General features: G+C 40.4%; 5 protein-coding genes across 5 annotated transcripts; 1 reads left to right on the top strand and 4 right to left on the bottom strand.

Moving 5' to 3' along the window:
* Positions 1 to 47,130: 47,130 nt before the first annotated feature.
* Positions 47,131 to 47,916, bottom strand: LOC124135251. Its single transcript, XM_046500518.2, has one exon. The coding sequence runs from the start codon at positions 47,914 to 47,916 to the stop codon at positions 47,131 to 47,133; it is 786 nt and encodes a 261-aa protein (XP_046356474.2).
* Positions 47,917 to 51,920: 4,004 nt separating this feature from the next.
* On the top strand, positions 51,921 to 72,151 carry LOC124135209. Its single transcript, XM_046500464.2, has 2 exons — positions 51,921 to 52,110; positions 66,669 to 72,151. The coding sequence occupies exon 2, from the start codon at positions 66,756 to 66,758 to the stop codon at positions 67,764 to 67,766; it is 1,011 nt and encodes a 336-aa protein (XP_046356420.2). The 5' UTR covers positions 51,921 to 52,110; positions 66,669 to 66,755; the 3' UTR covers positions 67,767 to 72,151.
* On the bottom strand, positions 59,660 to 61,889 carry LOC124135250 (uncharacterized protein K02A2.6-like). The gene is made up of 2 exons (XM_048395854.1): positions 60,786 to 61,889; positions 59,660 to 59,770 (listed from the first exon to the last, which is right to left on the bottom strand). Exons 1-2 carry the CDS (start codon positions 61,887 to 61,889, stop codon positions 59,660 to 59,662), a joined length of 1,215 nt encoding a protein of 404 aa, XP_048251811.1.
* A 9,435-nt stretch (positions 72,152 to 81,586) lies between the features above and the next one.
* LOC125379947 (amiloride-sensitive sodium channel subunit beta-like) lies at positions 81,587 to 107,251 on the bottom strand. Its single transcript, XM_048395853.1, has 14 exons — positions 107,028 to 107,251; positions 106,765 to 106,902; positions 106,320 to 106,460; positions 101,050 to 101,242; positions 92,440 to 92,503; positions 91,937 to 92,084; positions 89,499 to 89,602; positions 89,152 to 89,315; positions 88,324 to 88,392; positions 87,880 to 87,982; positions 85,374 to 85,452; positions 82,721 to 82,840; positions 82,247 to 82,322; positions 81,587 to 81,685 (listed from the first exon to the last, which is right to left on the bottom strand). Exons 1-14 carry the CDS (start codon positions 107,249 to 107,251, stop codon positions 81,587 to 81,589), a joined length of 1,722 nt encoding a protein of 573 aa, XP_048251810.1.
* A 12,977-nt stretch (positions 107,252 to 120,228) lies between these two features.
* LOC124135271 (degenerin-like protein asic-1) lies at positions 120,229 to 141,126 on the bottom strand. The gene is made up of 12 exons (XM_046500540.2): positions 140,833 to 141,126; positions 132,708 to 132,900; positions 131,482 to 131,545; positions 130,960 to 131,107; positions 129,223 to 129,326; positions 128,746 to 128,909; positions 128,177 to 128,245; positions 127,320 to 127,422; positions 123,113 to 123,191; positions 122,788 to 122,907; positions 122,157 to 122,232; positions 120,229 to 120,851 (listed from the first exon to the last, which is right to left on the bottom strand). Exons 1-12 carry the CDS (start codon positions 141,021 to 141,023, stop codon positions 120,684 to 120,686), a joined length of 1,479 nt encoding a protein of 492 aa, XP_046356496.2. The 5' UTR covers positions 141,024 to 141,126; the 3' UTR covers positions 120,229 to 120,683.
* Positions 141,127 to 144,179: the final 3,053 nt, after the last annotated feature.

Here is a 144,179-nt window from a genome sequence, read left to right as displayed (position 1 = left end):
CAAGCATTGTCACCTTTTACTGCAAGCATTGGTTCCTGAAGAGCTATTCTACCCCGGATCTTCAAATGAAATGAAAACAAATATATACAAAAACTACATCGGCCACATTATTGACAGTGGAATGTCCGAAGGATGGCCTTTAAAATTGGAAGGTAACTGGTTGCCCTGATGAACTGTCGAGCCGGATCATTATTGACAATGAAATGTCCGAAGCATGGCCTTTAAAATGGAAAGATAACTGGTGGCCCGGATGAGATGTCGAGCTGGATCATTATTGACAATGGAATGTCCGAAGGATGGCCTTTAAAATGGGAAGGTTACTGATGGCTCGAATGAACTGTCGAGCCGGATCATTATTGACAATGGAATGTCCGAAGGATGGCCTTTAAGTTGGAAACGTTACTGGTGGCCCGGATGAACTGTCGAGCAGGATCATTATTGAAAATGGAATGTCCGAAGAATGGCCTTAAAAGTGGAAAGGTAACTGGTTGCCCTGATGAACTGTCGAGCCGGATCATTATTGACAATGGAATGTCCGAAGCATGGCCTTTAAAATGGAAAGATAACTGGTGGCCCGGATGAGATGTCGAGCCGGATCATTATTGACAATGGAATGTCCGAAGCATGGCCTTTAAAATGGAAAGATAACTGGTGGCCCGGATGAGATGTCGAGCTGGATCATAATGGACAATGGAATGTCCGAAGGATGGCCTTTAAAATGGGAAGGTTACTGATGGCTCGAATGAACTGTCGAGCCGGATCATTATTGACAATGGAATGTCCGAAGAATGGCCTTAAAAGTGGAAAGGTAACTGGTTGCCCGGATGAACTGTCGAGCTGGATCATTATTGACAATGAAATGTCCGAAGAATGGCCTTTAAAATGGGAAGGTAACTGGTGGCCCGAATGTACTGTCGAGCTGGATCATTATTGACAATGAAATGTCCGAAGAATGGCCTTTAAAATGGGAAGGTCACTAGTGGCCCGGATGAACTGTCGAGCTTGATCATGCTCCACCCGCAACAGTTGTCCGTGACGTCACATAAAGTGGTCTGTTGCATGCCTGTCGGATTCGTCTCACACCTAACTGTTTGCGTCTCTCGTCTTGACATATTCCCATCTGACACAGCTGGTATGCAGTTTATTTTTTTAGGCTAGTTTACATAGGACAAGGCATAGTTTGCTGCGCATAGCAATAGTCGAACCGGTTACGAAATAACACGTAGCTCGACCCCTCATACAGTTTTGAAAGAGGTCCCAATTATATGAAGGCAACGATAACAAGGATGATGGATTGTAATTATTTTCTACACTGATACTATATTGATTTTGGAATTGTTAGTTTGATATTGCAATTAGAGAAATACGTACCCATATGGTTTATGATAATATTGTTATACGAATATATACATAATAAATTTAGCTCTATATTTAGTGACATGATTATCATGGAAATTATAATAAACAACAATAATTATATTTCCTCATAACATAACATGTAAATGTGTTATCGGCGAATGCTTTCATAAGGTCATTATTGAATACGCAACTATTTTTGGGGAGCTTTGCATAAATCCTAAATATGTCCGACATGCATATGTTGTGAGGCTATAAGAAAATAAGTTTTGACTTTGAAGAATGCATTGAAGGGAAATAACAATAATATATAATATCTAAAAAAAAGTTGTTTAATATTTATTAAACTGGGTATTAACTATTTAACAACATTTCATTGATTATTATTTTTATAATGTGTGAAATATGGCTTTGCTATTTATGAGATATTAACACAAATTTCAAATGTTTCATCACATGTATTTCCTTGCTTGACGAATAGTTGTATTTAATTAAGATGTACATTTTTAAACCGATCGTCCCCCGTCCTACTCAATTTTAGATTTAAGAATGAGAAAGAAACTTGTATGATTTTGCACGACTTGTATTTAATTGAACATTATTTAAATTATAGACTAAGACAAAATCACTGGCACGAATGTAACCCAATAGAAAAATAGGCGGAGCTCAGCGAGTTTACAACATTAAGACATTGGGCAAGTTTATTCTTTTCTACGGGCGGTGGCATACATGAAGGGAAACCACTCCAGTCTGACCATAAACTAGGATGAATGAAATGCCCTTGAGTTATCCAAATGTCACGGACATTTCAAATCGCTTGCAAAAACCTTACGTTTTTATCCTTTCCTTGATCAGCGAAAAGGTATGTTGTTTAAAAAACCCAAAATGTTTGGCTGCCACTCTATGAAGGGTCATACTCCAACGAATTCACACAAAGTGAAAGTCAATAATTAAGAAGATTTGTCACTTATGTTACGTGTTTACGTAAAGGAATCTCATTGAAATTCTACCAACCCTGACACCTCCATTAGATCATTTTTTATGGCGGAAATATAATATAAAACTATTCATTTATTGTGTGTGATGCCTACATTTTAACAGCATGAAATATTTTAATTCGGTTATTATTTTAAGGTGAGATTTCCCGTGATGTCATTGATTAAAATTGTAAGATAGCTGACACGTCATTTGTTATCATGGAATATACCATGGCGCACCCCCTCACACGGGGTGAACCCTTACTGAAGACTTACACATGTTATTCGGTCATTGAGCTGACGCTCCTAACATCTGCATGTTCGCCGATATGCTCAATGCATATCCTGAAATTTTACCCTTAAAATCCATCGATTATTTTTTATTCAGAATAGTGAAAGATTAATTCATTCTAGACAACATTGCATGGTGGTTTAACATTGACAATTGTACAGGTTTTGTGCGTGCATGTTAATGCCTTAAACCTTTTTTTGAATAATTGGATTAATACAACAAGGGATATTTGTTCGAGCATTGGGCACTTTGTTCTGATTTGAAAATGTGTCTCTCGTGTAACAGAAACTGCAAACCGATAATCTAATTTTCGATTTCCTAATTTGAAGCGGTGACAGGCATGTATTTACACAGTGTTATTGGTGTTTCCACTAACGAGGTTGTATCTGATGTCAATAAACAATGTTATCATTTCATTTGGGGGCATCAAGATTTCAAACGGCAGCGCCAGAAAGTAGACCGTCTCGAATATCTGCCGATATGACCATTGCATGGTATCATTACATTTTGCTGGATGTATTGTAATGTCTTCCTGTGCGCACGGGGGGGGGGGGGGGGGGGGGGGGGGCTGGTGTGGGTGGCAACTGAATTAGAATCGTTTTGAATATAATTGGCACCAGAGGTGAATTTAAATACAATAAACATCAGTGTGTTCACCACGCTGTATAATCGCAGTGTTGTACAAAGATTTCGGTACTAATGGTTCTGTCTAGACTTATTTTTAACCATGAAAGGATTTTGAAAGTCAACAATTATTTTGTTACAATGATAATCATTTTCATCATCCTGCACCATTATTAACAGTAAAATGTCCAGATATCAAACACTTCCAAAATTCATTGGGCAAAAACTGTTCTTGTTTACACTGGTCGCTGTACCATATTTGTGTGTCCTGAAAAACGAGATGATAATAATATTGTTTTTGAAACAACTGGATAACATTACAAAACAAGTGTAAATTACTGTTGTAACAATTAAATGAGGATCCAACTCAAACTGCAGCATTGCAACTTGGGCAGGGACGTTCAAGCAGGGAATGAAAGCAATGTTTGTGTCAGATTGTAATGAAAACCTTAAGGTTAGTGAGTGAGCGAGTTGGGTTTAACACCGCTTTTAACGGTATTCCAGTTATATCACGGCGTGTCAGCTTAATGTTGGAGGAAAGCCCGAAGCGATGCAGGTCTCAGACGTTTACCACTTCGGTGAAACCCACGAGCAGGGGTATATATGGTGCTAACAAGCCTAGAAACATAATCGGAGCGAACCGGGATTCGCATCCACAATCACAGGTTTCTGGCGTGTCCAAGGGGCGAAACTCTGCACAGCGAATCGCGGCGCCTTAGACGACTGGGCCACCAGAGGAGGCTTTACTCACTTTCACCTAAAAGATAAGAACATATAATTAAAATTGTTGTGTTCATTAAAATTCCTTCATTCTGATTAGCTGAATTGGTCACGTGTTACTGCATTTATTTCCAAATGAATGTACAAAATTAAGCCACGCCCACCGAAGCGGACTACTTTTATAACTACGGAATGTCAGGGAATCCCAATATTACAGTCGAGAGAATTCCCTTTTTGTTCACGTGTATCGTCATGCACAGGACATTAAGCGAAATTCATGCATAATTACAACTCTTTGAGAACGAAGGCCGAGAAGAATAAAACTGCAAACGTGCGGGCTCGCTCGCCTGTGTTTTCCCGCTCGCCTACCACAACTTTCATGTCTTCGGGTTTCATTTCTGACTCACACTTTTCCAACTGTGTCTTCCCCTTCTCAGGGAACTAATGTTTGAATCTGGCGGTAACTGACCATGACATTTGGAACAGCCGCCGTCTCCCGGACATATTTGTTCCGGTTCGTTACAGTCTGATTGTTGTTGTTGTTCTCGCATTTTGCCTTGATTGACTGGTCCTATGAATTTTGTTTTTATCATACTCTCCGTTGATTGGCTACGACTTTGAAGGCGTGTCAAGTTATGCGCATAAATTAAAGAATCACCTTATTCATGTCACGCCACAGTATGTATTCCTACACACGGAATGTTTATCAATCTCGTCATTTTTGTCTGCTTTGATACATACAACTAATTTTTTGGTTAAACTATTGTAAGAATCCGCTACGTGGATTCATACAGTTTGCACATCGGTTTTTCGATTCATACCTCAATGAACCGAAAAGAAATACACAGTCAATTCTTAAATGGTAAATTCTTTGCACAACTTTTCCTATGGAAGTATGCCGTTATTTACTGTAGATGTTTGGTATGTATGTATGTATGTATGTATGTATGTATGTATGTATGTATGTATGTATGTGCGTGCGTGCGTGCGTGCGTGCTTGCGTGCGTGCGTGCGTGTATTTGTCTGTAGATATACAAACGTGGACAATTGTATGCAATCTTTGTATATTTCATTAAAGCATTGGATTCCATTGGCAGAATTACAATGTTATGTGTATTTCATTCCCAAGGTTGCAGTTGCAGTTATCCAGATGGACATAGTAATGTGTAATATCTCCTAAATGTGAAATCGTCTCGTAGAAATAGGGATGTTTATGTGATGTTTTTACTTGGCATGTTGTGAGTACGACAAGGTTGTATTCTGAGTCCTTTTCTGTCCCTTTTCGCATAAGTAAACTGGCAGCACACTACTGTAATGTCGATATGCAGTTACACAAAAAAGCCAAGATCTTGAAATATTTTAATCTTTTTCTGATAATATTGTCGAATTTTCAAGTATTGTCATGGTTGGCAAAATGTAATCAATCAGTTAAGAGTTCCAGAGTGGTACTTCGGAGTTTGAAGTTAACGTGAAAAGACTAAAGTAGTTGAGTTCAGTAAGTTCTTTAAGAATTTAAAAATTAATTTGAGCTTGTGAGTCAAAGTTACCTTTTAACAGAAAATACGTCTTCATTTTGCTTACTGACTTCATATACAGTCGATGTTTCTAACTTTCACTTACATCAGATGCATTAGCTCGGTCTCATACAATCTTTTCTTTTCAGTTCTATCATTCCTAGTTTGTCCCTAAGACATGGCTTGCGTTAAAGAGGCAATGACACATGAATCTTCAGTAGGTGAAAATGTTCCAACTACAGATACAGTTGTTGATAGCTGTTTCCTTACAGTAGGTATTTGTAAAATACAAAATCGCTCAATTCCTTTCCTTCACTAAATTTGATAATTCCAATTGTTTTTGAATCCCATGATGCTGCTGACGCTATCATACCCATCGTTCCTGGTTTCACATGATTACATACTATGCCATTCGCCATGTTCATGCTTTCAGGCGGAACCTTCACAGAATTATTCACATAAACACGACGCATAGATGGTGACACCACAGAAGATTCACGTTACTTCTGTTGAAAATGTTCTGTGTTTTCGCACCAACCAACTTTGACCTTGGAATATCCCTTCCCTCCCCTCCCCCCAACTGCCATATTGACTTCCAATTCGATAAACAGATCCATTCTTTGTTTGTTTGACAGTCCTGTGATTGACATCATGAGGATTGATCCACCATGCAATTGGGATACGATGACATGCATCAACCAAATCAGCGAGTCTGACCACCCGATCCCGTTAGTCGCCTCTTACGACAAGCATAGTCGCCTTTCACGTCAAGCATGTGTTGCTGAAGACCTATTCTACCCAGGATTTTCACGGGTCAGATCTATTCTAATGACAGCTCAACAACTGTGAATCTGTCGTTTGATACTTTGTTTCCCTACACGACAGTATGTTTCCAAATCATTTCCCACACCAATTCCTGAACCATCTAAAGTATGTGGAATTATTCAAGGTGGTAATCGAATGCCTGTTGACTTCCCACCCAAGTTATCAACAATTATCTAAATTTTTAAATGTCCACTGATTTCCCTCTCAGCAAAAATATTATTTGACATTGCAAAGGCAAGTTAACTGTTCCCCAATAAACTTTTTAAAAGCTTTACTAATGTCTTGAATGTTATTGTCTTGATCAAACATGTATGTTATAATGGTGTGCCATAATTGAACTTGTTTTTTCAGAGACTTCAAAAGAAAAGCACAGGCATCCACATTGTATTATTTCCACTGATCTCAAATAATTTCTCTGAACATAAAGAGAGTTCATCCTTAACTTCCTAACTGAAATACAGATGAGAATGGAAACCATTTTCTTTAAGTTTGTGATATGACGATTTAAGAAAGAAATATATTAGGTCGGTAGTGTACTGTAAATCCTTTTTTAACTTTCATTAGCTGGTTTACAAAATGATTATCCTTCAAATTTAGGTCGGCAAATGTTTTAAAAAAACAAACTTCCAGATTAGTTCCAATACAAATGAATGGAAACCAAACGCACTTTCTGACCATTACTGTGATAACAAGTATGATTGCGAAACGATACCGGAAGAGCATTAATAGGTTCTCTTTTATTACAACAAATATTTGTTGACCATTTCTTACGAACGGCGGTAATAAGATTTAGTGTGTTTTGTCATAATACCTAATTGTGTAAGAGGGTCGCTTCCCCCACCATTGTCAAACGTCACATCTTTTTTCTTCTTATTTCAGTTGTTTTATTTTGTCGGACGGAGGGGCGGTCGGGTAGCCTAGTGGTTAAAGCGTTCGCTCGTCACGCCAAAGACCCGGGTTCGATTCCCGACATGGGTACAATGTGTGAAGCCCATTTCTGGTGTCCCCCGCCGTGATTTTGCTGGAATATTGCTAAAAGCGGCGTAAAACCATACTCACTCACTCACTGTCGGACGGTCTTATAATATAAGGATCAATTTTATATATATACAAGTATACATCCTTTTTGTTGTCTGTCACAATAATTGTGTGCCCAATGTGTTCGTGCTGTGTGGCTTAGAATGTAATTTGTAAGTTGATAACTAAGGTGATAATTAAGTTGATAACAACATCGTAACACATTTGTACTATGACCTTATAGTATCAAATAAATCATTCATTCATCAAATGGCCGTCTTTGTTGACATCTATAATTGCTGATTGCGCATCTTGGCACTGTTTTTATTCTGCATTTGTTATGTCTAATTTTGACAGAGAGACTAGGAGACATACAATGGCACTTTTCTGACCTAGTATGAAGGCATACAACAAATCGCGAAGTGCGCAGTTCTTTTATAGTCCGTATACTAGAATTCAGACAGATGATGTAGTGAAACAGGATTTCCCATATATCATTGTATGACAAATACATAAGAAAATATTTTGTAACGCTGCACAATCAAGTTTGATATAACTGATTCATTGGACATTAAGGTTTCAAATTCATAATGTGGTCAATGCTCCAATGCACAAACAAATCTATTCTTCCAAAATACCAAGACTGATCACAATTCAAACATCATTCGACAATGCAATCACAATGAAGAAGTACATAGGGTATATCAAAAATATTTTCTAACTTTCTTCAGAAACGACACAGGTGAAAATCAAGAAAAAATACCACTGATTATTAATAATGGTCAGTGAACACCATTCCATCCCATGTGTATTTAGTGATGGACATTCGCAAGTGTAGGGCGCACTTCATAGTTTAACACGTTTACGGAAAGGGGATAATTCCCTCATGATCGTGAAAACAGCCGGCTCCATGACTCACACAACTGTCTAAATAACACGCTATATGATCATCGTCTAGTGTCCAATTGCTATTCGATGTCGGCCTCATGACCAACATCTCGGGGCTACAGACATGCTTCAGATTGATACATAACCAATACAAGTAATGAACCACAGGCTGTGATTAGTGGATTTCGGAATTGATTCACTTATAATTACGACTGATCTATCCCGACCAGGACATTCCAGATCCACAACACTCATCCAGGATCGTTTCAAAATCCACGTCCTACGTAATCGAGGACAAAGAGCTATCAAATCTCCAACGACCTACACAGTGATGTTGGTGCTTTTAACGCAGACTATTCGAAATCGACAGCTCATTTGCCTGCTGGTTCATGAAGATCCGACTTCATGCACCTCATTTGCTTGCTGATGATCCGGGTTAGAATTCGTCTTTAGCAAACCATGCTTGTTTTAAGAGGCGACTAACAGGATCGAATGGTCATGCTCGCTGACTTGGTTGATGTATGTCATCGTATCCCAATTGTGTCGATCGATGCTCATGGTGTCAATCGTTGCAGCCCAACGCCTATCATACTTACGTCGTCCACGAAGTCACCGGGTGAATGTACGTTGGTCACTTGTAATATTCTCAGGAGAATCCAGTTGCACCCTAGACTTACCTGATCGGCACTGGTGTGTTTGGAGGTGTATCGCCGAAGCCAATGTTTGTAAATATGGCAGGTTATGTGATTGTTTATTGATGGTATGGGGTAGATCACTATGACGGATTGAAGGCCATTTGACAATGTTGAGGGATGGCTGGTGGTATCGTTATGTGTTGTGCAGAGCGGCGCACATAAAAATAATTAGTTCTGTATGGTGGGTGGTCTAACTTTTGTTGCTATTGATCAATAGCCTCCTTTCTATAATGTATTTGTTGTGTATGTCCTATCTTTTTTTATGTATCCATACTAGTTTTAAAAAAAAATTCCTGATAGCCCAGTTATTTTACTATCTTTTGTGTTACAGGTTATATGGCATAAATGTATTTATGACTAACCTATAACTTTTTGTGATCACGATATGACTGAAATAATTGCAAGGAGACTTTAAATTCTAACGCACTCACTCACTACAATTAATATGGCCAGGGCCTAATAGTAAAAGTCACTATTTTCTTTCTAGTTTCATTAATAACTAGATTAGAAGAACTGCATACTTATGTAAAGATGAAAATTCAAAATTGTGAAATCATTTTGAAACATATATTATTTATTTAATATAATATTATAAAAGAGTCTTATCAATGTTCTACGTGTGCTTGTACTTCGGCGAAATATATATTTTAATCATATAGCTGGAATATTGCTGAGTGCTGCAATAAACAACAAACAAACCAACCAACTTCCCACATAAGTCTGACTGATGCGAGATACTGTTCAAAGCGGCAGTAAAAGTTTACTTAGAGCCCGCAGCGATATTTACTTAGAGCCCGCAGCGATATAGCTGGATTATTACTGGAATGGTACTCCTCACAATTACTTTATTAAGTGTTATCCTGTGGTGGCTGATTAGGACCATCGCCATATCGCCCTGAGAAATCCATGCGTTCCATCAGAAGATGTGGCAGTATCTCTATCAATATTTCTTTATTTAGCTTTTTTATCTAGAACCAGTGAATTGTGGGGTAACCATAATGAAACAATTAAAATTCAACACCCCTGCTCCACTACCCCTATGGAGTGTCAACAGAGACGATGTTGAAGTGGAAACCAACTGCATACACCAGGGCCACAGGGATGCTATACTCAAACAAAAAAAACAAGACAGGTCGCTAAAATTGTAAAACAGGGTTAAAAGTCAGGCTGGTTCCGCCCAGACAGATACCTTATAACAAATAGCACCTGGAGGTCAATGATGCCATATTGGCCCATGAGCCAGCGCCTTCTGGCATAGGACTCTTGGCAGGGTTGTAGGATATTCAAAATGTGATGTTTTGGAGAACTACGAGTTGGAAAATAGAATATTGAAAAATATCTATACCATGCTCAGGGCATGGCGTTACCATTCGGGTCTGGTCCAGACGCGATTATTTACAGACCAATAGCTTGAATATTGCTTGGTGCGGTGGTAAACAACAAACAAACATATTCAAGACTGAGTACTTATTGTAAACTTCAACGGGATTATTTACAGACCAATAGCTTGAATATTGCTTGGTGCGGTGGTAAACAACAAACAAACATATTCAAGACTGAGTACTTATTGTAAACTTCACGACTTGAATGGACACAAATTTTATAGTTTTAGTAAAGGTATTGCAACTTGTAGCTGTGGCTTTTACGACGAAGACAGTCTTCGTTATGTATAGCAGCGTTTACATTTCAGCTGGAATATTACTGAGTTCGGCGTTAAACAACAAACAAACAAACATAAAAACTACACTACACAAACAATAAACATGTCGAAAATTGAACAATCAGCTACTAAATTTTCAGGTTAAAACTGTATGCCAAAACTGAACAGTAGGATATTTTAAAAATGTACGGTGAGTGATTTGAGCCTGGAGTGAGTGTTTGGGGCCTAGTTGAGGGGTGAAAACATTCAAGAATGAATAGACCCTGGGCTGAAATGACTCTTGAGTGAATGTTTAAGACATTGATTTGAGCCTGCAACTCCGGCCGTGCTACACTAAGCCACGCCTCCTCGTTGACGCTTTTAAGATTCGTTTGATTTGTGACAAACACAGACATCAAAATACGTACTTTCAAATAAGTGCAACAGCGCTACGTTTATATTTCACACTGGTTTTTTTCTCGGCCATCGTATTGTACGTCATACTGGCTACATAATGGTGTAAAACAAATCGATAACTGTTTTTCATTATACTTGCACTTTAAAATAGTTGCACATCCAAAAATGGGATGGTTTATTGTCCAGTTCTCGAAAAGCTAAAATCTACACTATGTTTAAAACTACTATAGTAGGAGAACCTCATCTTATATATGTAAAGTTACGTAAGTTTGAAATAGCTCTTTCCCAATTTCGTTGAAGCTTACAAGATTTATTTAAGATAAGATAAGATAAGATACTGCTTTCTTTTATTACCTCTAAGGCATTTTCTTTACATCAGACACACATCAAATGAGACACATGAAAATAAATAAATAAGAACAATAACATGTTATTAAGACAAGGTGAAAGATAAAACCAAACTAAGCGGGAAAAGTAATTCAAAAGAGGGAGTTTTAAAAAGTAATGATGTACAACAGAAACCAGTTAGCTGAACGATTATTTAAAGGGAAATGCTAACAGGAATACAAGACATTTAAGATATTTTGGATTTAAATTTGGGAACAAGTATACACCTCCGGATGGTAAAAGGCGGATAACAAGGATCTAAAGTAAGGAGTTTATTGTGTCATTCTGAGCAATCTGAAATATGTTTTGACGCAATCATGTATTACTCTACAATTCTGGGAACATTAATAAATGGATATATAAATTAAGAAAGATCATGTAAAATTCTTCCGGCTAAGCTAGAAACTGTGTTAGTATACAGCTCATCTATCTCATCTCAGCCATCCTGAGTGAGTGAGTGAGTCGTTTGTCAACATAATGATGATATGAATTGGCACCTGATGGTATTTGAGTGAGTGAGTGAGTGATTTGGGTTTAACGTCGCTTTTAACAGTATTCCAGTTATATCACGGCGTGTCAGCTTAATGTGAGAGGAAAGCCCGAAATGATGCAGGTCTCAGACGTTTACCACTTCGGTGAAACCTACGAGCACGGGTATGGTGCTGACAAACATAGATACATAATCGGGGCGAACCGGGATTCGAACCCAGCGAACCAACAATCATAGGTTTATGGCGTGTCCAAGGGACGCAACTCTGCACAGCAAATCGCGACGACTGGGCCACCCGTGCCCCCTCGAACAGACATTCTGAGATTTTGACTCCAAAATTAATGATTTTCTTGAGTTTCGTTTTGTTCTGTGCTGAAAGGGGTCTGTATACTGAATACAGGAGATTAAAACGGACCTAATATAATTTGTATAACACACTGACATAACAGAACAGTGAACATTAAAAGTTTTTAGTTTTCTTAAAAGCACTTATTGTAAACAGCTTCTGTATTTTGTAAAAATGTTAGTTTGTTGTTGATGATGGTCCCTACATATTTGTACTCTCTTACATCCTCTTCCGTTAATAGTCTCTGGCGTTTTGTTTATTTCTTCCTTCGAAAGTCTGTTACTAGTTGTCCTAAGTCTGTCATGTGATGAACTATGGTTTTGCTCTGGCAACAAACACTTACCTTTGTGTGTACATTGTGTGAGTGCCTGGTGTTCCCGACATAGTAGGACATGCTTGCCCATTCTGCGAACACCTGGTGTCATCACTGATTTTCAGTGCTTCAGATCCATTCGTATGATCTTTACCATGATTTTACACGATCCTTTAAAAAACAACGGGGAATGTTTCGTCGAATAATCGAGACTGGTTATTCTCTGGCATTGACGTTTTATCTATAGTTGATGTCCACACCAAGACTAGAGAGTGTGCTCTTGGACATATGGGTTGCAACCGACCTCATTTCTTCTGCTTTGTTACAACCCTTAATATAGATATTACTCTTAATGTAGACATTTGGACATTTAGAGTTGCGTATTAACCCTTATTGTAAAAATAATTTTACTGGAGGTAACATAATAATTAATGTAAAAATGTTTACGTAAAAGGTAGCGAATTTACTCTTTTTGTAATTACTGTAAGTATTTTTAAAAAAAGTGTTGAAGCGACAGATCATATTTTTTTTACAGGTTTGATTGGTCGTTACACATTGTCTGGATGTGCAAATGACTCATCGTGGTTTGGTTCCCTCTCTCCAACAACCATCTTGTTGCTGTATGCAGGCTTATATAAGGAGTTACAACTCCTGACCCTTTTAACCGATTTCTATGAAACATTTTGCAGTACAAAGATGTATCTTACGATACTTTACAAGTTAACCTCCTTTCCGTTGCTATCTTAATAACGGATAACAACGGGACGGAGGCCTCTGGTTGGTTGAAATGTGCATATTGGAGGGTTTTTAAAAAAAGGTTCATAATTGTGCGTAATCAAAAACTCAGCCTCCAATTGCATTGAAAAAAACAACTCAGCCTCATAAAAAGTCTTGACCTCCATTTGGCCATCCTCATCAATACAGTTTATTTCGTGAGCAAAGCCATACTCTTTGACAGAGACATCACCATGAGAGAAAATATGTCTGTAGACCTTATTTATTAATAATCTTTTCAAATCTTCAATTTAAGAGACCATATCATGCAAATCACTGTGTTGTATCCAAGGTTGTATGGACAAGGTTTTTGGCTCAACTTATCCCACTGTGATGTGACTGAAACAGTTGTTGACTGCGATGTGAAATGACCATTTAGGATCATTTACCCTTACTTGGAAAAAATACAACATAAACCTATATATAATTAAAAATTGTTTATTGCAATAACCTAAGCTGGCGAGCAAAGGAAACGGTACCAACCAGCATTGTTTGTTCCTAAAAACAGACTAGGACCAATGTCAAGGTAGATACTTGTATTGTCAAAAGACATGAATCAACAACATCATTAGAAGTTATGCGATGAGAATCAGGTTGGCCTGAAATGTACCCTATTGCAGTTTGAGATGCATCAGTTGTGGTGATGACGGGTTTGTTTTGGTAGGGATATGCAAGGGTGCGGGCTGTTGTAAGGACTTGCTTTTGATTGCCTGTTGATAATTGTTGGACCATTTGAGGGACGAGTCTTTTTTCTGAAGGTTGTATAGAGGGGGGAGATGCCAGAAAAGTTTGCTGCAAATTTGAGATAATACGAGGACATTTCAGGGGTGGGATCTTTGTGACTGAATCTATTTTTGAAGGATCGACATGGATGCCATTTTTGCTGAAGATATGTCCTAAGTAGGTGACTTGTTTTGTCGCGAATATACATTTGCTTAGCTTTAGAATGAGTCCTGCTTCTTTCATCTTTCGGAATACTGCCTTGGATTTCATCCAAATATATTAACTGGGATGGGCTGAATGATATTGGCTTCAAACATGTATTGCATCTGTCTGGAACATTCTTTCCTAATGGCTGTAGTTTGCTTATAAAAAATGAGCCTAACGGTTCTGGCATCACCTGTTTCTATTTTGTGATGATGTAAGTGAGTTTGTTCTAATCCTGACCAATCTGAGTCAAGACCTGATCTTTGCGAACGGAGACATGGGTTTTACTGTATATTGTACTTTCAATATTGTCACTATTGTTAAAACGCCTTTGAGGACAAATGCTCCACGATATTCAGGGGTATTGTTATATTGCAATCCACTTCAATAGCTTTCTTTAAAACTGCATTTGTCCAACATACTTAACTTTTTTTATAAATTCCAACGCGCACAGACATTCTCCTCTTTCTGTTTAATGTATACAGCAAACACTCCCCTCTAATCATAAGCCCCCTCCGGGCAGGACCCTTCATTCCCAGCGCTATCTATAAATGTCAGTTAACACCTCCTTACATCGTCGATCATACATATGGTCTTTTCTTACAAAAAAATGCTTTATTATACTGCTATTTTCATTGTTCTCTTTTATAATCATCTACATCTGTACATTTACATTTTAGTGAACAGTGAGAAAAGTTTAGCATTCTTTCCATAAGTTGAATTTGAAATGTGCCATAAAAAAATCTCAACCCCTAAAAATCAAGGATGCTCCCCAAAAAACTATAAACGACTCTACCCCCAAAACCGGGTCCTCCATAAATATCAAATGGTCGGCCCCTTAGTAATGAGAGTAACTGATTATCGTGAATATGTATTTTACAGTTAACAATTGTGCATATACACTGTTATGTTGCCCAGAGCAGATAGAGTAAACAAATTAATTCACATTAGAGTCACGAATAAGACCTTCGAGAGCGTCGTCATTTAGTTTTCAGCGAAACACTAAACAATGATCACATACAAACACAGGCCCTTTTAATAATGATACATACACACACCACATACATACACTGATGCATACACACACCATATACATACACTGATACATACACACACCACATACATACACTGGTACATCCACACACCACATACATACACTGATACATCCACACACCACATACATCCACACACCACATACACACACCACATACACACACCACATACATACACTGATACATCCACACACCACATACATACACTGATACATGCACACACCACATACATACACTGATACATACACATACCACATACATACACTGATACATACACACACCACATACATACACTGATACATACACACACCACATACATACACTGATACATACACACACCACATACATACACTGATACATACACATACCACATACATACACTGATACATGCACACACCACATACATACACCACATACATACACTGATACATGCACACACCACATACATACACTGATACATACACATACCACATACATACACTGATACATACACACACCACATACATACACTGATACATACACACACCACATACATACACTGATACATACACACACAACATACATACACTGATACATACACACACCACATACACACACCACATACACACACCACATACACTGATACTTACATACACCATATACATACACTGCTGCATACACACAGCACATACATACACTGATACATACACACACCACATACATACACTGATACATACACACACCACATACATACACTGATACATACACACACTACATACATACACACACCACATACATACACTGAAACATCCACACACCACATACATACACTGATACATACACACACCACATACATACACACACCACATACACACACCACATACACACACCACATACACTGATACATACATACACCATATACATACACTGCTGCATACACACAGCACATACATACACTGATACATACACACAGCACATACATACACTGATACATACACACACCACATACATCCACACACCACATACATACACACACCACATACACACACCACATACACACACCACATACACTGATACATACATACACCATATACATACACTGCTGCATACACACAGCACATACATACACTGATACATACACACAGCACATACATACACACAGCACATACATACACTGATACATACACACACCACATACATACACTGATACATACACACAGCACATACATACACTGATACATACACACACCACATACATACACTGATACATACACACACCATATACATACACACACCACATACACACACCACATACATACACTGATACATACACACACTACATACATACACACACCACATACATACACTGAAACATCCACACACCACATACATACACACACCACATACATACACTGATACATACACACACCATATACATAAACAGATACATACACACACCACATACATACACACACCACATACCTATACTGATACATACACTCACCTCATACATACACTGATACATACACACACCATATACATACACTGACACATACACACACCACTTACATACACACACCATATACATACACTTATACATACACACACCATATACATACACTGATACATACACACACCACATACCTATACTGATACATACACACACCACATACATACACTGATACATACACACACCACATACATACACTGATACATACACACACCACACACCACATACATACACACACTACATACATACACTGATACATACACACACCACATACATACACTGATACATACACACACCACACACCACATACATACACACACTACATACATACACTGATACATACACATACCACATACATACACTGATACATACACAACGCAATATATATACGCCACATACACACACTGATAAACTTATAAACTGACAAATTCATTACCTGATAGATGCATTCATGCACCTATACATATACCCACTGGTACCGATATATGTTACATTGTATATAATGGTACATTCATGAATTGCTACTTCATACACTGATACATAAACACATCACATGCATGCATACACCTAATACATACACTGATACAGACACAATCACACAGTCACACAGACGTATTCCTGTAGTACAGTTTATCAGTACAAAGGAAACTGTGACTGTTTATTGAGTTATGAGATACAGTTATAACGATCTTCTAACATCAACTGCTTGCGTTTAGAAACAAACTAAATTGTCATTTACTTGATACAAAATAGACTATTATGATCTCTTTCAAAACTCATATTTCTGTTGGACAACAGGGCATATTGGATTGGTCACAACACATACTTTTTGTTTGATTTTTGTAATTGTATAAAAACCTCACGACACGGTCTATCTAGACTGATGCTGATTCCAAAGTATAATGTACAAAGTATTACAATATGACATTCGCGTCCCAATAGTCATATATGTATCACCCATCTTTGCTTTGGGATGTGGAACTTCTAAGTATGCAAGGTATACACATGTATGCACATGTATGCACATTAATATAAAATTCGACCCGTGACGATTCCGGGGTGGAATAGGTCTTCAGCAACCCATGCTTGCCGTAAAAGGCGACTATGCTTGTCGTAAAAGGCGACTAACGGGATCGGGTGGTCAGGCTCGCTGACTTGGTTGATTCATGTCATCGATCCCAATTGCGTGGATCGATGCTCATGATATTAATCACTGGATTATCTGGTCCAGACTTGATTATTTACAGACCGCCGTCATATAGCTGGAATATTGCTAAGTGAGGCGTTAAACAACAAACCAACCAACCAAACCAACTAATATAAAATTCTTCATTGGGAAACTCCCTGCACTGTGGTTAGAATTTGTTTTCGCCTGAGCCAGGTGTCAGCAACACTGCTTTCCCCAACTGGGTTATATTTGATTTGTTCATCTAAAGGGTGGTATAAATCAGGCCGTGTAATTAGACCGTTTTAATTGGATAATAGGAAATATTATTCGTTATTGAAATGTTGAATTTGAATCATAACATTTGCTCGAAAAAAAGAGTTACATATAATATATAATCTATAAGTGACCTGCGCAGTAATTATAGCTTGGGTATATAGAAAACATGAAATGTAGAATTTTGTACACATGTGGATATATGAGGTAGTTATACCACAAAGGGTAGCAAATAGTAAGCATCCATGAAAAAACCCACAGACGCTGCACACGTATGTCCCATATTGGCAATATGCCCATTGAGGACCCAGATGAAGCATATGAACAAATACGTCCACAAAGGGCTACCCAGTTAGGACCCATTTCCCAGCTCACGTCATATCAAAGTGGACCTGTAGATGTACGGCAGTTCAGTGTAGTACGTGTGCCCATGTAAAACTACTAAGTAATTATAAGAAGTGTAAAACGCCGCTTGGACTAAATGCAACACATGTGATAAAAATATCTGAGGTTTACAGGGACAGTATCTCTAATATTTAAACATGACCAAACCGACCAAAGCTAATTTTTGTTATCTAATCTAAAAAATCTAATTAGTCCTGTGATGTTTTTATTTTTTTGTTAATGAACGTGTAAATAGATAATTGATTATGCTGTCCAAATGCGAGCGGCATGATGCATGCGTTCTTAGTCTAAATAAATGTATTACAATTCTTTCTTAAATAAATCATAACTCGTCATTTATGATTGTATCATCGTGTAGATCTTTCTTTTATCTTTAATGACGTAAATCACGTCCCTGTCACTTTAAATGTAAAATATAAAGTACATCAGGCTTCCCAAGTTGTATAAATTCCTAAACTGCTAACATATGTAATTTGTGAATTCTGGTGGGATGATAAACTAATATCAAATGTGGTAAAGTTATATAAATCTATCGTCCGTCACGCAGACAAATAAGCATGATAATATCCAATCGTTTTCTATAATTTTATTTGTAATGTGAAAACATAAAATACGAAACGAGCTTCCACGTTATACGCTTTTTATGAATCTCGCTACAAGCTGATTTGATACCAAACTATTCCCTCGTTTCCTGAAAAAACCCGTACTACACGGGAGGTCGTTTAGTATTCTATATATACACGACATGAGTTTTGATGTTTGAACCTATTCGTTCTTCAAATACCGTCAAGGGGGCACGGATAGCCCAGTCGTCTAAGGCACCGCAATTCCCTGTGCAGAGTTGCGTCCCTTGGGCACGCCAGAAACCTATGATTGTGGGTTCGAATCCCGGTTCGCCCCGATTATGTTTCTAGGTTTGTCAGCACCATACCCGTGCTCGTGGGTTTCACCGAAGTGGTAAACTTCTGAGACCTGCATCACTTCGTGCTTTCCTCCCACATTAAGCTGACACGCCGTGATATTACTGGAATACTGTTAAAAGCAACGTTAAACCCAACTCACTCACTCACTCACTCACTCACTCACTCAAATACCATCAGGTGCCAATTCATATCATCATTATGTTGACAAACGACGAGAGTGTTGATAATTATCAGTTTAGACGTATAATATGATTGATTTGCATAACATCGTTTTTTTGATTGCATAGTGTTACTCTGATTGGCACTCGACTTTTCGTTGCCCAATAGTGAGTATCTCACTGTGGAGATCGCGAATTTGTTTCAAACTTTAAGCAAGTTTTGTGCCTTGTAAAACAGTGTTGCATGTAGATAAGGAAATACTAAACAACATTTTGCTTTTACATAAGTAACAAATATCAATAAAATCTTAATACATCAGTGAGTCAATGTTCTGTTTTGAAAAGTGTCCATGTAAAGGTATGAGTATTAATATTTCCCTTGTCAAATAATTTGTATTTCCAACATTTTTATTTATTTTCTTGCGTCTGTTGTACAATATATTTACAGTCGTAGTTTGTTGATTATCCCAACAATATTAAGCTGAGCTCAACTTGATTTAAATATAGTAATAATAAGCGAAATTCCACGGCCATTGCATCAGAACATGATGTTTATTCACATTCAATGTATACCGTACAAGTCGACAGTTCAGCATAAACCAAATTGAACACTTTCAAGTGATCATGATCTCACCTCCTAGGCTATATGCACTAGTATTAATCACATAGCGGCATACGTACAAACCAAGCCAAGCTCAGCACAACCTAATTTCAACACCTCCATTTCCTAATCCTCTAACATATTAGACCATAATGTCTACTCACATACCATGCAACGCGCCAGGAAATGTACCAGACGCCTCAATCACTTACCTGTTAATATCATTGCAAGAGTACGTAATCCCGCTAACAGAATGGAGTACTAATTGAAAGTAACAAATGTTACATTTGGGATAACACTTTCACTCAGAAAGTGTTACCCCAAATATAACATTTGTTACATTTTACCACTTTCCAAATGGCATTGTGTGTTCATACTAATTGCAACTCAGCAAATTCAAGTAATGTTACACGCCACTATATCAGTTTTATTTATCGATCCGTATTTTGTAAGCTAAACATAACTTTGCACATGTAAAACTTTTGTCTGCATAATGTACATGCATCTTTATCAATATAATTGTCATCCCGAAATCGGACGAGCACATGTTCGGCTTCAACTCCAACTCTGTTGACCGTCAAAATAATTCTTTGGACGTTGTAAACAAACAGTGGCTGATAATACTGACAATTAATTGTCAATATATTATCTATACGTGTTCCAGTTCAATTTACCCTTTAAAGTTTCAGGTTTAAGATCGATGGAAGAATAGGGTGGTATTATGAACAAAATGAAAATATGAATAGCTTATTCTGTTGCAGTCTGTGAATCTTGCTTATTTACTACACGACAAGAAAATACACACATACGTGTATACAAACTAAACGAGATAGCATTCTGTATGTAAATGTAAGATATTTATCTACTACAAGATGATGAAAAAGTCTAATTATGAGAGGCAAAATAGCGGTGAGAATTATGGGAATGGATCACTGAATATCAGCAAAAGCCGTTTTAATGTACGGCATTATGGGAAATATCGCTTTCTCGCTCTATCGCTCTATTGCATTCTCGCTTTTCTCGCTCTATCGCTTTCTCTCATGACCAACCACAATCATATGAAAGAATCGGGTGTTCGTGACCTTCTTTTGAATAGTATGTACTCTAAATCTTGAAATTAACGTTAGAGTTAATTATAAATGCAAAACAATGAGAGTGGACTTAATTAATTAAACTTAGCATTTATGTCTCAGAAATGACTGTTGATAAGACGGTCTCACTGCACACTTTGAATAGCGGAAATATCCACTTGAATATAAACAACTATCTATTTCCACATTACGGTTTATTGTGAACAATATGTCATTCAAACACTAGAAATTACATAATGGACATCCGGTAGTGTTACCATTGCTGGGACGAGGACCTTCCAGTTGATGACATCTACTCCGCAAACCGAATAAACATTGATATAACCTAAGTGTTGTTTTTAGGAAAACACTATTGCTTTTGATGAAGTACACAACTCAGTGCTCATAATTAGCTCCCTTTACCAATATATACAAACACAAACTTTTTTGGATATCTCATTTACACAAAATTGTTAAGGCTTTGGATATCTCATCTGTACAAAAATGTTTAGACTCGGGACTTTTCTTGCAGTGTTAATGCTGTTTGGAGTAAAAGTACATTCGCTCACGAACTCATTTGTTCTTTAAACAAATATGTGTGCTACGTGCAAACGAATAATAACATTAATGGTGGGACAGACAGATGTTTACCACACCCCCAAACTCTTGTATAAATCATTAGACCCGTGTAGATCCGGGGTAGAATAGATCTTCAGCAACCCATGCTTGTCGTAAAAGGCGACTTACGAGATCGGGTGGTCAGGCTCGCTGACTTGGTTGATGCATGTCATCGATCCCAATTGCGTGGGTCGATGCTCATGTGTCAAACACTGGATTGTCTGGTCCAGACTCGATTATTTACAGACCGCCGTCGTATAGCTCGAATATTGTTGAATGCGGCGTTAAACAACAAACAAAGTATATCATTAGTGAACGGCAACGTTACATGTGGGATAATGCTGCTTGTATCCACGTTTCATTGCTATACCTTCAGTGGCCATAACAATAGGTAAGTAACGTACCGATCTGATGCCCTTCCTTTCTAGTTGTTGTCGTTGTCTATAGCCTACTTTTTTAAACATGAATTCTGTGGAAACACAATTAATTTGGGTTGTCTTATGAATAACAACCATGGAATGTTATATCGACTCATGGTAACAGTAGAGTCTGTGTCGAATTGACCCATCAAGGCGAGACGTGCCTGTTACATACGGTCACTGACATTGTCAATATTGTGTACTAACACGTCCCTTTGTCCATTATTCAATCTCCATGGCAACTTGTTCTTTGTACGGCCATCTTTGAGACTAATAAAACGAGCATCAGATGCTTGGTGCACACAGGTGTCTTGCCAATATTAAAGGGGAAGTGTACACGCAAAAATCACTTTCTTTCTTTTTCTAAACAAAACGCAATTTTAGAATTAGTTAGTATCTGTGTTTGAAAATATAAACTCATTTTTTTCACAGTGAAAGTAGAAAGCTCACAATAGTGTGAAAATGATATGCCGTTATGAGGCCTTCGTTTTTCGAGCTAAACAGGCCTGAGTTATCCCCCTTATATTATGACGTAATTGGTGCCAATTCAACTGGGTCCCTGTCTATTCTCAACGCAAAATATATCAGTTGTGGCTCAGCATAACACTATGCTGGCTGGCATCTGAGACGCTAGAATCACACACCTCTACCTACACCACGTGAAGCGGCTCTAACAAAGCATGATGACGTCATAATGTTTATCAAGTGGCACCAATGACGTCATATTGCAAGGGGCATTAGCCATGGTGTTTTTGTTATGGAAATAGAACACTTGGTAAATGTGAAAATTATAAATCGTTTTAATGCAAAAAATATTTTAATTAATTGTGATATTTTTATATTTTTGTCTATGACACTACCAGGTTAACACTTTTAATGTGGAAAAAGTACTAAAAAAATAGGTTCATTTCCATGTGAACTTGCCCTTTAAGGAGTTCTTACATTGTTTTGGCATGTCTGAGTTACCCATGGGCTATGCAATTAATGTGGTGCAATTGTCAACGGAGGCAACCAATTGAGATAGACTTGCTTCAAACGAAACCCTGTCACACGTACCACTCACTCGACACTCGCCAGTAACACGTTCATTATTCTTTGGCCATTCTTTGGTTACGTGTTGGTCACTCGTTGATTACGCGTTGGTCACAAATTGGTTACTTATTGGTCACACGTTGGACACTCTTTGGACAACTTTGGACACATGTTCGTCCCTCCTTGGTCACCTGTTGGTCACATGTAAATCACACGTTGGGTTTTTCTTCGTCACACGTTTGCTGCTCCTTTGTCACACGTTGGTTATTAGTAGTCACTTGTTTGGATTTGTCGGCCACTCTGCCTTTTTTTGTCACGCGTTGGTCAGTCTGTTTTCACTTGATACTCTCTTGTTGAACACTAAATTCAATTCTTTTTATTCGTGACCCGTGGGTCACACATTCATCACTCATACGTGGCTAGTCAATCGCTAGTCATTCGTTGGTTCAACGTATGTCAAACGGTCGTCACGATGTTCACCTGATGATCACGTTTTAGTCATTTCTTAGTCTGAGGATTGTGACCCATTGGTCAGAGTATAGTCATTTGTTGGAGCTGGGGTTACTCTTTGACCACGTGTTGGTCACAGCTTAGTCAATTGTCGATCTAGTGTTGGTCACAGGCTAGTCAATTGTCGATCACGTGTTGGTCACAGGTAAGTCAATTGTCGATCACGTGTTGGTCACAGGTGAGTCAGTTGTCGATCATGTGTTGGTCACAGCTTAGTCAATTGTCGATCATGTGTTGGTCACAGCTTAGTCAATTGTCGAACATGTATTGGTCACAGCTTAGTCAATTGTCGATAATGTGTTGGTCACAGGTTAGTCAATTGTCGATCATGTGTTGGTCAAAGCTTTGTCAATTGTTGATCTAGCTTTGGTCACAGCTAAGTCAATTGTCGATCACGTTCTTGTCACAGGACAGGGTAGTCAATTGTCGATCACGTGTTGGTCACATGTTAGTCAATTGTCGCTCAAGTGTTGGTCACAGGTTAGTCATTTGTCGATCACGTGTTGGTCACAGGTTAGTCACAGATAAGTCAATTGTCGATCACGTGTTGGTCACATTTTAGTAAATTGTTGATCACGTGTTGGTCACAGGTTAGTCAATTGTCGATCATGTGTTGGTCACAGGTTAGTCAATTGTCAATCACGTGCTGGTCACAGGTTAGTCATTTGTCGATCACGTGTTGGTCATAGGGTAGTCAATTGTCGATCACGTGCTGGTCACAGGTTAGTCAATTGTCGATCATGTATTGGTCACAGGTTAGTTAATTGTCGCTCAAGTGTTGGTCACAGCTTAGTCAATTGTCGATTCGTGTTGGTCAAAGCTTAGTCAATTGTTGATCTAGCTTTGGTCACAGCTTAGTCAATTGTTGAACATGTGTTGGTCACAGGTTTGTCAATTGTCAATCACGTGCTGGTCACAGGTTAGTCATTTGTCGTTCATGTGTTGCTCGTAGGTTAGTCAATTGTCGATCACGTGCTGGTCACAGGTTAGTCAATTGTCGATCATGTATTGGTCAAAGGTTAGTTAATTGTCGATCATGTGTTGGTCGCAGCTTTGTCAATTGTCGATCATGTGTTGGCCACAGGTTAGTCAATTGTCGCCCAAATTTTCGTCACAGGTTAGTCAACTGTCGATCACGTGTTGGTCACAGGTTAGTCAATTGTCGATCACGTGTTGGTCACATGTAAGTCAATTGTCGATCACTTACTGGTCACAGGTTAGTCAATTGTCGTTCATGTGTTGGTCACAGGTTAGTCAATTGTCAATCACGTGCTGGTCACAGGTTAGTCAATTGTCAATCACGTGCTGGTCACAGGTTAGTCAATTGTCGATCATGTGTTGGTCACAGGTTAGTCAATTGTCGATCACGTGCTGGTCATAGGTTAGTCAATTGTCGTTCACGTGCTGGTCACAGGTTAGTCAATTGTCGATCACGTGCTGGTCACAGGTTAGTCAATTGTCGATCACGTGTTGGTCACAGGTTAGTCAATTGTCGATCACGTGTTGGTCACATGTAAGTCAATTGTCGATCACGTGCTGGTCACAGGTTAGTCAATTGTCGCGCAAGTGTTGGTCACAGGTTGGTCTATTGTCGATCACGTGCTGGTCACAGGTTAGTCAATTGTCGCGCAAGTGTTGGTCACAGGTTAGTCAATTTTCGCTCAAGTGTTGGTCACAAGTTGGTCAATTGTCGCTCAAGTGTTTGTCACAGGTTAGTCAACTGTCGATCACATGTTTGTCACAGGTTAGTCAATTAACGATCTAGTGTTGGTCGCAGCTTTGTCAATTGTCGATCACGTGTTGGTCACATGTTAGTCATTTGTCGATCACATGTTGGTCACAGGTTGGTCAATTGTCGCTCAAGTGTTGGTCACAGGTTAGTCAATTATCGATCACGTGTTGGTCACAGCTTAGTCAATTGTCGATCACATGTTGGTCACACGTTAGTCAATTGTCGATCTAGTGTTGGTCACAGCTTTGTCAATTGTCGCTCAAGTGTTGGTCACAGGTAAGTCAATTATCGATCACGTGTTGGTCACAGCTTAGTCAATTGTCGATCACGTGTTGGTCACAGGTTAGTCAATTGTCAGCCACAGGTTAGTCACAGATTAGTCAACTGTCGATCACGTATTGGTCACACGTTTTGTCATTCTTTGGTAACTTGTTTATACTTTGTGGTCACACGTTAGATAAATGGTGGTCGCACGTTTGTCACACACTGGTCACTTGTTAGGCGTTGGTCTCACGTCCGTCTCTTGTTGGTCACCGTGGGGACTCCGGGTGCCCACCAACCTATGCTTGTCGTACAAGGCTAATTAATGGATCGGTTGGTCAGGTACGGCGACTTGGTTGATTTGTATGTCATCGTACCCCGATGGTATGGATTTGCTCTCATTTTTACATCAATCACTGGATTGTCTGGGCCATACTCGATTATTTACAGACCACTGTCACATGGAGGGATTATTTCTGAGTGCGGAGTTATAACAACAAACAAAACTTTCATTCGTTGATCAATTGCTGGTCAGTGGTGAGTCGCTTGTTGGACACACATTGATCACGTTAGGTGTTGGTGACACGTTTTCACATGGATTCGCTTTGGTCAACGGGCAATCGGTTAGCCTAGTCGTTAAAGCTTTGAGCCGAAGCTCGGATTCGATTCCCTATATCGGTATAATACGTGAAGACAATGTTTGGTATATAATTTTTGGTCTGAATATACTATGTGCTTAAATAAGCTTTGAACCAAACTATTTGGTCCCAAGTTGGTGAGTCAATAGTCACGCCTTGGTCATTGACTCACTCGTTGGTCACTTGTCACACATATAGACATGATACATTTCACGTATGACAAATTGTTAATGCTTCCAACAAAGTGTCAGAACTTCTTATTGATATTAGATCCGAATGACACGTATGCATAAAGAAGTTGTCATCGTCTCAAGGTTCTCAGAACCTGTGAATGCTAATCAAGGACTTCGTGGCGCATGCGTTCCCGCGCTCTCCCCATGTACATGCATGCGACACGAACGTGGATGACTGATGTTTGTTACGCCCTCAATTATCCGGGGGCACGGGTGGCCCAGTCGACTAAGGCGCCGCGATTCACCGTGTAGAGTTGCGTCCCTTGGGCACGCCAGAAACCTATGATTGTGGGTTCGAATCCCGGTTCGCCGCGATTATGTTTCTAGGTTTGTCAGCACCATACCCATGCTCGTGGGTTTCACCGAAGTGGTAAACGTCTGAGACCTGAATCACTTCGGGCTTTCCTCCCACATTAAGCTGACACGCTGCGATATAACTGGAATACTGAATAAAAGCGGCGTTAAACCCAACTCACTCACTCACTCACTCAATTATCCATTGTATTATATCTTAATGACGGATCCAGAGCCATGGGCTTTGTGAGGTTCGAATCCCATGTTCAAAATTTGGGAAAAACCCTGGACCGGCCTCAGTGTCTCAGTAAATAGCCAAACTCTTATCCATTTGGCGAAATCGTCGCTGAGAAAACCTTCGAAGTCCCTTACCTGTTATCAGCTGTCACTTGGCCATGCCTTTGTGTCATATGTTAGCAACATTTATTTTCCCCGTCGCCTTTCATCAACACAATATCTGGCGTATACAGACAGACGGACAATATGTGGTTTTCACTGACAAGCAGACATCGTAGGGCCGACGTGACCCATATGAACACAAAGCCAACGTTTCGTGTCGTTGGATATTGGCAGTTGATGCGTTGTCCGCCGTGGAAATTAAAACTTGTGCTTTCACCACTAACATTAGCCTACCACACGAAGCAACAGCATTTCTCAAATATATTCATGCCAGGAACCTGTAATCCGAGGTTAAACGTTTGAATTAGACGTCTCATTTGGTCAGTAAATTTGCACATGTTAACTCGGATCTTGAAATGAAAGAACGTTCAAGTAACTATGAACGTATATCTCAGAGTTGTGTGGATGTGGTCATCGTTTTCATATATTTTCCAGTGTGTGCAACAATCGTAAATGTTCTGCGTGTATGACACGAATACCAGTACCCTTGAAATCTGATATGATCGGGATTAGATATATAGTTTGTATCATACGAGTCTAAATACTTGTTCATAGATAAATGGAAGATTGCTATTGATCAAAATAGAATTTCTTTCATTGGTTCAGGACTATATATGTGTTGTAATCGGTTAACTAAATTAAGAAAGTGTTATATTATATTTGGACCCAGTATTAATATTTCAACAGTATGTATTAAAATCAGCACTTCTAAGAATCGTACCTGAAAACTTATAACTTGTTCAGTGAATTTCATAGGAACGACACTGTACTCTACAGACTCGTTACTTGGTAAATTTACACCGTGAATAACCGGGGTAGAATAGGTCTTCAGCAACCCATGCATGCCGTAAGAGGTGGCTATGCTTGTCGTAAGAGGTGATTAACGGGTAGTCAAGTTCGCTGACTTGGTTGATGCATGTCATCGTATCCCAATTGCGTGGATCGATGATCATGGTATCAATCACTGGATTGTCTGGTCAAAACTCGATTATTTACAGACCGCAATCATATAGCTGGAACATTGCTGAGTGCGGCGTCAAACAAGAAACAAACAAGCAAACAAACTTTACTCCACCCACTGTGTCAAATGTTGTCAAATATTTTTTATTAGAAATTTGTGTGTAAAAAGTAAAGGCTGTGTATTAAATTTCAACAGTGATATCTTCTTAATATTTGACATGGCTATGCTGTATACCTCTTTTAATCGAGACTGATTATTCTCGCTTTGACATTGTATATTTTAACACTGCACACAAAAGATATATTCGTATATATTCCTATTTCGAACCCTTGATTTTTCTACTAGTACAATATTCGAAAAGAGTGCAAAATGGGGTTTGAGCTTAGTGTTTATCACATGAAAGGCATCATTGATGTTGCATAATGTTTACTACAATGGGTCCATCTCGAGTACATGTGTTTTTCTGTCCTCTGGTACACTAACATTTGCTAAAACACGGACCACGAGTAATGTTAGTTTTACAGCAATGAAATTCCAGTTTCTTTTTTTGTATTGATGCAACAACTGATGACGATCCATCGATGTGATCTGACATATTCAATAAATACCACGATGCTATATACAAGGGTGAAGAGTAATTGAAATGTTCAGATCCTAACTACGAATAATGTGTAGACAACCATAACATGTACAGTTACATGTGGTAAGTACAATACTTTCCTTGCCTAGGGGCTACTTTTGAAACTATAGGTTGATGAAAATGGACAAAATTGGCTACCGTACTGTCATTTCCATCTGAAAGGGTTAGCCCCAACAGCCATCCATACGGACATGGTGTCAAAATGACACCATAGAGCAGGCATCATGAGAGAAGGTTGAGAACATTCTAAAGAATGAACATAGTATGAAAAATGTTTCAGCACGCTGAGTTCCAAGGATTTTACAAATTTACTTCGTTTTGAAGCAGACCCAGCTGATTTTGTGGAGCGATTTGTAGCCGTGGACGAGTCTTAGGTTCAGCATTATCACTACAAACTAAACCGCAATCACAGCAGTGTACACATCTGACGTCTACTCCACCGTCAGCAGGCAAAGTTTGTTCCATAATTAGGAAGGTGATGGCTTCGGGGTTTAATTTGGATTTCAAAGGAATCCAACTGGAGGTAGTCTTGCAGAAGGGTCAAAACATTAATGGCCAATGCTATACTAATCCTCTTAGGTAACTGCACGAGAATTTATAAGTTCATAATTAGCAACCAACTCCATCAAAGCAATCCACCAAAGCTGGGCTCAGGTCGTTTCTGACATCCTTTGGAAATGAACGCAGGCAATAATTTTAGATTTCTTGGTGTGTTTTTCCCTTTGTATGAATTCACAAATCACGAAATATGCATTATTTTTTATGGTATTAATGTCTTAATAATTAAACATGTTAAAGGCATGGCTTTATGGTGAATATGAAGTATGTCCTAATGAACATGTGCACGAGATAATCATGCATCGACCCGTTGCACGCGGACATTATGTTTAATACTATGGAAGTTTTTTGTGAACTTGCCAGAGAGCGCGATGTAGGAAAATCTCCAAAAAGACACTTGATTTTAATTTATTTTATTAATCACTTGACATATACGCCTTACGGTTTTTATTGTGTTAGGATAGGATTTTGTATCGAGAGATTGGATATATTTTAACTTCAGTTGCAAAACCAGAGATATATATTTTTTTTATTTAAAATTACGAGCCTGAATTCCTTTGAAAGAAAAACATTGCGCAACAAGAAATGAACAAGGACCTTCGCGGAACTTGTGGTGATGAGATGACGTATTTGTCCAATGCATCTTAGGTGGTAATCAAATTGTCAACCTGTGCATCCACTGAAAGGTGTGTATCAATGGCGTTAAATCACTCTGGAATAGTTCGCCTTCTTGCCGCCATGGTCTATTTGTAATATTTCTGTTAAAAGTCTGGAAGTCTAGAAAATTTATGTTTTTCTAAATTTGTTTACAATTGTCTGTGCCAATTCGTTATTGGTATTAGCGTCTTCACATTTCTGTTATGTAGTTAGTTATTCACGTTTTTTTTAACGAATACTCTAAATTCATCAAACTATTTATACAATAATAAAAAAGCAATACCCTTCATATGTAATTGACCTAATACCTTCATCTGTGTCACAGAACGTCAGTTATAACCTCAGAAACCGCCATAATTTTGTAGTACCATTTGCACAGACATATACGTTTAAAAGGTCTTATGTTATAGCTACATTAGGCCAAAGGAATAATCTACAATCAGAAATAAGGGATAGTTCGTCAATGTCTTCTTTTAAAGCTGTCGTATCTGAGCAGCCTACATCACCACCTATGCACTATAATTGCAGTAAGAGATCTACAGACATAGTGCAGTCTAGATTGAGACACAATTGTAGCACACTAAGTTCCAACCTGTTTCGTGTTCACTCATCTGATACTATTTTCTGTAAATGCGGAGCCCCTTGTGAAAATTCGTTCCATTTCTTCTTCGAATGTACCTTGTATGCTGATTTTAGGGAGACACTACTGTCAGCTGCCGATAATCTTGGAGGACAAAAAACTCCACTTAGTCGTTTGGGTCACCAAATAGAATACTAACAGATTCAGTAGCTAGCATATTATTGTTTCCAAATTGTAAATCTATATGTAAACACTAAAATGTAAAATATTTGCATCTGCATGAGATGCACACTGTCTTAACTTTCCGGCACATTGTACATATCCTTTATATCAGCACTGAATATATATTGCACATTCTGTATCCACAGTGTCACACTTCAATTTTAGATTGACAATATGTTCATTTCCATTATGCAATATTATGTTTAACTGTATATAGGGATAAGGTGGTAATCAGTAGTGCACTTGTGCTCAATCCCTTTGTCTTTGTGGACATTAAATATGTGTCCACCTTCGTATGAAAGTGAATTACCGCTGCCTGACTTTGTTGACATGAATATGTCTTTTTCATCTTTTACACCCCCCAACGATTGCCCCTGTTTTTGTGTCAGGGATGAAATCGCGAATGTTTTCGTTATCTGATCGACTAGGTCGTCACCTATGGTACACGAGATAAGAACAGCGATCTGATGGATATCGCGTTTTCATTACAAGGGGCACAACTCTTGATCTACGCGTGGTGGCGCCAGCGTCGAGCTAAGAAAAGTGGCATTGATGTGGCAAGGGTAGAAACCATGCTTTGGAAAAGGCTCGTGGACACACTTGCCACGGCAAGACTGAAGTAGTTTGCTAAATGTCCTTCGCTGAGCATTAGAAGGTATATCATCATGTAACTTTTCAAGGATTGCCCATTCCTGTGGCAATTATTTCTAAGGCACCAAAGCCCGCCTCGGACAACAATGTGGCTGTTGTGTCAGGGACACAGTGGTTTGAGTATGTTTGAGATTACTCCGCGGCGTGGAAGAGGGTAGGTATCATCTTTTTATAACTGTATTCCGACATTGGCTTCTGGGAATACCAACGATCCGGCTTCTGGTGGGACGCTGTAACAAAGCAGCATTTGCTTGATTTATTTATCAAGGTCGAGTTTAAACTTTCAATCGGTCAAACTTGGTTGGTTGGTTTGTTGTTTAACGCCGCACTCAGCGAAATTCCAGCTATATGACGGCGGTCTGTAAATAATCGAGTCTGGACCAGACAATCCAGTGATTGACATCATGAGCATCGATCCACGCAATTGGGATCGATGACATGCATCAACCAAGTCAGCGAGCCTGACCACCCAATCCCGTTAGTCGCCTTTTACGACAAGCATCGTAACCTTTTACGGCAAGCATGGGTTGCTGAAGACCTATTCTACCCCGGAATCTTCACGGGTCCGGTCAAACTCGCCACCATTTGTTTTATAATTCCTCAGCTGTTTTTCATTCTCGCGGCTGTCAACGCGATGATTTGTTTCATCAGACTCATTTTGTAAGCCACGGTTCGGAATGTATTTCGCCGATCGATAATCGATGTGGATGTGCCATCTTGTTTGACAGGAATGATAGCACACTCCTACTCAGAGTTCTTTGCGGCCAACCAGGTACCTCTGCCACAGGCAGATTCGTCCCCAGTCCATGCATATGTTTTTTTCACCTATTTCATGTTTTAAAAGGTCTAAACATTCAGATAAACAAATGTCATAAAATGGTTTATTTTCATTCAGAACATATCCACTCTCCTACCCAGAGTTCCTTGGGGTCTGTCACAGGCCAGCGAGTTGTGAGGATGCGTGACATTTCACACAGTCCATTCAACAAACTAACATGTTTCTAATATATACTCTTCAAAAAAAGAAACTTGACACTGACTATCAAAATGTTATATAATGCGATTGTTTCGAAATAGGACACAGAAACCATAATTGAAACACTGTTTGAAGATCAATGTACACAATGTTCAAAACATTAATCGTGTCACCTAGGGGACAAATCTGGTGACCGGGCTGGCCAAGGTAATGTCTGGATGTTGTTGTGGTGTAAGAAGTCCTGACAAACACGTGCAATATGCGGTCGAGCGTTGTCCTGTTGGAACTGTCCGCCATGAACGTTGACGTGAGGAAGAACGTAAGGCTGTAGGATCAAGTCTCTGTAACGCACACCTGTCAATGCACCTGCCACATGCGCGAGAGGCGTCCTACCACCGTGATGGATTCCGGCCCATACCATACTCCCGCCGTCAAATGGGACAACCTGCTGTACACAGTTGGGGGCGTAACGTTCACCCCGACGTCTGTAGACACGTGCACGCCCATCAGCACGTGTGAGTAGGAAACGGGACTCGTCAGTAAACAGTACATTTCTCCACCTTGCACGTGCCCATCTAACCCTCTGCAGCTGTTGCCACCAAAGCAGAAGGTCCGCCAGATGACGTGGGGTCAATACATGACGTCGAACAGGTCTTCGTGCAAAAAGTCCAGCCTCCCTCAGTCTGTTGCGTACCGTTTGATTTGATATTCTGCGTACACAAGGGATCTGTGTTTTTGTAGACGTGGCTGTGGTAGTGCGGTCTCGGAGGTGTCGCAGCCGGATATATCGGGCAGTTCGAATTCCAAAAGGGTGAGAAGCTACATCATAACAAGTCCGAATAAAGTGCTGGGTTATTAGATAAGAGTGGGTTAGAATGATCTAGTGTAGGGGGGAAAGGTGGTTGACTGTAGAGCTGTGTCGTAGGTACCGGGCCAAAAGGGGCAAAAGCCCCAAATCGAGACAACGGCTAGGGAACGGCTAGAGAACGGCTAGAGAGCGGCTAGGGAGCGGCTAGGGAGCGGCTGGGGAGACTGCATCTTGACTGGTGCTCCGCTCTCGGCTTGTCACGATCTTTCGAACCAGAAACCAAGCTTAGGCACCAGCATTTCGACTGAGACTGAAGCTTTGCGGCCGGAGTCTCGTATTTAAGTGACAAATAGAGTGGGTTGACCGACAACACAAAGTTGGAATAAAAACTGTTAAACGAAGATCACTCTTTGAGGAAACGGGACTCGTCAGTAAACAGTACATTTCTCCACCTTGCACGTGCCCATCTAACCCTCTGCAGCTGTTGCCACCAAAGCAGACGGTCCGCCAGATGACGTGGGGTCAATACATGACGTCGAACAGGTCTTCGTGCAAAAAGTCCAGCCTCCCTCAGTCTGTTGCGTACCGTTTGATTTGATATTCTGCGTACACAAGGGATCTGTGTTTTTGTAGACGTGGCTGTGGTAGTGCGGTCTCCATCTAACCATCTGCAGCTGTTGCCACCAAAGCAGAAGGTCCGCCAGATGACGTGGGGTCAATACATGACGTCGAACAGGTCTTCGTGCAAAAAGTCCAGCCTCCCTCAGTCTGTTGCGTACCGTTTGATTTGATATTCTGCGTACACAAGGGATCTGTGTTTTTGTAGACGTGGCTGTGGTAGTGCGGTCTCGGAGGTGTCGCAGCCGGATATATCGGGCAGTTCGAATTCCAAAAGGGTGAGAAGCTACATCATAACAAGTCCGAATAAAGTGCTGGGTTATTAGATAAGACCGACAACACAAAGTTGGAATAAAAACTGTTAAACGAAGATCACTCGGAGGTGTCGCAGCCGGATATATCGATCTTGTGCTTGGGTTGTCACCCTTGGTCTTCCTGACCTTGGTCTGTCGTCAACTCTGTTGGTGTTGTTGTATCGGGTCCACAGTGCGGAGATTGTCTGTCTGGATACGCCGAAGTGCCTGGCCACTTCTTGCTGAGTTGCTCCAGCTTGTATTCTCCCAATGGCGTTGTTCCGTTGAGCCGATTCAGTCTTGGCATTCTGTCACCGCCTCTACTGCCGTTATAAGTATTATAGGCATAAAAGTACAGTAATTAACAACTAATTGAAGTAATTAACAATCATTAAGACACCTACGTGATTGTATGAAAAGGTCAAGAAGAGGAGTTGAAACCAGTAAGATATGAACATAACACATTGATATATATATATATATATATATATATATATATATATATAGGAGACGGGCAGTTGAAGACTACGGGGAACATACTTGGCCACGAATAACCAGGGGTGAGGGTAGTAGGTCGAGGGTTATACATTAATGAAAAACGATTAACCAGATGGGAAGTAGATAAAAAGTGGAACGGAGATGAGAGGGACGGATATGTAAGGGACCTGAGACATATATGGTATTGGGGGGGGGGGGGGGGGGGGCAGTTCGAATTCCAAAAGGGTGAGAAGCTACATCATAACAAGTCCGAATAAAGTGCTGGGTTATTAGATAAGAGTGGGTTAGAATGATCTAGTGTAGGGGGGAAAGGTGGTTGACTGTAGAGCTGTGTCGTAGGTACCGGGCCAAAAGGGGCAAAAGCCCCAAATCGAGACAACGGCTAGGGAACGGCTAGAGAACGGCTAGAGAGCGGCTAGGGAGCGGCTAGGGAGCGGCTGGGGAGACTGCATCTTGACTGGTGCTCCGCTCTCGGCTTGTCACGATCTTTCGAACCAGAAACCAAGCTTAGGCACCAGCATTTCGACTGAGACTGAAGCTTTGCGGCCGGAGTCTCGTATTTAAGTGACAAATAGAGTGGGTTGACCGACAACACAAAGTTGGAATAAAAACTGTTAAACGAAGATCACTCTTTGTGCTTGTTGGAGGAACTACGGCAAAAAGTCCAAGGCCCTCGAGTGCTGACATTGTACCTCTCGCCCATCCCAGACAGTCAGCACCAAAGAACGAGGGGATTACCGTAGTTCAGAAGAAGAGGTACGCGACTGGCTATACCCTGGTAATTAACAACAATTAACACCGGTCTTTAAGGCGCTAAAATGAGCTTGGACATAAGGACTGTATGAACAGCCGTTGATGTGGATTTTTATACCCATTCAGCAGGGGGGGGCTGCATGCCTAAATGCAGGATCATGTGCTGCACGTTTTTTAAAGGCGGTTGCGTTTGGATGAAGCTGTAAAATTGATCCCCAAACGCTACGTTTATGTGCTTTGCATGTGTTTTCGCGAATTATAGACACGTCATTTTCTGTTTGACTTATTTGGTTCTCATTTAATGTAATCATTTTAGATATTTGGCAAAAAATGGTTTTATATCTGTAGAAATATTGAAATTTCCTCTGATAATGTAGGATAGATGGTAGCATTTACGTGGTTAATAGCTCCTTACCGATATGTAGTTCACTTGGGACAGCACGTTTCAGATCTTGCCCCACGTGCGGGCACGTGTGTTTGTCGGTTGCATGCCGATTTAGTGTTTACAGTCGTGGGTCGTATGGTAAGAGCGCTCCGATTGGTTGGTGACAGACTGGATTAGCCAGTGGCTGCACCGTTTAGACGTGTTGACCCAGAGGTTACGTGTCCTTGCGAGTATATAAGAGATAGGCGCGAATGCTCTCATTGTCTTGCATGATCGGGAAGATCATTACAGGTGAGGGAGAACACGCCAAATTACCGTGTTCGGAGGACGAACATTTCCCCAATCCCTAGTGATTTTAGGCAATAAAGATCTGAACTATGTGGCAACTTTAGAATTCATGGGTAAATTGTCATACAGCTGGTTGGACGGGTGGATTTAATCAGGAAATAATGTAAGCTATGTGATGTAGCTACATTGACCGATTGTGTTCGGAGGTTTGGAAGGGTGGTTTGTTTTCATAGACTGTGTTAAGGATGCTGTAGGGATTAAAGTGGGTTAGTGAGGGGTTTGTTCGTTTGTTTTAGGCTGCTTTTGAGGTTTATTTTGAGGGTATAAGTAAGTAGGATTTTTTAGTTAATAATGTAAATTTTAGTTAGGAATAGGATTGATTGATTTGTAATTGTTGTTGAGTTCGTATTTATATTTTGTTACAGTTGGGTTTTTTCGTTTTGTTTATTTTTCTGTAATAAACTGTTGAAACTTGATTATATTTTGTTGTTAATCACCTCCCTACATCCAACGAACTGAGGTCGTAAAGGACAGACAGAGGGACATAGACACCTTCTTGAGTATTTTCGGCATTAATATCTTCAGAATAAAAGAATCGATCACAACGCAAAGTCATGGTGTCCTAAAGTGCCCAAAGCCTGTCCTGTTACATATCTATGTCAAGTTTCTTTTTTTGAAGAGTATAGTTTAATTCCAAGGAATACTTTATTACTCTACAAATGGGGGAAGAACAAAGTGCATTTCGGGGTTGCCTAAAAGGCGGATAATACTAAAAAGGGATTGCAGAATAATAAAACGAAATGTCCAATGTCCGTGTGCGAACATGTTAGCTGTATGGCTATACAAACAAGGTTGATCTATAAAATCACTAGCATTTTGTTTGTTTATTATTCTCCACTGGTGCTGACACAGAGTTTAGAGGTCCGATTCATCAAATGAATATATGATGCACAGCACCAGCAACCTGTCCAAAATCCATGTCGAACGGCTTTTGTTTTGGTAGCAGTTATTTTTAGTTTCACTGGAACAATAACAGAAACGGTGATGGATTTGTTGTATATCATCTTCGAGTGATTGGCTATTGAATGGTCAAAACTAACAGTTCTGTGTTTTGTTTATTTGCGATTGAAAAATGTTGATAACTAATAATCGATCGGCCTCGTTGTGCAAAAGAAATTACGTTTTACATGCGGATGGACACTCGTGATTTCTGAAGGATCGTCTCCCTTACAGTTGACGAAAACTGACACAGTTTGTAAGAGATGGATGAAGTTAGGTAATAATATAAATAAGTCACTCTAAACACGGTTCCCAAGGCTCGACTGTAAATGCTAATTTCACCCGGGACATTATAATTCCTCGTAGCCCGTTCGTTAATATTAACTCTATATTTGCAAACAGGTGTGGTAAAGATCCTATTTCAGGGTCATGTAAACTTTCTATTCAGTGTGATTTAAAGTGAAGTTCAAAGTTTAAACAATTCCAGCGTGACATTCTTCTCTGTCGCAAACTTTTCAATGGAGAAGATGAGCATTATTTAAGAAATACAGCAGTCATAATTATTGCAATTTCAATTTTATGAAGGAGCAACATTGAATCATCTCATTTTTAGATTTGTTTGCCTCCTCACCTCAGTAACCTTTCTGAAAAGAGACGAGACTTGCAAAGGCAAATTGTGGGGTAATGCCATGACAACATGTCTTCTCACATACGACCAAGGCAATATAGCTGCGAGGAGTCATGTAGGCAGCTGTCCCAGCTGTGGACACATGCACAGGTCAGGTGAGCTTTTGCACTTATATAGCGACGTGCATGCACGTGTGTGTGCGTGTGTGTGTGTGCATGTGCGTGGGGCGTGCGTGTGTGGCTGCTTGTTTATACTAGTCCGGATTAATGACGATTTTATAGTGCTAGCCCACTGAGATACCATGCCGCAGTTTAACATGAATACCCCACTCAGACACAGTATTCTGACTCCGAGCCTACCTATACTTGTTAAGTTCCGTACTGCCGAGCGCCAGGAAGGGTAACAAGTACCATCGTTTTACGTTAACATACTATGTCTTCTGAGTTGTACCCTCAAACATTCTATATACAGATACTTCACTCACAAGCAGACATATTACCTGAATATCTCACAGGATCATAAAACCAAAGGTTACCTCAAGACAATAATGAAGCTTAGGTAAGGACAATAAATGGATACATTAATCAAACCTGTCAAACCAAAAGCCCAAACCAAGCACAAGCCTGTAAAAAACCCATACAGTGTGAAGCTGAAGATTAAATGAGACCTCTTGGACATACCTTCAACGAGACTATAAAAAAATGATGAACTGGGGACATATTTATCATTCGAAGACAATAAAGATGACATGCCTGTTTATCATGTGAAATGCATGGCAGATGATCTGGTTCAAGCCAGTGTTTATGAATATAAACAACGAGTATAAGTCGTAAAAATGTAACAGCAGACCTCAAGTACTGTAAGCCATGGAGTCCACATGTCCAGAATGTCAGAAGGTGGTGCGATGAACACGTCAATGTTGTAGAAACATGATTTTTGAATAGATGTCAGTTTCAAGACAGCTGGAGGAGCTTCCTTGACATATTTTTCATATAAACAACAAGATGGCACAGGCAAGGTTTTTCAAGTTTTTATTACAGGTATCTGTATTCGCATATATCATTATCAACAACATAAGATATTGACAAACAGAGTAACACACTATCATCATCTGCTCAAGTGGTAATTGAAGGATGTTTAAATTCTATTTAAAGTCACTTTATCCTAAAGTTATATAGTCCGTGCATGAAAGCTACTGAAGTTTTAATTGAGACATACCCTCAACCGACAAGTAACATGTTGTGAGAGTATTACAAGTGATCTAGGCATTTGTTTGATTCATACTACGTCACACCCCTTTGCTGTGTGTTTTTTCCTTTCCATCAAAGGACATTGAGTACTTTTGAGGGCTTAGACCAATAGAGACCAACATACATTCCCCTACTAGACTAAGTCTTTCCCCTAGACTTTTGCCTTCCTGTTTAAATACATGGGGTGACTAGGGTCATACTAAAGGGTATAATAATGGTCGACATGCTCCTTCATATCTGGACAAAGATCTAGCTAGAGTTCGAATCGCGTGACATAAAGAATATGTGTCTGTAAAAAATAACATATAACTGTCGCCATATTATCCTAGATAAAGTTATAGTGGAAATCGTATTTTACAATTTTTTATAATCTAAAATGCTGAATCCGGTATAAACAGGCTTGTTTTCTTCAGATGAACTTCCGTCAAGGTAGGATTTAATGTTTTAAACGCTTCAAAACATCCTGACATGTTTGGGAGTGTTTACTAATTCCACGTGAACATGCTCACGTGCGTTCATCATTGTACGACCAAAATTTAGTTGTTTGCCAACTTGACAAAAAGCTTTTTCTGCCTCAGTTTTGGCCTGCTATCGTTTCTCATCGTTGAAATCAATGTAAGCTTTAAGCCAAGAAGACTGATCAAACTGAATAGCTCTACTTTCATCCCTAGTTCAAGGAACTGAATATTCCTATAGCGAGAGACATACTTTGTTGGTCAAACACATTTGGCACCAGGATCCTGGCTGGTTCGCCTTGTATACAGAGTGTAATACATTCTTCGTGTGTACAAGAGGGAGGGAGAATACGTCAGGTTACTTGCATGGGAACGCTTACAATTTACGAGTGTGATAAAACTCCCAACAAATTATCCTAAGCGTTCTAGGCTGTCGGATAGGCTAACATCAAAATATTTAAATGGCAGCCTTTTCAAAGGTCGTTTTTCCCCATTAAACCCTGAAATACTTTACGGCAGAGAGCAATCTTTTGGATGATGTCACTCCCTCGCCACAACAAGCGCTGGCGAATCAGAGGATGCAAGTGGCTGCAGGCTGCATCCGATAAAAATAAAATTTTGGACAATTGTAATATGGCTCTGGGCCATTCTGGCTTGCAGCCCTAATAATGTAAAGTTGTTGATAACATGATGCTCCCAGCTTATGTGTGTATCACTGCATGTTTGTTCAAATCACAGAACACATCATCCACCATTCGTAAAATAAACTGATGCATGTGGAATATGGCAACGTCATTATGCAATAATTGCATCAATACGATCGCCTCTTTTCTCCCTCTCGCGGACATTTAAAATGTTTCACTCTTATGAGAAATAAGCTACTGAGGTTGCGTTCTCATGGTAATAAATAATGTAGTTATATAAAATATATTGTGAGAATATTAACAACACATGGATAATTTTCAAATATATATATACTCGAGTTGATAAAAGTTAAAAACTGTTGAGGCTGTTTCGACGAGTGTTGATACATTTTATAGATTCTCTATGTTAAATGCACACAAATTTACAACTATATATGATTTGGTTTAAAAAGTCTGTTCCCTGGTTCTTGAATAACAGTTGGCCGAAGAATTAATTCATGACGATACCTTTCTAAATTAGTGAAAATATGCCGGCATAGTATATATACATCACTGTTTTAGGTCAGAATGCCTGTAGAAGGTTGGAAGGAATACTTGTCTGCTATATATTTCGATCTCAAACATCCAGCATCGTCTTCGTTTCCATCAAAACTGTATTATAAGGTGAAAAGGAAGGTAAATTTATAGTTTACTAAGTTTAAAGTTTACATTACAAGTTCAAGAGAAAGTCTCGGGACTTAATGCTCGGTGGGATATGGACTTGATGTGATACGGTTATGTGGATAATGAAAAATTGGTATGGAAAGAACAATGCATTGACACATTAATCAAATCTGTCAAACCAAAATACAAAACCAGGCCTGTGATGAACCTTTAAAGGGGGGCTAACAAGAAAGATGAAGGAAGGAAACTATTCGAAAACTTTGAGATGGTATGACCGTTTATCATGAGAAACATATGGCTGAAGATATAGTTCAAGGCAGTTTTTATGAAGGTGAAATGCAGAGAGTAGACAAGCCTGATGACAGTTTGGGGACGAGTGGGGGCAGTTCCCAAAACGAAAACGATCAGTTATCCATTCGTGTAATAGACGGATCCAGTCCCGACCGCTAAGCCCCGTCCACAAGCTGCCGTCCTCGTTTTAGACGTTAGGGGGGACAACCACTGGCCATTCGCTATGGCGTCCCAGCCGGCGAAACTTGATTGCGCCTGCGATGAATTTGGCTCAGAATATTTTGGTACCATTCATAGTTCAAAACTATCTAAAGAGAATTATATCTAATCTCTATATGGGGAGTGAGAATGAGTCATATGTTCGATGTAGTGATGTATCGGTCGATGAGGAAGTCACCGAGGCTGAAAGTTAGAAGCGTGCACTACTGCGAAGCACTCATGTCAGGCAGAGTATATTATATTGTCAATATATCAGATATATGGCATGTCAAAAATATATTATTCATCCGGGGGAAGGGTAACTAAATTTTGTTATTCCTTTCCATCGTAAGTGTATATATTGGAAACCGTAAACACAAATTAAGCACAAGTAACAAGTCATGCGGATATCTAGAAATAGATTGTAACCAGTTACGTTGCCCACGTTTTTTGTCTGGTGCTCCAGGTAAAACCAATATAACCTGAAGGGCATAGAGTTAGTGGGTCTTTTAAATGAATAAAAATAAGAGGATAGTTGATAAAATCAAAGCAGTACATAATTTTCCCCACTGCTACATTGGTTTTTATTATATGATAAATGAATCATAACATATATTTTGTTTTGGCATTTGGAACACGGGATCTGGCATATCACCAGGAATAAATATAGACCTGCTCAGAGGCTGATATTCAGCCCCAACTCTGCAGCAGATGTCAAAAGTTTTAACAAAAGTTCCTCAAATGTTTTAACATAACTATGCAGAATGTAAAGAAATCATAAGTTATTTGTTTTTCCGAATCTGTTTGCCATGGGCACTTAGTTCGAAATTCGAAATTTAGATAAAAAATCCCTGGTGACACTTCCAGAATATTGGACTTAATGAAATGCCAGTATTTAGGTACATGTATGTGGGAACAGTGGAAAACATTGAGAGGATAAAACGAGCACCTGTAATTGCCATGGTTATGGCAAATCAGTCAGATCCATATTCCAGAAAAGGGAAACCTGCGATGGCAAAATTATCTGAAAACAGGGCTGCAGTACTTCCCATCAATTAACTTGCATTGATAAAATGTATAACACAAATTAAAATTCGTATATTATCTTTTATTTAAAAGAATTGTCATGAATCCAAGAAGTATTACTGCTAACAACTAAACATGTAAATTAAGTACAACAAATATCTTGATGTCAACTTCTTTATTATTAAGAACCCCACCATCGGATGATCCATAAATTCTCTTCCTTATGTGTATCACTTCTGAATGCCATCCAAAGACTTAAATATCTCATAAGTTCAAAGCTTTAATCAACACAATTACCTGTTGACATCAAGACTGCTACTGATGCCTATAGGACATAACACTAAATAATATACAGCTGTATATTTCATTTTACAAATGACATGTGAAGTGACAAGTATTACTTTTTCATGAAAAAACATACATCTAGATGCAAATGTCAGGTAGCTGGACACCTGGAGTTCATTAGGTATTTAAGCATATATGCCAAGCATGCTTCCCAAATACTGGTGTGAACATGACTTTTTCTTAAATAATAAAAATACACACAAAAAGGGATTCAGACCAATTCCTTTTCTAGGATACTGACTGATTGTCATCCATAATGTCCTAAAGTTGTTATAAAATTTGGTAAAGTCATATCAGAAGATAAAAAAACCCACATGAAAATGTCCTGAATCCAGCAAATATGAAGCTCATTCTCAACATAATCATAACCAAAACTTGAACAATATGTAAATAACCAACAACCTTAATAAACACCAGCTCTTGCTTATTCATCAAATATTGACAATCGCCTCAAATCACGGTAAAGAATTTTGGGTTAAATACTTTTCAATATTCATCACAGTTATATATGAAATGTATTAAGAATTATATAATTTAGTCTGTATCAGAATTGAATTGATCAGGCACTCTGGATAGTGCCTGATCAGGGTGTGACAAAGAGATACTGCTTTGTTTTTTTACAAATTCTTTGTTTCTTATTATACAAATAAATCCGTCTGTCTGTCTAACTTTCAACACTATGTTGTTGTTTTTTAATATTTAAAAAGATATAATATTATATCCTGTAGAAAGTGGCAACAAGCTAAGTTTTATACCAGGTGGATGTTGTACCATTAAACTTTTAGGGTTTGTTAGTCCTGCAATTATATCCTATTAATCTGACTTTTATACGGCATCAGTTAAATACCTGTTAACTAGTCGGAATAATTATTAATTATTTGATTGGATGACAATTTATATCATTACTTGACCATTCTACTCTAAATTCATAAAAGAATCTTGCTATCATTTCCAGTACATTAATTGAAATGACTTGTCACTTATCGTTTTTAACAGTTCACTATAATGTATATGAGTAAGCCTCAACTACCAGTGAATAACTTATGTTGCAAACAATTCTAAACAAATTCTAAACCAATGATTTTCTTATATTAACTAAGATTATTTTTTTATTTCAATCTGTCAAAAATTTCTGCAATGCACTTCCTTCTCACGAAATCTTCCTCTTCTTTCTAACCTTGAAGGGATGATTCCATTTCACAAGAATTGGATCAGGTAATTCATTACTGCATGGGTCCTGTCTCTTCATAAAAATGCTGAAATATTCAAAGCATGATTTAATGGGAACTTTTATGAATTAAATTGAAAGATTTTAAGGAACGAAAACAATTGAGTGGATGTATCTGTTTGCGCTGTCATCTGCCATGAGTTGCATAATTGAAGGGAAGTAACTCTTCCAGTAAGAAGCTGGTTTCAGTTATACGGAAATTTGTCCGTATAAACGAGGCACGACTGTATATCTATGTTTAAATAATTTGCATCATTATGCTCGAGTAATTTGCAATATAAAGCGTTTTTGTGATTTTGAAATTAAAATCATATCTAAAAATCTGTAACAAAATAAATAATACCTAAGAGAGAGGAATACAACTTCAACCAGATTGTACTTCAATGTAAATAATAGTAGATTTCGTTCTGCACTTATCGAAATCAGATCATATTTGTTTACAGTGTCACGGCCGTCTCGCGATGTCAGATGTTGCCAAAATACAAAATTTAAAAAAGGATTTTGTAGTTACAAGCATTATCCTTGCTTATAACATGCGTAAAATAATAACTTGCTACATGTTGTCATTTACTCGTATTGAATATGCATATTCGTGCAAATTCTCACCTTCGAGCAGACGTGGGTCCCGTGATCGATGGTGGCGACATTTAACTGATGGTGAGGCCTACCGCCACCTTGATCAGCTTCAAACATTTTTCTCCCGACCCTGTGGGTTTGGGTAAAGGTATACATCTAATCCCAGCGATATGTAATGAATATCGCGAGTGAAAATAGCACAAACCGTAGCCACGTCGCTTCTTGGGTATCGTTTGACCCCGGAAATAAGTCTGACAAATCCGCAAAGCGCGCCCGGCCTTCTGATTGGATCAAACTCACGCATGCGCTAGTTTTGATTGACAGACTGGATCGGTCTATTGTCATCACTATTTTGCCTTTTACGCCTAATGAATCTTTTTTCAACAGACAATAGAGACCTGGCGATGACGTTCTATATTTAAAATGTGAATGGTAACCGTATTTAGATCCACTGAACAATACACTACAAACACCACAGTCTTTGTTTTCCGTATATGGTCATTGGATGAAAATACTACGTTTTCTAACACTTTCTAACCATCGGTTTTCCGTCCAAATAATATCGTTATTTGACAACGGAATTTAATGCGAGGGACAGATGCTAACAAGCTCCTTCTCCTTCTTCTCATGTTATGTTGTCAATTTGCACTCTGTAACCACGTTTGTAATGTGTGAAGCCCATTTCTTGTGTCCCCCGCCGAAATATGAAATATTCTCTTTCAAATCAATAGTGACGATAAGTTATAACTTTATTCGTATTGTGATGGACATGAAACTCTCATGGCTTACGGAATTATTCTGGAATCATTTTAGACAGACCTGTAAACGGATGCTCAAAAGACAATATTTGGTTTTGTTAATTGGCCTCCACGAATGCATAAGGTATTAATGAAACGGTAGGCCATTAACTACCACTGAAATCTCGGGACAGCTAATTACGGGCAAATGGTTGTAATGTGTTGATTGAGTACGCAACACCCAGTTCATTGCAATTACACAAGGGGCAATTTTTCAACTTAAGCAATTAAGTCTGAGTACAGGTGTAATTGGGATGAATTCCACACTTGTTAATTGTATATAACGTGCATATACGGACGCTATGACAAGGATCGATGAGACACAAGACTCGTAGTTGAGCTTAAAACGTTTCTCCATTTAAATTCAGTTTAATCAATAATCAAATTTACGACTTGTGAGACGAAGCTTGACCTGTGAAACCAAACATTAAAGGTATCAACTCTTGGTTTATCTTCTTAAAAATGGATTCGTCATGTGTTTGTATTCACTTTTAAGCAAGGTATATTTCGTGAGTATGGGTTTACACCGCTTGTAGCAGTAACACGGCGGGGGACATCAGAAATAGGCATCGCTGAACTGAACCTTTATATTAACACTCCGTTATCAGCGGCGTCAAAAGTACTAAATTATTTCACCAACATAATATACTGAACCGCAAAAGAAACGTCACCATGGATAGATATATGAGAAACCTTTTTTGTCCAAACACTGTTAACATACTTTGAGACATATTAAAAAGATGAAACTTGGCAAAAACTTATTATCAAGGTTGAAATTAAAGTGTCCAATGTTCTTAAAGTGAAACACAACATTAGTCTATGAGAAAGTGGCATCACAAGTCCGTATCTTGTGTGTTCGCCATGTTCATTGATGACTGCCGTGCAACATCGATACATGGAATGGATGAGGCAGTTGATGAAGGCCATAGGCGCTGAGCGGTGTCCTCCCATAAGTTAGACAGCCAGTTGTTAGACACCTTAAAATAACAACTTTTCTGGTTGAGTGCACAACAAAGTGCAATGCTGTTACCTTGATTGATAATGGAATGACCCATAGCTAAACATCAAGATGTAACAAAACAAAAAGACGTGTTAAGTCAGATGTACTTATTTTATGAACGTTCATCTCAGATTTGGCTGTTACATCAGATGTATATACACATATATTAAATTTAGTCATGATATGTACACAACGTCATACTCGGTTCATCCTGTTGCCAGACAAAGGTCTTTAGGCAAGTTTCAGGAGGTGGCCCCCAGCATCTAAAAACTGAACTGGAGTCTTCTGACCAAGGAGTAGATGGTCTTTCAATCTGATGGTCCGGTTGTCGATCTCGCGATACACTCGCTTGCGGCTTGGTGGTGCTGCTCCAAAGTTGCCCTGGACGAGTTTGCTTCTTTCCGCATGTTCAATACGTCTGATGACCTCTATAAACCGGAAGATATTGGGATGGCGATGAGTCAGGGACTGGTTCAACCGGCAGTGAAAACCATCCAGGCTGTTGTTGGTGCGTGGCCCTTCAGTTTCATGGTGATTCCACAGGGGCAGCGGAAACATTGCATCATCATCCACCCAGTTGATAACCATGTAGTCTTTGAAATCTTCAATGCGACGACCATCAGGGGAAGAGTTCATTACATCCAGCCATACATCTTACACTCGGTTTCAGGGAAGTAGAGCCAGGCTAGCCGCTCTCCTGATAAACTGTTTGACCCGAGGGTCTTCTTTGTATGGCACTGCCAGTCCTAGGTCTTGCACTTTTCTCCACAGGGCTTGGCAGTAGTGGAAGTAGCACCCTTTGATGATGGTCTGGGGAAACTCTTCTTCTTCTGCACGGATTGAGGCCAGCTCGAAGTCTGTCTGAATTCTGGTTGCAGCAAGTGGTCTGTTCAGTCTCTGCTGCACTTCAGTCTTCAAGAGTCGGAACAGTCTGGCATAGGTGGCGGCTTGACGATCAGGCAACAGGGTGAAGACAAGTGGATAGGATGTAGAACCAGCTCGAGCATGAAAGATATATACTTGATCCCACAGGTCTGGGCAGAAGGTGAATGTGCCATCCATGTACACCATGTCCGCAGCCTGCAAGATTTGTAGTTGTTCCAGGGTAGAGAAGGCTAGGATCTTGTTGTGCACGCCATTACTAAGGAGGAGGAAGTGCCGTTCATCAGTGGTCTCAGTCCAGGAACCTAGGAGATCAACATCTGAGAGATTCCTGGGGAGAGCAGGCATTGTGTTGCGGCGCTGTCTGCAAAGGGCACTGCTGACGCAGGAGAAGGAAGGCAGAAGGGGTATCTCGTTGTCATCTTCTTGTGCTAGCTGGTCATTGTAGAGGGAGTGCATCTTGGTTGTTTCTTCACGGGCGCGCTTTCGAAGTGTGCTGAGGAACTTGAGTTTGTTGACATGTTCTGGTGGATGGTCTGGTCCCGGAGGTAGTCGTGACTTGTTGTGCATCTACGAGTGCAGGTCTTGATAACACGCCTCCAGTGGGTGCTGGTCTGTCTTTCTCGATTTCGGTTGTAGAGATATCCATCCAGAAGAATCTGAGGTGTGCCTCTCTGTGACATGCAAGAGGAGTAGCGACTGGAGTATCAATCTAGTAAATAACTATAGCAATAAATAAGTAGAAAATAAGTAGAGAAAGATCAAACAATGAACCTTGAGACATGCCTAATGAACCTTGAGACATGAGACATGCCTAATTAGTTCACTGAGTAGGACTCTACCATTGTTGTGGGTACTGCCCTAATTATTCCCCTACTTCAGTGTCTGACAACTGGCTGTCTAACAACTGGCTGTCTAACTAATAGGAGATAACCTCTTGAGCCCACACTCTGAGGAACGCCTGACGCAGTCCAGCTGCAGTTGTTGGCCTTGGTCGGACGTCATTCAGCCGCCTTTGAATCTCGTCACACGGGTGCTCAATGGGATTTAGATCGGGAGAGGGCAGGCCACTGCATGGTTCTGATGCCATTCTGTTGGAGGAAGTCTCTTGTTGCCCTCGCAGTGTGGGCGTTATCCTGCTCAAACTCGTGGCTGCGGCGACTTGCCAAATGAGGTATGGCGTGTGGTCTCAAGACTTAATCATAGTACCGAGCTGTTGTGCCACCATTGCCTCTCACTGGACCGATGTTCTGGAAGACCACAGGGCCGACCCTCTGTGGAAGACCAATCCCCCCCCCCCCCCCCCCCCGACACACACACACACCATGACGCTCGGACCACCCCACGAGGCTCTCTCAACAACACAAGCATCCGAATAACGTTCCCCACGGCGTCGCCAGTCTATCTCTCTCTATCATCTGCTGTTAAGATACAGTAACGGCTCTCGTCTGAGAAGAGGTCCCTTCTCCACTGCTGGTGGTGCCAATGCTGGTGGTGCGTTGCCCACTGAAGAATGTCGTCATGTCAGAATGGGTCCTCGGTGTGGCCTGTGACAGTGGAGGTATCTGCTGGTCAATCGTCGACGCACAGTGTCCGCAAAGGTGTGTCGCTGGTGTGTCCCCATGGTCTGTCGAACAGTTTCCGCAGCAGTAACAAAGCGATATTGAAGAGGCTGTCGCACAATCAGCCGATCCTGACGTCGGGTGGTGACCCTTATCCTTCCTCTACGTGGTTGGTCATCTGTAGTGTTGGTGGTCTGGTACCGTTGCTGGAGCCTGTATATGGTCCTTACGTGGACTTAAAATGCATTGACTCCTTGTCGGGCGGTTTGTCCAGCTTGAAATCGTCCAAGGGCTTGGTGTCGCTGATTTCTTGTCAATCTTGGCATGTGGTCGCAATTCAATAACGAATGAATGTTATCCGATCTGGGTGGATTATTGTAGGGCAAGAAATGGGGGAACGCATGCATGTGAAATTCAATTTGCACGTAACTCACGTGCATCGGGTTACCCTGGCCGTTGCCGTGGTGCGTTTGGGCGATCGGTTTTACTGTCATCTGCTTTGTTTTTTTTATCATCAAATTTCATTTTTCCGGACAAGGTAATGTTAAATTTTAGAAACTTTGACAAAAATTACCCAGATATTTAAATGACAATTTTTCATGCAATGTTACTTGGGTTGACGTTTCTTTTGCGGTTGAATATACATATACATATAAATATAGAATAGATACAAAAACATCTTTGCCAAGCTTGCATGCATATTTATACAGATTCACTTGGGTAACAATATGGGTTTTAGCAATGACATGATGATTTTACAGAATTTAGACAGTTTTCTCAATGCTTCTTATCGTTAATTATTGAACAGTAAAGTCATTTATGCATATTGGGTTTGATGTAGTAGAATCTGTGTAAAAATTGTTTTCTTTCGTTTTCTAAAAATGGACAAATAAACAAATAATGGAATTCATCACCCTTGTCAGATAATTTGCAGAGGACATTTCCTTTCGATTAAAGGTCTTTTTCTCATCTCCCAGTTTCAATAGGTAGATTATGGGTAAAAGGTCTAAACTTAGGTAAGACTTGCCAAACGTTTTTCAGCAGTACTTTTAAATAATATTCAAAATTTAGGCAATCATTTTTTATGATACTATACATTGTGCCTTTTGAAGACTTATCTCTTGCACTTGTCCAACACTGTATGTTAATGCTATTTAATGTTTCATGCACTAAATGTTTTAGATAAGTAGGATTTTTGTATATTTGCACACGTGTGTTAATATACATACGTGAGTATACTTTACATGTGAAGGCATTTACTCACGTATGTACTAGTATATTTACACCAGGAGCAAATTTACATCATATCTGGAGCAGGTGCAAATGTAAATGTAAATGTAAATTTGCACTGTATGTATATGTTGTAATGTGAATGTTTATGCCAACGTCAGAGGGTGATCTGATTACTATGTACCAGTTATTTTGCCAAAACCAAACAAATTGTAAAGAGAACTGTTGAGAGTATGGGGAGAAGAGGTCTACTTTAACCAACGTGTCTGCTTTAAATACGATGAACATAAGACATTATAATGTGTTTTATTTAGATATAATACCTTCCTTCCGACAAGTGGAAATGTGTATCACGATAGCTAGAAATATTTGATACGTTTCAAATCCTATTTCGTTTAACGATTGCTCTTTTACACGTATGTTACCTGTGTGTGTCTGAGCGAGTTGGTTTTAACGCCGCTTTTAACATTATTCCAATTATATCACGGCCTGGCAGCTTAATGTGGGAGGAAAGCCCGAAGTGATGCAGGTCTCAGACGTTTACCACTTCGTTGAAACCCATGAGCAGAGATATATATGGCGCTAACAAACCTAGAAACATAATCGGGGCGAACCGGGATTCGAACCCACAATCATAGGTTTCTGGCGTGCCCAAGGGACGCAACTCTGCACATTGAATCGCGGCGCCTTAGACGACTGGGCCACCCGTGCTCCCCGTTTCTTACCTAGCGACGATAACACGCGGCTCGACTTTCTGATTTTCAAGCGATTTACTCGCAATCACTTAATTATGCTGCACGTTTTTGGTTTGTGATTGTTCATTAGTGCCACGTGTGTCTGTTAATCAATAATATGTAGGCATGGTCGTCGATAATGGAGTAATTAGCCAATAAAACCTTGGCTCGTCTTGGCCCGGCCCGGCCCGGCCCGGCCGACTTTTATGCAAACCCCATGCACTAATTGTATTGTTGTACGAAGTGCAAGCAGTTTTAAGACCCAGAGCATCACTAATAAACAAAGCATTATGTCGAAAGATCAACACAACATTCATTGCAGCGCCTACTAAAGACTATTGAGGTGTGCGTTGTAAATTAGAGTAGCGCCTTTTGGACCAAGTGGACAGTCCTTGTAATATAAGGCCCTCATTTCAACCGATGCAGTCTTATGATCCCTTGCAACCGTATTGCTAGGCTGATGTCACATGGCATTGTTTTGCCGGTGTATCTGGCAACAAAATTTCACAAACTACGACGTCATGGGATATTCTACATAACATTGATGAATACTTGATTTTGATTGGTTAAAAAGAGGTTTGCTTTTTGCTACGGAAACCCCTTTCAAATATATTAAGCCTTTTCACATTTCCTCTACACGCTGGGTCTCAAATTCAAACCAGGTGCGTCTCTTATACACGCCGAGTCAATTGCTCTTGTGAAATTAATAGGCGGTCTAGCGTCTAATAGAGGAAATGCGGTAGTTTGATGTCGTTTTTGACGTTCTAGACCGCAACCCTAACTGCTTACACGATGAAATGTTTGTAAATCCAGCACCAAAAGGTAGGGAAGTCGCACTATACATTAGATACCTCAAATATTAATTTGGACCCGGGCACTTCAGCAAGCGTCTTCGTGCTTTAACCAAAATAATTTAGTTCAAAATAATACTTTTATACCTCTACACATGGGGGATGAACAAAGTGAAGTACCTTATTCTAGAGGAACAATTTGGTTCTAATTAGTGGTACACTGAATGAAATAGAATTTAGAGTTACCTCCCCTAGATTGTCATCCGTGCTCCACGATTGCAACAGCTGTCAAACCTCATTTCACACATCACGGTTAACAAGAGGCAATAGGATACTAATAGGTTTTGATCGATATATTGATATCATCATGCTTGCTCTCTCCTACGCCTAGTGTCTCTACTGGTCGCTCTTCGAAAGTACTAAAACTGCAAAAGGAGCATTACTGAGGTAAGATTTCGTACTCTGTCCAGCAACTAATTATGGTTTCAAAAGTTACAAATCATACAGGGTCTTGAAAACAGCTCATAAAAGAAGTAATGTCATCTTTAAAAGTAACATTACGTTTCAATGTGGAGAAAAGAAACTTTACTTTTCAATGTGAAGAAAAGACTGACGCAACAAATAGCCCAGTATCGAGGGTGCAGGCTAAAACGGCACCTCAGCAAAACGTCACCGATTTCTCTGGTGAAAACGTCATCGCATTTTGCGAAAACGGCTTCTATGTTTCGGGCGAAAACGGCACCTAATTTTTGTAGTAATATATATTGTTTATTTACATGGTATTTGATGTATTTACATGGTATTTCCTGTTTTCACAGACAAGGACATATGTTCATATATACAGTTCTACAGTTTTGTCGGCATGTCCATCGTCATACATCGTGTTCACAATATTGGCCCATGTACAATCGAACATTGTGATAGTAGTTGGGCTCAGGGAGAGGTCTCCATCTTTGTATCGTCGCCATATGTCAAATATCTCCTCATACGTCCTGAGTCGTCTCTCCGTAGGCTACCTAGAAACAAGTGATATTTAGTGTTATAGGGCCTATTTATGTAAGATATATATGAGATAACTATTATGCGGGTTTCTGGAAGGGTTTACTGATTGCTTTCCACGCACTGGCGCCTGATTTGTAGATGTTTTCAAGAGCTTGTTCCTTTCCCTAACGTTTTGCTGAGGTGACGTTTTCGCTATAACCCCAGTATCGATACAGTAAATCTGGAAATTTTGTGGCTAACAATAGCCTTAACTGTGTCTGGAAAGTTTTGCAAAACTCTATTGTTGAGATTGGCAAGAATCAAAGCTACTTTTGCAATTGGTCAATGGCAGTCAGTCAGTATTTTTAAAGGGGCTCTGATCTAACGCAATTCCCCAGACTGGTTGTTGCCTTTGTTATTGTTTTTACCCTGTGAGTACCCGGATGATACGCAACGCAACTGAGCATGACCAGAGACTGGGCTACCATCTGCAAGGACAGCTAAATAAACTTGGAGGCTGGAGGCAATATTTGTTTTACGCATTTTTGAATGTTGATTGGTTAACTGTGATCTATAAAGATTTCGACAAAGGGCGCATGTTAATTAATTTCTTCAGACTAAACAAACAGACAAAAAGAACGGCGGAGCTCATCTGATGTCGTCATTTGGAAATACCCCAGATGGTTATAGTTTAATAATAAAAAAAAGTATCCATGCAGTGAAAGCATTTTCGGATTTCGGATCGCGTTGAAAATACGATTACTACTCCCTTGTTGTCATCCACGTTTTCTGGTATAACCCTACACTTGTGTCTATTTGTCGTCATTCATTTGATGCTTGGTTAATGAATTTATTACAGGTACAATTAGTGGTAGCACCACTTAGATTACCCGACAAAGGTTCCCATTTGGCATTTATAGTGTCTGGGGTAATTATTCAATCTAAATCCAGGTTTGAAGTGAGGTGAAATGTGTGTTATGTAATATGCAAGAGGTGAATGATCAGTTGATTTACTTTTTTTGTAAATCAACGGATCGTACCTAGTCATCAAAGGATGAACAGAAAATACGTTGATTGATTAATCACTGTTATCTTGCACAGTGGATATGTCAAAAGTGAGTGTTTACATGTCTAGGTTTACTAAAACAAAGGGAATACCCTCATATCATGACGTGAAGTGCCGATGTAAAAACAACATACTTTGTTCAAAGGGTTAATTGTTAATACGTTGATTGATCACTCAATGGATTTTTTAGGAACCGTGGATGTTATGAAAATAGTTGTCACGTGGGCTTTCTCAGCCAACCCTTGAGACTTGACATCTATGTGAAACACCTGAAACAATCTAATTGATCAGTTGAGAAACGAACACGGGTTATAATATCCCGAAACGATATATATCTTTTAAAATATTTGATTGTTACAGAGACACGTGACATCGAATAAGTTTCTTTGTACAGCTGCAGACGAGTGGGATATTGTTCCTTTGTGTGGATATTCACGGATACATTCCTCGAACAAGGAAGCTGCCTAAAATTTATACACATAAATTTGGTAGGTTGTAATTATGGTATTTGCATTTTGTTTTCCTTCATTTGCTGTAGCATTGAACCGATTTGTTCTTGTTCCTCTGCATCTTGGTTGGGAAATTCTTCAATGCGCGATAGACGTTGTTTTCACAAGTCTTTTCCTTTGTAACATTTTCAGTCTCTTGTTGATGACATTAAACATCAAAATGTTTGGAATTCGTTATCATAATAATACAGATTGAAATGTTTTTCAGTCACTTTGTAAAATAACTGAATATTTAGGCATTTAATAAATTTGAAAATGTTACACATTTTGACAGTAAAAAATATACACACTATAAAAAAAGCAATGCTCAGGTGAAATATTTACTTTGTTTTGCAAGTCAATATAGTGTAAACGAACATCGCAAAATTACCAAGAAAGTGACTTATCAAATCTTCGTCACCATTACCGATGCTACCCACAAAGATACCTACATTTCCTTATTATCTCGAAAACTGTATTTCATTTTGTTGATCAATGTGACCATACGCCCTTATTACTACTTATAAAAGTGACTAATGTGCTTATGAATGGCGCAGCAGAGGTCGCAAACTATTCTAGATTTCTGCTATACATCCAGGTACTCACTTGGAAAAAACAATAACAAAGGCAACAACCAGTCCTGGGGAATTTTCTTTAGATCATTGCCCCTTTAAAACTAGATGCATGTGTTCAAGGAAAGTTAGAGTAGCATGTTTTTCTAACAGTAGTTTCATGAAGCAAGAGTAAGATCAACGACATTAAATACCATTACCGTATTCGACGTAATAAGCGCCCCGCTCTAATAAGCGCCCACGGCGATATTTTCCAATATATTGGCTAGTGAACGATCCCAAATAGCACCCTTCCGACTGATCAATGTACACAATTCGTGTACATTTATTCGTGTATAATACGCACTCGTGTGTTATATGCACCCTTAATTACGGGCAATGAAATTCCTGAAAAATATATCTGTCGAGTATAATACGCACAGACTTTTCTTTTGTAACATTTCAGGCTGTCAGCAGAAACCATAAAATTTACGATCTTTCGACTCTTTCACCAAAATTATATTCTAATAAGAGCCCCTATTTCTAATTTTGAGAGCGCCCTGGGTGCTTATTACGTTGAATACGGTTAACATTATAAATGTTGGTGTAGGAGTTTGCAGTGGAGGACAAGTCGAGATGTGTGGACTTGATCATTAGGCTATTTGTTGTAAACATGGTTAGCTTGCTACTTCGGGGTATCGCGGTACTTGTTATGTACCCTAAACGGAACAAGATGCACTCACTAACCTAGATGATTATTCGTGTTCTCTATATCAGGTGTCATTTTTTTTATCTTACAATGAATATTTTACTGATAAAAGTTCATTATTTACATAAGTAGCTCCGAGTAAAAGCCGGGCCTCGGGCTCAGTTTGACAAGGCAGAGAACTCCATCGTAATGCGGTACAGGGAAAGGTTGTGAATGGAGGTCCTATTTGGACAAAAACAGGACATAATTCTACTAACCACTAAGTATGATGATGCCAGACTTAAGTGATTTGTCCAGACAAGTGCAAAGACAGCACAAGTAAAATTGTAAATGTATTATCAGTAGTAGGTTTTCAATGCACATTTACCGAAAAGTAAGAGAAAGATATTTTACAAAATCAACAACAAAATATCAGAAATGATATTTTAAGATTGTTTTAAAAAATATTGGATGACAATAATTTGTATTTAAGGTTTTTAATTTTTGTATTTAAATTTAATGTATAAAAAGCACTCCTAGTATGCCCAAAATATGTATTTATCTTTTGGCTACTAGTGAAAAACGTATTTCTAAGTATGGCATTATGGCCCTTATGATCTCCTAATAGATTCTGGGCCAGAGCGGGGGGAAAATGTGTGGACCATGTTACTTTCGTTACCTTATTAGTCGCCATGAATATGCAGATGCTCTAGTTCAGGTCGATAGAGAAAGTTTCCTTGGCGAACTGCGGGTTATATCGTTGGCCATTGACAGATGGGGGTAAGGCATTATTAAAAAAAATGCCAGAAGTAAGTATCAATGCATTAATAACTCCTTACTTACAGCAGACGGAACATTCCGAGGAAATTGAAATTGTTTACGAAGTGAGCACTTCCTGGCTACTGATTTGCATTAATACACACCCGCTAAGAGGCGTGTCCCACATGAACTACCAGAAATCACATATGCCCCGATACAATGAATGCTGCAGTACCACAAGGTCCGAGTATATATAGGTTCGGAACTTTTATGACTATCATTTGTTCCTTTGGAGGTGCATATCATGTCACATTTTGCTTCCTAATACGCTGAAACTTGTTCCGGTCATTTGGGAACTTTCACACACATATGTTCTATCTTGGGAAACTTTCAATAGACTAAAGGAGGGAATTTTTTTATAGGGCTATATTAAAAAATGGGGCTTGGTTATTTTGGGGTGGGTGGGAGCAGGCCTGGAAGAAAGAAAAGATAAATGGAGTTTGAGCATATGATATATTTGTTCTCGTCGGAGCAAATACTATATGTGTGAAAATTCCTATTTGACATTTCCGTTAACATTTCAGTCGTAGTCTGGTAGTGGCAATGACTGATTTGTGCATTGGAGCATTGTCCTGATTGGAGAGCCATATTTTGTAACACGAGCGAGTTGGTTTTAACGCTACGTTTAACATTATTCCAGTTGTATTGATGCGTGTCAGCTTAATGTGGGAGGAAAGCCCGAAGTGATGCAGGTCTCGGACGTTTACCACTTCGGGGAAACCCACGAGCACGGGTATAGTGCTGACAAACCTGGAAACATAATCGGGGCGAACCAGGATTCGAACCCACAATCATAGGTTTCTGGCGTGCCCAAGTGTAGGCTTCCCATGTCTATCAGTAATTTCTTCCGGTAAATGCGTCAAAAGTGCAGCATTATATGCTCCATTAATTGTATGGCCTTTTGGAAGATAGTCCACCATAATTTGACCCTTGGCATCACGACCTGTGAAGATCCAGGGTAGAATAGGTCTTCAGCAACCAATGCTTGCCGTAAAAGGCGACTATGCTTGTTGTAAGAGGCGACTAACGGGATAGGGTAGTCAGGCTCGCTGACTTGGTTGAAGCATGTCATCGTATCCCAATTGCGTGGATTGATGCTCATGATGTCAATCCCTGGATTGTCTGGTCCAGACTCGATTATTTACAGACCCCCGTCACATAGCTGGAATATTGCTGAGTGCAGCGTTTAACAACAAACCAACCAACCAACCTTGGTATCACAGATCACGGAGGCCATTAGCTATCCTGGTAATTGGTCTGTTTGCCTTCTTTGGTGGTGGTGATGTTAAATGCTACCAGTGACTCAGGCTGGATGGGGTGAACCAAGGTTTCATCCACGGTCACAAATCATGTCAAGAACCTGTTAGGATCAGCTTCAAATGCTGTCAGCTTATTAGTGGGGTGAAAAAGAGAACAAATTCTGAATTTTTATTTTTCCGGTCTTTTTACAACAAAATTTTCAGTCTGCGGATCCGTAAAGCAAGTAAAAATGAGTGTGGCTACATGTTCTTGGTGAATGTAGTCCATGCATTGGTAGTGGACCTTAATTTCCCCCACAAAACCTTAAAGGTCTACTTTGAGTGCATGAACAACACGTGTCATTTAAAAGGGATATATGGATATTTATTTATCTCTTCAGCTAACTAATTTAGCTCTTATTTCCTGAAAAAAATGTTTAAGTCAATATCAAATATCAAGTCTTCACAGTCATACCAAACATTTCTTATTCTTACTCCAGGTGTTGTTATCAACCAATACTAAAGTCGATAACAACCATTGTTGTCCAAAATTACATGAAAAGTCTTTGCCTCAGGTAAATATATGAATTGTTTGATAGGCATTACTTAGAAGTCGATGGATGGCAAAGTAGACACAATTTATGGATAACAATAAGGATCTGTAGCGAAATGTCACCTTTACAGTAAATAAAGAAGTTGTTATCCATAAATCGTGTCTACTTAGTAAATATATGTAAATAAACTGTAAGCTCTTGTTTGCAAGCTGGGACCTTGTCAAAATCCCATGTGTAAAATTCTGTTCATGTATGCACATATGTTACACATTAACAGAGAGTATTGATCTTGGGTACGTAGTAGACTTTTTGCATTCGAGTTTAGACATGAGCCAGTTTCATTCTTTAAAGTTTGCCTGTGTTTTGTGTGAAGGGAACATGGATATTATCAAGCAACATTGAAAACCTCCTAGGAAAGGTACCATATATCAAAAAGTCATTTTCATGTAGAAATAAAATAATAAAGTCTAAAAATATGAAACAAGATAATGATAAGCATAAACATTATACATGTAAGAGCAAGTTCACCTTTTTTTTCTGTTCATTGTTTTATGGGGGGCACGGGTGGCCCAGTCGTCTAAGGCGCCGCAATTCGCTGTGCAGAGTTTCGTCCCTTGGGCACGCCAGAAACCTATGACTGTGGGTTCGAATCCCGGTTTGTCCTGATTATGTTTCTAGGTTTGTCAGCACCATACCAGTGCTCGTGGGTTTCACCGAAGTGGTAAACGTCTGAGACCTGCATCACTTCAGGCTTTCCTCCCATATTAAGCTGACACGCCGTGATATAACTGGAATACTGTTAAAAGCAGCGTTAAACCCAACTCACTCACTCACTCATTGTTTTATGACACTCTTTTCGGTTAATATACACGCAGACACACACAGGCATACATGGATACACACATAGAAAACATGGTTTAACAAGTTTCTTATACAATTTTAAACCTTTTTCATATTCATACGGAATCTCTGCTTAAAGCAGAGTCCGTTGTATGATTCCATCTGTATCATTAGCACATTTTTATGAAACACTAACAAATTGTGATGATGCCAGGTGTTCGCTATAAACAGTGAGTATATCCTGCCCCATTCATGGTATCCACCACAAACCCATGCAAAAGCAAGTCAAGTGTTCGACTGAACAAACGTGGGATCATATAGTTTGTGTCACTTTTGTCACTTATGCATCAAATTTGGAATAATTTTTCACATGTCTACCATAAAACTTTTTGTAAGCTTTTCTAAGGCATTAGATGTAGCCTACCTTGATCAAACAACTTATGAGCAAGTGTTGTATGGTGCTCTTTGAAATCTTTGAAGAAGGAGCATGCTTAATTGTTGCTCTGGGGGCCGATTCGCTGTGCAGAGTTGCGTCCCTTGGGCACGCCAGAAACCTATGATTGTGGGTTCGAATCCCAGTTCACCCCGATTATGTTTCTAGGTTTGTCAGCACCATACCCGTGCTCGTGGGTTTCACCGAAGTGGTAAACGTCTGAGACCTGCATCACTTCAGGCTTTCCTCCCACATTAAGCTGACACGCCGCGATATGACTGGAATACTGTTAAAAGCAGCGTTAAACCCAACTCACACACACACACACAATTGTTGCTCTAAAGTTGTGAGATGTAGGCAGTAAAGGCAGTAAAGGCTTCAGCTGTTGGATTATTGCTAGACGTAAAGAGAATGTTTACTATAGGAAAGTTGAAGTCATCCCCAGAGGGCTGCAACGAATACACTGTGAGGTGAATACGATTCATATCCCGAATATAGGGTAATGAATACGAATATTAATTCACAAATACAATGACAAGTCTGCAGTTGATGTATAATTATTATATTCAGAGAAACAATAACAACATAAATTATTTGACATGGTTTGTTAATTATTAATATATTATACTTTATTTACTTCACTTATCATGCTTATCCAGGTACTAGTATCTGCTCAAATGCAACAATGACCAGTGACCACATTACTGTCAAATTAAATATTGTAAGAGTGTTGTCATTGAAAGAAATCTATGCATATAATATGTTCTTATGGATATATTTAGGTACAGGGTATGTTAATACACACGATTGCATATTCATAAATATTTGATTCTAGTGGCCACAAATAACGAATTCAATTCATGAATGGTTACAGTTCGATTCACCGAATACACGAGAGAATCGTAACAGCCCTAATCCCAAGTGGACCTATAGTTTCCAACCTTGTTGGACCAATGATAAAGACACAGTTCAGTTGTCTTGATTTGCAGAGGCTTTATTACGCCTGACGATACACCGGGACTCGATCACAAAACACATGCGGGCTGCCATCTTTTTGGGATCCCTGACCATGCTACTTCCAGCCTGACATTCGCAATACCTCGTATTTCCAACAATCGGAATAACTCGGAAATGAACATACTAACATCTCCCCTCCTTTGGAAGAAACAAAAAAAAGGAAGAAAAAAAATAGAAAGAGAGCATGTCTCCTTTAACTCAAATGATATTAAACGATTGTAACCATTAAAAGTTCTCAACAGCTGCAATGATCAGATAGTTAAATGTATCTGCTTAGTTCTGTACAGGCACTGTCTGTATATGCAACCACATCTTATAGTCTTGCCTCAAAGTTCATGACAGTAATTCATGCATGTCCATGTTGATAATTATTACATCAATTCACTGAAGCATTATATAGTCATTGTATCTTAAAGGCAATCTTTTTTCCCTTAGTGGATGCTTTACTGAGCAAGTCTCTTCAGATATCTTGGTAATATCTGTAACACTTTCTGTAGGTTGAAAACCTGGCTGTGTAGTCTTTGATTGTTCTACATTCTGTGTAATGTTAGGGCTGGCTTGGGCTGTTACACTTCGATCTGTCACAGGTTTCATGGGTGAACTTGGTACAGTTGTTTGGACTTCAGCATTCTTCAAGATCAATTGATTATGCGCCCTCTGTGATGAGTTGTAGTTGTTTGATGGTGGTGGCGCAGCTGCTGGCTTGATTTGCACACGGTTTCTTCTCAGTGTGCTACCAGGGGTTTTTATTTTGTAAGACCTTGTATTGTCCTTGTGGATGACTTGCCCATATGCCCAAGGTTTTCCTCTCTGGTTTGGTGGAGGTTTAGCATACACATAACTGCCAGTTTCTATTGGTTCATGCTCTGTACCAGACAATCTATCGTACTGAGTCTTGCTAGAGATTCTTTTGCCCCTGATCTCTCTATAAACTATTTCGGGATCCACTACCTGGGGCTGCAGAAGTTGATTTGGTGTCGGCAGCAAAGTCCTTGTGCGACGATTCATCATGCGTTGTGCAGGTGAATAGGTATGTCCCTTTTGGGGAGAATTTCTGTAGTTCAAGAATGCCAGTTCTTTGTCATCAGATTTCTTCATCATAGCTTTTGCCACTTTGACAGCTGACTCAGCCTTTCCGTTTCCTTGTGGATGATATGGTGAAGACGTTGTGTGCTTGAAGTGATACTGCTGAGCAAAGTCTTCATATTCTTTGCTGATGAACTGAGGTCCATTGTCTGTATGACACACACTCGGAATCCCATAGCGAGAGAAATGAGCCTTTGTTTTGGCTATCACTGTAGCGGAGAGAGTGTCTTCCAATTCGTCAACCTCAATCCAGTCAGAGAAGTGACAAACTGTGACAAGGTAAGTCTTTTTCTCAAAGGCAAATAAATCTTGACTTATAATTTGCCAGGACATGGTGGGTATTGGCAAAGACTTCATTGGTTCTCTGGGTGCTTCATTTCCATACTGTGCACATGTTCCACACGCACTGCACATATCATGAATAGAGTTCCTCATCCCAGGCCAAAAGAGGACCTCTCGAGCCATTCGTATGTTTGATTCAGCTCCAAAGTGATTCAAGTGTATCTTTTCCAGCATCTCTCTGTACATGCTATTTGGGATCATCACAAGTGAACCTTTGTATATGATCCCATTGCTGATGCTAAGTCTCTATAGCCCCAGTAGGAGGCCAAAGCTGGATCCTGTAGGTTTCTGTCATCTGGCCGTCCATGACCTATAAGTGTGTACAACTGAGACATCAATGGATCTTTCGCAGTTTCCTCTCGGAGTCTGGTCTCAGTTTCTTCATGGAGATGTGGATTGTGCTCATCATATTCGTGTTCTAGTTCCAGACGGAATACTTCATACCCTCTCACCTTGGCATTGATTGGAGTTGGTAGTGCTGCTCGTGACAGTGCGTCTGCAAGATGAAGTGATGTCCCTTTTCTGTACTTGACAGTGAAGTGATAGCGTTGTAGTTTTAACAACATTCTTTGTAGCCTTGCAGGGGCCTTGTTCAGTGGCTTCTTCATGATTGTTTCCAGTGGCTGATGATCAGTATGTACTTCAATGTCTGCCTTTCCGTACAGCCACTGGTCAAACTTGGCAAATGCATTGCATATCGCAAGACACTGCTTCTCAATTTGGGAATATCTCTGTTCTGTTGCATTCATGCTGCTGGATGTGAATGCCGCTGGGTGAAGTTTTCCATTAGCATCAGGCTGAAGTAAGGCACCCCCAAGACCTTCCTCACTAGCATCCACTTGCAATACCACATTCTTTTGCAGGTCATAATAACTTAGCACAGGTGCTGTTGATATAAGTTGTTTGGCCTGATTGAATGCAGTTTCCTGTGTTGACACCCAAGAGAATGGTACGCCTTCCTGTGTGAGCATTGTGAGAGGGCGAATTGTTGCACTCAAATTTTCACAGAAGGGTGATAAGTAGTTGACCATCCCTATGAATCTCAGGAGCCCAGCCTTGTTGCGTGGAGGAGTCATTTCTTTGATCGCAGCAACCTTGTCTGGGTCCACTTTCATTCCTTTGTCAGTAATTATGTTGCCGACAAATTTCAGTTCCTTCATTTTGAACTTCAGTTTAGAAGGTTGCATCACCATAAGGATGCAATATGAACGGGGATCTTTGAATAGTTGCCTCTGGAAACATATCTCTAACAGTTTGATCTGAAATGGTATTACACGTGGCTGCAGAATCTATCTGGTACTTTACTGGTGTAAACTTGTTTCCTGATGTTGATGATGAGAGGTAGACAAAGTTTTTCTTGCCCATTTTGTTTGTGGTTACATTATATGCCTGCTGAGTTTCTAGTGAGTATATCTGGTACTCATCCCCCTGTTCATAGTCATCAGTGTAGTGGCATTGTGCATCTAATTGATGAGTTGACTGGTGACTTTTGCTTGTACCTCGACTTTCCTTGTCCTGGTTTTCACGCTGGTTTGTGTCCCTTACGTACCCTGTATTTCTCCTACCACGACCCTGGTTCCCTCTACTTTGTTGTTGCCCTCGTCTTGGATAAGAAGTGGGGTTGACAGGATTTTGCAAACATACCCTGACAAAATGGTCATTTATACCACATCTCACACAGTCTTTTCCTTTTGCTGGGCACACCTTCCATGAATGAGGGCCTCGTCTATCTCCACACCAATGGCTTGTGCCTGGCTCTCTCTTCAGCTTCATTTCTTTGTGACGAGTCCAGTGTACCGGTTCATCAATATTCTTTGATGATTCATTAATAAGTTTATTAGCCTTCTGTGCAGATTCAAGGGCTTTGGCTTCACTGACAACATCTGACAATAACTTCTTACTATTGTCTGATTTCAAGTGTGTCTTTAAAAGTTCAGTTCTAATGTTGCTGTCATGCAGACCAAATACAAATTTGTCACGGCACATTTCATCTCCCACTGCTGCATAGGCACACAAGCTACCTGATTGTCTGACCTTGACCTCCCATTCTTGTACTGTTTCGTGTGGTAGCTGATTAGTATTCCAAAATCTGAATCTATCTGTCATCAGTGAACTACCGACGGCTCCTGTGTAGAAGATACGTAACTTTTCCATCCATACCCATGGTTTATTCCTATCTTCTTCTACTATTTGAGGTTCTATAGTGTATCTCACGACCTGTAGTGCTTCATCTGGCATCGCCGACCTTAGCGACAATATTTCCAATTTTGGCTTCTTGTAGTAGTCTATTTGTTCAGTATTTGGGTTTTTAATCTAGATTTCTGTAATCCGCCTGAATACAATAGTCATTGAACTGAACTTCAAAATTCTTGAAGTTTTCAGCCACGTTCCCCGAAAGCTTGAGCTCAGGTCGCTTCGAAAGTCCCACCATTGCATGTGCTCTTAGTTGATTCGAGTTTGAATAAATCTGGCCTACCTCCGCTTCTATAGATTGCGTGATCCCACTTCTGACACCAAGTTTCCAACCTCGTTGGACCAATGATAAAGACACAGTTCAGTTGTCTTGATTTGCAGAGGCTTTATTACGCCTGACGATACACCGGGACTTGATCACAAAACACATGCGGGCTGCCATCTTTTTGGGATCCCCGACCATGCTACTTCCAGCCTGACATTCGCAATACCTCATATTTCCAACAATCGGAATAACTCGGAAATGAACATACTAACGCTATGGCCCATGTCTATCAAAATTCTGATCCGTCTATGATGTGAAAAAGTAAGCTAGACTGATTGCCAATGATAAATGAATGAAGTTTGCTTACTCATTTTAAAATTGTTCAGACTTCGTTCATCTTGTCAATTTGACAACATGGACAACATCAATTCATTTATCCAGCTTGAAATACAGCAAGAAATATGTTTGAGAATGGTCTTTAATTTTTGCTCCTAATGGCTTTGAACTGCATCATTTGCAGTCTAGATGTTATAATTTTCAGTGGGTACATGCCTCTGTAGTACGCTAGAGGGCCGAAGTGCATGCATTTTGCACATTGGGGGATCTATCTTCCAAGGTTCTGGGGCTACCGTAATATAATTCTTTATACTCCAATAAGTGAAATTTGTTGGTGTCATGCACTTCATTCCTTGTCTTGTGGATAGTTTTTGTCACTGAATCTTTATACATAGATCTGTATCTAAAATCACAGAAGAGGCAGAGTTCCTGTTCTCTTTTATGATTACTGGATTCAACGTAATAAGTGCCCAGGGTGCTCTCAAAATTAGAAATGGGGGGCTCTTATTAGAATATCATTTTGGTAACAAAAACAGTTGAAAGATTGTAAATCTTGTGGTTTATGCTGCCAGCCTGAAATGTTTACATACAACAGATATATTTTTCCAGAATTTTCTTGCCCATAATTAAGGGTCCATCTAACACACAAGTGCGTATTATACGCGAATAAATAAGTCCTGTGTACATTGATCAATCCGAAGAGGTGCTTATTGAGATGGTGTACTAACCAATATATTAGCAAATATCGCCGTGGGCGCTTATTAGAGCGGGGCGCTTATTACGGTAGTTCAGGTGGGTAAATAAGTGAAAATGAATTAGCTTTTTCATGATTATTAATTGATATTAAATCATGAAAATACCAGAAGTAAGTTAAAGTCCTGGCAAAATTTCCATTTTTTTATATTCTGCCAAAGAAGAATCAGATCAGCAAGAAGGGGAGCACAATTGGTGCACGTGGGGATGCCTACTTTTTGTTTAAATGTCACATCCTAAAATTTCACTTAGATGTTAGCTGTTAGGAAGTCCAGCATTTCACATAGTTTCTCAGTAAACTTCAAATGACATTAACTTTCATTTTTGACGATTGTTCCAAAACATTTGGGACCCGTGAAGATCCGGGGTAGAATAGGTCTTCAGCAACCCATGCTTGCCGTAAAAGGCGAGTATGCTTGTCATAAGAGTTGACTAATGGGATTGGATGGTCAGACTCCCTGACTTGGTTGATGCATGCATGTCATTGTATGCTAATTATGTGGATCGATGCTGATGATGTCAGTCACTGGATTGTCTGGTCCAGACTCGATTATTTACAGATCGCTGTCATATAGCTGGAATATTGCTTTGTGCGGCATTAAACAACAAACGAACAAACAAACCAAACATTTGGAGATAGGGATGTAACTATCCACCACTATTAGTGAAATATATGATTAAAGCAATGTTTCATAATTTCCATAGAAGATCATGTTCAATATTCTGATCAACCTTCAGACACTGACATCATGGTAACAATATTGTTTTCTTTCTTTTGCTCTTTTATTTCCTATTTCTCTGACTAAAGCCTACTCTGAAATGTTTTTAATTACCGTAATCGATGTTATAAGCACCCCGCTCTACTAAGCGGCGATATTTGCTAATTTATTGGCTAGTGAACAATCCCAATTAGCACCCCTTCTGATTGATCAATGTACACAAGACTTATTTGTTAGTGTATAATACGTGTGTTATATGCATCCTTAATTATTGGAAATTAAATTCTGGAAAAATATATCTGTCGTATATAAACATTTCAGGCTGTCAGCTAGACCACGAAATTTACTATCTTTCAACTCTGTTGTTTTTCACCAAAATAATATTCTAATAAAAGCCCCCTATTTCTAATTTTGAGAGTGCCCTGAGCGCTTATTATGTCGAATACAATATTCAATAATTTCATAAATTTTTGGTTAAATTATGGCAACCAGGCATGACAACCAATATATGTTATCAGTCTCGGACACATTTTACCACTCGTTCAAAAGGATTTATCGAATGGTATCTGCCTGGAATTTGTCATAAAGGTGAGCTTCTGTACCTATAATTATATTCAAATTCTCCTCTTTTGGCAGGCCAAAGATCTGAACAAAGGAAGACACTTATCAACTAGTAGAGGGTATCAGCATGCATCATAGTCTCTCGACACCATCATCAACGGCATGGCCTTCACCTACCGCAGGCGTTACATCTTGCTCATGCTCATCTTCTGTTTCATCACCTTCATCTACAGCCACTTCTTCCTCCCCTCCAGCAAGCACAAGAAGTTGATGCACAAGAATGACTTCCAACCAATAATGTCAGATGATGTAAGTTATCATGGAGAATCAAAACAATCGGAAAGAATTCTTCAGATTGCTCAGAAAATAACTGATGGCCCGGTTCTGATTACTATCATCAATGATGCATACCTTCCTTTCACACACAGCTGGTTGTGCAATACTAAATATATGGGCATACACAAACAGGTGCTCATCATTGTAACTGATAAACTGAGTCGTGACACTCTGACTCGATTGTGGCCGGACATCCATGTTTTCCTGCTACCAGGAGGTGAGGGGTTTAGTGGAGACCAGGTGTACAGTCATGTTGGGTATGTGAGAATCATGATCCGGAGGACTACGATCATTTTGGAACTACTCAAACACCAAGTGGAGCTCCTTCTGTTTGAGGTGGACTGTTTGTGGCTCACAGACCCGATCCCTGAATGTCAGAGGGAAATTAGGGGCTATGACCTTCTTGCTACGAAGGTCAGTGACAGGCCAGGGATTCTGGGAGGGGGCTTCCTCTATATGATCCCCAACAGCAAGGTGGTCAATCTGTGGGGGATGCTGACTCAAAAGCTGATGAAGCTTGAGCAAAGGATTCTAAAGATGGATGGTTCAATGTCCTTATCAGAAGGTGATAATGATCAAATGTACCTGTCCCACTTGATTGGTAGGAAATATGGGTCTGTTGAAGTAACTGCTGTGTCTTTAGATAAATTTGCTGATGGTCGGTGGTACAAGATGGATGAAGAGAAAAAGAAGACACTCAGACCCCTCATCATCAACAATAACTGGGTCACCGGCAACAAGGCCAAGATGAGGCGAGCTCGCAAGTTTCACCACTGGTTTTGGAAGGAAAATGACGAGATGTGTGATTTCAAATTGGTGAACAGTACAGTGTACTAGTGTCACTATGTACTGATGTCAAAGTGTACTGATGTCAAAGTGTACTGATGTCAAAGTGTACTATGTCAAAGTGTACTGTGTGAAAGTGTACTGTGTCAAAGTGTACTGATGTCAAAGTGTACTGATGTCAAAGTGTACTGTGTCAAAGTGTACTGTGTCAAAGTGTACTGATGTCAAAGTGTACTGATGTCAAAGTGTGCTATGTCAAAGTGTACTGTGTCAAAGTGTACTGATGTCAAAGTGTACTGATGTCAAAGTGTACTATGTCAAAGTGTACTGTGTCAAAGTGTACTGCTGTCAAAGTGTACTGATGTCAAAGTGTACTGTGTCAAAGTGTACTGATGTCAAAGTGTACTGATGTCAAAGTGTGCTATGTCAAAGTGTACTGTGTCAAAGTGTACTGATGTCAAAGTGTGCTATGTCAAAGTGTACTGATGTCAAAGTGTACTGATGTCAAAGTGTACTGATGTCAAAGTGTACTGATGTCAAAGTGTGCTATGTCAAAGTGTACTGATGTCAAAGTGTACTGATGTCAAAGTGTACAGATGTCAAAGTGTACTGATGTCAAAGTGTACTGATGTCAAAGTGTACTGATGTCAAAGTGTACTGATGTCAAAGTGTGCTGATGTCAAAGTGTACTATGTCAAGGTATACTGATGTCAAAGTGTACTGATGTCAAAGTGTACTGATGTCAAAGTGTACTGATGTCAAAGTGTGCTATGTCAAAGTGTGCTATGTCAAAGTATACTGATGTCAAAGTGTACTGATGTCAAAGTGTACTGATGTCAAAGTATACTGATGTCAAAGTGTACTGATGTCAAAGTGTACAGATGTCAAAGTATACTGATGTCAAAGTGTACTGATGTCAAAGTGTACAGATGTCAAAGTGTACTGATGTCAAAGTGTACTGATGTCAAAGTGTACTGATGTCAAAGTGTACTGATGTCAAAGTGTGCTGATGTCAAAGTGTGCTATGTCAAAGTGTGCTATGTCAAAGTATACTGATGTCAAAGTGTACTGATGTCAAAGTGTACTGATGTCAAAGTATACTGATGTCAAAGTATACTGATGTCAAAGTGTACTGATGTCAAAGTGTACAGATGTCAAAGTATGCTGATGTCAAAGTGTACTGATGTCAAAGTGTACAGATGTCAAAGTATACTGATGTCACAGTGTACTGATGTCAAAGTGTACTATGTCAAAGTGTACTGATGTCAAAGTGTACTATGTCAAAGTATACTGATGTCAAAGTATACTGATGTCAAAGTGTACTGATGTCAAAGTGTACTGATGTCAAAGTGTGCTATGTCAAAGTGTACTGATGTCAAAGTGTACTGATGTCAAAGTGTACTGATGTCAAATTATACTGATGTCAAAGTGTACAATGTCGAAGTGTACTGATGTCGAAGTGTACTGATGTCAAAGTGTACTGATGTCAAAGTGTACTGATGTCAAAGTGTACTGATGTCAAAGTGTACTATGTCAAAGTGTACTGATGTCAAAATACTGATGTCAAAGTGTACTATGTCAAAGCATACTGATGTCAAAGTGTACTGATGTCAAAGTGTACTATGTCAAAGCATACTGATGTCAAAGTGTACTGATGTCAAAGTATACTGATGTCACAGTGTACTATGTCAAAGTGTACTGATGTCAAAGTGTACTATGTCAAAGTGTACTATGTCAAAGTGTACTGATGTCAAAGTGTACTATGTCAAAGTGTACTATGTCAAAGTGTACTGATGTCAAAGTGTACTGATGTCAAAGTGTACTATGTCAAAGTGTACTATGTCAAAGTGTACTGATGTCAAAGTGTACTGATGTCAAAGTGTACTATGTCAAAGTGTACTATGTCAAAGTGTACTGATGTCAAAGTGTACTGATGTCAAGGTGTACTGATGGTAAAGTATACTGATGTCAAAGTATACTGATGTCAAAGTGAACTGATGTCAAAGTGTACTGATGTCAAAGTGTACTATGTCAAAGTGTACTGATGTCAAAGTGTACTGATGTCAAAGTGTACTATGTCAAAGTGTACTGATGTCAAAGTGTACTATGTCAAAGTGTACTGATGTCAAAGTATACTGATGTCACAGTGTACTGATGTGAAAGTGTACTATGTCAAAGTGTACTGATGTCAAAGTGTACTATGTCAAAGTGTACTATGTCAAAGTGTACTGATGTCAAAGTGTACTATGTCAAAGTATACTGATGTCAAGGTGTACTGATGTCAAGGTGTACTGATGTCAAAGTATACTGATGTCAAAGTATACTGATGTCAAAGTGAACTGATGTCAAAGTGTACTGATGTCAAAGTGTACTGATGTCAAAGTGTACTATGTCAAAGTGTACTGATGTCAAAGTGTACTGATGTCAAAGTGTACTATGTCAAAGTGTACTATGTCAGAGTGTACTGATGTCAAAGTGTACTGATGTCAAAGTGTACTGATGTCAAAGTGTACTGATGTCAAAGTGTACTTTGTCAAAGTGTACTGATGTCAAAGTGTACTATGTCAAAGTGTACTATGTCAAAGTGTACTGTGTTAAAGTGTACTGATGTCCAAGTATACTATGTTAAAGTGTACTGATGTCCAAATATACTGTGTTAAAGTGTACTGATGTCCAAGTATACTATGTTAAAGTGTACTGATTTCCAAGCATACTATGTTAAAGTGTACTGATCTCCAAGTATACTATGTTAAAGTGTACTGATGTCCAAGTATTCTATGTTAAAGTGTACTGATGTCAAGGTATACACTGTCGAAGTGTACTGATGTCAAAGTGTAATGATGTCAAAGTTTACTATGTTATAGTGTACTGACATAAAAGTGTAAAAGTACTGATGTCAAAGTATACTATGTCAAAATGCACCATGGACCTGTGAAGATCCGTGGTAGATTAGTTCTTCAGCAACCCATGCTTGCCATAGAAGGCGACTATGCTTGTCGTAAAAGGCGACTAATGGGGTCGGGTGGTCAGGCTCGCTGACTTGGTTAATGCATGTCATTGTGTCCCAATTGTGTGGATCGTTGCTCATGATGTCATATAGCTGGAATATTGCTGAGTGCGGCGTTAAACAACAAACAAACAAAGTGTACTATGTGAAAGTGTACTGATGTAAAAGTGTACTATGTGAAAGGGTACTATGTGAAAGTGTACTATGTCAAAGGGTACTATGTCAAAGTGTACTATGTCAGAGAGTGCTATGTCAAAGTGTACTTTGTCAAAGTTTACTATGTCAGAGAGTACTATGTCAAAGTGTACTGATGTCAAAGTGTACGGATGAAAGAATTGAATCCAAAGTTACAATTACAGTTATGATGTTAAAATACAATTGAAAGTAAGAAAATGAGTAGTTTTATGAAATCCGAATTTTTAATTAGAATATTTCCTAGTTGTGTGAAAGGGCAATGCTTTTGGAATCCTAGCTAAATCTCTTAAACATGCAAACAAGTAAAGGTTATCATAAAATGCACTGAATAATTAATAAACAGCCAAAATAACGTGTACTTTGTTTCTAATTACTGAGTCACATTGCCAAAATAGATACGTTATTGATGGCATCACTCATTTACTAACTCATTCATGTGTTTAATTCCATGTGTTATTTTTGTCCATTGGAGAATTGGTTGCTACATGTATTTGCAAAAATCGAGCATAATCATTGATGATAGGGTTGTGATGTTTTTCTGAAACTTGTATGAAAATCTTGCAATGATGAAAGAAGATTTTCTAATTTGTCATAATATCAAGTGATTCTCTATTTTTGTTTTAACTCTGAAGGACTGAAATTCCAAGTGAACTGTCTGTCGTCTTCATGTGCACCCCTCTGTTTACTTTTGACTTTATGTCTCACAGACTTATTGACCAAATGTGGTGATACTTTCCATGTAAGCCTGTTACTGTACAGTGTACTTTGAAAATGCTAAAGTTTTAAGAATACGACGTAGAGGTCATATTGTCCTTCCACGACAATCAGGCCACCTTACACAGGAACACTTTCTGTATTTGATGGCAAGAGGTTCCACAATATATATAATTCCTACAAATACAAAACCTTTATTACATCAGTGCCAGAAATCCTGTACTTCTGCTGTCATCACGCTGTAGAATCTTTAGATTTTCAACACAAGTCCTCTTCACTGTCAGCTATCCCTATTTAGTTGTGATACTAATAGTATCTCTTTTCTTAAACTTCCATGCAGCAAACCAGAGGCAGAACATTAGGGTGGTGGGCTAGATTATCCCATAATGTAATAGAGGTTGTATTCTTAACATTATCAACAATGATAACAATTATTTGATATTATAGTGAGTGAGTGAGTTGGGTTTAACGCCGGTTTTAACGGTATTCCAGTTATTTCACGGCGTGTCAGCTTAATGTTGGAGGAAAGCCCGAGGTGATGCAGGTCTGGGACGTTTACCACTTCGGTGAAACCCACGAGCAAGGGTATGGTGCTGACAAACCTAGAAACAAAATCAGGGCGAACCAGGATTCGAACCCACAATCATAGGTTTCTGGCGTGCCCAAGGGATGCAACTCTGCACAGCGAATCGTGGTGCCTTGGATGACTGGGCCACCTGTGCCCCCTGATATTATAGCTTTCAACTCGCTTTTGGTGAACCTGGTGGGCAATAATGTCTTGGCGATGTGTTTGTGGGGTTAATTCCAAATTGAAAATGTCAGCCTAAATTATTTGTCTTATACATGGTGAGAATCTGTAGGGACTGTTGTGATGTTGGTGATGGTTGGATGTCATATCAGCCCACTGGAATCAAATTGTTTCTGATTCTGTTGTTTGCAGGGCAATGAATGCTGCAGAATGTATGCAAAAAATTGATGCATATACTGGTGATGTTTTCGCTTTGGGAAAGTAGGTTTATCATACACAGAAAAACAGACTTGTGACGTGTATTGTAGGTGCTTAGGGGTTGTCAAGGGGTGTGTGTTGGTGAAGGGGATATAATGGGGCAAATGCCAGAAATCTTCAGCAAACCATGAAAGGCGACTATGCTTGTCGTAAAAGATCGGGTGGTCCGGCTGGCTGACTTGGTTGATGCATGTCTTCATGTCCTGATCGCGTGGATTGATGCTCGTGATGTCTATCACAGGATTGTCTTATCCAGACTTCATTATCTACAGACCACCATCATATACTGCAATATTGCTGAGAGTGGTGTTAAACAACAAACACAACAAACAAAACATTGATTATCTTTCATGGAAACAAAAATTGAAGAGCATCATTCAACAATATTTGAGGCCGTTGTTGCATACCTCCATGCCTTTCTTGCCCGTTTATGGACAACGCCAAAGATGATGTTAGTCATTCAGTCTCATCCAAACATGTCATTGATTTTGTATTGGTGCCTGTGTCAAGTGAATGTGTCTCTAGGTCTATATAACATAACTTTTGAAAATTCATATGTTTAATAGTAAATTCAGTTTTAATGATTTTTTGATTTTTTTTTCCCAGAATGCTTCATGCATGGTGGAATTGTAGTATTGATCTAACATTAAGTCAAACAATTAAGTCAAACAATTAAGTCAAACAAATGTCTGAATTGTCAATCAATGTAACTGTTTATTGATTTCATAGGTGATGTAAGACTCATAAGATTATTGTTCTACAGATTTGGAAGAAAATATATAATGTTATTGCTGATTTGAGCTACATTTTCTGAGAAAGACTTTTGAGTGAAAGGTGTTAATCAAATACAGACACAGTGATGTTCTTAATAAATAAAAGAGACAAGACGGGTACCCTTTCCATGTTCATAAAAAACCTGCCAAAAACAGAGTTGATTGCACAATTCCAACAATGTCATGAGGATGTGTTTATGAATCACTGTCAGATAGTGATGATACCAGGTGTTCGTGAAAAGGTGAGTGTATCCTGCCCCACCAGTGGCACCCATCACAAACACATGCAAAGGCAAGTCAGTTCACCTGAGAAAACACAGGGATGTTTGGTAAAAAAAATAGCGAATTTCATCTGACATCATTTTTGTCACTGATCTTTGTCAGATTTGGAAATGTCTTCCACATATCTACTATTAAACTTTTTAAAGCATATTGTCAGTCACACTCAAACTTTCTTGGCTTTTAACTTTTAAATTAAATGTGTGAAAGTCAGTAAAAAAACCTATTTTTTAGCATATGACTTAACCAACATCCTCCTTGTCTTTTTGATTTTGTAAATATTTTAACATTGTGTTGTGAGCAGCTTTGTCATGGTTGATTGCAAGTAAAACTTGTTTTCTGGGTTGTAATAAATTATTTATAAATTCTGAATAAAGAAACTTACCAAAATATGTTAAATATGTTTCCCTGTCTGGCAATGGGCATTGTTGTTATTCATAAGGGTATAAAACAAGAACTGGTGACTCCAGAGTCAGTGTGAGGTGAGGTGAGGCGAGGCGAGGCGAGGCGAGAAGAGACGTTGCGTCCAAGATTTTTGCACTGATATAGCGACGTGCATGCACGTGTGTGTGCGTGTGGCTGCTTGTACTAGACCGGACTGATGCCGATTTATAGTACTAGCCCACTGAGATACCACGCCGCAGTTTAACATGAATACCCCACTCAGAAACAGTATACTGACTCCGAGCCGACCAGTCCTTGCTTTAACCCCTTAATGCCGAGCGCCAGACAGGGTAACAACAAGTACCATCTTTTAATGTCTTTTGGTCTTGCAGCATTGGCTGATATTGATATTCTTTTTTGTTGTAATTGGCTGTGACCAGCAATTTTTATGACGGCATTTCTAAAGTGCTGGCTTGTGTACCATATAGGAAGTGCCAACCCTAACCCTAACCCTTACCCTAACCCTAACCCTAACCTTGTCTCTCGGTATTCCTGTATTGTCTGACACAGTGTATAATATAAGCATTATGTAGAAAGCATTCTCTCTGTTAAAGTATTGTTAAACACAGTTTATATGCATTGTTTGACAGGCATTTCTTAGAAGTTGAGGGGCGGTCGGGTAGCCTAGTGGTTAAAGCGTTCGCCCGTCACGCCGAAGACCCGGGTTCGAATCCGGGTTCGACATGGGTACAATGTGTACAATGTGTGAAGCCCATTTGTGGTGTCCCCCGCCGTGATATTGCTGGAATATTGCTAAAAGCGGCGTAAAACCAAACTCACTCACTCACTCACTCACTCTTAGAAGTTGAGGGATGACAAAGTCGACAAAATCCCTTTTTATGGATAAGAATTTCTTTATTATAATGTAATTGCGATGTTTCGGTATAGCCTCTTGCTTGACAGTGGTATATGACTCTATACTGAAACATCCCAATTACAGTATAATAAAGTTGTTATCCTTGAAAACAAACAAATGTTTTAGTATTATGTGGGAAGTGTTCTGACAGTTTTGCTGTAATGTTATGTGCAGAAGATCATTTCTCCATAGACATACCATATTCGACGTAATAAGCGCCCCTCTCTAATAAGCGCCCACGACAATATTTGCTTATATATTAGCTAGTGAACAATCCAAATTAGCACTCTTCCCATTGACCAGTGTACACAAGACTTATTTATTCATGTATAATACGCACTTGTGTGTTATATGCACCCTTAATTACGGGCAATTAAATTCTGGAAAAATATATGTGTCATGAATAATACGCACAGACTTTTCTTTTGTATCATTTCAGGCTGTCGGCATAAACCACTAAATTTACGATCTTTCAACTCTTTCACCAAAATTATATTCTAATAAGAGCCCCCTATTTCTAATTTTGAGAGCGCCCTGGGCGCTTAATACGTCGAATATGGTAATTCAATTACTAGGACAGAACAAGGTTGGATAAGGGCCAGTATTGGCTGACTAGAAAACATTTGTGATATATGTTTTATCCACAATCGTAGTTAAACACGAGGTAGTTTGTCTTTGATTAAATTCATTTGTTAGACATTGTTGTGACATTTTAGCATTTTGTAATGTTTTTAATTCTCATTGATGATTGTGTTGCAAAGATACATTGCATGAAGTTGAAGCAATGTTTTTCATTGTCTCTATCAACTGGTTTGTAAAGTCATGGACTGAATAGTATTATTTCCAGCTATTTTTGTCATTTCTGAGAAGCAGACATTTTGTCAACAGCTCAATCAAGCAAGAGGAAAAAAGTAACATTTGACATATTATTTTATTTTAAAATATTGATAGGAATATGTCATTTCGTATGTTAGTTTGATATATCCTTGCTTGTTATAAGCATACATAGCTTTATGTGTGTTTTTTCTCTCTCTGGTTTTTGTTGGCTCCTATGTATTCCTGAATGACTCTATTTGTAAAGTGCATGTTCACCATGTTGTGTGTCCATAAACACGGATAGTACAAGTGTAGTGTTAATCTAACTCACTTTTACCAAAGTTGTGAATATTTATGATGCTTTTACCTTCACCGATACTTTAGCTGTGATATCACTCTAATCAGAGCTCCAGATAAGCTTTTGGTGTTGTTGGTATTTTACCCATGCATTTTAAAATCATTGGGCATCAGTAATTCTATCTGCGTATTCAAATTTCTGTTACCCACTAGTTTTTACACATGTGGGTATTTAAGTTAAATATTTAAAAACACTATTCTTCTAGTCCCTGCAAACTGGTGTCGTGTGGGTTCGAGAGCTTTATAGGACTCAAAAATACCATGATACTTCCACAAGAAAGTGTGATGGCAAATGATCATGATGTAACTGTCATCGTGGAGTTTGGCAAGGTTGACGGGATGCCCGTTTATAATTTAAAAATAAGTTGCTGATTTGCTAATCGAATACGCAGGGTTACTTCACAATATTTTGATGATACACACGTTTTATTTTTGTAGCGTATCTGTAATGTTCGTTGCGTATTTGATACGCTTGGATTATATTTTACTGTGTATTTCTGCATTTCTGATGCGTATTTCACGCAGATACGCAGCTTATCTGGAGCTCTGCTCTAATACTGTTCAAAGTAGAAAAAGACCCTTTATTTTATTGTTTATCGATTCAACCGACAGTTGCCAAAACCGAAATGAGAAAATTAATGGAAATAGTTAAAATTTATTTCTATTTGCCCTAATGTTCCATTTTTGATGGATTAGAAAAACAGTCATCTTAAAAAGAAACATACAAAATTAAAATGATTATTAACAGTTTAAGTGTTAGTTGATCAAATGCATATATACATATACATGTGTGAACAGACCAACACAACTTTTATGCCAAGTAAAATTAACAAATATTGAGCTACACAAGATTATATTTATTTTGTCCAACCCAAGCTACCGGCCAATTTCAAGCTAATGGGTTAGGAAAAGTATAACAGTGGAAGTGTGTGGCCTGTCTCACCCATGTATCTTCTCATCTGTATATGACACTTAACGATGGTTTCATGAAACTGGGGGGCACGGGTGGCCCAGTCGTCTAAGGCGCCGCGATTTGCAGTGCAGAGTTGCGTCCCTTGGGCACGCCAGAAACCTATGATTGTGGGTTCGAATCCCAGTTCGCCCCAATTATGTTTCTTGGTTTGTCAGCACCATACCCGTGCTCATGGGTTTCACCGAAGTGGTAAACGTCTGGGACCTGCGTCACTTCGGGCTTTCCTCCCACATCAAGCTGACACGCCGTGATATAACTGGAATACTGTTAAAAGCGGCGTTTAACCAAACTCACTCACTCACTCACTCATGAAACTGTTTAAGGATGACTGCTGAACAAATGCATTGGATTTATGCTTATGACCATGAATAATCTGGTACATATCTGCACCTGACTATGTTGGATAAAATATCCATATTTGTGTATCCCCTTATTGATAGTCAAAACAGTGTTTGCCATCCTGTCAATATTTGATATATCAATATATCTTCTAATACTAACCAAAGAATGAGGTATGATTACACCCCTTTTTGGCCCATGGAAAATGTCAGATTATGGTATTCTTTGAAATATTGGTATGAAAATTTTCAAGACATGTTCAAATGTTTGACGACTAGCCATTTTTTATTTTACACATGCAAGTTTTATCATGATTTAGTACATAAAATGGCTAACATGAGTGAAATAGGCAGATTTTCAAACTTCACCAGACAATCGATGAGCAAGTGTGACCCAAATTGACTTTTTTTAATTTTGTTCAAACTGTAGCTATCTACATGTCTGAATAGATCAGCTTGGGTCAAAGATTGCTCATTTTTAAATATTAAGAACGTGTTTCTTGAAAACGTTTCAAACCATCTTGATGCATTTTATCCTTATAATTGTGTTGTGATTAATCCAAACCGTGTCCAAAAGAACAAAGTCTCGTTCTCATTTACATGAGCAGATGTTAAATCTTTCACAATGATTTGTAGACGTTGTGCTCCTTTCTAACATAATGTACAGACTGTCTATGCATACCTTGTTCTTTCGAACACAGAGCATTAACAATCAAAGTTCATGTGAAAAGATAATTGGGACATGTGGAACTTGTTTTCAAGGTACCAGTGATTTGTTTGTTGTTTGTTTGTTGTTTAACGCCGCACTCAGCAATATTCCAGCTATATGACAGCGGTCTGTAAAATTATTGAGACTGGACCAGACAATCCAGTGATTGACATCATGAGCATCGATCCACGCAATTGGGATCGATGACATGTATCAACCAAGTCAGTGAGCCTGACCTCCCGATACCGTTAGTCACCTTTTATGACAAGCATAGTCGCCTTTTACGGCAAGAATGGTTTGCTGAAGACCTATTCCACCCCGGAATCTTCACGGGTCAGTTACCAGTGAAGGTCTGGGTTAGAATTGATCTTCAGCTACCAATGCTTGTCTGAAGAGGAAACAAACAAGATCGGGTGGTCAGACTCGTTGACTTGTTTGATGCATGTCATCGTATCCCAATTGTGTTTTTTATGCTTCTGATGTCCATCAGTGGACAGTGTCCTGACTTGATTATTTACAGACCGCTGTCATATACCTGGAATATTGCAAAGTGCAGCATTAAACAACACACAAGCTATCAATATTTTCAAGTTAGCAGAGTCTGAGGGTGACTATAAATGTCCCATGTGCTGAACAAATTGCCTGATGTTGGATCTGGCATCCATTATACAAGTACTTACATGGTGTGGTGACTAATACAATAAAACATTTTACTCTATAATTTTTATCTCTTGTTTTAGACTTATTTTATTTCCCCTTGTTATCTGCTGATGATTATGACCTTTGCATCTTCTCTGTAAATGCTTTCACATCAAATAGATGCATCGGGTGGTCAGGCTCGCTGACTTGGTTGATGCACGGTCAACGATCCCAATTGCGTGGATTGATGCTCATGATATCAATCACTGGATTGTCTGGTTTCAGACTTGATTATTTACAGGCTGCCGTCATATAGCTGGAATATTGCTGAGTGCGGCGTTAAACAACAAACCAACCAACCAACAATCAAATACTAGTAGATGCAAGATTAATGAGGAGGTGATAAGTATTATTCATACTTATTAAAATTGCATGATGTTGTCTCACTTGAAGGCACAGACACCCGGGGATGTTCGTGTGGTCTTTTGTCACACCAAAGCCCTGGCTTCTATTTTCCTCCAGGTGCAATGATTGAAGCTCATTCTGGTTTGATAGGGTGTCCCTGTAGACACTCCTAGATCTGTGTGGCCTTGCATTGTTGTCCTGAAACACCGACCTCTTATACTCCTCAGAAACCGTAACACAACATAATTATTTATGCTTTTTATTAGCGGCCCATGCAACAGTTTCAAGCATACATATAATTTTCCTAAAAGAGCGCATAGATGGAGCTGCAGTCTAATATGATACAGCACGGTGACAACCACAATAATTTAACAATAATATTAAGTATATCAAATACAGAATATAATATTGGGCTTTGTTGACACATGGATCTTTGTGGCATCTCCATGCAGTATGGTATAGTGTTGGGGGCGGTCGGGTAGCCTAGTGGTTAAAGCGTTCACTCGTCACGCCGAAGACCCGTGTTCGATTCCCGACATGGGTACAATGTGTGAAGCCCAATTCTGGTGTCCCCCGCCGTGATATTGCTGGAATATTGCTAAAAGCGGCGTAAAACCGTACTCACTCACTCATATATTGTTGAAGGTCTGCTGAACTATTGGAAGAATGAAAAAGCTGCAGCCGAAGTCGTTATGATGTCACGTGCCACAACGTAATCTTCACCATACAAGTCATCGCAGGGTTTTTAGCACAAGTTTTCATCATGTTTGTAAAGAACTCTGATGCAGTGTTACAATCATAATTTGCTAAATATTCAGAGAAATCAGTTACGTAATGACTGGTTGGTTCTTCCAGTAGGGGGCACGGGTGGCCCAGTCGTCTAAGGCGCCGCGGTTCGCTGTGCAGAGTTGCGTCCCTTGGGCACGCCAGAAACCTATGATTGTGGGTTCGAATCCCGGTTCGCCCCGATTATGTTTCTAGGTTTGTGAGCACCATACCCGTGCTCGTGGGTTTCGCCGGAGTGGTAGACGCCTGAGACCTGCATCACTTCGGGCTTTCCTCCCACATCAAGCTGACACGCCGTGATATAACTGGAATACTGTTAAAAGCGGCGTTAAACCCAACTCACACACTAGTTCATCCAGTTCTCAACAAGTCCAACTTACAAACCTCTTTCTAAGTGAACCGGGTATTAGGGGTTAATTAACTGTCTAGGTTTCTTTTAGATTTATTACATTTTCTTGTAGGTTTATCACATTGTTATGAAAAAGTGAATGTTACTGGAAGGTGGCTTGACTCTACCTGATCAGCTATATAAGATACATCGCAGAGGACACAGAATTTTATTTTTTGTAACATATACCTGGTATCCTTAAAATAATTGTCTCTCCTTTTTCAGCTAAAACTACTAGTATATACTTTGCAAGATATTTTAGTACGGGAGTTACAACATAGTAACTGTTTGAATTTCACATGGTTAGGGAATTCCCAATAATATAACAGAGGAATGTTATGTCTAAGATCAGAATTGAAGGGACATTCTAAAATGGTATTCAGTTTCTATTTCTTGTATAATACAAAATGGGCATAACCGTTTATTCCTTGGTATCATATTTTCTTCTAACATAAGAGAATGGCACAACGGGCATAAATGGTGTTTTATCTTTATATTTCTGGCCCGTCGTGGTGCCTTGCGCAACAATATTAATGAGGCCCGTCTAAGCATTCATGCTGATGCCAACCCCGAACATCAAGGACCAACTGCCAAACCTACCGTGCTCCAGCGACTGCAGCGTGCATGTAACGCTCACCTTGGCGTTGATAAACAGGTCTCCATCCAACAGCAAATTGAAACGAGGCTCCGAAAAGAGTACCTATAAGGCCACCTGTGATGTACCCATTGCAGATGTTGTCTGAGACGTACAACATCCTTCAAGAAATATTTTCAAAACAATAAAACAGAATGTGATACAAACGCAAGCTCCCTGTGATGCACACACCAGGACCCGTGAAGATCCGGGGTAGAATAGGTCTTCAGCAACCCATGCTTGCCGTAAAAGGCGACTATGCTTGTCGTAAAAGGCGACTAACGGGATCGGGTGGTCAGGCTCGCTGACTTGGTTGATGCATGTCATCGGTCCCAATTGCGTGGATCGATGTTCATGATATTAATCACTGGATTGTCTGGTCCAGACTCGATTATTTACAGACCGCCGTCATATAGCTGGAATATTGCTGAGTGCTGCGTAAAACAACAAACCAGCCAACCAACCAACCAACATCCGTGTGCCTTCAACTTGTATTGACGTCCGTCACGTGGGTAACATTGTTGCCTGTCTTGCTCTTAAAGCAGTTGCCGATCATGAAGAGGACGAGCTCCAGAACTTCGCACAGGGACAGGGCTGATATACCAGCCACAATCCCAGCTGGCCTCCGATGTCACTCAACAAGTTCTCCCACTGAAATAGAACAGTGGAGGTAAGTCGACAAAGTCCGTGTAATCCGATGTGTAGAGGTTTTTTAAAAACTTGGACATGTGTTTCGTCTCACATGGCGAATATCGGCCTTACCTCCCGAGTTATGCAAAAACGCCAAAACTGGATAACTGAATTGAAGAACCTGCAACGAAAGTGAATATAGATAGCATGAATATAATGAATTTTCTATTATGAATTACGTGGATGATTTCGTTGTGTCGGCCATTCGGATAAATGAGACACAATCTCAGTTGTGTCAAACTGATTGTCCGTCCTGGCCAATTCCTACATCTTGTTATCATTATTAGATTTTCTGATATTCTGATAAATCTACATCAGATTGTAACTGTTTCGTTTGACTCGAGCTTATTTCGTCGTCCAAAATAACAAATACAGTTACAAAATAGTACAGGTAACAATTGAAATTTAGCATTGAAATATTATTCATTTTTCATTGCTTGTTTAATCTCTCTATAAGTAACTCTCATTTGACAAAAGAGAACAACAACAAAACAGTTCCGGATGGAGAAGAGGATTTCCCACCATGTACGCTGGCTCCTCCTGCACGATCTCCTCAGTCAGCTCCGAGAAGAAGACATTGAGGGACACCAGGTTCTTCCTGTAAAAGCATACAAAAACATCAGTGGAAGGTGAATGACTACATCATAGAAAGACCCGTGAAGATCCGGTGAGGACTAGGTCTTCAGCAACCCATGCTTGCCGTAAAAGGCGACAATGCTTGTCGTAAAAGGCGACTAACGGGATCGGGTGGTCAGGCTCGCTGACTTGATTCATGCATGTCATCGATCCCAATTATCGCTGACGAGCCGCGATATAACAGGAATACTGTCAAAAGCGGCGTTAAACCCAACTCACTCACTCACTCATCATCACCTTTACCCTGACAGTTCATAACGTCTACAGGAATTATCCATATACCAAGTCGAGTCATGCAAAGCATTGAAATAGTTAACTAACCCATAGAGGAAGCTTGAGAAACGTTTCACGAAGAGTTACCTTGTATCAATGTCTCCCAGTGACTTCTCATTGTTGGCGTTGATGGCAGCTTTGAGAGCCATGTCGTGGTGGTCCGAGGGCCATGTCGCCATGGAGAGACGTTGTATGTAGTCATGCTGTCTGAAGGTCAACACAAAGTAATATACTACTTAAAGGAACGTTTTTGTTATGTATAATTCTAAAGTAAAACAAGGCTAGTTGTTTAAATGTCAAAGTATCCCATTATCTCAAGCTTTTATTTTATTAACGGTCAATGTGTGTCTATAAATATTTTTAAATGCTTCATGTACGGGCGATAACAAAACGTTTCTGTTTTCTGTTTTTGTCTAAATCAAGAATTGTAAAACGTGTGCATTCAGTGTCACTTTTTTTTAAATGTTGATTATCAAAGCATTCACGTTATGTCCACACGCACTACCTTTGATACCCATGCTTCTGTTTGATACCCGTGACTTTAATTTGATACCCATGTTTCCTTTATTTACCCAAAGAGGAAGACGTCTTTGACCTGTATCACTTCGTGCTTTTCTCAAAAATAGTGATGACACGCCGTGATAGGACAGCAATACTGATCACAGCGGCTTTAAAATCACTAACTTACATTCGTGAGGTGGGACAGTCAACTCAGTCTTACAATCATAATGTGACATCAGTCCGAAAGAAAACCCCAGTCGTGACTGATACGTAGAGACATTTCTCGCCTTGTGTACTGACCATGCAATTCGTCTGAACTACCAATTCAATTTAATTCAATTCTTTATTCTCATGGAACCACCAACGGTAATATAATAGCGTGTTTTACAAACAAATATATGTTCAGCGAAAGGTGATCATTCCGTCGGGAAGAGTACATTTAAGTAATATTTCCTAAGTATTTGAAGACATTGGAAATAAACACAGTTGTACACAGTAAATGTTAGAGTTAATAAAGATTAGGCCTTAAGTAACATGCGTCTGGTATATATCCACTACGGATTGTATCGAAGGCTTGACATTTGAATAATTAGTGGCACTCGTCATCAATAACTGTCGATTTGCAAAAGGTACAGGTTCTTTCTGATCTGGGTATACCAAACCAGCGGCCATTCTCTACAGGTAAATTATGGTTACAGGTTCTAAAATTTAGAAGCGGGAAAGATATTGTTCTTGGAAGGAGTAGGTATTTGTCAAAGGATGGTACAGATCTAAGTATTTTACAGTAAGTTCCTTTGGAAATATTGCACATAGTAATCCGCCATGAGTGTGTAAATTTATCTTTTCACATTAACTCTACCTTTGAGATTAGGTCAATGAACACATGTGAGGTGAGGTGAAATTGGGTTTAACGTCGCGTCCAAGATTATTGCACTTATATAGCGACGTGCATGTACGATTAATAGTGCTAGCACACTGAGATACCATGCCGCAGTTTAACATGAATACCCCACTCAGAAACAGTATACTGACTCCGATCCGACCAGTCCTTGTCTCGACCCTTAATGCCGAGCGCCAACAAGGACCATCTTTTAACGTCTTTTGGTATGACGCGGCCGGGTATCGAACCCCGGACCTTCTGCGCCGCGGGAGGACGCTCTACCAGTAGACCACGGAGGCGGTCCAATGAACAAATGTGATTTGCCACAGTTATGATGAATTTTCTTGACATTGTTCAACCAGCTATTATCTCTTGGATTTACAGAATTATTTATTTTGATAATACAAGAACATATTGTGATAACTTTAGGTTATCTTGAATTTCCAGTTTGTGGTACCGCAATTCGTCGTTGCGGCACACTAGAAATCTATGATGGGGTTCAAGTCCCCAATTGCCCTGATTATGTTTCTAGGTTTCACGGAGCCATTGCTGTGGTCATGGCTTTCGCCTAAAATATATGTGGTAAGCGTCTAAGACCTGCATCATTTCTGGGTGTCCTCAAGCTGACACGGCGTGATGTGAGTGAAATACTTTTCATGCAGTGTTAAAAAAAACTCACTCGCATACGAACGCCCACACTAACGACTCTAACTTTAGGCACTTCTTACCATGTTTCCAAAAGTCGTTAGAATTGGTTTCAAGCAAAATATGATTATTGTAGTTTATAACTGTGATTCATCGTACTCCGACGGCGAGATCTGGGATAGAAAAGGTTTTCGCGCTTGCCGTAAAAGGCGACTGTGCTTGTCGTGAGAGGGATCGGGTGGTCAGGCTCGCCGATGTGGTTGATGCATGTCATCGTATCCGAAATGGGTGGATCGATGCTCATGATGGAAATCACGGGACTGTCTGGTCTAGACTCGATTATATACAGACCGCCGCCATATAGCTTGAGCATTGCTGAATGCGGCTTTAAACAAGAAACAAACAAACGAAACTCATACTTAGAATTTGAGAATAAATACAATGTTTCGTGTAATCGTTTAACCTTTTACGGGGTAAGAAATGCTATAAATGTTTATTTAAAATCTTTAGAAACTTATGATGTTACACCATTGGTAGCCCCAATTTTACCATTTAAAATTCATGTACTTACGAAGAGTCCAAAGGGTTCAAAATATTACTAGATGTGTTATTGAGTTCAAAATTTCAGAGGACATCAGCCAATCAGCAATTGGAAAAAAAAATAAATAAAAAATAAAAAATAATATCAGTCAGAAACGGTGTCCTCTCACTCACCTGCATGATATCCGACATGCCTCGCACGTGTGATTTCCCTCCTGTCTCTTCTTGATAACTTCCTTTATGCAGTTGCTCTCTGGAAACAACTCTGATCATTCATAGTAAGTCATTTACTTGATGCACCAAGCCACACCAGTCTGATCTACACACCTGTCGTCAAACGTTTGGCCTCTTCCGCCAAATCCTAAAGATACATCAGTCTAAATAAACGGTTTGCTATCTGAAGAATGGTTTCACGAAATATTTTCTATCACCAGGTCCTATAGATCTTGTCAACAAACTGGCATGTCTGGTCCCAAGAAGTGTTCTCCACCGCTAAGGCCAAAAAGAAACATCAGTCTAATAAAATAGTTGGTTTGGTGTTTAACGCCGCACTCAGCAATATTCCAGCTATATGACGGCGGCCTGTAAATAATCGAGTCTGGACCAGACAGTCCAGTGATTAATATCATGAGCATCGATCCACGCAATTGGGATCGATGACATGCATCAACCAAGTCAGCGGGCCTGACCACCCGAATCCGTTAGTCGCCTTTTACGACAAGCATAGTCGCCTTTTTTTTGGTTTGATTTGGTTTGTTGTTTAACGCCGCACTCAGCAATATTCCAGCTATATGACGGTGGTCTGTAAATAATCGAGTCTGGACCAGACAATCCAGTAATTGACAACATGAGCATCGATCCACGCAATCGGGATCGATGACATGCATCAACCAAGTCAGCGAGCCTGACCACCCGATCCCGTTAGTCGCCTTTTACGGCAAGTATGGATTGCTGAAGACCTATTCTAGCCCGGATGTTCACGGGTCCAAGTCTAATAAAAAGACTTGTCCATCCTAAGACCGGGTGATCATTATCAGGTTGTGTGCTCTTGTGTGTAGTTTCTCTCTGTCAATTACGTGAGTAGCCTTCGCCCACAAGTTCAAAATTCTCATCAATCATACAAAATCCGTGTTCCAACTGTGATGGTTTTGCAAAGGATGAGTGTGGTAAATCATTCAGTAAAAGGACTGTTCAGCTCTGATTTCATTAGTGTGTCTCACATTAAGCTGGACTCATGTTCCCTGTTCTTCACTGACTTGATTGGCAATGTCATGGTTCAGCACTGTACACTTGCGCAGATACGCGTTCTCCGTTACCCTATTTCAATGTGAGTGAGTGAGTTAGCTTTAACGCCGCCTTTAACAGTATTCCAGTTTTATCGCGGCGTGTCAGCTTAATGTGGGAAAGCCGGAAGTGATGCAGGTCTCAGACGTTTACCTCTTCGGTGAAACCCACGATTCCGGGTATGGTGCTGATAAACCTAGAAACATAATCGGGGCGAACCGGGATTCGAAGCCACCATCATAGGTTTCTGCCGTGCCCAAGGGACGCAACTCTCCACAGCCAAGTCTGCTTCTGTCGAAGAAGGGAACTTCCTTTTGTGTTTCCGACCAAGCTAAGTGAACGTCCAAAGAAAGACAACTCATCCCGCCTTATCAAGCTGTCTAAGCCATGTTACAAGCTATTTGCTGCACGGTCACATTTTGATATGGGAACAGATAATAGTTTTAAGTGTGTAATGTTTCCCAGCCCCGTTAGAGCTGAAGCTTCATCATACTGGTTTATCGTTACTGATCAAAATATCCTATTGCAATAATCCTAATAGAATGATAATGTAACAGGGATAAATTCAGTGGTCTCATATTGGTCGGTTTGTTTGTTGTTTAACGCTACACTCAGCCATATTCCAGCTAAATGACGGCGGTCTGTGAATAATCGAGTCTGGACCAGCCAATCAAGTGAAGATTATCATGCGCATCGATCCACGCAATTGGGATCGATGACATGTATCTACCAAGTTAGCGAGCCTGACCTACCGATCCCGTTTGTCGGATTTAAACTCTCAACCCGTTGCCTGTTGTTATTAACTGACGTTAACGCCACTGTATCTCATGGCTGTCACATTTATGTATTGTTCCTGGTGTTATTCAAATGACCTGCATAGGGTGCACTAAATATATTTCCATGGCAGGTGTTATTGAAGGAAGGACGAGGGAACGTGTAGAAACGACAGAGAACGTGAAGCAACTATCATGAATCAAGTACTTCCAACTCAGTCAAATCTTTAAGGCGTGAAAGCTTCATTAGGTACTAATTCTCGCTTTTATGTTACCCTGATATATTTAAAGGGCATCAATGCCACACAGCATGGGACCCGTGAAGATCCGGGATAGAATAGGTCTTCAGCAACCCATGCTTGCCGTAAAAGGCGACTATGCTTGTCGTAAAAGGCGACTAACGGGATCGGGTGGTCAGGCTCGCAGACTTGGTTGATGCATGTCATCGGTCCCAAGTGCGTGGATCGATGCTCATGATTGTCTGGTCTATTGCTGTGTGCGGCGTAAAACAACAAACCATCCAACCAACCAACCAACCAGCATGGTCATCGTTATGTTTCAAAGTGAGCACATACTTTGGAGGTGGTAAGTAAATTATTCTCAAAATAATTAGTCGTTCTCACCGATTCCAGTGCACGTGATCTCGATGTTGTTGGGGTTGTCGATCCTTCGCGAACACCGACACTCAGCCTCTATAAGATCCTCCAGGCAGCTTCGCTGACATGTCTATTACCACAGCAACAACCTTATCATTATATCACCTAAATTATACATTATGTTCTCACAATCGAAAGAGAGTTCAACCAATTATACATATATTATTTTCGAAATTAGTCCACTCATAAATACATGCTTATGGTATAGTCGGAATTGTAAATCGACTCTGCTTTAAGCAGAGATTTCTATTGGATATGGAAACGGGTCTGTCGATTTATTCATTAGAAACACTTTGAACAAATTTTACGACATCTACCATCTTGGTTGAATGACGAGACAGTCACATCATGAAAGTTCGTTCCATTGTGGATACCTCCCAGTTCTGTTGGAGGGGATTCTTCCCTGCTTACCTCAATGTCTCCGTGAGGGTAGTTGGCCACACAGTTGCCGTATGGGGCTGGCTGATGTATTCGGATTGCCTTAAAAGATTTGCAGGCTTTGAGATATACAGTAATAACACAACGGGAATTGGCTTTACATAGTATATAATGCTTTTCCGGACAAGTGTCTGGCGTGGTGAATAGCCTCCTCATGGAATAATTAAAGAAAGGCTGCTAATCGTCAAGGTGTCAGTAGCATCTCATTCTCTAATGACAGCCAAGGTCCGTGAGAATCAGAAATCGCGATGTTATGAGTCTTCCCAAGACAAATGTTCCCCCAGAGATCAACGAATAATCCTTCATCAGAAAAAGCAAAAGACGACTATGCTTGTCGTAAAAGGCGACTAACGGGATCGGGTGGTCAGGCTCGCTGACTTGGTTGATGCATGTCATCGATCCCAATTGTTTGGATCGACGCTCATGATATCAATCACTGGTTTGTCTGGTCCAGATTCGATTATTTACAGACCGCCGTCACCGAGCTGGAATATTGCTGATTGCGGCGTTAAACAACAAACCAAATAACAAAATCATCAGAAAAAATCAGAAAAAGTAAAATACGGAATTGCGCAAGCGATGGTTCATTTGAATGTGTTTATTCTGTCAACAGCCTGACATTTGTCGATTCGCTAACGTATTATTCTGCGTTCCTATCGTTCTATCAGGTTTGACCAAATATCATGTCTTGAAGAAGTGACCCAAGTACTGTCTCAAACGAAAAAACCCAAACCAGCAACACAGAATAGAGACACGACTGGCAAATTGCTCACCAAGGTAATGTCACTGTCTCGTACTCACTGGTCTGATTCCAATGGATGTCTCGAAGCCCGGGGGAGCAGTCAGCCCTTTCTGCATCAGATTGGGCTGCGAGCCGAACTCGTGGATCGCCACACGGATACCGGCACCTGGCGTCACGAAGGGGATGTACTCTTTCTGGTCCACGTTCAGAATCAAACTTAGACCTCAAGACAGAAAAAAAACATTCATGCAAAAAATAACACATGTGTGTATGTGGGAGTGGGGGTGGGGAAGGTCTGGGGTATATTTTTGAGACATAAATGCGAAGTTTCATTAATGCAAACAAAGACCACTAGCATTTGTTCCCAAGATTTACATTATCTAAACTACTATACATTCATACTTACCAAAGAGTTGGCCAGCGTTGTAGACTTCGAGCGAGCGGTAGCTGGTTTTGGCAGGAAACTGGAAGCACGTCATGTAGTCCAGGTCGAAGATCCATGAGAACTCGCTGTGTGTTGAATCAACACGTCAACAAAAGTATAAAGGGACCGACTATTGATATGTCGGTATTTGTGTATATATGTGTGATGTGGGGTTGTTTGTGTGTGCATGTATGTGTGAGGGAGGGAGGGGGCGGGGCGTCGGGAGGAGGGTCGGGCTGGATTAAAGCGACCTGAGCAGGATGTATTGGTCTGCACGGGGACGTTCAAGAGCAGGTGTTTATTTGCGGCGAAATCTTATTTCGAATGGCTTCACAAAGATGCCTACCACAGCAAACGTCCTGGTCGTTCATATGACGTAAAGATTCGATATTTCATCCCTGATAGACAAACAAAATGACAGATTACCACAGTAAAGATACTTATTTCTTACGCCTTTCGCTCCTACAGGGGCGTGATCATTGACAGGATTTAAACACTTCGAAAATATACTGAACCGTAAAAGAAAAGTCACCATGGATAGATATATAAGAAACCTTACTTGTCCAAACACTGTAAACATACTTTAAGACATATTAAAAGATGAAACTTGGCAAAACTGATCATCAAGATTGAAATTAAAGTGTCAAATGTTCTTAAAGTGAAACACAACATTAGTCTCTGAGAAAGTGGCATCACAAGTCAGTATCTCGTGTGTCCGCCACGTGCATTGATGACTGCCGTGCAACATCGATACATGGAATGGATGAGGCGGCTGATGAAGGCCATAGGCGCTTGAGCTCACACTCTTGTTGCCTTCGCAGTGTGGGCACGGGCGTTATCATGCTGAAACTCGTGGTTGCGGCGACGTGCCAAATGAGGTATGGCGTGTGCTCTCAAGACTTGATAGATGTACCGACCTGCTGTGACACCATTGCCTTTCCCTGGACCGATGTTCTGGAAGACCATCGGGCCGACCGACCATCTGTGCAAGACCAATTCCACCCCACACCATGATGCTCGGACCACCCCACGAGTCTCTCTCAAAATCAGAAGCATCCGAATAACGTTCCCCACGGCGTCGCCAGACTCCTCCTCTCTGTTGAGATACAGTAACGGCTCTCTTCTGAGAAGAGGACTCTTCTCCACTGCTGGTGGCGCCAATGCTGTTGATATGTTGCCCACTGAAGACGGTCCCGGCGATGAATGGGTGTCAGAATGGGTCCTCGGTGTGGCCTGTGACAGTGGAGGTGTCTGCTCGTCAATCGCCGACGCACGGTGTCCGTATTAATGTGTCGCTGGTGTGTCCTCATGGTCTGTCGAGCAGTTTCCGCAGCAGTAACAAAGCGATCTTGAAGATGCTATCGCACAATCTGACGATCCTGACGTCGGGTGGTGACCCTTATCCTTCCTCTACGTGGTCGGTCATCTGTAGTGTTGGTGGTCTGGTACCGTTGCTGGAGCTTGTATATGGTCCTTGCGTGGACTTGGAATGCGCTGGCTACTTACCGGGCGGTTTGTCCAGCCTTGGTGTCACTGATTTCTTGTCAATCTTGGCATGTGGTAGCAATTCAATAACAAATGAATGTTATCCGATCTGGGTGGATTTTTATAGGCCAAGAAATGGGGGAACGCATGTGCATTTCAATTTGCACGGAATTCACGTGCATCGGGTTACCCTGGCGGTTGCCGTGGTGCGTTTGGGCGATCGGTTTTATTGTCTCTGTTTTGTTTCTTATCATCAAATTTCATTTTTCCGGACAAGGTAATGTTAAATTGTAGAAACTTTGACAAACATTACCCAGATATTTAAATGACAACTTTTCATGCAATGTTACTTGGGGTGACGTTTCTTTTGCGTTTCAGTAAATTTGCCTTCACTTCATTTTGGAATACGTTCAGCGCAAATTCGACAGAGGATGGCTGTGGACATGGAAGCGACCACGTTTCCGGAAACCGAATGTTGATTTTGTAAAACGTTCTTTGATTGGACTATCGATATGTGCAATAGTCCTCTCGTACTTTACGGACCCGTGAAGACTCCGGGGTAGAATAGGCCTTCAGCAACCAAGGCTTGGCGTAAAAGGTGACTCTGCTTGTCGTAAAAGGCGACTAACGGGATCGGGTGGTCAGGCTCGCTGACTTGGTTGATGTATGTCATCGATCCCAATTGCGTGGATCGATGCTCATGATATCAATCACTGGATTGTCTGGTCCAGACTCGATTATTTACAGACCGCCGTCATATAGCTGGATTATTGCTGATGGCGGCCTTAAACTCCAAACCAATCAACCAATCATACTTTAGAACAGACATATAAATGGCAAGGATGAAAACTAGACTTTGATAAAGGCTAGTGGAAGATTTTCTCGCAAGGATGACTTGTTCTGAAGGTAAAGGCTTACACGCGGTCGACACTTGCCTGTAGTGACAGTCCATGCCGGCGGAGTTGCAGCTAACGATGAGCTCCGAGACAGGCTGTGCCAACTCCCTCACGCTTGTCTTGTCTTCCAGAGACAGCAGAGTATCCATCCGGAAGTCCTTGGATATTTGGGTCAGGAACTGATTCACTGAACACGTCAATGTAAAGTGTGATATGGTTGTGAAGTGCATCAACCGAGTATAGGAAAACATAAATCTATAACGTCCAAGTTGGAAACAACGTAATTGTAGTGTGACTGAATTTGGTTTATGATTATGACGATTGAATCGGTTTCATGTAATGTACTCCTGTAGGGAATGGAACCCGGTCTCCAGCGTGACGAGTCAACTGTTTTACCTCAAGGCTACCCGAAGCCCCCATATATTTCTCAGCATAGGTGGTATCACATGGTCACAAGATTACTTAATAAATACAAAATATACTAAAATTACTCAAGTATTCAATATACGTTTTGGCAATGTTTAAGTAATAAGGCACAGTACCTGAGAATGAACTCTCTGACGTAATAGGATCATCAATGTAATCTTCCCCGCCACCAACGTCTCCCTGGGACACAAAGTGGGTTGCGTATATTGACGTACCAGGCTAGATATTGTTCATGTCACATACTACATGTAGTTATTGTGTAGTACCCGGTTAGATATTGTTCATATCACATACTACATGTAGTAATTGTGTAGTACCCGGCTAGATATTGTTCATATCACATACTACATGTAGTAATTGTGTAGTACCCGGCTAGGTATTGTTCATATCACATACTACATGTAGTAATTGTGTAGTACCCGGCTAGGTATTATTCATATAACATACTACATGTAGTAATTGTATAGTACCCGGCTAGATATTGTTCATATCACATGCTACATGTAGTAATTGTGTAGTGCCCGGCTAGGTATTGTTCATATCACATACTACATGTAGTAATTGTGTAGTACCCGGCTAGATATTGTTCATATCACATGCTACATGTTGTAATTGTGTAGTACCCGGCTAGATATTGTTCATATCACATGCTACATGTTGTAATTGTGTAGTGCCCGGCTAGGTATTGTTCATATCACATACTACATGTAGTAATTGTGAAGTACCCGGCTAGATGACATTCATCTCACATGCTACCTGTAGTAATTGTGTAGTACTCGGCTAGATATTGTTCATGTCACATACTACATGTAGTCATTGTGTAGTACCCGGCTAGATATTGTTCATATCACATACTACATGTAGTAATTGTGAAGTACCCGGCTAGATGACATTCATCTCACATGCTACATGTAGTCATGGTGAAGTACCACGCTATATGATATTCATCTCACATGCTACATGTAGTAATGGTGTAGTACCAGGCTATGTGATATTCATCTCACATGCTACATGTAGTAATGGTGTAGTACCAGGCTATATGATATTCATCTCACATGCTGCATGTAGTCATGGTGAAGTACCAGGCTATATGATATTCATCTCACATGCTGCATGTAGTCATGGTGAAGTACCAGGCTATATGATATTCATCTCACATGCTGCATGTAGTCATGGTGTAGTACCAGGCTATATGATGTTCATCTCACATGCTACATGTAGTCATGGTGAAGTACCAGGCTATATGATATTCATCTCACATGCTGCATGTAGTCATGGTGACGTACCAGGCTATATGATATTCATCTCACCTGCTACATGTAGACATGGTGTAGTACCAGGCTATATGATATTCATCTCACATGCTACATGTAGTCATGATGAAGTACCAAGCTAGATTTTGTTCATGTCACATCCTACATGTAGTCATGGTGACGTACCAAGCTCGATGTTGTTCCTCTTACATGCTACAAGTTGTCAAGGTGAAGTACCAAGTGGTTTACTCCAGCCACCATACTTTGGTCATTGGTCGTAGATTGTTACATTTGTTTGCACTTGTACATTTAAAAATAACGTATATAAACAAAAAGGTTTGAATGTGACTCCTTCCGACGTTAGGCCTCTCTAAATTAAGAGTAGATAAAAATGTTTAGTACATGCATTCGCAGTTCACAGTATCATTTATCCGAGGACTCAGGAACTGAATCCATCCTTCAGACATTTCCCCACTGTGTTTCAACGTGTGTCTTCACGAATACCATTGGAGACAGCGAGCTTCATCAGTGATGGATAGTGGTAGACAGTGGGAGACGATGAGATACTATGAGGGGTAATGATAGACAGTGAGAGGCTGTGAGATACTGTGATGGACATAAGTAGACAGTGAGAGACGATGAGATACTGTGAGGGATAATGGTAGACAGTGAGAGACGATGAGATACTGTGAGGGGTAATGATAGACAGTGAGAGACGATAAGATACTGTGAGGGGTAATGGTAGACAGTGAGAGACGATGAGATACTGTGAGGGGTAATGGTAGACAGTGAGCGACGGTGGGATACTGTGAGGGGTAATGGTAGACAGTGAGAGACGGTGAGATACTGTGAGGGGTAATGATAGACAGTGAGAGACGGTGAGATATTGTGAGGGGTAATGATAGACAGTGAGAGACGATGAGATACTGTGAGGGGTAATGATAGACAGTGAGAGACGGTGAGATACTGTGAGGGGTAATGATAGACAGTGAGAGACGGTGAGATACTGTGAGGGGTAATGGTAAACAGTGAGAGACGATGAGATACTGTGAGGGGTAATGATAGACAGCGAGAGACGATGAGATACTGTGAGGGGTAATGGTAGACAGTGAGAGACGGTGAGATACTGTGAGGGGTAATGGTTGACAGGGAGAGACGGCGAGATACTGTGAAGGGTAATGATAGTGAGAGACGGTGAGATACTGTGCGGGGTAATGATAGTCAGTGAGAGACGGTGAGATACTGTGAGGGGTAATGGTAAACAGTGAGAGACGGTGAGATACTATGAGGGGTAATGGCAGACAGTGAGAGACGGTGAGATACTGTGAGGGGTAATGATAGACAGTGAGAGACGGTGGGATACTGTGAGGGGTAATGGTAGACAGTGAGAGACGGTGAGGGGTAATGGTAGACAGTGAGAGACGACGAGATACTGTGACGGGTAATGGTAGACAGTGAGATACTTTGAGGGGTAATAGTAGACAGTGAGATACTGTGAGGGGTAATGATAGACAGTGAGAGACAATGAGATACTGTGAGGGGTAATGGTAGACAGTGAGAGACGGTGGGATACTGTGAGGGGTAATGGTAGACAGTGAGAGACGATAAGATACTGTGAGGGGTAATGGTAGACAGTGAAAGACGATGAGATACTGTGAGGGGTAATGGTAGACAGTGAGAGACGGTGAGATACTGTGAGGGGTAATGATAGTCAGTGAGAGACGGTGAGATACTGTGAGGGGTAATGATAGTCAGTGAGAGACGGTATGATACTGTGAGGGGTAATGATAGACAGTGAGAGACGATGAGATACTGTGAGGGGTAATAATAGACAGTGAGAGACGGTGAGATACTGTGAGGGGTAATGATAGACAGTGGGAGACGGTGAGATACTGTGAGGGGTAATGATAGACAGTGAGAGACGATGAGATACTGTGAGGGGTAGTGATAGACAGTGAGAGACGATGAGATACTGTGAGGGGTAATGATAGACAGTGAGAGACGGTGAGATACTGTGAGGGGTAATGATAGACAGTGAGAGACGATGAGATACTGTGAGGGGTAATGGTTGACAGTGAGAGACGGTGAGATACTGTGAGGGGTAATGATAGACAGTGAGAGACGATGAGAAACTGTGAGGGGTAATGATAGACAGTGAGAGACGATGAGATAATGTGAGGGGTAATGATAGACAGTGAGAGACGGTGAGATAGCGTGAGGGGTAATGGTAAACAGTGAGAGACGGTGAGATACTGTGAGGGGTAATGGTAGACAGTGAGAGACGGTGAGATAATGTGAGGGGTAATGATAGACAGTGAGAGACGGTGAGATACTGTGAGGGGTAATGGTAAACAGTGAGAGACGATGAGATACTGTGAGGGGTAATGATAGACAGCGAGAGACGATGAGATACTGTGAGGGGTAATGGTAGACAGTGAGAGACGGTGAGATACTGTGAGGGGTAATGGTTGACAGGGAGAGACGGCGAGATACTGTGAAGGGTAATGATAGTGAGAGACGGTGAGATACTGTGCGGGGTAATGATAGTCAGTGAGAGACGGTGAGATACTGTGAGGGGTAATGGTAAACAGTGAGAGACGGTGAGATACTATGAGGGGTAATGGCAGACAGTGAGAGACGGTGAGATACTGTGAGGGGTAATGGTAGACAGTGAGAGACGGTGGGATACTGTGAGGGGTAATGGTAGACAGTGAGAGACGATAAGATACTGTGAGGGGTAATGGTAGACAGTGAGAGACGATGAGATACTGTGAGGGGTAATGGTAGACAGTGAGAGACGATGAGATACTGTGAGGGGTAATGATAGTCAGTGAGAGACGGTGAGATACTGTGAGGGGTAATGATAGTCAGTGAGAGACGGTATGATACTGTGAGGGGTAATGATAGACAGTGAGAGACGATGAGATACTGTGAGGGGTAATAATAGACAGTGAGAGACGGTGAGATACTGTGAGGGGTAATGGTAGACAGCGAGAGACGGTGAGATACTGTGAGGGGTAATGGTAGACAGTGAGAGACGGTGAGATACTGTGAGGGGTAATGGTAAACAGTGAGAGACGGTGAGATACTGTGAGGGGTAATGGTAGACAGTGAGAGACGATGAGATACTGTGAGGGGTAATGGTAGACAGTGAGAGACGATGGGATACTGTGAGGGGTAATGGTAAACAGTGAGAGACGGTGAGATACTGTGAGGGGTAATGGTAGACATTGAGAGACGGTGAGATACTGTGAGGGGTAATGGTAAACAGTGAGAGACGGTGAGATACTGTGAGGGGTAATGGTAGACAGTGAGAGACGGTGAGATACTGTGAGGGGTAATGGTAAACAGTGAGAGACGATGAGATACTGTGAGGGGTAATGGTAGACAGTGAGAGACGATGATATACTGTGAGGGGTAATGGTAGACAGTGAGAGACGGTGAGATACTGTGAGGGGTAATGGTAGACAGCGAGAGACGGTGAGATACTGTGAGGGGTTATGATAGACATTGAGAGACGATGAGATACTGTGAGGGGTAATGGTAGACAGTGATAGATGGTGAGATACTGTGAGGGGTAATGGTAGACAGTGAGAGACGGTGAGATACTGTGAGGGGTTATTATAGACATTGAGAGACGATGAGATACTGTGAGGGGTAATGGTAGACAGTGAGAGATGGTGAGATACTGTGAGGGGTAATGATAGACAGTGAGAGACGGTGAGATACTGTGAGGGGTAATGGTAGACAGTGAGAGTCATTGAGATACTGTGAGGGGTAATGGTAAACAGTGAGAGACGGTGAGATACTATGAGGGGTAATGGCAGACAGTGAGAGACGGTGAGATACTGTGAGGGGTAATGGTAGACAGTGAGAGACGGTGGGATACTGTGAGGGGTAATGGTAGACAGTGAGAGACGATAAGATACTGTGAGGGGTAATGGTAGACAGTGAGAGACGATGAGATACTGTGAGGGGTAATGGTAGACAGTGAGAGACGATGAGATACTGTGAGGGGTAATGATAGTCAGTGAGAGACGGTGAGATACTGTGAGGGGTAATGATAGTCAGTGAGAGACGGTGAGATACTGTGAGGGGTAATGATAGACAGTGAGAGACGATGAGATACTGTGAGGGGTAATAATAGACAGTGAGAGACGGTGAGATACTGTGAGGGGTAATGGTAGACAGTGAGAGACGGTGAGATACTGTGAGGGGTAATGGTAGACAGTGAGAGACGGTGAGATACTGTGAGGGGTAATGGTAAACAGTGAGAGACGGTGAGATACTGTGAGGGGTAATGGTAGACAGTGAGAGACGATGAGATACTGTGAGGGGTAATGGTAGACAGTGAGAGACGATGGGATACTGTGAGGGGTAATGGTAAACAGTGAGAGACGGTGAGATACTGTGAGGGGTAATGGTAGACAGTGAGAGACGGTGAGATACTGTGAGGGGTAATGGTAAACAGTGAGAGACGGTGAGATACTGTGAGGGGTAATGGTAGACAGTGAGAGACGGTGAGATACTGTGAGGGGTAATGGTAAACAGTGAGAGACGATGAGATACTGTGAGGGGTAATGGTAGACAGTGAGAGACGATGATATACTGTGAGGGGTAATGGTAGACAGTGAGAGACGGTGAGATACTGTGAGGGGTAATGGTAGACAGCGAGAGACGGTGAGATACTGTGAGGGGTTATGATAGACATTGAGAGACGATGAGATACTGTGAGGGGTAATGGTAGACAGTGAGAGATGGTGAGATACTGTGAGGGGTAATGGTAGACAGTGAGAGACGGTGAGATACTGTGAGGGGTTATTATAGACATTGAGAGACGATGAGATACTGTGAGGGGTAATGGTAGACAGTGAGAGATGGTGAGATACTGTGAGGGGTAATGGTAGACAGTGAGAGACGGTGAGATACTGTGAGGGGTAATGGTAGACAGTGAGAGTCATTGAGATACTGTGAGGGGTAATGGTAGACAGTGAGAGACGATGAGATACTGTGAGGGGTAATGGTAGACAGTGAGAGACGATGAGATACTGTGAGGGGTAATGGTAGACAGTGAGAAACGGTGAGATACTGTGAGGGGTAATGGTAGACAGTGAGAGACGGTGAGATACTGTGAGGGGTAATGGTAGACAGTGAGAGTCATTGAGATACTGTGAGGGGTAATGGTAGACAGTGAGAGTCATTGAGATACTGTGAGGGGTAATGGTAGACAGTGAGAGTCATTGAGATACTGTGAGGGGTAATGATAGACAGTGAGAGACGATGAGATACTGTGAGGGGTAATGGTAGACAGTGAGAGACGATGAGATACTGTGAGGGGTAATGATAGACAGTGAGAGACGATGAGATACTGTGAGGGGTAATGATAGACAGTGAGAGACGATGAGATACTGTGAGGGCTAATGGTAGACAGTGAGAGACGATGAGATACTGTGAGGGGTAATGATAGACAGTGAGAGACGATGAGAGACCGTAAGATACAGCAAGAGATGATATCAGCCTTGGAGGAGATCCCTCAATCTAACAATGTATTTTAGTATCATCGTGTATTATTATTATCGCATCTTATTATAATTATCGTATCATCATGGCAAGGTATTATCGCATCTTAGTATCATCGAATATTTGTACCGTTGAATTTTAGTGACATCGAACCTTATTATTGTAGAATCATAATATCCTATTTTTGTTGCATCTTCCGATCGTATTCTTATGACATCATGTCATCTTAGTTTTCTGTGTCGTATTAGTTCAATTTAACAGTATGAAAACACATTGACATAATATTATCCCGTGGATGTTGCTTAACGCCGCTTTATGTAGTGAGACATTGCTTTCTGTGACGAGACACGGCTTCATGTTGTGAGGACCGCCTCCGTGGTCTAGTGGTAGAGCGTCCGCCCGGAGAGCGGAAGGTCCGGGGTACGATCCCCGGCCGCGTCATACCAAAAGACGTTTTAAGATGGTACTTGTTGTTACCCTGTCTGGCGCTCGGCATTAAGGGGCTTAAACAAGGACTGGTCGGCTCGGAGTCAGTATACTGTGTCTGAGTGGGGTATTCATGTTAAACTGCGGCATGGTATCTCTGTGAGCTAGCACTATAAATCGGCATCAGTCCGGACTAGTACAAGCAGCCACACAAACATACACACGTACATGCACGTCGCTATATAAGTGCAATAATCTTGGACGCGACGTTCAACCCCATTTCACCTCACCTCATGTTGTGAGACACGGCTTTATGTAGTGAGATACGGCTTTATGTAATGAGACGCGGCTTTATGTAGTGAGACGCGACTTTATGTAATGAGACACGGCTTTATGTAATGAGACACGGCTTTATGTCATGAGACGCGGCGTTGTGCTGTGAGCTCACGGCTTTATATAATGAGACACGGCTTTATGTAATGAGACACGGGTTCATGTGACGAGAAACGGCTTCATGTTGTGTGGCACGGTTTTATGTAGTGAGACACGGCTTTATGTAGTGAGACACGGCTTTATGTAATGAAACACGGTTTTATGTCATGAGACACGGTTGTGTTGTAAAACACGGCTTTATGTAATGAGACACGGCTTTATGTAATGAAACACGGCTTCATGTCGTGAGACACGGCTTTATTTGTAATGAGACATGGCTTTATGTCATGAGACATGGCTTTATATCATGAGACACGGCTTTATGCAATGAGACACGGCTTTATGTAATGAGACACGGCTTTATGTCATGAGGCACGGCTTAATGTAGTGAGACGCGACTTTATGTAATGAGACACGGCTTCATGTGACGAGACACGGCTTCATGTTGAGGGACACGGCTTTATGTAATGAGCCACGGCTTTACATAATGAGACACGGCTTTATGTAATGAGACATGGCTTTGTGTAATGAGACACGGCTTTAAGTAATGAGACACGACTTTATGCTATGAGTAACGGCTTTATGTAATGAGACACGGCTTTATGTAATGAGACATGGCTTTGTGTAATGAGACAGGGCTTTAAGTAATGAGACACGACTTTATGCTATGAGTAACGGCTTTATGTAAAGAGACCCGGCTTTGTGCAGTGAGGCGTGTTTTCGCATATAGTTTTACCCTACAGTTGTAAGAGATGCGACAGTTGTAGATAATATGGCATAATATCTGAGAGAACTTTTGCTCAAACACTTCTAAAAAACTCTAAAACGCCAGTTTTAATGATGTATATTTTCGCAAACCTCAAAGCAAAATTAACTTCATATATTGTCCTTTTTTGTTGGTGACTAACAAAACGACCAGACATGAGCCTTCTGCATTTTACTGAGATGAGTTTCTGTCACTGAACAGGTTTTAGCCAAAGTCAAACGTGAACTAGCAACACAACAGTTTAAGGAGTCAGGAGTGAACGGAATGCACGTAAATGTGATGTGTTGGTGCTACAAAACAGTTTCAGGTAATGTCAAGAGTGAACCTACCGCATCTGACTGCGATGTGTTACCAACTTGTTCCAGCGAGACGTTAAGAGACCTGGAAATATCCCTGAGGGCGGCCATTGCGAAGTCGTTACTTCTAATGTTGGAGTACTTGAACGGGTTTAGGTTGCACAGGGTGACGCTCGGAGACTGGAGACTGCGGGTGTTTATCGTTGTCTTGGTTGTAACAGGCCGTCTGGAAAAAAAGAGAGTGATTTGATTTTCCTTGACGCTTAGAGCGCAAATACAAAGAAAAACATATACTTTTCGCAAGTCGAAACGTCTTTTGTGTCGCGACAGTGCACCGATATAAGGATAGTGAGTGAGTGAGTATGGTTATACGCCGCATTTAGCAATATTCCAGCAATATCACGGCGGAGGACACCAGAAATGGGCTTCACACATTGTACCCATGTCGGGAATCGAACCTAGGTCTTCAGCGTGACGAGCGAACGCTTAAACCACTAGGCCACCCGACCGCGCCGATATAAGGATAGACTGTAGTTACTTAATTTCCTGAGCCCCATCTGTGAAACAGTAAAACGTGTTCTTGTCGCTTTATGGTTGAAACAACGCCGATACAACCTTACATAGTTACCCACTCACACTCTCTCTCATTCTCTCACTCACTCACTCTCTCACTCACTCTCTCACTCATTCCAAATATTTGACATATCATCATCCAAAATACAAAAAAAATGTAATAATCAGGATTTGAAACCAAAAAAACAAAAATGCCTGAAAACATCTGTATTACATATGTAAAGCTGCTCTTTTATTTTTAGCCAGGGCGGAGGGATTGACTCGTGGTTGACAAGGCGTCAAGCCGAAGATGTAAGTCCGCTTCTCACATCATAGAAGGGGCGGTCGGGTAGCCTAGTGGTTAAAGCGTTCGCTCGTCACACCGAAGACCCGGGTTCGATTCCCGACATGGGTACAATGTGTGAAGCCCTTTTCTGGTGTCCCCCGCCGTGATATTTGCTGCAATATTGCTAAAAGCGGCGTAAATCCATACTCACTCACTCACTCACATCATAGAATGTGTGATGTTCATTGTGATTGGTCCCCGCAGCTGCATTAGTTGGAGTAAGTTAACTAGTCAATGTTGTTAACTGCATTATTCGATTTTGCTTCATCACGACGGCCTGTTGGATGAGAAAAACGAGTGATTAAAGGCAACAATCGACTTCAACCGCCCGATCTCCATGTTAGTCGGCTCCTACGACGAGCGTAAGGGACTGGACGTATATTTGGACTGGGAGACCCCAAAGGAGACATCATTTCTAAAAGCAGAATTATACTGCCATGAAACATGTGAATTTATTTCTAAAATGATACTACGTATTACAGTATGCACTTAATGTATTTGGACCTGACATATGTCATACAATGAAAATCGAGTGCTCACTGATCCATTGGCTGGGGTAATAATGTAACGCTTTGGGCACGAACTGCTACATGGAGTCTAGCGCATTATACGGGCACATTGTTATATCATTATTAATATTTGAATTTAAATTTGGATTTCAAAACAACACCCCTTTTCTGGAAAGATATTCCTATTAAAAGTCTTTGAAATATTAAACGTCAATGCGAGAGAATATTCAATCTCGAGTATCTGCCCAAAAATTCCCTTAAGCGGAAAGGCAAAATTACATGAATGGATCACTGTTTGTTTGTTTGTTTGTTGGTTTACGCCGCCATCAGCAATATTCCAGCTTTATGACGGCGGTCTGTAAAGAACCGAGTTTTGGTACAGACAATCCAGTGATTGACAACCTGAGCATCGATCCACGCAATTGGGATCGATGACATGCATTAACCAAGTCAGCGAGCCTGACCACCCGATCCCGTTAGTCGCCTCTTACGACAAGCATAGTCGCCTTTCACGGCAAGCAGGGGTGGTAGAAGACCGGATCTTCACGGGCCTAATGGATAACTGAAAATCAGTGATGACAACAGTTGTTCGAGAAAAAAGTAATGGTGTCCTGCCCTACCGGTAGCACCCGCCACTCGCACAATGTGCATAATTAAAAAAGTAAAATTAATATTTTTTGCCGGACGCCGCACTGTAGTGCTCCTGCCACACGAAGCATGTATACAATCTAGTCTTGACCAAACAATCAAGAGATGGACCAGACACGCCACTGACACGATAGCACATTTACACATTTGGTAGAGATTTTGCTGCTTACAAGTAAAGAGAATCATTCCAGACGGTCCAAACGTTTCTTTTGTAGTTGTCTAAGAAGAATTGATAAATGCTTATAAGCTGATAATAAAACTCGGGGACTTCAGTGAACCTCCACCAGTCGAAACCAGTTCAGGTTGATATTAAACGTGAACGACGGACAATAATCGATCTCAATTATAATGTCTCAAACATTATCGGTTATCAATTATCTGACCTATGTTATTTGATTATGTTACCATGAAAATGTATTTGAGAACAAGGCTCAAAGCTCTTTATCGCTTTTCCAGATAAATTATTTAGATTCCTGTTGTTGTGCATTCATCGTACAGGATTTCCCATTATAGCACCAACAGATGACTGCACAATAATCTTATGTTCATTGCGCAACGTTTAGTTGAGAACTGAGCCTCATTTTGTGTTCATTGGAGTATGAACCTTCTCTGAGTAAGAGGGCCAAACGGCACGAACGTCGGTGCTTGCGACGAGGTTCATACAATGTTTGGCCATCACTCAATGAAGGTTCATACTCTAATGAACTCACACAAAGTGAAAGTCCATTCTTAGGATTTTTTATACCTCGAGGAATGTATTACACAATTTCATTTAGTACGCGTGACTTCGTTTTCTCAATGACAGCCATACAATTACCAACTGTAACCCGGAATAAAACAGTTCATCATGAGGCGAGGTGACATTAGCGTGTATGTGCTCAACTTGCTCCACAAGAACATCTGTTGTTGATTGGTTACAGCAAATAGATTCAAATAATTCCATCATTAGATGAAGAAGATGTACTACGAACAACCGCAATTAGTCAGTCACAGTTACAGCGCGTCGGAATACATCAATTTTTTCTCCAAATATTGAACGTCAACATGGCCGACACGATAAACGTGTCGGGAGCGATTTCCGAATTTCTTCATGGACCTGTTGCGATTACAAGTGTTAATCATCACTGATAAGTTGGCCTGTGATCGCAAGGTGATTGTGAAGATGTGTCACATATATATATATGCAAATTCCTAGATGTCACTGTCGGTCTAGACACTGATCGAGTCGAATCTACGATAGTGAATGTGCATTTCTTCGTTTTGTTCTCTAGGGTGGGTCGTAGCGAGCATGCAGCAAAACCTCTCTCATTTTCCTCTGATATTTTACTGAAAGGCTGAGATTAAAGGGTCACAATCATTAGAAACAAGGCTAATGTATGTATTTGTGCTTGGGAATTTTCCAGGGGTTTTATATCGTGTGTAGAGGAAGACTTAAAACTACATAAAACTGGTATTCAAGGAAACAGTTTCGATGTGTATATGTATATTGACATAAAATCAAAGATAATATCAAATGGTATCTCATCCTTGCATTTCCTATGTATGTCTGGGGTTAGACAATGAATATAGTTATCCCCACTTCTAATTGCAGTATATCGTATTGATATAGAATCATATGTGATTGAAACAGGATGCATCAGTATACACATTAAAGAAGAACAAGACAGTGACATACTAATGTGGGTTCATCTTGGTGATTATATGCAGATGATACGTACATACCAAGTAAAATCTTTAGATTATTTTCAAAAGTATTTAAACGAGACGATAACGTTTAAAAAGACCAGCCAAGCAATTGAGACAAATCTATTCTTTACTTTGGAAACATGTTTCTTTAATGTATCAAATGGGTAAATGTTCATCGAAATAAAAGAAGGTTGAAGAGTTTTAAGCTTTGACTGAAAATGAACATATGTTATAATACTCTTTACTAAAAAAATCAACAAATTGCAAAATTGCCACTTGAATGCCTACTTGTCTCTTTTGATGTTATGGCTGCTCTGATTTCAAGGTGCAATTCTGAAATATGGTGTTTGAAAAATATCCCTGAAAACATTCATATTTATTCAGGCGAATGAAGAAACCTGACACCTCACATTAAGACATATGGTGAACTCGGACTAGAACTCATTTTTATTAAGATCTATAAACAAATGATAACATTCTGGCTTAAATTCACCCAAAATAGGAGTCCGATGAAATTAGCCAATGTACAATATAAATATGCTTTGTCAAAATATAATCTTGATCATAGCCCATACACATGGATGCATTTATAGATAAATTACTTGAAAAATAGGTTTATCTGAAATAGTTTTAGATCCTTCAACAGTCTCGTTGTCCTAACAAATAAGTCGAACAAATACTACTATTAAGCCCTCAGGGAATATGTTGTCAATTCTTCAAAACAAAACAAAACTTTGAAAGTATTCTCTATATTTACCTATTTTAAAATTCAGGACTTCGGTCTATTCTCTACCAATAAAAACTTGGCGTTGACATAATATAATTATCGAAAAAGATTTTTCAATTAATATAGTTATACAATATCAGAAACAAATTTCATCATCTGCATAGGTAAGAAGCCCTCAAGCCTCAAAGGCCTCTTTAAATATCATGAATGGCCAAATGTGTCAACATTTTGCAGAGAGAGTCAATCAGTATAATAGGCGAGTCAACCAGTATATGCATCAGAGGTGAGTCAATCAGAATCAGTACCCCAAGTGAGATACATGTACTTTCAAAATGCATTTTGTAAAAGCACTTAATGGTCTTACTTTAATTTTATGATAAATACATAATTTTATTATGCTATATATTTATGTATAAGTCGTCTTGTCTGTTTTGTGTATGATTACTATATCATACTGGTTGACTCACATCTGATACTGGTTGACTCACCTCCGATAGTGATTGACTCACCTATAATACAAGTTGGCTTACCTCTAATAAATGTACTGGTTGAGTCACCTATGATACTGAATGACCAAACACTGGTAGTCATTGAATCACCTCTGATACTGATTAACTCACTTATGATACAAAGAGACTCACCTCTGATACTGAGTGACCCAGCTATGATACCGGTTGACTCACCTCTGGTACTGATTGACGTACCTCTGTTACTGATTGACGTACCTATGATACTGGTTGACTCACCTCTGATAGAGGTTGATGAGCTGCAATACTTGCATGAGGACAGTCCCTGTTGCTGTCAGGAGACGCACCAGTGATACTGGTTGACTTACCCCTGATAGAGGTTGATGAGCTGCCACACTTGCATGAGGACAGTCCCCGTTGCTGTCAAGAGACGCACCAGTGATACTGGTTGACTCACCTCTGATAGAGGTTGATGAGCTGCCACACTTGCATGAGGATAGTCCCTGTTGCTGTCAAGAGACGCACCTATGATACTGGTTGACTCACCTCTGATAGATGTTGATGAGCTGCCACACTTGCATGAGGACAGTCCCCGTTGCTGTCAAGAGACGCACCTATGATACTGGTTGACTCACCTCTGATAGAGGTTGATGAGCTGCCACACTTGCATGAGAATAGTCAATGTTGCTGTCACGAGACGCACCTATTATACTGGTTGGCTCACCTCTAATAGATGTTGATGAGCTGCCACACTTGCATGAGGATAGTCGCTGTTGCTGTCAAGAGACGCACCTATGATACTGGTTGACTCACCTTTGATAGAGGCTGATGAGCTGCCACACTTGCATGAGGACAGTCCCTGTTGCTGTCAAGAGACGCACATGTAATACTGGTTGACTCACCTCTGATAGATGTTGATGAGCTGCCTCACTTGCAGGATAGTCCCTGTTGCTGTCAAGAGACGCACCTGTGATACTGGTTGACACACCTCTAAAAAGGTTGATGAGCTGCCACACTTGCGTGAGAATAGTCCCTGTTGCTGTGAAGAGACGCACCTATGATACTGGGTGACTCACCTCTGATAGAGATTGATGAGCTGCCACTCTTGCATGAGAATAGTCACTGTTGCCGTCAATAGAAGAAGGAGCCAGAGCACTTTAAGAAGCCAGTGACCCTTCTCGTGCAACTTGCGGACGCCATGGGCTGACGTGTTGTCCGCAAAGTCGCCCAGCAATCGCGACGTGGGCACTCTCCTGCCGGTGATCATCTTCAAACAACACTTGTGGAAAGGAGAACACATCGTACTCCTAATCACGATGTAAGCCGTTCATACGTCGCTGTGTGATCAATATATACACACACATACCATTGATACCGTCCACATGACATCACATTTGATTTATATTCGCTTTGTAAATTACCTCCGGTATAATGAACGATTGATTGCAAATGAATCAATTTCACTCGTTGCACGTGTTTTATTTATAATCTGACTGTTGTGTTTCAGTGTTGGAAAAGTGTTTTATGACAAGACGGATGACTTCAACTTTACAATAGTTAATGCAATAGAGGTGAAGGTGAGTGCAGAGAGTCTTGGTGTGAGATGAATGCGTACACAGATATGTTTGAGATGACGGTGTATACAAATAGTCTATGTTTGAGATGACGGTGTATACAAATAGTCTATGTTTGAGATGACGGTGTATACATATAGTCTATGTTTGAGATGAAGGTGTATACACATAGTCTATGTTTGAGATGACGGTGTATACATATAGTCTATGGTTGAGATGACCGTGACGGTGTATACATATAGTCTCTGTTTGAGATGACGGTGTATACAAATAGTCTATGTTTGTGAGGAAGGTGTACACAAATAGACTATGTTTCAGATGCCGGTGTACACATATAGTCTATGTTTGAGATGAAGGTGTACTTAATTATGTAGTCTATGTTTGAGATGACGTAACTAGTTGCTATTTATGTAAGGTGGAGCCAGAAAATATTGTTCATTTGTTGAGCACTTGTAAAACGATTCTGGAATGAATTGACTGTTTACTTAAATATACTTCATGACGTAAATATAGTCCTTTCAGACTTTGCTGTACTGTTGGGGATTAACTAGAAGCATCGCTTCATTGATCATGTTGTTTTAGATGTTAAGAGAGAAGCAATATCATACCATACACACAGACTCCAGAGACAATACGGGTGTGAATATGCATATCTTGACGTTGTCGCAGAGTTTCACCACGTCATATTTTCAGACACACACAGCTCATTATACCATGCTTTCCCATCCACTCTCAGATGGAAATTTTCTCCGGATTTGCTCTGTTTGTCAAAAACGCCTGATAACCCATACTTCTGGGCCTTATGAAGCTCGCGTGACGGTGGACTACCTTCATAATGCCAACATCAACGCTTTCCCCTGGCCGTCGAGATCTTCAGATCTCAACCCAATCGAACACCTCTGGGATGAACTCGATTGACGTGTACGTCAACGTCAGAACACGCCGCAGACACTTCCACAACTGGACAACGCGTTACAACGAGAATGGCGCTGAATTCCGCAGGACACAATTCGTACACTAATCCAGTCAGTGCCAAGGAGATGCAGAGCCGTGATTGCTGCCCGGGGCGGTCACACGAGAGCTCAGCGCAACCTTGTGACCTTATGTTGCATGACAATGACCAGTTTTCAATGCCTTTGTACAATGACAACATGTGACTATTAAGATCCAACATTTCATATTTGTATCCATGATAATAAAATAATATATCGACTTTATTATGTACAATAAATTTACTAAAAATCTGCCTGTGCGTTTCTTTTTTTGAAGAGTGTATGTAACATCCAACGGTTCGAGTGTACAGAAAACCGTTGATCAGATTGTCACTGTGTAACGGTTTGGCTGCCGGAATTTTAGATGTCCCATTCAGAGAAATAAGTCCGGCATGACAGTTATCACAATCACACCGGTTATGGGGAATTCTTGCTGTGGTTAATTTGATAAAAGTTGACTAATTATAACAGTCTGGATGGGTTAATTATTAAGACAACAGATCAATACGTGCACGTTTTTTTAGGCCATAAGCTAATTAAGAAACTAGTAGCAGACAGATGGATTGTTTATGTAAGTGTCTTCCCAATTACTTTTAAAAATGGTAGACAACATATGTTGTTTGTTTGTTTTTGGTTTAACGCCGAACTCAGCAATATTCCGGCTATATGACGGCGGACTGTAAATAATCGAGTCTGGACAAGGCAATCCAGTGATTGACATTATGAGCATCGATCCGCGCAATTGGGATACGATGACATGGATCAACCAAGTCAACGAGACTGACCACCCGATCCCGTTAGTCGCCTCTTACAACAAGCATAGTCGCCGTTTACGGCCCGCATTGGTTGATCTATTCTACCCCGAATCTTCACGGGTCAGACAGAATGTAAAACAGACTTGAATGTAGCCAGTGCGTTTCAGTGGGATCAGGGATAGGGCGTGTGACTAAATTGTCTGTGGCATATACATTTTAAAATTTCAATATAACCCTGCCGCCTAAGCAGGAGCTACTATTCGGTTGTCTAATAGCCGGATTTACTCGTTTGTATACACATCTAAAAACTAAACACTCAGCCTGTGACACAATAAAATCAGGCATTAAAACAGTTATCATAGCGAATAAAACGTTCCAGGCCGAGATATTTTTTTAAGAATTTTGAATATTCAAGTTACCTTTTCTTCTTATCGGCCAACGATAGCTCCTAAGAAATATATTGTCATACGGATACATCCGATCTTGATCTAGATTACATAAACGTTGATATATTTTAACAGCACTTCCTCGCCTCTTTGACCTGAAAAGTAATATTCTGAAAGGCTGTATTCTGAAGGGTATCAATACAGGACATCTCATAGGTATCCCAGATACACGTACATACTCAATAACAGACAGTACCATGCTTTCATATGACTTTGTAATAGTTCGGTATTCATACCATCTAATAATTTTGCAATTGATATGCCAAGTGCACTTCTAGACGAACTTGCTGCAGCCTTTGCCATAGTATTTATATTTTAGATTTTCCGTCAAAAGTAAGCCTAAGTAACTACAGTTATGTACGACTTCTTACCACCACACATAAATACATGCAACTCAGTCTTCCTAATTCAAGGCGCTTTAAAATAATATTTTACTATTTTGCTTTATTTACAGTCATTGTGTTTAACACACACCAGGAGTATAACATCGACATGGTATTTACTTTAAATGAACTGTAGTAGCATCTCTGAAGGATTGTCTGAATACAGCCTGTTTACATTTAATGTTTTAAATACACTTAAAATAACATAATTTATTCCGAGATTATAATTAGTTGTTATACCAAATTTGTTTACAGTATATCTCCTAATTTGGGTTTTTGTGTAGAACCTTTTTTTGATAATCCAGACGTGCTTCCTGAATCTGTCATTCATTGGATAAAGGCATGACCCTACGTCTGAACTGAATTAAACTGAGGAGCCAAAAAACTATACCTCTCAGTTCATCTATCACATGTTTGATTTTCCATTGAAAATATCTTAAGTTAGCGATGTTATATCCAATAAATAAACGGAACCAGCGCTTAGTCAGCATTCAAAGAGGACTTCATATCTACATGGTTATAGTTTTGATAATATAGGGGCGGTCTGGTAGCCTAGTGGTTAAAGCGTTCGCTCGTCACGCCGAAGACCCTGGTTCGATTCCCGACATGGGTACATTGTGTAAAGCCCATTTCTGGTGGTCCCAGCCGTGATATTGCTAAAAGCGGCGTAAAACCATACTCACCCACTCACTCACCTTAATAATATAGTTTGATTTACTCATATTTAACTCATAAAAAATTAAACAAAATCGCACAAAAAAAACAGCTGATGGGTATCTGAGACTTCTAATCTTTCAAAATTTATTATTTGATTTTCTTCAGCACATATTTACAGCATTTCTAACGTGGTAGGGGTCATGTGGGTCCAAATTCATATCTTACTAAGTCTTCTTTTTACACAAACTTATCCCCCCCCCCCCCCCCCCCCCCCCCCACACACACACACACAGATTACTTTGTGCAGTCTTTTGCCAGAATGAATGATGGTTAAATAGACATAATCAACTTCAACAGCAGTTGATCATTCAATTTTCAATTTTCTTGTACCTTCACAATAATGTTTTATCTAATCTCATGCTATATTGAAGGCAGTGCACGTGGCCAAATTTCCATAAAGATTGGACATTGCCAAATACATCTAAAGGTTTGGATCGTGAATTTTGGAAGGGACTAAGATAAAAAGATGTTCATTTCATATAGCTGTAGAAGAATATTACTGATCTACTGTAGTCAAATACAGTTGAGTCGAACTCATATGTGTCAATTTATCGGTTGTGTAGAACTCACTGCCCGGTCCCGGCGATTTCATATTTTTACCTCTGATAAGTCGAATGCGTTGAACCATTTTCTTTATGCCAAATGATAAATCATGTTCATTAGTTGGCATCAAAGCGAACTCACATTCTGCATCACACCTGCTACTACTAATAAAGTTTGAGCATCCGTAAATCTACCACAAGCGTCTTAACTCAAAAAAAATATCAATGAACTTTAAACTGCGACAATTTTGTACGGCACACATCGGATATACGTCACCAAAGACGCAACGACATATTTTTACCTCTGATAAGTCGAATGTGTTGAACCATTTTCATTATGCCAAATGATAAATCATGTTCATTAGTTGCAATTGGCATCAAAGCGAACTCACATTCTGTATCACACCTGCTACTACTAATAAAGTTTGAGCATCCGTAAATCTACCACAAGCGTCTTAACTCAAAAATAGTATCAATGAACTTTAAACTGCGACAATTTTATACGGCACACATCGGATATACGTCACCAAAGACGCAACGACATATTTTTACCTCTGATAAGTCGAATGCGTTGGACCATTTTCATTATGCCAAATGATAAATCATGTTCATTAGTTGGCATCAAAGCGAACTCACATTCTGCATCACACCTGCTACTACTAATAAAGTTTGAGTATCCGTAAATCTACCACAAGCGTCTTAACTCAAAAATAGTATCAATGAACTTTTAACTGCGACAATTTTGTACGGCACACATCGGATATACGTCACCAAAGACGCAACGACATATTTTTACCTCTGATAAGTCGAATGCGTTGAACCATTTTCATTATGCCAAATGATAAATCATGTTCATTAGTTGGCATCAAAGCGAACTCACATTCTGCATCACACCTGCTACTACTAATAAAGTTTGAGTATCCGTAAATCTACCACAAGCGTCTTAACTCAAAAAAAATATCAATGAACTTTTAACTGCGACAATTTTGTACGGCACACATCGGATATACGTCACCAAAGACACAACGACATATTTTTACCTCTGATAAGTCGAATGCGTTGAACCATTTTCATTATGCCAAATGATAAATCATGTTCATTAGTTGGCATCAAAGCGAACTCACATTCTGTATCACACCTGCTACTACTAATAAAGTTTGAGCATCCGTAAATCTACCACAAGCGTCTTAACTCAAAAAAAGTATCAATGAACTTTTAACTGCGACAATTTTGTACGGCACACATCGGATATACGTCACCAAAGACGCAACGACATATTTTTACCTCTGATAAGTCGAATGCGTTGAACCATTTTCATTATGCCAAATGATAAATCATGTTCATTAGTTGGCATCAAAGCAAACTCACATTCTGTATCACACCTGCTACTACTAATAAAGTTTGAGCATCCGTAAATCTACCACAAGCGTCTTAACTCAAAAATAGTATCAATGAACTTTTAACTGCGCCATTTTGTCACGGTACCCATCGGATATACGTCACCAAAGACGCAACGACATATTTTTACCTTTGATAAGTCGAATGCGTTGAACCATTTTCATTATGCCAAATGATAAATCGTGTTCATTAGTTGGCATCAAAGCGAACTCACATTCTGTATCACACCTGCTACTACTAATAAAGTTTGAGCGTCCGTAAATCTACCACAAGCGTCTTAACTCAAAAATAGTATCAATGAACTTTTAACTGCGACAATTTTGTACGGCACACATCGGATATACGTCACCAAAGACGCAACGACATTGTGAGTTGCGTCCCTTAGTGGAGCCACATCGATCCTTGGCCCTGGCCCGAAAAACATATTCGCTATTGCCGCCATTTTGGGTAAATGGAATATATTTATGACAGATCCGATTATCATCATTATTTATTGCTTCAGCTATGCTCTCAAATCAAACACCAGACACATTCCCCAGTCAGACAGTAAACACCCTAGAGTGATTTGAGCCGGAGATTGTGTTGGGCTGCACCGGAAATGAGGTCATTGTTATGCTTAATTAGGTTACTCAGAATAGCTTTACGAACAGATCATGTTACTGTTGGAACGCTTTGTTTTCAGAATAATATTTTGCAATGTTATAGGTTTGCATTGTTAGGTATGTATCAGTGTGAGACTTGTAGTTATAATAACATGATCTAAGGAAGTACATTGTTATTGTAATAATGTAAATATTCTAGAGTTTATCGTGGTGTGACGTGTAATGGTTATTGTTTAAAGTGTGCTGGTATGTCTTAATAATTAGATTGTTACATACAGTACTTGTAGGGATAACCGGTATCCCTTTAATTTAGCAGGTATCTGAGTTTCGACATTACGGTATTGTTAAAGTGCACACATGTATCAGGCATTACAGAAAGAATTATATAGAGTATGTGTACAATCTATAATAAAGATATTGAGTAAAGGGAGACAACTCTGTGAAGCTTATACTGACTACATGTATGTGATCTGAAGGTGATAATCCACCTAATGTTCTTGCGCACTGTATAACGATGATTGCTGTTGCCTCCATTTTGGGCAAATAGAATAAAATCTCTGACAATTCCGATCATCATCATTATTTATTATTTCATACACCTCCTAATCGGTGGTGTAACATTTCCACTTTTACACAAACCCCGTCTGGTTGTCCTGAAAAATAATCTAAAATGTTTTTCAATCTGTTTGTTTGGCAGGAGCTTATAATTCTATGGACAGAGCTTAACAGAGACACTGGACGCTATTTTTAAGTAATGTTCTGTCTTTACCTGGTTCGGGAATGAAGGTTACAAAGACCCTGTCCATGGTTAATATAATTCCTTATTTTTAAATGAGTCTCACGTGTTTCATAAATTCCTTCAACTCAAATCTTTCCAAATATTATAAAATGGAAATCCACATATGGATGATATTTTATTGTTCTTCATTGATTTTATTACCTAGGTTAATGCTCCAGTTTCTATATATTTTGTTCTGACTTTTCCATTATTCCAAATCTAGTGTTCACCATTTTACAAAACTGTGGAACCATTATCAGACACACGGGACACATTCCCAGATTCGGTCGTCCACGCATCACTACTAGAGCACAGGTCAGATTCATACAGCTACGTCAATTACGTGAAAGAACCACCACGGCCACCTCTATAGCTATTGCAGTACAAGGATTGCGTAGGATATTACCCCAGACAGTGAGGAACCGTTTACGTGCTGAAGTTATTCGCGCTAGACGACCAGTTCGAGGGTTCATTTTGACGGACCTCCATTGTCAGGCGCGACGTGATGTCAAGGTCAGAGACCATGGCCACAAATGCGATAGTTTGGTGACGAGTCGCTTCGCTTTTATATGCTTCGCCGTGCGGATGGTAGACGTTGTGTTTACAGGGGTTTTATGTACATGAACGTACGAAACGGTATACAGGGAGTGAACAGATTTGGTGGTGGTAGTGTGAGTATGTGGGCAGCCATCTCCTACAGTGGTAGAACAGACTTGGTGCATGTTCTGGGGAAGTTATCGGCACAACGTTACATGGGTGAGATTCTTCGACCACACATGTACATCCTTCCATCAAAAGCGAACATCACTTTCCAACAACAAAACGCCCGACCTCACACGACAAGACCGACAACAGTCTTTTCAGCCTTTTTTTTACAACATCCAGGTCCTGCCATGGCCCTTCAGGTCTCCAAATTTAAACCCAATCGAACATTTATGAGATTCATTGCATCAACGACTGCGCGCACGTCAGCAATAACCACAGAACATCCGACATTTTGCACAAAGACTGCAGGCAGAGTGGATGAGCATTCCCCAGGCCACACTTCTGGATCTGATTGCTTCCATGGGACGACGATGCCAGTCAGTTTTGGACTCCAATGATGGCCATATAGATATTGAGAACAGATGATCTTCACCTTGATAATCTACTGTTCAATGTGTGCCACATTGAACCTGGGGATGTTTCATAAAGTTACTTATTTATTTCACAAATACATTTTACAGTGTTTGCTGATTGGATTACATCGCCCAAACGCATCGTTAGGTAATTTATTATACCCCCGACAAAATGTCGGGGGTATATAGTTATACCAAGATTCCTTCCGTCCGTCCGAAAATTTTGTCCGCGCGATTTCTCTTAAAATATTCAGGGGATTCATCTCAAACTTAGTACATATAATCTGTGTCATATGGAGGGATGCAGTCAAAAGAAAATAATTGTTTTGATCAATTTTACGTTTTTTTAATGAATTTTTGAAACCCTATATATCCTAGCTATTTAATTTGTAACTACTGACACACTAGGTGGGTCGGGGGTATTAGTGAGCCACGCTCATTTTTGCACTTGTTGACATTGAAAACGGAGGTTTCGAAATCGTCACGAATTAAGCGTGGAATAAAGTCTGCATGCACTTGGCACGTGGTGTTCAGGGAAAAAAGGCTGTTAGGGGTGGTATTATCTCTGTAAATCGCTACTGTTGCTTCAACTGTGGGCAATGCTCGATATGCACGACTAACCGACCAGAGATTGTCCAAAATCTGGCAGACCAAGGATCACATGCTTCCCGTTATGGACCCTCAACGAGAGATTTGTCAGCAGAACAACGCCCGACCACACAGTGAACGTGCCACTGCACGTGCTATACGTTCCCAACAGAATGGGAACATTACTATGCTTCCGTGGTCATCAATATCGCCCAATTTAAACCCACTTGAACATCTATGGAATGAACTCAAACAACGTCAACCGCCGCCTCACACGCTTCACACTGTGTCAGGAATTGCAGGATGAATGGGCCACAGAATACCAAAGAATCGAAATCAGCGACTGATTCAGTCAATGTATTTTCAAACATAGAAGTAGTTTTTATACATCAACCAGTGATTTTTATCCCATGTTTTAAAATGGTGCTTTATATATATATTGTATTCTTATATATCTGTATCATTAAATTGTGTTTATATTAGTCTCTCATAACAATGTTTTATGTGTATATAATTTTGAAAAAAATATGCCTGTCTGTCTGTCCAACGCTCCTCCCAGCGCTGGCCGAAGAGACCCATCCCTGCTTACCTGAATGTCACTGTGGTTGTTGGTCACTCAGATGCCATAGGGGCTTGCAGGTGTATTCGGACTGCCTGAATATAGAGGTGAAGTAAGTTAGATTTTCGGGCTTTGAGAAAAGTCAGTAGTAATACAACGAGAACTGGCTTTACATGGTGTACAAAAGGTGTCTGGATTCGTATCACACGGTAGTGTACAGCTGCATTGCTGACCATCGACGTGTCTGTATCATCTCAATTCCCAATGACAGTAGAGGTCCATGAGAATCAGAAATCCCTACGTTATAAGTTCTCCAAATACTCACTGGTCTGATTCCATTGGAGGTCTCTGAGCCTGGGGGAGCAGTCAGCCCTTTCTGAACAAACTGGGGCAGCTAGCTAAATTCGTGGATCGCCCTACGGATACCTGCAGCGGCGTCATGCAGGGATTATATTCTTTCTGGTCCATGTTGAGAATAAAACTCAGACCTCAAGAAGGAAACGGTAATTCATGAGTATATACTTTATATGACCATTAGTATCATAAAGAAAAGTGCAGAGGGAGTGAACAACCAAACCGTCCAAAGTGCCTTTAGTTGTTGTGCAAAGTTGAACTCCTTGGCTGTCGCGGAAATCGTTGGCCATGTGTCCAAAATCACAGATTTACCGAACACGTTAACGTGGTTTCAACAAAGTGATAAACGTCTACGAACTGCATCACATTGAACTTTCCTCCAACATCAAGCTGACACACAGTGATGATAAAGGTGAAATAATGATCCACATTATCATCCTTAGTTTATCACTTCTCTGGGGTTGAATCACTAAAGTGTTTCCTCCACATCGAAGCTGAGACGCCTCGATAGATCTTAACTACTGTAAACCCAACTGACTCATTCGTACGTACCGAAGAAAAACGTTGGCCAGCGTTGTTGACGTCGAGGGAGCGCGTGCTGTTTTTCCATGGAAAATGGTAGCAGTTCGTGTAGTCGAGGTCGTTGATCCACGAGAACTTGCTGTAATCAACAGTGCAACAAACGCACCAAGGCACCGACCATTTGATGATGGGGAAGGGGTGGATGAGTTGGAGGGTGTTTATTTCACGTTGGATGTCCTTGATATGTGTTGTGAGTGAAATTATTCTGCACCATCAATGTCTGAATGTTTCGAAGCAGTGCCTGGAAACTTATTCTGTGTCAAACCAAAAATCTCAGGTACCCAAAAATCCAAGGACAAGATCAGACGTTAATATGAGGTAGAAAGTCATCTACCAATAACGTGTAGTGGTGGGGGTCAAGTTCAGTTTCTTACCTGCAGTAGATATTGACTTATTCCTGATGTATTGTTCTGCTTGAAGAAAGTGGATGTCGGAGGTTTATATTCTGAGGTGGATAACCTACCCAGGATGCATTGCTTGGAATATTTCAAGGTCACATCTGTATTTGTGGCGAGACTGTTTCGCTAGGATTGCTTGTTCTGAGAAAAAAAACAAAAAAACCCATGTGCAAATACCGTCACGCTGGTGCGATGTTGAAGTAATAACATGAACCTGAGCATGTACCATATTTTTGTCAATGTTACATTGAATTCCACCAAAGGACATCATATTTGGTTTATGTGCTGGATAGCTCTTTGAAATGTTTTTGAAATATTTGTCACTGATATTAAAGGTCAAATTCACTGTCAAGGTCAAAAGTGATAACTCATGAAGGGTTGAAGTGTAAGATCTAACTAATAGTGAAGGTCATTTATAATGTATTTATTCCATTATCACTAAAATGCCTATTTTTGGAGATATTTATGAAGTATTATGCATGCAGTATTATATGTTATATTATTTGAATACTCATGTATGAGCAGTGGTAATAAATCACATTCACCTAATTTCAATAAGTAGCATAAGCCATATTTTCATTTTTGCATATCATTCTGCCTAGGGCCTTCATAAGTGGTATACGTGATATGAAGCCCTTTGCAATTGTTTTTGAAATAGTCGCAACTGATAATGAAGGTCAAATTAACGTTCAATGTCTTTCAGTAAAAATGTTCACAGTAACTGAGGAAGAGCTCACTGTAGGGCGATGAAATCTAGTACATGCCACCCTCAAAGTGAAGCATATTGTGTTTTAAACTTCAATGAAGCTGGTATGACTTGATATGACTTGTACCGTTACAAATAATCTTATTATCATCTCACCAGGACCAAAGGCCCAAGTGAGCACACAGTTGATGACTTTTACTTTCACTCAGAACAAACTGGAAGTCTGAACATAAAATTTAAGGATATCATCACGCATGTATTAGAACTGATCTTTGTTCATTAAACAACTTAACATCTAAAAAGAATTATAGATGAAATTGAAACACTGTCTTCTCCAAAAGTACATGCCCACAGATCTTTAAGGGGATACTTACTGAATACTGAAATAACACAGAGTATAACTACAGCTATCTGATATGCCCAGGCTAACATTATTTACTAGAAAAAAAGACATCTCGCAAAATTGCATCCGGATACCTTCAGCAATGTTCAATTTTCTTGGTTAGGTGTTTCACACTTAATTGAACAAAATACACCCCTCAAATTGTGACATTTATTTTGAAAAAAAAGGAGGTATCCGGTGGGGTATCCGGTGCCGGAGCCTTGGACACCCAGATTGAGGTATCCGGTGAGGACTCTGGTGCCGGATACCCGGATTCCAGGAGGCATGCTTTCCGGTGAGGTGTCCAATGCCGGATACCACGGAGCTGGTATCCGGCAAGGTACCTGCCACCGGGTACCACGGATCAGGTATCCGGCAAGGTATCTGCCACCGGGTACCACGGAGCTGGTATCCGGCAAGGTACCTGCCACCGGGTACCACGGATCAGGTATCCGGCAAGGTATCTGCCACCGGGTACCACGGATCTGGTATCAGGCAAGGTATCTGCCACCGGGTACCACGGATCTGGTATCAGGCAAGGGATCTGCCACCGGGTACCATGGATCTGGTATCAGGCAAGGTATCCGCCACCGGGTACCACGGATCTGGTATCAGGCAAGGTATCTGCCACCGGGTACCACGGATCTGGTATCAGGCAAGGGATCTGCCACCGGGTACAACGGATCTGGTATCAGGCAAGGTATCTGCCACCGGGTACCACGGATCTGGTATCAGGCAAGGTATCTGCCACCGGGTACCACGGATCTGGTTTCAGGCAAGGTTTTTGGTAAGTGTCCGAAGGTATCCGTAAGGGATCCGGATACCGGAAACTGCATTTTGTTTGCTGTGTTAGGTCGCCGTCATGCAATGAACACAAAAAACATACCGCCTGTTCACTAAGAGCGGCTGTTGTGTAAGTAAGACAGAAGATATGTCCGAACGTAACTTTTATTTTTGCCATTACAGATACAAAAAGGCATGTATAAAAACTGGATTGAATTACAATTTGTATTACGAATTATTTAAAACATGTTTAAAAGATGAAATTAGACAAACAGGAGATTTAAGATATATTACTGACATATTATTTAGCAAAAGATAACACTAAGACATCTATGAGGTGATTGTATTGATAAAAAATACATGATAAAATACACAGTGCTCAAAATGTATCATTGTATGATCAAATTACACAATGTATATTACACGCAAGAGATTCTAATATAAGTTACTTCTATGAGTCGCCCCTGACGATCCGGGGTAGAATAGGTCTTCAGCAACCCATGCTTGCCGTAAAAGGCGACCATGCTTGTCGTAAGAGGCGACTAACGGGATCAGGCTGGCTGACTTGGTTGATGCATGTCATCGATCCCAATTGCGAGGATCAATCTCAAGTTGTCAATCTCTGGATTGTCTGGTCCAGACTCGATTCCTTACGGACCCAAGTCGTTAAGCTGGAATATTGCTGGGTGCGGCGTTAAGCAACAAACAAGCAAAAACAAACTTCTATGAGTAACCTCATGCGTTTCCATATCGTAAAGGGGGGAGGTTGGGAAGTCTTTAAAGTTGTTAAAGTGTTAGCACGTCGCGCTGAATCCCCGGGTTCGATTCCTCGAATGAGTACAATATGTGAAGCCCATTCCCATTGTCCCCCACCGTGATATTGCTGTCGTCTTCATTTCAGCATACATATGTTCTGAATTAGCAACTTAAGTTGATTATTAAAACACGCATGATACAACAATTAAAAGTACACAAACACTTGAAACAATTTGAAACCTGTAAATATTTTGAAAACAATAAAATAGAATGTTTGGTCCCAGTGATTCACACAAGGGTGTGCCATATCCGTGTGCATTCATTTTCCATCGATGGGCGTCACGTGGGTAACCTTGTTGCCTGTCTTGCTCTTGAAGCAGTTGCCGATCATCAACAGGACAAGCTCAATGGCTTCGCAAAGGGACAGAACTGATATACCCAGCCACAGTCCCAGCTGGCCTCCGATGTCACTCAACAAGTTCTCCCACTGAAATAGAACAGTGGAAGTTACTTTACATTCAGTCATCCATATGTATCACATGTGCCTAAGTATATCCAAGTCGGTGTATTCTGCTGTGCAGTGGTACCTGACAAAAACCTTGTTTTTTGTTCGAATAATAATCTTGTTAGGGTAGGTAAGTATCTATGCCTATGCTTGTGGATTTCCAGGAAATGGTAAACATTTGTTTTCAACTACAATAATTGCAAGAATACTATCGCATTAAAGGGAAAACGGGTTTGCTTATTTCTGTGTACTTGTAAGTCCCAAAGGACCACAGGTGGACCCGGATGTCGACCACGACATTCATAACGAAAATGAATCGAGTGCGTGAGATTTAACGCCGCTTTGAACTGTATTCAAGTTATATCACGTCGTGTCATATGCGTTATGTGACGCTATTTGAAATGGTCGTAGAAATAGCATGCTCATTTGTACCACAAAAGTCCAGAGACACCAAAGACCATAGCTAATAAAAATATTGCTCAACATAATGGCAAAGTCGACCAATAGACAATCGAAGTCACCCTTCTTGTCTCAAATTCTTTTTGATAATGTCTTTGTTCCTCTTTTCTTTGTTCCTCTAAATCAATATGCATAGATCTAAATATATATAAAACATATGAAGTGGTATCACTGGTGTCTTTTATTTCTAGCTTAAGTGGGTATATCAGTGAAAAAGAATTGGCTATCGTGTGTTTTTCTCTATAGTTTGACACCATGGTGTACTACCATCGGAAACATCCAATAACACCAACCTTTCTGATGTGTCATCATGGTTCAGATGTAATTAGATTGCAAAGTAAACAGACCGCATATTTCTATAAGCCCACGTCTGACAAAAGCAAACAAAAACAGTTTCGGATTAAGATTTATGTGTCTAGTAAAGTCAGTTTGGCTCAACATGAGAACGATGAATTGCAAAATTGCTCAAACTCGGGAATAGTCTATTACATGTCAATACGGTACACATCAATGAACACCTTGTACCCAACAATATCTTCTCTTTTTTGTATTCCAAACGCTGGAAAAAAGTTGTTTAAGAAACTATCATATTGTTATGTGTACGTTTTGTACATGTACGTGTATGTGTAAGTTGACATCTTGAAGAAAGGGGCAACAACGGCAGGACGAACAGCGCAAACACGTACTGCACGTGCTACATAGTATACATCGTTGTTGACTGACAAGATGCGCTGCTCAGATGACGTGAAATACTTGATTTTTGTTATTTGTTATTTTTCAATTCATCGTGCTCATTTGGAGCCAAACGGCCTGTAGAGATTCTCCTACCATGTAAGCTGGCACCTCCTGCACGATCTCCTCAGTCAGCTCGGAGAAGAAGACATTGAGGGACACCAGGTTCTTCCTGTAAAAGCATACAAAAGCACCAGTGGAAGGTGAATGACTACATCATAAAAGTTAACGCCAGTTGGTAGTGTGTACACCCTAACCCTAACCCTGACACTTGAACAAACCCTGCCCCAACCATGAAATCGTAACCCCAACTTTAACCATGCCATCATCATAGTGTATACAGGGGAAATGCACCTTCTAACCCTAACCATGGCAGTACATAGTGTATGCAGGTGGTATCCTTACCAAAATCATGCTATTTCGTTGTGAACACAGGTGGTATCCTAACTCTAATCATTCCAGTCTTATATACATTGTAAACAAGAGTATCACTAACTCTAACCATGTCAGTATATAGCGTAAACAGGAGTTAACTGCAAATGTAACCATGCCAGTATATAGTGTAAACATAGTGTAAATCCTAACCCTGACCATCAAATTTTAACCATGTCAGTTCATAGCGTCCATGTGAGTAATCAATAGGAACATGCAAGGGAATAGTGTCGTCGGTGCAATCATCACCGTAACCTCCAGAGGAAGATTGAGAAACGTTTCTCTTATCAGTTACCTTGTATCAATGTCTCCCAGTGACTTCTCCTTGTTGGAATTGATGACAGCTTTGAGAGCCATGTCGTGGTGGTCCGAGGGCCATGTCGTCATGGAGAGACGTCGCATGTAGTCATGCTCCCTGCACGGCAACACTAATTATTATACTTCTCAAAGAAAGGTTATTGTTAGGTTCTCTAACACTAGTTAAATATGGTTAGTTGTTTTAATAAGCAAGTATTCCATGTCCTCCACATTGTTTCATTTTCATAAACATTTAAATATGTGCTTTTTATTTCGGCGCGACGTTGCTCGCGATATCAGTCGGTAGCAGTACCCTCACTCACCTGCACGATATCTGGCATGTCCCGCACGTGAGATTTCCCTCCTGTCTTTTCTTGATAACCTCCTTTATGCAGTCGGTCTCTGCAAACAATTCTTATTGTTCATAGTAGATCATGAACAGTTGTTCTTATGCACATTTGAGCAAAGTGTACATTATATCTACAGTCAAAACTCGCATGATAGTATTTCTCCTTCAGCCATTTCATCCATTCCCCAGCTATCACAATGGTATTAAGTCAGATGTTAAGTAGAACAAGAAAAGTATATACATATGTTAGACGATCTGTGTTAATTTAGAGTCTAATCACACAATTTCAGTGTCAATATCAGTCCCAGATATGAACATAGAGAAGTTAAAATGAGTATTTGTACACACTGTCAATAAAAGGTGATTTCGGATGAATTTCACGATGTCTTATTGGTATATGATACGTTTGATATTTTAGAGAAACGTATATTCCGAAGTAAAATAATATTCATGAAAACAGTATGTTGTTGATTACTCTTATAGAATCCAACAACTCTTATGTAATACGTCCACCATATTTTCAAATCACATATTGTCAGATATTTTTTGTATATCATATATATCACATAACAACAAAAATTAACCGTTAACTGCACAATGCAACCACAACTACCAAATAAGATATCTGTCTGTCTGACTGTCATGTCATTTACTTGATGCACCAAGCTACACCAATCTAATCAACAGACCTGCCATCTAATGCGGGGTCTTGGGAAATAGTATCTACCACCAAGGCCCAAAGATACATCAATCCAATGAAACAACTTGTCCAACTTAAGAATGGTGTCAAGATCTAGTCTCAAACGTCAAGGCGCAAAGATACATCAATCCAATGAAACAACTTTTCCAACTTAAGAATGGTGTCAAGATCTAGTCTCAAACGTCAAGGCCGTAAGATACATCAATCCAATGAAACAACTTGTCCAACTTAAGAATGGTGTCAAGATCTAGTCTCAAACGTCAAGGCGCAAAGATACATCAATCCAATGAAACAACTTGTCCAACTTAAGAATGGTGTCAAGATCTAGTCTCAAACGTCAAGGCGCAAAGATACATCAATCCAATGAAACAACTTGTCCAACTTAAGAATGGTGTCAAGATCTAGTCTCAAACGTCAAGGCGCAAAGATACATCAATCCAATGAAACAACTTGTCCAACTTAAGAATGGTGTCAAGATCTAGTCTCAAACGTCAAGGCGCAAAGATACATCAATCCAATGAAACAACTTGTCCATCTTAAGAATGGTGTCAAGATCTAGTCTCAAACGTCAAGGCGCAAAGATACATCAATCCAATGAAACAACTTTTCCAACTTAAGAATGGTGTCAAGATCTAGTCTCAAACGTCAAGGCGCAAAGATACATCAATCCAATGAAACAACTTGTCCAACTTAAGAATGGTGTCAAGATCTAGTCTCAAACGTCAAGGCGCAAAGATACATCAATCCAATGAAACAACTTGTCCAACTTAAGAATGGTGTCAAGATCTAGTCTCAAACGTCAAGGCGCAAAGATACATCAATCCAATGAAACAACTTGTCCAACTTAAGAATGGTGTCAAGATCTAGTCTCAAACGTCAAGGCGCAAAGATACATCAATCCAATGAAACAACTTGTCCAACTTAAGAATGGTGTCAAGATCTTGTCTCAAACGTCAAGGCGCAAAGATACATCAATCCAATGAAACAACTTGTCCAACTTAAGAATGGTGTCAAGATCTAGTCTCAAACGTCAAGGCCGTAAGATACATCAATCCAATGAAACAACTTGTCCAACTTAAGAATGGTGTCAAGATCTAGTCTCAAACGTCAAGGCGCAAAGATACATCAATCCAATGAAACAACTTGTCCAACTTAAGAATGGTGTCAAGATCTAGTCTCAAACGTCAAGGCCGTAAGATACATCAATCCAATGAAACAACTTGTCCAACTTAAGAATGGTGTCAAGATCTAGTCTCAAACGTCAAGGCGCAAAGATACATCAATCCAATGAAACAACTTGTCCAACTTAAGAATGGTGTCAAGATCTAGTCTCAAACGTCAAGGCGCAAAGATACATCAATCCAATGAAACAACTTGTCCAACTTAAGAATGGTGTCAAGATCTAGTCTCAAACGTCAAGGCGCAAAGATACATCAATCCAATGAAACAACTTGTCCATCTTAAGAATGGTGTCAAGATCTATTCTCAAACGTCAAGGCGCAAAGATACATCAATCCAATGAAACAACTTGTCCAACTTAAGAATGGTGTCAAGATCTAGTCTCAAACGTCAAGGCGCAAAGATACATCAATCCAATGAAACAACTTGTCCAACTTAAGAATGGTGTCAAGATCTAGTCTCAAACGTCAAGGCGCAAAGATACATCAATCCAATGAAACAACTTGTCCAACTTAAGAATGGTGTCAAGATCTAGTCTCAAACGTCAAGGCGCAAAGATACATCAATCCAATGAAACAACTTGTCCAACTTAAGAATGGTGTCAAGATCTAGTCTCAAACGTCAAGACGCAAAGATACATCAATCCAATGAAACAACTTGTCCATCTTAAGAATGGTGTCAAGATCTAGTCTCAAACGTCAAGGCCCAAAGATACATCAATCCAATGAAACAACTTGTCCATCTAAAGAATGGTGTCAAGATCTATTCTCCAACGTCAAGGCGCAAAGATACATAAGTCTTATAAACAGACCTACTATTTTCAGAAAGGATGGTCAGGATGGTGTATTTCTGTCACACACTTTTGTGAGTGACCTTTGCACTCAAGCTCAAGTTCTTCATCAATAATCGAGAATCCGTGTTTCAACTTGACACTACATGTTGTCGCAAAGGTTGAGTATGTTTATTAAAAAATGTTTAGCTGTGACGTCATTTACGGATCTTATGGCATCTCGTTTCAATTATGTTCCCTGTATTTTCAGTGACTTGATTGGCGACGTCAGTGCTCCTCCACGCACCCATGTGCAGATGTGCATTCTTTGTAAGCCAACGTACTAAACGCGACAACATACGGCCCCGTCTGCTTCTGTTGTAGAAGAAGGGCGCTTCCTTTCAGTGTTTTCGACCATGTTGAGTGAATGTCTAAATAACGACAACTCGCCTTATCAACCTGACTGAGCAAGGTGACAAATTCTTCCAAGCCTAAAATCACATTTTGACATGATTATACAGATACTTGTTATGTTTAGGTGCTGAATTTAGTCAAGGCAGATCTCAAATTATTAGAATACTTTCTTGCAGTACTACTTATAGAAGTATATTAATATTATGCTACCATGCTCCCTATACATTCCGGTTCAGAATTGGTCTTCGGTAAAAAATGCTTGTCGTAATAGGTTAATACATGTCATCGGATCTCAGTTGCATAGTTCGTTGCCCACGAGCCAATCACTGGATTGACTCGCTCAGATTCGATTATTTACTGACCGCTGCATATAGCTGGACTATTGCTGAGTGCGGCGTTAAACAACGAACAAATCAATCTAAATGATATTATGTAATTCTTCAGACTTTATTCAAATGGCCACGGCATCATAAACATAGAGGTGCACTGTTTCTATGGCAGATGCAGGGAGGACGTGAGTAACAACAGCAAACGTGTCAATAACAACTGATTATGAAACAGGTTCTCAAAAAAGATCCAGTCAATTCTTTAATACGTTAACGCTTCATTTTATGGGGTAGAAATACCCGTTTCTGTGTGTTACCCTGATAAACATGGAGCTCATCAATGGTGAGGTGAAATGGGGTTTAACGTCGCGTCCAAAATTATTGCACTTCTATAGCGACGTGCATGTGTGTGTGTGTGTGTGTGTGTGTGTGTGTACTAGTCCGGACTGATGCCGATTTATAGTGCTAGCTCACTGAGATACCATGTCGCAGTTTAACATGAATACCCCACTCAGACACAGTATACTGACTCCGAGCCGACCAGTCCTTGTTTTAGCCCCTTAATGCCGAGCGCCAGACAGGGTAACAACAAGTACCATCTTTTAACGTCTTTTTGTATGACGCGGTCGGGGATCGAACCCCGGACCTTCCGCTCTCCGGGCGGACGCTCTACCACTAGACCACGGATGCGGTGCTCATCAATGTCACCCAGCAGGTCTATTATAATGTTTACAAACTAAGTCCACACACATTTGGTTAGTACGTTATTCACTAAATGAGTTATCGTACTCACGGCCTCCGGAGCACGTGTAGGTGGTGTTGTTGGGGTTGTCGATCCTCCGTGAGCATTCACATTCATTTTCAATCAGATCCTCCAGGCAGCTTCGCTGACACGTCTGTAACAATAGCAACGACATAAGAATATAATTATCTAAAGTACACATAATGCCATCACAAGCGAAAGAGAATACAACCGATTTCATACTCTTTAATTTCATATTACAATGAACCCACATTAATTCGCCAGGTATAGCGAATTCCGTTTTGAATGATTTGTTGGTGTTAGATTTGTCGGTTTATGAAGTAAAGTTAAACTAAAGTTAAAACCGTAGGTAAACACAGTCTGAAAAATACTCATTCTATTAAAGAGCAGATGACACAAAAAGAAAAAGTAAAGGATTCTTGAATACGTAGTAAGTGAACGACGATTTGATATATTCGTGGTGATGCCCATTGATATATATATGAAAGTTCCAATGGTAATGGGTTCCAGTTGAAAGGGGGCCGGGCAAACGGATTTCACTGTACACAAACATATTGCTCTCACTGACAACAGCAACACAAAACATTTACACATGAGTCAACCCTGTTGATATGGCTAACCACAATTATATGGAGTAGTGGCACTGCACGAACCCCATACCGTCAGATTCCGTCCTATAAAGTTCATAACATGACATCCGTATTACAAAAGAGAGAATAATATGTTTTATGGTAATTGGGCGAATTCTTTGATTTGACGAGAGACAAACTCAGAAACATTTTGAACATATTGGGTGTGTACGTCATCTGCCTGTATGTGTTTCACATCATAGATAGTTCCACAATGGATTCCTTGCAGTGCTGGTCGAGGGACTCTTCCCTGCTTACTTGAATGTCTCCATGGGGGTTGTCGGGTTCACAGTTGCCGTACGGGGCTGGCTGGTGTATTCGGACCACCTGAAGAATAGAGGCAGTGACTTGGAGAGTTGGATTTTCAGATATAACGCAACCAGAATTGGTTTTTCATAGTACACAGTGTTGGCCGAAAACGTATCTATCGAACTGAACAGCTCCCCTGTGGAATAAATAAAGAGCCACTGCCAATCGTCAATGGGTCAGTATCATCTCAAACCCAAATGTCAAGGTCCATGAGGATCTGAAATCGCCGAGGACAAATTTTCCACCCTGAGATTGGCGAATACTCCTTCATCATTGCTCAATAACAAAAATATAATGATGTGTTTGTGTCTGTCTACACACTGACTTTTGTAGATTCGCCAGGGTGTGTTTGATGAAGAATATGTCTTGATGAAGTGACCTAGGAACCATTCCGTCTCTCACATAAAAGAGAATCGCAACAAAGAACAGAGACATGACACAAGACTCTCCACTCAAACACAAACAATCGGAAAAATCGCTAATAGCTCATCAAGGTAATTTCACTGTCTCGTACTCACTGGTCTGATTCCAATGGATGTCTCGAAGCCCGGGGGAGCAGTCAGCCCTTTCTGCATCAGATTAGGCGGCGAGTCGAACTCGTGGATCGCCACACGGATACCGGCGCTGGGCGTCACGAAGGGGATGTACTCTTTCTGGTCCACGTTCAGAATCAAACTGAGACCTCAAGACAGAAGAGGGCAAAGCACACTACATGTGATCATCGGTAGTACAACGCCTTTTCTATGGTGGGATGTGATGGTTGGGGGTCCAAATACGAGATTCTCCTGCTTTTTCAGCACTAAATCCCTGATCGTTGGTTAAACATCTACTATCTGCATGCCTATGGGCTTTCCGTCCACAAGAAGCTGACACACAGTTATAATAGCTGGAAAAATGATTGTCATCCTTAATGTTACCTTCCCGTGGGATGTATTACTTGGGGGTTTCCTCCCACATTAATTTGACAAAACCTCGACTGATTCATCCATACTCACCAAAGAGTTGTCCAGCGTTGTAGACGTCGAACGAGCGTGTGCTGTTTTCTCGTGGGAACTGGTAGCATGTCATGTAGTCAAGGTCGTAGATCCACGAGAATTCGCTGAAAGAACACAACCATATCAGAGCTGTTGAATCGTGTCAACGAAAGGACAAAAAGAATAGATCATTTGATATTTTGTTGTGCGTGTGTCTGTGTGCTTTATGCTGGATGTTCTTGACAGAAAAGCGTTGTGGAACAACCTAATTGTTGGCAACCTTCTTTCAGCGTTACTCATGAATGTTTCGAAGCAGAGACCGAGAAATCCCCCCTCAACTTCTCACCCCGACACACTCGCACCACCTCCACCCTTCCCCACCACTCACACTTCATACGTCGTTCTGGTCCATCTGCCCTAGGCAAGGGCGTAAAAGTCCAGTTTCCACCCTTGCGAAACTAGGCTTGAATGGAGTTACATTTTGGCTGGACTAACGAGTCTATGCATAGTCCAATCAAAATCGCGATACGAACCCGACGTCCGGTTCGAAAACAAAATGAATTTCAACGCGCAGATTTAGGTAGACGGTAGGATTCGCAAAACATGTGAAACGTCAACTGGGCATCGACTGACATTTTCCAAATCTTTTCATGTTTTTAATCAAGGTACTCACATTATTTAATGCACTTCGCGAGGTAAGACCAGATTTAGTTCAATACAGACCTTGATTATCGACCAGATCGTGTTGACTGGGCGCCGCCATTTTGTTTGAAGCACATGCAAGTGATATAAGAGATGGAATCTGATTGGAAAATAGGAGGGACACCGAAGGGACATAAAAGGGACATTACTCGTAGTAGCCACTGGTGGCGCTACGATCGAGCCCAGACATTCCAGCGAACTTAGGCAAGGGTGGAAGCTGGACTGTTGTAGTCAGCTAACTGCTTTGCCACGTGAAGATGCCTTTCCGTAAACATGTTCGCTGTTACAATTGTTTTAAAAAACACCTTCACACGACAGAACGACATGACATACTCATCTGATGCGCGAACATTTCGTGTAATCACTATCTATGATGAGACATTTTTCCGTCTCATGCACATTTGATTGCAATGACCACCTTCACACTCGACAGTACACATGACATGTGTCGTCACTGCATTTAGCAGCAATGTATCGAATACACACATACGCAATTGATACATGCTAAACGAGACTGACATGCCAATGCACAGTTGCAATTAAGTGAGTGTTGTGCTTACCTGTTACCAAAAAGACAGACATATTTTGACGTTTCCACCCAAACTTCACCCAAATATACATGCAAGAATAATAAACAAGCAAACAGTTTCGAAACAAAACATTAAGTATGATCCACTATGTTTTTGAATACCGGCTCTAAAACCACTTATTAGTTATTAATACATGTGTAATCGACATGCTGGTTAAATAACACAGACAGAAAACGACTTATCTACTGTTTGAAGGTTAAGGTTAGATTTTAAATTGAGGTAGAGAATAACTTACCAATGAACAGTGTTCTTATGGAGGGCCACGGTGAGTTTGTTGCTTGTTTTAGAGAATGGTCACTACAATTATATTCGTCTGCTGCAAAGAAGCCAATATCAGAGGTCTATCCTACTGAGGACGACCCACCAAGGATTTATTGGTCTGCTGGGAAAAGGTAGGTGTTTATTCTACTGTCTCGCTCAGATGCCTTGTTCTGAAAGGCAAGGATTGCACGTGGTCGAAACTTACCTGTGATGACAGTCGCTGCCGGCGAAGGTGCAGCTGACGATGAGCTCCGAGACAGGCTGTGCCAACGCACGGATGTCTGTCTTGTCTACCAAAGATAGCAGAGTATCCATCCGGAACTCCTCGGGTGCTTGGGTCAGGAACTGACTCACTGAACAATGCAAAGTGCGATTTAGATGTGAAGTGCATCAAGGGAGTTGACAAGAGAATTCTTTGTACTTTGTACTTTCAAATGGGAAGAAATCCATTTCTCGTATATTCAAGCCAAATAATCGGTTATGATAGAATTGGTTTTATGTACTGTACTCGTGTTGGGAATGGAACCCGGTCTTTATCGTGAGGAGCCAACTGTTCAACCTCTACGCTGCCCCGACGCCCCTACATATATCGCATTACATGGTCACACATTGATCTGCCTTCAGCTATATAGAAATTTAAGTACTAATCTTATTTGATATAAGAAAGGAAACACATGTACATGTAGCGTCAAATAGCTGCGGTTTGTAAGTATTGAACCAAAGTTACCTGAGTATGTATTCCTTGATGTTACGACGTCATCAACGAAAACTTCCCCGCCACCATCGTTTTCCTGTTCATAGACCAAAATTCAGTTACTTCACGACGTAGGGATCATGTCATTCAAATGACATATATATGTAGTCAGGATGAAGTGCCAGTCAAGTTGCTATTCAAATGTCCCCCACTTGTCCACCGCAAAGCTTTTTGAAAGGTTGACTGAGGTCTTGATAAAGTGACCTTGATCAAAGAACTTTTAACCAAGAGTCGTATGACGCACTTTGTCATCTTGGTAGAAAGAGCATGCTCGATAGTTCCTCAAAAGTTGTGAAATGCAGACAACGGGAATAGAGTATTGCTCGACATAAAGGGAAAGTTTACTCTCTTGTCATACAGTATTGTGGAGTGTTTTCTGTCACTCCGTTTTAATATATGCACATATCTAAATATGAAAGAGACGAGGCGGTCTCATGGTTCTCCTTTAGTGCTAGTTCAAGTGGGTAAATCAATGAAAGGGAAATGGCTAATTGATGGTTCTTAAAGGATATGAGATTATTGATATACTTGAAAAGCAAGTATCTTTTAAGCTTCTTGATCAAATTAACCTGTTTTGACTTTGCCAATCAGAGCAGAAAATCGGATTCATATGCATACAGAAACAGATCAGCAAGAAGGAGAGCACATTTGGTGCCCATGGAGATTAAGATCTAGCCACCATACTTTCGAAGTCATTGGCAGTAGATTGTTTCATTTAACTTCTGTGTTTTTATTTAACTAAATCGTAAGAAGCAAAAAGTTTTAAAGTGACACCCTCCGACTTTAGGCCCAGGTAAACTCAGAAATGAACCCACTGCATCTGATTGCGATGTGTTGGTACAACACAAGTGTTTCAGGTGAAGTCAAGAGTGAACCTACTGGGTCGGATTGCGATGTGTTGGTACGACACAAGTGTTTCAGGTGAAGTCAAGAGTGAACCTACTGCATCTGATTGCGATGTGTTGGTACAACACAAGTGTTTCAGGTGAAGTCAAGAGTGAACCTACTGCATCTGATTGCGATGTGTTGGTACAACACAAGTGTTTCAGGTGAAGTCAAGAGTGAACCTACTGGGTCGGATTGCGATGTGTTGGTACAACACAAGTGTTTCAGGTGAAGTCAAGAGTGAACCTACTACATCTGATTGCGATGTGTTGGTACAACACAAGTGTTTCAGGTGAAGTAAAGAGTAAACCTACTGGATCGGATTGCGATGTGTTACCAAACTGTTCCAGCGAGACGTTGAGAGTCCTGGACAAACTCCTGAGGGCGGCCATGGCGAATTCGTTGCTTTTTATGTTGGAGTACTTGAACGGGTTTAGGTTGCACAGGGTGACGCTCGGGAACTTGAGGCTGCGGGTGTTTATCGTCGTCTTGGTTGTAACAGGCCGTCTGGAAAAAAGTGAGTGATTTGACGTTAACGCCGCTTTGAGTGCAAAGGCCGAACACGCTTTCGTAAGACGTATGTAACGAAACTGACATTACACAGAGAAATGTGTTTCCATGATATCAAACTGTCCCAGGACCTCCTAAAACGTACATTGAATCCAAAATAACATTAGCTGTTGATTGTAGCAAGCAAATATTATAGCAGTGTTTTTATAATATAAACTGTTTCAGAAAATACAGGGAACCAAGTTGATCCGTAAGCCTGGTTGGAATACGAGCGCACCGTATATTGTGACGTAGCAGTGCAACAGTGCAAAGATGGAGGTTCTTCACGTTATTGACCAATTCTTGGTATTGGCTAGTATTGTCCAAAACCACTTTGGTAAATTGGAGAATATCTGCTTGTATACCTTGCATGAATTCGAAGCTGGGGCACTGCCAGTCCTAGTGAAGGTCTGTCTTTCAAACAGTTAACAAATATCAAAATAAGCAGATTTTATGTATACATGTAACCTTTAATGTTTAATAATCTCATATCTTGTTTAAGTCGCTGTATGGTTGACACAACGCACTCACTCACACAATCACTCACTCACTCATATGTAATAACCAGAATTTAATCTAAAATAATCATTCTTGAAGACATTTGTATTACATATGATAACGTTTTATTTGTAACGTAGGGCGGTGGAATAGCGTAGCGGCCGACAAAACAGTATTTCGTCACGCCGAAGACACAAGCTATCTCATCACAGAGTGTGTGATGTTCATCGTCATTGTTCCCCGTAATGATGTATCTGCATTAGATGTAGTGAGTTAACAAGCGAGTGCTGTTAACTGCTATATCCCGACTGTCTGTTAATTATCAATGCTGCATAAGGCAAACTAAAGACTTAAAGCCTGAGCAACGATCCAAGACAGGTAGGTACGATGAAACCCATTCAGCCATGTCACAGATCCGACTGATCCAGATGTAAGTCGGCTCCAATGACCCAGCATGACGTACTTGGCGCCTCTTCATATCCCAACAGGGAGAATAATTTCTAAATGCAGAAATGTACATACATAAGACATGTGAATCTATTTGTAACATAGCAAGACGTACTTGTCGCTTCTTCAAATCCCCAGAGGGAGAATGATTTCTAAAGGCAGAAATGTACATACATGAAACATGTGAATCTATTTGTAAAATGATACCAAAGTGTAAAGCATGCACTTCAATTCGGCCTATGATCCTTCATACAGTAAACATTTCATGTTAAAGTTTTAAAGACAGCTTTAAACAGTCCTTTATTTCAAAGGACATTTTCCGGATAGCTTACCGTTTATAAGCGTCCAGCCTTTTGAAACAATTGCTATTTCCATAATATCTGAGATCAATGCTCAAAGCGCTGTCTTCACTTTCCAAATATATTATTTACATATTCCTGTCTTTCGCTTCAGTCTTTGTGCATTGTGATTTCCCATTATGGCCTTAAAGTTGTCTTCTGTGCATTGCTCAATGTTTAACGATGGCGCCAGTGTTGATGTGGGCTGGTCTGAATATTTCATTCACTTTCATCTTTTGGCAATAACTCACTAGGTCAGCAAGTAGAATGTCAGGCTTTGTCCACACAGTCAAGAACACATAGTCATGCGTGGCTACAGCCAACACAATCTCATAAAACACCGACGTAAAAACATTACAACACTGTCTGGGAATCACTTGGAAGAGTAAACGAAAACGAAATCCATAACGTCGAATATGTGATCACACCATTCGTTTATATATAAGGTGTTGAGAACATTTTGCATTTTGCAACAATTTTGTTTCCTCTCATGTTATTTTTGTTAGCCACCAATTTTCGAGCGCAGTTAGATCGATAGATTTGTTTCCCATGCAGACAACATATTGGTACTGTGTTGGGTTTTATACGGATTTTAGTAGTAATCGACCAAAAACTAAAATGGGCTTCACACATTGTCCTATGTGGGGAACCAATCCGGGCCTTCGGCGTGACGACCGAACGCTTTAACCACTACGCAACCCAACCGCCCTACATAATATATACACATGCACAAAAGTTAAGCGCCACCATATTCATAGTCTCTTTATTTCACGTGTCGGAATCAGAAATATGATGATGTATGACTGAATAAGGCTTCCATAGTTTCATGAACCCAAAACGTCCTCAACTGACTGAGAGGCACATGCGGAATCGTCTGATATGGTGCCGTGCCCGTAGTCGATGGAACTTGGGCAACTTGAGAAGGATCCATTGGTCTGACGAGTGTCGAATGCTGCTACGAACTGTTGATGGTCGAATACGTGTTTGGAGGCAACGTAACACTCGTTTTGCACCAAGGAACATCCAGAAGACCTTAGCATATGGCGGGGGGTCTGTAATGATATGGGGTTGTGTTTCCTTCGACTGCAAACTTACGTTGGTGACAATTCGTGGAAACCCGAATGGCCAACAATACCAAGATGCCGTTCTTCGTCCAGTGGTTTTCCCTCATTTTGACAACCATCCTCTTCAGACAAGACTTTTTGGCTTATTTTGCGTCAAGAAGCTATTGCCACTCTTTCTTGGCCGGCCTGTAGTTCGGATCTTAATTCGATTGAGCATCTCTGGGACATTTTTAGCCGGAAAATCAGACATCGTGATCCCCCAGTTCAAAATCTCGCTGAAGCCGCACTTCGGTAAAATTCCTTTCTGCTCATATTCTTTTGGAACAGAAGATAAACTTGCTTGGGGACAACTTTTGCATCACACGAGGTTTACATATACGGCTTATAACAATCGTACATCTCGTTATAATAGTCATCATTAAGTGCCAAAAGTAACAGCTCACAAATATGGTGGGTGGCGCTTAACTTTTGTGCATGTGTATACTTAGGACGTATTCTGTCCCGGAATCCTTACACTGGCATGAACAATTTATTTGGAATAATATTGAAACAATCCAAAAGTTTCAAAAACAACAATTTAAATCACATTAATTAATCATAAGGCACACATTTACAGGAATAGTGTCATGATAACTCAGCGTGATTAGTGGATAAAAAGATTAAGAGAAATGATGGATTTAGTATTTATCCGTTATACGATAGGGCTGCTGCAGCGATGATTGCGCGATCGATCTACAAGTACTGTCCATCGTTGATTTTGTAAAATTGTTTCTTTTCAAAAACTAAATACCATGAACTCACTAATTGGACCACGAAACTGGCAAATTCGGATTTTTTTGTTTTCGTTTGTTGTTTAGCGCTGCATTAGCAATTTTCCACCTATTTGACGGTTGCCTTTACGTACTCACATCTAGACCAGACAATCCAGCAACTATTAATGTCAAAATGCGGCCTCGTCTTGGCATATGTAGGACAGATTTCTTTTTGTCGACAGGTCTAAGATATATAAAGAAAATCCAGTTCCATATATTTTATTTGGATTTCCTCAAAATGTTTAGTAGTTACGAAGTTTTGGGTAAAGGAAAGGGTAAGAAAAACGTTAAGAGTTACCTTTATGTCTTTAGTGACAGGCATAACTTAAATATATTTAAATATTCCATTTATATTGATAGCCATTGTAAATTATTTTCTTTTTAACAAAATTCACTTATTTCTGGTCAGGTAAGTTTTTTACACTGCTTTTCGATTTTATTAATTTTTTTTATCACATTTCAATTTGTAGGAGTCGATGGATTCGTAAGGCAAGTTGAACAGAAATCTGGCCCAAAAGGTACATCATCTAACATCCAGCGTCTACGACTTAAATGGTAGTGACTGTATCCTTGCTTATTAGTATCAGATATAGAGAACATTCCCTGAGGTTGATTAACCCACACCTGAAACTGATTTAGGTAACTTGAGACACTCTGACTCGCCTTTTACACTGATTAATTGACATTTACATGTAAAACTGACTTACTCATTGTTTATGTCGGCTGACTCACCTGCTAATGAACTTGCATAGCTGCATAAGGAAAGTACAATGTCATATTGATGTCGTCCACATGTGAAGTCGATTACCACAGCTTTGATACTGACAGACTCACCTCAAGCACCAGATATCGAACCTCGGATACTACATGAAACATCACTGAAGCTGGTTGACGCACATCTGTTTGACTCACCTCTAATGCCTGTTGACTCACTTCTGATACTATTTGGCACATATACTGGTATCATTGTGATTGACTCACGTTTGGTAGTATTTGACTGACCTCTCATACTGGTTGACTCATATCAGATAGTGATCGACTCATCTCTGATAGAGGTTGATGAGCTGCCACACTTGCATGATGATAGCTCCTATTGCTGTCAATAGAAGAAGGAGCTAAGCAAATTTGATAAAATATAACAACTTTCCTGGGATGTTCAGCAATTTACTTCTTCGACTACTTTGCCATTCCTTGGAGGAAAGACGGGCATTGTTTTTCTATCATCCTTTGTATCTAAGATTGGTGAGTGGCAGACTTTGTCTATGATGCAATAGAATGGTGCATTGGATAGCCGCAAGTTCTCTATTCCACCCATCTCTCGAGCAGCTTCTTGTATCTGGTATCCGTAGACTGGCACCGTTTCTCCACCCGCGTGTAGGAGTAGGAGTAGTGTGTTCGTCTTTCGTCCATTGCTCTCTAGCGTTGCTACGGCAAACTTCGTGCACACGTATTTTCCAGCTGGCAATGTTGGTGCTTTCTTATGTTTGGAAATGGGTGGCGCTGGTAATAGCTGTCTGTCCATAGTGGCCATTTCTTGCTATCGACGCAGTTGTCTGTGGCGCCGCATTTGCAAGTGGAAGTAGGATCTTCGAAGATGATTGGTGGTGTAGGATAAGTGGTTAGACAGTCCCCGCATTGGTTGTGTGGATTTCTTTCCCTTTCTCTAGAGGAAACTATTCGAAGTTTGCCGAGGCTTCGATGTCTGTTGCATAAGAAAACGAAGCCTAGTATCTTGCCAGCCTCGATTGCAGGATGGAAGACGCATAGGTATATCTCTAAAAACTGCCTTGGGATTTGGTTCCGCTCGTAGAAAGTATACCCTAAGGACTCCAAGATTTGTTTCTCTCTATCGGATAGGAATAGAAAAGGGTATGTTTTTTCGAGACAATCGTAGGCCTCCAAGAGTTCTTCTTGTTTCGTTTCTTGCTGTTGGAAATTTGTCCCCTCTTGGTTTCCACGAATTCGCATATACCTAGCTTGTGAGATGTGGTACTTCTGTTTTGCTGCTCGAACAGATAAAGTGCCTGAGCGAATTGGTAGGGCTGCTCTTGGCATTTTTATACATCCTATGTACCTCACATGTTTACTTGGGAGTACACCTATTTAGGCGCATTCGTCTTTGTTCCTTTTCCTATACTTTGATACAATTCTGTTTCAATACCTCTCGTTTTTCACCACAAATAATATTTAGTTTAATGTCATGTCGATCGTAGAATAGCATAATCATTTTAATGGAAGAGAGAGAAAATTCCCCTCCTGTAGTAGTAGTATTGGGGTATAAATCTGGCCCCATCGTGGGTGAACTAGTTTCAGGGTTCAAGGAGAGTTATCTATACTACTGGCCACGTGGACACACATGTGTTTAACCAGCGCAAAAGTTGCAGTGTTGACAGGAAGGAGGTCCACGTAACTTGCAGAGTGTATTCGTTTTCATGGAGTCATGCTCAAGTGCACGTGTCGCAAATCCTTGTAGTTGTACAACATGCAACTGTACCCAAAGCCAGTTGGCATTTGCGAAGTTGGCGTTCACGTCGAGACTCTGATTTATTGAATGACAATTTGATATGCCAGATCACATAGATTGTAATTATGTTACATTCCATTTTTGAAAGTAACCGTCACTTGAGTTGTAGGAAAACGTTCTTTGGATCAGGTCATAGCTGTAACCACTGGGTAACATTGGAGTGCTATCAGGTATGAGTGTCTACCAGTATTGGTGTCCACATGGAACGAAATTGAGGACTCCTAATGCCTGTGAAGCCTAATGCCCTTTATGCATGTTTGCGAATTTGTGGTCTGCAAAAAAGATTGGTTGGTTGGTTGTTTTACGCCGCACTCAGCGATTACCAGCTATATGACGGCGGTCTGTAAATAATCGAGTCTGGACCAGACAATCCAGTGATTGATATCATGAGCATCGATCCACGCAATTGGGATCGATGACCTGCATCAACCAAGTCAGCGAGCCTGACCACCCGATCCCGATAGTCGCCTTTTACGGCAAGCATGGGTTCCTGAAGACCTATTCTACCCTGGATCTTCACGGATCCGGCAAATAGGGAGTAACATCCAACCAAACATCATACTCGACTGCGAGACTGTACGATTTCGTACAAAACTGTTTCAGCAGAGTGATAACTTCATATACTAAGTCTCTTTTGAAATTATTTGACCTGATGCAATAGGAAACTGTATAAGGTGGCTATATTTGTTGTATAGGTCAGTTTCTAAGAATACCTAACCGTACAAGAAGACAGGAAGTAGTCATCCCTATGGACACCAATTGCGCTCACCTTCTTCCTTATCTGTTTCTGTATGCATATGTATCAAAATTTCTGCTGGGATTGGCAAGGACAAAGTAATTTCATAGTCCTTTAATAACCATCAAATAACCCCAGTTTGGACGGCTTCATCTGTTTCATATTTACATCTATGCTTAAAGATCCAGTGGGACAGAATACTCTCCACAAGCCTGTATGAGGGATGACTTCAACCTCCAATAGTCAACGTTACCTTTTTTCGAGCAATATTCCTGCAGCTCCAGCCATTGGTGTCTAAATGTTTAGGTTCAAACTAACTTGCTCTTTCTACCAAAATTTCAAAGAGCGCAAATGCAACTCATGCTCATAAGTTGTTTGATCAAGGTTGATTCAAATTTGACGCATCAGTGACGAAAATAATTTTGGATTCAATTCTCTATTTTGACTATGTGCCCGTGGTTTTTACAGATAAACAGTTCACTTGACTTTGCATGTGTTTGTGATGGGTGCCACCGCTCACCTTTTCGCGAACACATAGTTGATGGAATCTTGCAATCGACTCCGTTTTCCGCAGCGATTTCTTATGAATATTGAAAGGATTTTGTCGCAATAATGTATTTGGACAATAAAGCTGTAACGGTGTGCACAGACAATCTACAGCCGATATACACATGTACACAGACTGTCCACGTGTGAAACGAAGGTGTACAGTTTGTCTACGTGCGAGAGGAAGGTGTCTATACACAGCCTATGTTTGAGATGAAGGTGTACACAGGCAGTCTGCGTGTGATATAAAGATTTACACAATGGTACTGCTAATAGACGTGCGTAAGTGAGCTGGGTGTAACGCCGTTTTGAACATCATACCAGTTATATCACGGCGTGTCAACTTACTGTGGGAAGAAAGCCCGAATTGATGCAGGTCTCAGGCGTTAAGCAATATGAGGAAAACCCACGAAATGCTGACCAACCGAGGAAGATAATCGACATACCGGGGTTGTTGCGTGCCCAAGGGACGCAACTTTACACAGCGAATTGTAGCTGCGAAGACGGCTGGGCCATCCGTGGCCCCACTGCTGATAAGAGTGAGTGAGTGACTGAGTGAGTTTGGTTTCACGCCGCTTTAAGCAATATTCCAGCAATATCACGGCGGGGAACACCAGAAATCGGCTTCATACATTGTACCCATGTCGGGAATCGAACCCGGGTCTTCGGCGTGACGAGCGAACGCTTTAACCACTAGGCTACCCGGCCGCCCCCTGCTGTTAAGAAGCCTGATTGATTGAGAACTCCCTGTCGCAAGTTGACATCTGTTTGACTCACTTCTGATAGTAGTTGAATCACTTCTGATACTGGTTGAATCACCACTGATCCTGGCTGACACTCCTCTGTTACCTTTTATACTCACTTTTGATTCTGATTGATTAATTTCTGATACTGTTTGACTCACCTCGACTACTGATTGACTCACCTTTGATACTGGATGATGAGCTGCCACACCTGCATGAGGATAAGCCCTGTTGCTGTCAATAGAAGAAGGAGCCAGACGACTTTGAAAAGCCAGTGACCCCTCCCGTGCAGCTTGCGGACGCCATGGGCTGACGTGTTGTCCGCAAAGTCGCCCAGCATCTGCGAAGCTGGTATCCTCTTGTTGGTGGTCATCGTCCGCAGATATACTTTGCCCCGATGTGAAACAAAACAACGTCTTTATTGTCGCATCTTTTAAGAAGTGGACTGTGGTGTTGTCCTGCGCCTACTTGAGTTAAGTGTCATATTCATTATTGATATATGTAAAGCTTTTCCCTGAACAGTTCCAGCAGTATTGTCTAACGGCTGAGTGCCTCGAATCCAGATTTAATTTATTGAAGAACAAATGGGATGCATTACTGTCACGTTTACGTGTTGATGTTCATTACAAAATAGATGAAAGCGACTTTTGTAAGTTTGGCTGTTACGTAGGCCATCGTTTACAAACTTCACAATAGCTCTGTAGTAGATGATCTACCATACAATAGCAGTCTCACAATAGCAAACTTTGAATTTTTAAATGCTGTTTGTAAGTTTCAGAAAGACATTAGGAGACTATAAAGCCTATTAAGTGTTAACTCTTATTGTCGACTCAACTGTCTGGCTGAGCTGATGAATCGAGGAACCAGAAAAAAAAGGTTCCTGAAACAGCCATGATGTCGCGCAATGGTGGCGTGGCATCCATCTAAGAGTTCCGTTTTGGGGATGCCATCAGCCAAATGACAAAACTAGGTTTTCCTTGTCCATTTGAAGAACTTACATCAGACCACTTAGTAATAATTGATTTCAATTTGCCTCACAATTAACTTAAAGGCCTGGTGTTTAAAACACAAAACCAAAGTACAGGAATTTGAATTATCCCTTGAAGTATATGATATACTTTATACCGAGTTGTAACGAGAAAATACTTTTGGAGACCGTCTCCGTGGTCTAGTAGATAGAGCATCTACCCACAGAGCAAAAGGTCCGTGGTTCGATCCCCGCTCACGGCCATTCATACCAAAGAACGTCAGTATTATGCGTCTGAATGGGGTATCCATGCTGCGGCATGATATCTCAGTGGCCGAACAAGAGAAGTAGAAGCAGCCACACACACACACACGTCTGTTGTGTGTTTACTTAACGCCGCATCCGGCACTACTGTAGCCACATGACGTCGATAAGTCAAACGGGTCTGGACCAGACAATCGTCACACATACACACATATATACACGTCGCTGTAAAAGTGCAATATTTAGCGCAACGTTATACACCATTTCACCCCTCACCTTTTGAAATCTTTATCCAAGTTCCCGGGTACTTATTCATACTGGGGCGCGGATGGCTGCGTCTAAGGCGCCGCGAATCCCTGTGCAGAGTTGCGTCCCTTGGGCACACCAGAAACCTATGATTGTGGGTTCGAATCCCGGTTCGCCCTGATTATGTTTTTTATGTTTGTCAGCACCATACCCGTACTCGTGGGTTTCACCGAAGTGGTAAACGTCTGAGACCTGCATCACTTCGGGCTTTCCTCCCACATTATGCTGACACGCCACGAAATAACGGGAATACTGTTAAAAGCGGCGTTAAACCCAACTCACTCACTTATTCATACGGCCCATGAAGACCTGGGTTAGAATTGGTCTTCAGCTAAACATGCTTAGCGTAAGAGGCGACTAACCGGTTCGGGTGGTCAGGCTCGCTGATTTGGTTTCATGCAGGTCATCGTATCCCGAATGGGGCGGTGAGGCACCCGCTCGTCACGCCAGAGTCGCGGATTCGATTATCCTTATTAGTACAATGTGTGAAGCTCATTTCTGGATCCCCCGCCGTGGTACTGCTGATAAGACTATGCTCACACACTCACTCATATCCCAATTACGAAGATCGATGCCTGGTCCAAACTCAATTATTTGCAGACCAAAGCCATATAGCTAAAATACTGCCAAATGCGGCGTTAAACAACAAACAAAACTAATTCATACCAGAAAGTGCAGCATGTATAAAAACAATTCCTTGTGATGGAAGAAACCTTCTAATACTCTCAAGTTGATTATGTTTGTTTTTAGTCGTCACTAAGAAGATAACTGGCTCAACAATAGGTTCTCACGTGAAATATACCTTGACTTCGGCACCCAATTTATCTGTTCCGTTACACAGTGCCCTTAGTTCTTTGTTGCCTACTGATTCACCGAAGGCGTACAATGTAGGATGTTAGCATCTTGACGTCGTTTCCAGGTGCTCTGACCACGTTGGAACACGGCTGTTGTAATCTGTACAATCTTGCGTTCGTTAGCTGGTGGGCAGAACTCCAGATAAGCTAATAAATCAACGTTGCTCAATTACTTGTTATTCGCTTGCGTAAAATTTCAAAACCATAGTTTACGCCCAAGGTAAAGGTCCCACCCAAACCCCAGGGGATTTTTTTATGAGATATCATACACTTATTGACACAAGTACATTGGAGCCAACGTTATTTCAACTTCTAAATGCCTATCAAAGACTTCACTTAAAATTTGGATTTGACCAGACAATTACAAACGTTATCAATGCGTTACCAGGCTGAATATGAATGTAAACCAACTCCAACTGGTCATGACAATTCCTGCTTCACTCTGCTCATGACACTATCATCCAATAACCAATTCGTGTTTGTTTCATTTTCAGCCGGGGCGGTCGGGAAGCCTAGTGGTTAAAGCGTTCGCTCGTCAGGCCGAAGACCCGGGTTCGATTCCCGACATGGGTACAATGTGTGAAGCCCATTTCTGGTGTCCCCCGCCGTGATATTGCTGGAATATTGCTAAAAGCTTCGTAAAACCATACTCACTCACTCACTCACTCATTTTCAGCCACCATCAATCATGGGTGTATCTCTTCCCTCGAGGTTTATATCGCTGTGGTGACTATAGGCGACATGGGGCAAAGCACGAACAGATACAAATTAAAAGTCACATGAAACATTTCAAGAAGAATTGTTTAAAAAATATCCACTCATTTAAGTAAAATACCCAGATAGGATTGGGAGTAAATACTCGATTGCCGAACACTCTATCTGGAGCCTGCCTGTTAGCTTTCTCTGAGTCTGTGTGAATCCCAGGTGCGCCTTGATTATGAGTGAGTGAGTGAGTGAGTTGGGTTTAACGCCGCTTTTAACAGTATTCCCGTTATATCGCGGCGTGTCAGCTTAATGTGGGATGAAAGCCCGAAGTGATGCAGGTTCTCAGACGTTTACCTCTTCGGTGAAACCCACGAGCAAGTTAATGGTGCTGACAAACCTAGAAACATAATCGGGGCGAACCGTGATTCGAACC

Source organism: Haliotis rufescens, unplaced genomic scaffold, assembly GCF_023055435.1.
Source record: "Haliotis rufescens isolate VD_foot unplaced genomic scaffold, xgHalRufe1.0.p SCAF_15, whole genome shotgun sequence".
NCBI classification, from domain to species: Eukaryota; Metazoa; Mollusca; class Gastropoda; order Lepetellida; family Haliotidae; genus Haliotis; species Haliotis rufescens.
The sequence above is the reverse complement of the archived record's forward strand: the minus strand, read 5'-3'. Positions and strand labels throughout refer to the sequence as shown.

Coding starts and splice junctions, on each gene's coding strand:
- LOC124135209 (XM_046500464.2), top strand. CDS start 66,756: ATGGCCTTCACCTACCGCAGGCGTTACATCTTGCTCATGCTCATCTTC.
- LOC124135250 (XM_048395854.1), bottom strand. CDS start 61,889: ATGGCTCGAGAGGTCCTCTTTTGGCCTGGGATGAGGAACTCTATTCAT. Junction 59,771..60,785: donor TATCTGAAGAGACTTGCTCA/GTAAAGCATCCA, acceptor TATTCGTTGCAG/CCCTCTGGGGATGACTTCAA.
- LOC124135271 (XM_046500540.2), bottom strand. CDS start 141,023: ATGACCACCAACAAGAGGATACCAGCTTCGCAGATGCTGGGCGACTTT. Junction 128,246..128,745: donor CATCCATTGGAATCAGACCA/GTGAGTACGAGA, acceptor TCTATTCTTCAG/GTGGTCCGAATACACCAGCC. Junction 127,423..128,176: donor ACCCCCATGGAGACATTCAA/GTAAGCAGGGAA, acceptor CTATTGTTACAG/ACGTGTCAGCGAAGCTGCCT.
- LOC124135251 (XM_046500518.2), bottom strand. CDS start 47,916: ATGCACAACAAGTCACGACTACCTCCGGGACCAGACCATCCACCAGAA.
- LOC125379947 (XM_048395853.1), bottom strand. CDS start 107,251: ATGTGTTCTCCTTTCCACAAGTGTTGTTTGAAGATGATCACCGGCAGG. Junction 106,903..107,027: donor CTCATCAATCTCTATCAGAG/GTGAGTCACCCA, acceptor GTCTCTTGACAG/CAACAGGGACTATCCTGCAA. Junction 85,453..87,879: donor GATCACGTGCACTGGAATCG/GTGAGAACGACT, acceptor AGTTGTTTCCAG/AGAGCAACTGCATAAAGGAA.